Source organism: Canis lupus, chromosome 4, assembly GCF_048164855.1.
Source record: "Canis lupus baileyi chromosome 4, mCanLup2.hap1, whole genome shotgun sequence".
NCBI lineage: Eukaryota > Metazoa > Chordata > Mammalia > Carnivora > Canidae > Canis > Canis lupus.
In genome coordinates, this window is record NC_132841.1 from 13,873,648 (window position 1) to 14,017,826 (window position 144,179).

The 144,179-nt window shown below is 37.9% G+C and overlaps 2 long non-coding RNA genes across 2 annotated transcripts; one reads left to right on the top strand and one right to left on the bottom strand.

Moving 5' to 3' along the window:
* Positions 1 to 6,313: 6,313 nt before the first annotated feature.
* Positions 6,314 to 60,370, bottom strand: LOC140631491 (uncharacterized). The gene is made up of 3 exons (XR_012029035.1): positions 60,301 to 60,370; positions 29,562 to 29,646; positions 6,314 to 6,981 (listed from the first exon to the last, which is right to left on the bottom strand). It is a non-coding gene; the product is annotated as an uncharacterized lncRNA (long non-coding RNA).
* Positions 60,371 to 60,485: 115 nt separating this feature from the next.
* Positions 60,486 to 106,745, top strand: LOC140631880 (uncharacterized). Its single transcript, XR_012029400.1, has 3 exons — positions 60,486 to 61,283; positions 85,143 to 85,410; positions 106,376 to 106,745. It is a non-coding gene; the product is annotated as an uncharacterized lncRNA (long non-coding RNA).
* Positions 106,746 to 144,179: the final 37,434 nt, after the last annotated feature.

Below are 144,179 nucleotides of genomic sequence, written 5' to 3' on the forward strand. Positions count from 1 at the left end.
AACATCCTCCTGCCTAGGGCTGAGATCTTAAACTCTAACTACTGAGAGCTGCCTGAATTTCTAGAACCATATACTGTTGAATTATTTAGTCAGGCCACATAGACAGATTTTGATCTGTTTTATGTCTTTGTCCTAGTTCATGACATTTAACAAATGTATTCTGCTTGAGTAGTTTCTATTCTTGTCACATGACATAGTGACTCAACCTGAATCTGAAAGGGAAGACCAAACCAATTTGTTACCATGAGGGGAAGAAAACAGTATGGGGAACAATGGGTGATTATACTCACCCATACTGTGGATAAGTAAAATTGTGAAAGCTGTCAATATTTGGTAAATTTATTTCAACTGTGTAAAATAAATTTGTAGCAACAATATACTTAAAAAAACCCATCATTGACTAACTTGTTTTGAAAGTTGTTTTCTGACTTTCCCCAAGTGTTACTGTAGGAAGGTTGGTGTTTTATGATACTGCGTTGAGGAGGAATAATGTTACAGGGAGCATGGCATTAGAGGGAGAGCTAGTATGGTCCCCAGAACCTTCCCTAGCTTAACTTCCATGAGAGAAAGATGGGTCATATAAAACCTTAACCCTCAGTGATATTAATTTTTGGGTAAGCAGAACCTTTCCTTTTTGAAATGGCAAAAAATCTCCTCAAATAGCTTTTTTTTTTCACCTCTAGCTTTATTGAACTATTATTGACAAATAAAAATTTTATGTATTTGTACGATGTGCAAACTTTATGTATTTTACGATGTCGTTTTAAGAGGTACAGTGTGATGATTTAAGATACATATGCATTGTGAAGTGCTTACAGTAGTCATGTTAATTAACACATCAATCACCTCACATAGGCATCATTTGTTTCTGCATGTATGATAAGAACGCTTGAGATCTACTTAGCAAATTTGAAGTATGGTATTATTAACTGTCATCACCATGTGTACATTAGATTTCCCAGAACTGACTTCTACCTGAAAGTTTGTATCCTTTGACCAACATTCCCCTTTCCCCCACCCCCTGGTTCCTGTCAACCACCATTCTGCTATGAGTTCTACTTTTTTAGATTTTGCATGTAAGTGAGATTACATAGTATTTGTCTTTCTGTGTCTGGTGTATTTCACTTAGCATAATGCATTCCAGATTCATCCATGTTGTCATAAATGGCAGGTCTCCTTTTCTTATGGCTGAATAATATTCGTGTGCGTGTGTGTGTGTGTGTGTGTGTGTGTGTTTATCTTCTTTATTCATTCATTCATAGATGGACACTTTGCTTGTTTCCATTTCTTAGCTATTGTTAATAATGATGTGATGAACATGAGAGTGCAGATATCTCTTTGATATCCTGTTTTTGTTTCCTTTGGGTATATACTCAGAGTGGGATTGTTGGATCATTTTTTAACTTTTGGAGGAGTCTCCATATTGTTTTTCATAACGATTGTACCAATTTACATCCCCACCAATAGTGTACAAGGATTTCTTTTTCTCCACACTCTTGCCAACACTTGTTATCTTTTGTCTTTTTGATAATAGCCATTTTAACAGGTATGAGGTGGTATCTCTTTGTGATTTTGATTTGCATTTCCATGTCGATTGTTGATGTTGAACATATTTTCATGTACCTGTCAGCCATTTGTATGTCTTCATTAGAAAAATGTCTATTCAGGTCCTTTGCCCATTTTTTAATTGAGTTATTTTAATTATTGATTGATTGCTGTTGAGTTATAGTTCTTAGAACATTTTGAGTATCAATCCTTTATCTTATATTACATATAGTTTGCAAATAATTTTTTCCAATCTGTGATTACCTTTTGTTGATTGTTTTGCTGTACAAAAGGCTTTTTTATTGGTTCACTTACCAAAAATATTCTATGTAGGCTTTAGGTATGACTAGATCCAGAAGTTCAAATGATGTCATTAAGTGCCATTTTTCTCCCTTTTTCTTACAGTTCTGGTGTCCTCCCTGTTGGTTCTTCCCTTGTAATGCTAAGTTAATTTACATCTTAATGTCATAACAGCTTCATTAAAAATGAATTATTCAATACAGGAAACAACAAATGTTGTTGTGGATGTGGAGAAAGGGGAACACTCTTACACTGTTGGTGGGAGTGCAAGCTGGTGCAGCCACTCTGGAAAACAGTATGGAGGTTCCTCAAGAACTTATAAATAGAGCTATCCTCTGACCCAGTAATTGCACTACTGGGTATTTACCCCAAAGATACAGATGTAGTGAAATGAGGGGATACTTGTGGCCCGAAGTTCATAGCAGCAATGTCCATAAAAGCCAAACTGTGGAAGGAGCCATGATGTCCTTTGACAAATGAATGGATAAAGTAGATGTGGTCTATATACGCAATGGAATATTACTCAGCCATCAGAAAGGATGAACACCTACCATTTACATCAATGTGGATGGAACTAGAGAGTATTATGCTGAGTGAAATGAGTCAATCAGAGAAGGACAATCATCATATTGTTTCATTTTTATGTGCAATATAAGAAATAGTGAAAGGGGCCATAAAGGAAGTGGGAGAAATGAAATGAGGAAAAATTAGAGAGGGAGTAATTATTAGAGAGACTCCTAACTCTGGGAAACAAACAAAGTGTTGCAGAAGGGGAGGTGGGTGGAGAGATGGGGTAACTGAGTGATGGGCATTAAGGAGAACACAGGATGTAATTAGCACTGGGTGTTGTACTATATGTTGGCAAATTGAATTTAAATAAAACAAAATAAAGGAGTTATTTTGTTTTCCTAACAGTTTCATAGAAGTCCCAGAATTCAGTTCCTCCCTTCCTTCCTTCCTTCCTTCCTTCCTTCCTTCCTTCCTTCCTTCCTTCCTTCCTTCCTTCCTTCCTTCCTTCTTTTTGCCACATTCTCATTCCTGAATCAATCACCAGAGTCTGGGGAGTATTGTGCCCTGTTAGGCCACACATCTATCACATGACCATCTGTGGAGTCAGGGCTGGAGGTAGTACCACCTGTACCACTTGGAATAAAAGAAGTGTAGGAATCCTTCCCCAGGAAAAATCAGAGTGCTGGTATCAGAATAAAAGTAAATGAATGCCAGGTAGTTTAAATAATAAATGACCATTTTGGACTCATTTAAACCATTGGCTTGTTATATGTTTAAATTAAGAACATGGATATAGAAGTGCTTTGGAAAACAACACATATAAATATAGTATATTCTCCTTCCTTGTGTACAAATAACATCAATTTAATTAAATATATATTATATGTATATGTATATAGAGTTAATGCCCACTGTTCACTAGGCATTATGAAGATATCAGGGGGAATAGGAAATAATCTTTGTCCTCAGTCAATTTAGAATTTGTGGGATTATGGGCAAGTAAAAAATAATTAACTATACCATGAAGCAGGAGGAAATAAATGAAGAGCAATATGAGTGGGAAAGCATAGAAGTTGGGAGATATTATTTTTTAAGATTTATTTATTTGAGAGAGAGATTGTGCTAGTGCACAAGTAGGGGGAGGCACAGGGGCAAGAGAGTCAGAGAGAGAGAGAGAGAGCGAGTGAGCAGACTCCCTGTTGAGCATTGAGCTTGGCCATGGGCTTGATCCCATGGCCCTAAGGTTGTGACCTGAGCTGAAACCAAGAGTTGAACACTCAACCTACTGAGCCACCCAGGTGTCCTGGGAGATATTACTTGTGAGCAAAGTAAGTCTGGAAGTTATATTAGTGCCTTAGAAAAACCAGAAGACTTCACAGTAGTTTAAGAGAGCACTGCCCCTCTGCTAAGCCCAAGGAGAGAGAAGAGAAATAGAGGAAGAAGAGGACAAGAGCTGGGAGTGAAGAGGAGAGAAGGAGGAGGAGTAATAATATAAAAGGGAGAGGATTCCTGCAGTGGGTAATAACCTGGAGGGGCTAGTCCTTGTGGCTTTCAACACTTGTTCACCATTAACTAAGGGAGTTTAAAAACATTAGTGAGGTATTGCTCCTTCCTTGACTTTAGAAGCAGAATCCTTAGCTGGGGCCCCAGGCGTGCTTGAACAAGCCAGCAAGGTAAACGTGAGACTTTGAAGTGTGTGACTAGTATAATTCTTTCAAGATTCATTAGAAGAGTGTTCGTTAATATGCTGCCTTTTATTTCTCTCCCCAAACATTTGTGATCCCAAATTAATACTTTGCTCTTTAAGCGTTAAATTAAGCTTTATACTCAGTAATATTTTATTTACATTGCACATCAAGGTTGCATAATTTGAGGATGGAAATAAGACAGTCTTGAAACTTGAAATGTTTTCTTAATCTTCAATTGAAAAGAATTTATATAGTATCATGCTTCATTAATACCTTGTTTATCAGGATGTCACCTAACCAGCCACATCAACTCCTGGGAGCTTAGCTAAGAACCAGGGAAAGAGAATTCTGAGAAGTCAAAGATGTGGCTGTAGTTTTCCAGTAACTTAAAGTTCTGCACTGTGGTCTTGGAATAGTCTTTAAAGGCTGGTTTACAATCATAAAACACACACACACACACACACACACACACACACACACACTTACTCTTCTAAAAATCTAGTCTATTTGTCCACAGCAAATTAGAAATAAGGAATTAATATAAGAGGGATTTCGGGTAGCTGAGAAAGACTATTACCCTGAAATGATACCAAACAGCTGAAATTGAAAAGGAGACTGAAAAATTTCAAAAAGTCAAATCAAAATGCATGGCGATATTAGGATACTGTGATTACCATATACACACATGTTCCAGATTAGGGAACTGTGTTATCACATGTTCAATGCCTTATGTTTTAGAAGGCAAAAAGGCGACTCATATAATTAATTCATACAATATTATAATTTATATATCATACTGCACAATGATAATTTATACACATTTGTATTACATGTAATTTAATATTTACCTAGTAACCTTTTAAGGAATTGATGTTTCATGGGATAAATTTCAAGTTATTTGGAAAATTCATTCACCTGTAACTTAGTACTCTCTGACTGTATCTGTTAAATGAGACATTACAGCATTTTATGATTTCATTTCCTTCTGAGATCTGATATTTCATAAGGAGTACAGCTAGGGAGGAAACAGTGGTGCGTATATTTTTAAAAAATATCACTTTGTATTGTCGAGTAAGATTATTTTCTAGCAAACCAGCAAATCAGGAACTGGCTTAATCGCCTTCTCATCACCAGAGTCATTACTGTTAATAAAGTATACCTAACATTTTATCACAAATGCTGCCTCCTGAGGATAGAAATGTGTCTTTGTGAGGTGAGGTTGGAGTGGTGGTGTTTGGACCTCAGTGGAGACCTGAACTGAGGCCCACAGGTTTCTTGGATATCTAAAGTCAGAACCTGGCAGAGATCGCAGGGTCATATCCCAGGTAGCTCCTGATTATTTTCTGTCTGCTGGAGTCCCTTATTTCTCAATTTACTAAAAATGAAACAAACACTTAGCAACAAGCCTGTGGTTACTCAAACGGGTTTATAATTTAAAGCTCTTTGTGAATCTCTGTAGTGATGAATACAAGCAGACATTTCATATTCAATGTACAATGTTAAGGGGGCTGTAGAATGACATTACCGTGGAATGAAAGGGTCGAATTCCCTCCAGATCTCGTGCAGCACTTTTTACATGTACCTTTAATCTTAGTCCCCAATCAGGTATGTTAACATTCAGTATTCTTGTTGGAGAATGACAGTTCATCGCTGAATTAGCTCACCAGTGTTTCCTTGTGTCCAGCTGAGACTTGTAGAATGGCGAATTGGGTAAATGTATCTATTCTATGTTATTATTATGTATTCAGTTCTATTCATTATCATTCTACTTATTATTATTATTATTATTATTATTATTATTATTATTAAGGATTAAAATAACTTGGTTAAAGTTTGGGTAATATTGACTGCAGTTAAAGCTTGGCTGGACTTCTAATTTGAGACAGTGTTTGAAATTCACGATTTGGAATATTTCTGCTGAGAAATATGTTATCTTGATAAACAAGAGGCAGTGGCATAGTTGATAACTTTTCCTCCTGCCTCATACCAGCCTGATCCTGTAGAGAAAAGGTGGGACATTCTTCATTAGCTCAGAATTTTTGTTCAGTTTCAGGTTTAATCTCCTGCCCTCAAGTGGTAAATTGGAAAAGCTCATTTAGGTCTCACGAGAAAAGACTTTATTCTGTCAAATATATCAGCTTGCCAGGGATTAGGCTCAAAGATACTAATGGTTCAAGTCAAAAGCTTTCAAAAAATTAAGGGTAAAAGAAAACCTTCTGCTTCTTAACAAATAGTCTTCCAGAAGCATACACTTTTATCAAAAACATTTCCCCTGGGGTTTAGCAAATGCCAAGGACCTCAGATTTTCAAGACTCTGGAGATGACGATCTTTTTTGTGGCCTCACTTAGTCGTCCTTTCTCTCCCCGAGTTATTCCAAGGCACATGGAAGGGCAAAGAAAACTCAGGTGCCAGCAGGTGCTCAAAGCCGGCGAGCATTGCTTTCATCCAAAGTGCGAAATACCATGATGTCCTGTTTGCTTCTTCAAAAACAGTTTTTCAGGGCCCCCAAATGAACACTATCTAATAATCAATTCTGTAAGCCAGGCAATTTCATAATTGGAGATGAATAATTTTAATGTTCAGACCAGATCCTTCATCACATCCTTCAGCCTCATGGCTTGTGTTTGGGCTTGGGATAATGATGTGGTGTCAAAGAATGCAGAAAAATCCCCCCTCCCCCATGGATATTTCTAATTTAGAAAAAAAAAAAAGGTTTTCTGGAGAAATGAGGAAGTTTTGATTTTTCTAGCTTTTATCCTTTGCCACAGACATACTGCCGAGGCAGATGAAATGTCTGTTCCTCAGGCACCAACTCACCCTTTAATGACAAGCCATTAACTTGAGTTAAAAGAGGACACTCTGGTGAGGATGCAGGAGGGTGCAGGAGATGCAGTGAGCGTTGCCTGTAATCTCTTATAAAGAACCCAGGAATCAGACCTTCAGAAGCAAGCACAAGAGAGGGAGAAATTCAGAGTAGATCTTTTAGAATAGGGAATCAGGAACTTTGACTCCTATGGGGATGCCTAAATGGTAGAGGAGAGGAATGTCGTTGGTCAGGAGAGGTGCCCTAGAAGGTCTGTGCTGGTGCACAATGGGAGCCGTGAGGGACACCTCATGTCTAACAGCATCAGCAGCTGCTCCACTCCAGCCAAGTCAGGCCTCACAGAAATGTGGGGGCAGTGATGCTTGAACTATGGAATATTTTCAAAGGAAGGTAGATTCAGATTTTGAGTAAAATCTGCTGTATAGAAGTGTTTGTCCTGCCTGAGGCTGGAAAGAGGCACCTGGGCTCCCCTTTTGCACTTTAGGTTTAGAATGTCAATGTTCTTACACCACACTTAATATGAAGTCATTGTCTTATGTTGCTCAACTAAGAAGGTTGTGGGCCCAAAGAACAAAAACTCATGTAGATATGTATTTTACTATATATATATGTATATATAATATATATACATATAATATACATCATATATAAATATAAATATTTATAATATACATTATATATAATACATTATATATTATATATTTATTTATATATATTATACATTATATATATTTATATTTATTTATATATATTTATTATATATATTTATTTTTTATTCTTATATTATTCTTTTTCCTTTTTTTCTTGGTAAAAATACAACTGGTTATCTCATAAATAGCATACATGATGGAAAAGAAATTGCCCCAGGATTCGTGGGGACAGGACCAAGATCCAAAAATGAGTGATTGTGTTACCTCTGTGTGTGTCTTTCTGAGAACATACAGTCTTATGTTTCTGCCTTTCCAGCAACAAACCTCCATTTCTTCCTGCAAATTGGCTTCCTGGGCCTATTTCTGGGTATTTGTGTCCCACATCTGAGGCCTGTACAAAGCTTTGGTCAGCTTGATGGAATATTACTCAGCCATTAGAAATGACAAATACACACTATTTGCTTCGACATGGAGGGACCTGGAGGGTATTATGCTGAGTGAAATAAGTCAATTGGAAAAGGACAAACATTATATGGTCTCATTCATTTGGGGAATATAAAAATTAGTGAAAGGGAATAAAGGGAAAGGAGAGAAAATGAGTGACAATATCAGTGAGGGTGACAAAACATGAGAGACACCTAACTCTGGGAAATGAACAAGGGGTACTGGAAGGGGAGGTGTGCGGGGGGTTGGGGTGACTGGGTGATGGGCAATGAGAGGGGTACTTGGCGGGATGAGTACTGGGTGTTATGCTATATGTTGGCAAATTGAACTCCAATAAAAAAATTAAAAAAAAAAAAAGAACAGAGGGCAAGCTGAGGACAAAGCATAAGCTGATATCTCACAAATGATCCCCACCCAGAGTGGGATATGTGTGACATTCTTTAGGAAGTTTCCAGTTGTCTTAGTGTGAATGCCTTGCTAGAGGGAAAAGCAATCTTTAACTTGACAATGGCAAGGCCTCTAGTATCTTCTAGGTCCTCCTTAGCATCCGAAAATCCTTTTGAAATCTCCCTTTTGCTTACTTTCCCCAGCTCCTGGGTATATAATCAGCCACCCCTTCACAGGCCCGGGGCAGCAGCTCTCCATGCCCATGGGTCCTGTACCGTGATTTAATAAAACCTCCATTTTGCACCAAAGATGTCTCAAGAATTCTTTCTTGGTCATCGGCTATGGACCTCACCTGTATTCCAATACTTCATCGAGCTGAGGAGTTACTCAGGCTCTTATGCTATTGGACCTGTGCTATATGATTTTTTTAAAAATTGAGATATAACTGACATATATTAGTTTCAGGTGTACAGCATAATGATTCAATATTTGTAGATATTATGAAATGTTACCACACTAAGTCCAACTAGCATCTGTCACTGTACCTAGTTACAGATTTTTTTTCCTGTGATGACAACTTTTAAGATTTACTCCCTTAGCAACTTTCAAATATATGCAATACAGTGTTAGTCACTATGGTGTACACTATGTCCCCATGATTTATTTATTTTTTAGCTGGAAGCTTATGCTTTTTGGCTCTTTCACACATTTTGTCCCTATTCCCCTTCTGGCAACCACCAATCTGTTCTTGAAATATTAGGTTTTTAAAAATATATATATTTTATATACAAGTTACATCATATAATATTTGTCTTTCCCTGTGTGACTTATTTCACTTGACATTATGCCTTTTCTATAGGACTTTTCAGCTCTAGAACCTACCAATTACTAATGGCAGTCTCTATATCTCAGTTAGAAAATCTGACTGACAGAGCCAGTTCTATGGATTTGGCTCCATTGGATGAGGAGCCTTCCATTTCTTCAACTGAGAATTGAAATTCTCAATTTCAGAGAACTGAATGTAATTCTCTCAAAGGTCCATGAGCAGTTTAGATTAAGACAAAAGGACAAGTTGGATATGGAAACAGGTTGACACTGTATAAACTATACACATGAATGCTGACGTTTTAGATTTTAAATGTTGACAAATTTATTATTTTTTAGATTTAAATTCAACTAATTAATATATACTATATTATAAGTTTCAGAGGTAGAGGTCAGTGATTCATCAGTCTTAAATAATACCCAGTGCTCATTCCATCACCCAGTTACCTCATCCCATCCCCCCTCCCCTCCAGCAACCCTCAGCTTGTTTCCTATGATTAAGAGTCTCTTACGGTTTGTCACCCTCTCTCATTTCATCTTGTTTTATTTTCCCCTCCTTTCTCTTATTTCATCTGTTTTGTTTCTTAAATTCCACATATGAGTGAGATCATACGATAATTGTCTTTCTCTGATTGACTTATTTTGTTTAGCATAATACCCTTTAGTTCCATCCACATTCTTGCAAATGGTAAGATTACATTTTTTTTTTTTTTTTTGGATGGGTGAGTAGTATCCCATTGTATATATGTACCACATCTTCTTTATCCATTCATCTGTTGATGGACATCTGGGCTCTTTCCATAGTTTGGCTATTGCAGACATTGCTGCTATAAACATTGGGGTGAAGGTGCCCCTTTGGATTACAATGTTTGTATCTTTGGGGTAGATACCCAGTAGTGCCATTGCTGGGTGATAGGTTAGCTCTATTTTCAACTTTTTGAGGAATCTCCGTATTATTTTCCATAGTAGCAACACCACTTTGTATTCCCATCAACAGTGGAAGAGGATTCCCCTTTCTCCACAACCTGACCAATAAATGTTGGCAAATTTAAATTAAAGAAGTAATATGTGATCATAGAGAAAGTTTGAGAAATTCTGTAAAGGGTAAAAAGCAAAATCATCCATAATCTCATTACTCAGAGTCAAATAAAGACATTTTGGTATATTTACTTCCAGTATATTTGATGAATTACTTCTGGTCTTTTTTTCTACATATCAATCTCAAAATGATGTATTGAAAAGGGCATATCCTGAAAGAATGAGATGATGTGGATTAAAAGAAAGATGTGGATTAAAATGTATTTAATGAATTAAAAGATTTTAAGTAATAGATTTTATGGAAGACTTTAAAATATGGTCTTTCAAATTGTTTAACCTCTAAAAAATTTGTTTTCTTCTTTTGCAATAGCCCCTGCCTCCAGTGGTTCTTGTAAGGATTAGATTATATAATTCATGTAATATATTAAGCATAGTTCCTGGCACATGTTCAGTTCTTGATAAGTAACAGCATTTTCTGTTGCTGACATGTGATCCTGGAGAATCATTCTTGGTCTGAAATTCCCTTCATATAGGTTGATTTATAAATCCTAGTAATAGCTACAATAAGATAAAACTTTGGAGATTTTTTGAGTTTGTGCAAAGCAGAATGTGTTGCCAAGAATAGTTCTCAAATCACCCTTAACATACCCTAAATTGTTTCCAATGAACTGGACTAGATGTATACTATAAAAAATAATAATGAGAATGCTTATAAAATGAAAAAAGTATGGCCTTTGATCAAGTAATTTCATATTATCTGAAGTAAGTCTCAGAGATGTGTGCAAAAATGTATGTATAAAGATATTCACCAATGCATTATTGAGCATAGTCAGAAACTGGAAACACTTGAAATATCCAACAATATAAGATTAAAACAAGTATAAGGCAGGCATCAGATGGGATATTTTGTGACAAGTAAACAATTTGGGGAGAAATATATTTACCCAAGTAAGAATGTTCACAGTAAGTTGCCAAGCAGATTGCAAAATTAAATGTGCTTTTCAGTATTTTCTAATATTTCTGTATGGAGCATGGATTACCTTTATAATGTGTAAACAAATAAACCCAATACACACAATGAATTTAAAAGATGAATTTAGTGACACAGAACAGCATGAAAATGAGAAGGAAAATTATGGTAAGAGAGATTTTAGCAGTTTACAAGCTCAGTGAAGGGGAAGGTTGACACAGGGCTCGACCAGAACTTCTTTTAGGAAGCTGTACCACCATGTAAGTAAAAATCGAAACCCTCCATCCCTTTCCTTGCTCATTAGTACATCATTTGGAATTGAAATGTATTGAAATGTATTTCTCTTTATTTGATAATTGAGGTCTCTCAAGCTTTCATTCCTAGCTCTCCACCAACTCCCTGAGAGCTTTTGTTTTCTTTTTATCTACTGAAAGTAATATATCTGCATTTTGCAAAAACGGGAAATATTAAAAGGTACAAAGAAGAAGGAAAAAAAAAAGCCTCTTAGTTCTACACATTACCTTTCTGAACCTCGGTGAGTCCAGGGAAATTGATATGAATCTATACTGGGCATGCTTGGGAACTTAGTTTTTCCACTAGATCAGGGCTGGAGTGAGATGTGAACACACGTGTGTTTCCTTTCTCCTCTTGGGTAAAATGCAGCAAAGTAGCGATTCTGGTTAAGAATTCTAAATAATCAAGGGTTTACTTCATTTGTAATGAACTCAGCATATTTTTGAAGGCTAAATATCAACATCCTTTGTGAGCATATCTGACTCTACAGGTCAGATGAGATTATTGCTGCTCATTTCTGTCTACTACTAGTTTTTAGTTTGGAGATAGATCACACTATCACACAGGTAAATATAGTCTTATCATAACAAGCATGGCTGAAAAATGACCCCCATGATGCTGAAATGCTGGGAATGTTGAGCATCCACCAAAGGAATGCAAAAGGTCAGAGGCAGCCTCTTAAATGTTTTGAGATTGAGGTAGATGGAAGATGTTTAGTTTTCTAACAGTGCATTAAAATTAATGTGTATATTGTATTTATTGCTAATGGTTTAAAATGTCAAGTAGGTATAGAAACACTTAGAATGAAAAGCAAGAATTCTTGGCTTCTGGTAAGTTCCTTACTCCAGTCCCACTTGTCAGAGGCAACTACTTATCATTGTCTTTGCTTTGGTCTATTCATGTATTTTTCTCCATTTCTTCATATAAAATTGCTCATATTGCTGTTTCTTAATTTATTTTTCTTATTTATCAGTGTTCTAGTACAATATACAAAGAATTAGTTTAATAATACTGGCGTCTATATCTTTTTCCCTACTTCTATCCAAAATCACACTTGGTTTCTTGACAGGTCAGTTTTTCAACTCCTGACAGTAAACCACCATCTCTTGTTGCATCATCACGGACAGTGATGATGAGACACCAGTGTTCCCATACTTTCCTCCACTTTCCTTCATCCCATTCCATTTTTGGTCAGTTACCACTTTCCTTTTACACCGACAGGGTTGAGAATATACACATTCTGACTGATAGTGCAAGGTAGTTCACAGTTTGTCTGCAGGTTGATTCTAAAAATTGGAGATAAATGAAAATGTTTGTTATTTAGTCAAGGTGTAATGATGTCTTCTATCTCATTCTCTGTGTCTTATGCTCTGAGAGATTTGCTTGATTTAATATTACAGTGTGTTGTTGATTTTTTAAAATGTGACAATTTTTGGATTTCTGAAGGTTTCGTTTTGGTCTTTCTCTGTTTTCATAGCATCTTCTTCTTGGTTTATGTTGCATTATCTTCTAGATCCTCTGCAGGAACACCAACTAGAAGTAGTTTTGCTCTCTCTTTCCCTTTCTCTCTCTTTTCCTCCATCCCTGAATTATCCTGGTTCATCTTCAGTCATTTTTGCCCAGTGTCTTTATGTTGCATGTTTCAGCTATTCTTAAATGCCATCATTGATGAGATGGAAAAACGGACTGTGAGCTTAATGTATGTGGATGGAACTTGGTGAAGAGGAAAGAATCAATTATGGTGAGTGGGGGTAGAAAAGCAGAGATGATGCATGGGGACTCCTGAATGCCAGAATGAAGAGATCTTTGCTCAGGGGTGCTAGTTCCTGTACTGACTGCCTTCCTTCTTCCCAGATAATTTATTCAGCAGATCCAGAGGATGCCTTTTCTCCCCTGGGAGATAAATATCTCACTTTAGAGTGTTCTTCATGGGAGTAGGTAAGAGGAAGAATGTTGACTGTTCCATCTGTAGACTCACAGTTAATCCTCTCCTCAAGCCTATGCTTTAAATCTGTCCTCCACCATACCTGGTATTTTTTAGTATTCCAGGGCAAATCTATTTTCTCTCATTGATTGCAGTCTACTTCATTAGTATTCTGGTTGCAGTTTTCTCCATCTTTCTCCATTAGTCTTTAGACTCATCCATCTGTTTTTTGTCTTACAGAAATTTTGAGATCTCTTGCTCACTGGTGATCAGATTGTCATTCTCTTTATCGTTGTGGGTTTATCTGTTTTGTTTTCAGTATCAGTATGATGGTGTTTCAGAAGGGTAGGTAAATGCAGATGCCATATGGAAATGTAAGCCACCACTATACTTCTAAGATATTTTCTGGGCTCTAAGTTCAGAAGGACCACAAGCTATCAATATTCTAGCAAGATGAATACAAAACAAGATTTAATAGATACATAGATTTCATATGGCATTAAGCCTCCACGTATTGCCCTAGAAGAGGAGGATATAATTTTTGATTAAGTGAGACAAGAGATTTATTGAATGTGAAAGGTGAAGCATTGTAATTTAGAAATTTGCAGCCATGAATTCTATCTAGTTGATGCAGCCAGAAAAGCAATAGCTGACAATTGTGGTGTATGCTGTATAGCAAAAATAGAGTCATAGGTGAAACAGTGTGTTTTTTAAAAAAAAGATTTTATTTATTTATTCATGTCACACACACACACACACACACAGAGGCAGAGACACAGGCAGAGGGAGAAGCAGGCTTCATGCAGAAAGCCCTACATGGGACTCGATCCCGGGTCTCCAGGATCACAACCTGGACTGAAGGCAGCGCTAAACCGCTGAGCCACTCGGGCTGCTGAACAATGTGTTTAGTAACAGAATAATAGATTCAGGTGTTTTTAATAGATTGGTAAAACCAACCAAAGAGAATACACTAGTATATAATGACTGAAATATTAAAAAAATAAAATCAGAGTTGCCTAAAAAGAAAATTAGATACTCAATAATATCCACAGTTGACATAGTGGATCTTCTAATAACCATTTAAAAGTTAAATATGCCAATGTTGAAATAAAATGATTTCTTCTAGAATGTAGGGTGCTACAGTTTACAAAGAGCAGACTGTTTTGGCTTGATTTTGGCAAGATGTGTTCCAAAAGAACACACTGGTACTTTGCCAGTTTATTTGAACTCTACTCTTATTTTCTACAGGATATTTACTAAGGCCAGCTATCATTTTCTGAGTGTTTGCTTTATGACAACAATGTAGTAGATACTATACATATATTACCAACTACCTAGTATAATGTATGCCTTTCCAATATATCTTAATAATTATTAATAAAATATTAAAGCCTTATATTTATTTATTCATATAATTCATTGTAAATCCAAGTAACAATCTCATTCTTTCATATGCATCACTTAAATCCAACAATCACACTCTTTTTTAAAAAATATTTTACTTATTTATTCATGAGAGACACAGAGAGAGAGAGAGAGAGAGGCAGAGACATAGCCAGAGAACTAAGCAGGCTCCATGCAGGGAGCCCAATGTGGGACTCGATCCCAAGACTCCAGAATCATGCCCTGGGCCAAAGGCAGACACTCAACGGCTGAGCCACCCAGACATTCTGACAATAATCACACCCTTAAGAGAGCAATATCCAGTTGTCTCCATGAAATGAAGGTTTGCTAGGTACAAGCATATTTTGGCAAATGTGTGTTCCTATGAGGCCTTGATGTGCATAGGATTTTTACACAGATTTTTATGCACTTTACCATTTTCAAAATAGGGGATAGCATTTTAGCATCACAGCTGTAGGAATTATAAGATTGGATTTTAAAAAGTAAGAAATAAATGCCAAGAAAAACAAATTATTCTGAAAGCAGTCCCTCCTATTCATCTTTCAGTGCCAATATTAGAGTTGATGGGTACAGTTTTTGCTTAAGGTGTGTTCATTGGCAGGTTTGGTCATGTGATCCCCAGTTAAACCTTCTGGAAACAATGAAAACTGAACCTAGATATGTTTAGGTTTAGAATCTCCCAACCCCCCACAAAAATAGATACAACTTCACTTATTTTGCAGAGGGGGAAGGAGAAGCTTAGAGAGGTCAGGCAGTTTGTCTAGGATGTCAATTCTAGTTCAGCGATGGGATCAGGATTCACATTAATGCTAGTGAAGTGGTGGCCTCAGACACAGATCTGGAACTATTTTGCTTTGCTCTTTTCCCTGGAGTCTACAGACAAGTGGCTGTCAGAAGTCATCTGCTTCCTTGAGAGGCCCCTCCCTTTTTATTTAACAAAAGAAAGGTAAGAAAAAAATCTTATTTTTACAATTGACTGACCAAAGGTATTCTTTACATGGCTATTTGGTCAAATAATGTACTTCAACATTAGCTTCCCTTCCCTTGGAATCCACACCACCTAAGAAAAATGAGACAGCAAAGCTCTAGTGAAGTACAGAAGAAATTCTTCATCAAAATATTCAATTATGATTGCCATGAAACCTGCCTGTCACCATACTATTTTAAAATTCATCTAATTTGAGGAGAAATGTAGCAGGATGTAATTATTCACCATCAGCTCAGCTGAAAAGGATGGCCATACCTTTTGAAACTTGAGTCTGCAAACCCAAAGTCTGAGCTATCGGGGCACATTGCTCTGCAGCAGAGATGTCCTTCCATTTCCATTTTTCTGAGCATCAGTCTATTTCTCTGATCTCTGGTTTTCTTTTTTTCTACATGTGCTTGACAATGTGATGGTCTGTGCATGCCCGTCCAGGCATAATACTCCAGTTCTGTCTCAGCAACGCTCAGGTCTCCTACTGACACTATTAATAGCCACATAATATGGTCTGTCACCGTATTGTTCATGTGGCCCTTAGTCTCTTTGACCACAGTACACGTTTGCAAGGCATTCTCAAGCTGGGATGCCAGATACGGACTCCCATTAAGGTGCAGTAGTCTCTTGGCTCCACTGCTTTAAGCTGTACCTTAACATAGAACAATTTAATTTCAAAATACTTTAATTTCATCAGTGTTCCTCTTTTCATTAAATATTTGCCCCTTGGAAGGTTATCTCTTGGTCTTGAAAGAAAATTTCCTAGACTTGGGTTAAACAGATAATGCTTTTGTGAAATGAATAATTTAAATGAGAGTGAAGGTCCTAAAGTTGGTTTTTTTTTCTTCTTCTAAAGTTGTTCTTGACACAGAATTCAATTCCCCACAAATGTTACTTTGCTTATTTCCTACCAGATTCAGACACTGTGCTGAGGGTGTTATGTGTGTTGTTGTTGTTGTTTTAGTTCTTATTTAAATTCCAGTTAGATGATATAGTGTAATATTAGTTTCAGATGTACAATATAGTGATTCAACACTTCCATACATCACCCAGTGCTCATCCCAACAAGTGCACTCCTTCATCCCCATTGCCTGTTTACCCCACCGCCCCCTCCCACCTCCTCTCTGATAACCATTGGTTTGTTCGCTATAGTTAAGAGTCTGTTTTCTGGTTTGGCTCCCTCTCTTTTTTCCCCTTTGCTCATTGGTTTTGTTTCTTAAATTCTACCTATGAGTGAGATCATACAGTATTTGTCTTTCTCTGACTGACATTTCACTTAGCATAATACTCGCTGGCTCCATTTGTGTTGTTGCAAATGGCAAGATTTCATTCTGTTTTATGGTTGAGTGCTGCTAAATGCAGGGGGGGGGGGCATGTATCCCTCTGAATTAGTATTTTTGTATTCTTTGGGTAAATACCTAGTAGTATAATCGCTGGATCATAGGGTAGTTCTATTTTTAACTTTCTGTGTGGTTATTTTTTAAAAATCATGTTCAAAACTCAGATTGAATTCTGTAAGGATGTACTGTTTACCTTACATATGTGTGTGTATGCATGTGTATATGTTATCTGTAGAAACTGAACTTATCTTTATATATGATAGGCTCTTGAATGAGTGCTCTTCAGTGGGGTGACTTGAGTCTCAGATTCCTTTTCACAAAGTTGTTGGTGATAATCTTTAATAAGCATAATTAAGCCGAGAGCCCCTGTGCTGGTCCAGGACATGTCCTCTTTAGAGGTACATTGCTTCTCTCGGAGCATGGATGATGGTGTGACCTGGGATTTGTTTCATACTTCAGGGCTCTTACAACTAATTGCTGAATGCTGTCAAATGTTTCCTACATATCTGACCAATTTGGTTGGAGTAGTATATTTTTTGTATAAATGTCCACAGACTTGTACTTGATTTATAATGGTAACTATGTAGTAGGGTGCTGTCAGTATTAAATTACCATATGAGGCAGACCCGGTGGCTCAGCGGTTTAGTTCCACCTGCAGCCCGGGGCGTGAGCCTGGAGACCCTGGATCAAGTCCCACGACAGGCTCTCTGTATGATGCCTGCTTCTCCTTCTGCCTGTCTCTGCCTCTATCTCTGTCTCTATGAATAAATAAAAAATCTTAAAAAAAAAGTTACCATATGTAAGATGCCTCAAGGAATGCCTGGTTTCTCTTAAGGGCCAAGGCATGTCTGGACTCTGAAAACAGACCTCCCATATTTGGATTCCCCCTCTCCTGCTTCTCAGCTGTGTCTTCTTGGTGGGTTCTGAGGCCTCAGTTTCTGCATGTATAAAATGGAGACCACAACAGACTGCCTTATGGGGTCCTGCGAGAGTAAATACTTAAGTATGCAAAATGCTTCAATTCAAAATATTAAAAAATATTAGCTATATTTTATCAGCCATTCCAGAATTACTATTATTACCAAAAGGTTTACACTTCTCCGTGGAGCCCACAGAGCACTCCCCTCAGTGCTCTCTGCTCTCCATGCTCTCTGGACCCTCCTATTAAAGGTGCCCTCAACTTCCTCAGGTTGGCTCTGGAGCATTTCTTAGTTCTGTATTCTTGGCCTAGCCTGGCTGTGCATATCTCATGTTATAGACCATCTCTTTGCCTTCACTACTACTTCTTCTCCTTCTCCTTCTCCTCCTTCTCCCTTCTCCTTCTCTTCTCCTCCTTCTCCTTCTCCTTCTCCTTTCTTCTTCTTCTTCTTCTTCTTCTTCTTCTTCTTCTTCTTCTTCTTCTTCTTCTTCTTCTTCTTCTTCTTCTTCTTCTTCTTTCTTCTTCTTTTTGCCTTCGCTTCTCCTCTGCCAACACCAGGGGTTTCCCTTTTGGGATTTTTCCTTGCTTCCTAAACCTGTCTTTACACAGAAGTTTCCTTTTGCCTCACGTATGACAACATCAGATCAGCTCTCATACTTCTATGTGGGACATAGGCTCCCAGGCTCAGGCCTGGCCTGGGGGTGCCTCTGGGCCCTTTGGCTCTGGTGAGAGGTAGGGAAGAAGTCAGGGAGCAAATGAATAATATGCTTTGCAAAATGCTGGATGCCAGCTTTTTTGGTGAACTGTGGAGATAACTTGAGTGGTCTCTGTCTTCTGTCTTTATCTTGCTTTTTTTTTTCCCCCTGCTCTGATTAGCATTCTTTGTAAGTTGTTGCTCTTTATGAAGGAATGTTTTATTTTTTTAAAAGATTTATTTATTTATTCATGAGAGACACACAGAGAGAAGCAGAGACACAGGCAGAGGGAGAAGCAGGCTCCATGCAGGGAACCCGACGTGGACTTGACCCGGGGTCTCCAGGATCACATCCTGAGCTGAAGGTGGCACTAAACCCCTGAGCTACCCGGCCTGCCCTGAGGAAATGTTTTAAACTCTGTTTTGCAAGACGACTTACTGACTGGTTAGAGTGCCCTCTGAAGGTGGCTCCCTCATCGTACAGCATGAGAAATTTCTTGTGTAATACCTTTCAATAGCCTGGGCATGGCTCTTAGGCCAGCTGCTGCACAATATGATGTGAATTATACTTTCTTTTTTATTTTTTTTATTTTTATTTTATTTTATTTTTTTTGAATTATACTTTCAAATGTCATCCCATTTAATTCTCAGAACATCTAATAATAACAAATATTATTACTACTTAGTGGATGAAGAAATGGAAGACCAGACTAGGAAGTCTGTGTGGTCACCTAGCTGTTTGAGAGCACCAGAGTCTGAAGTATGTCCTTTCCATGACCCCTTCTATACCAAATAGTTGGTCAAAATGCTCACTTTCAGCTTCTGGGAGAATGACCCTGGAATCAACAGCTTGGGAAGAGGCCCCAAGCACAGTCATTTAAAAAGTTTCACTTATAGGAGTTGCTAAAGCAAGTGGTATCAATATTTGTCTTGTTCTCACGATTACAGGAAAAGTCAGAAAATAATTTTCTCTTTTATACCTTCCAGAAAGCAAGCAAGCTTAGAGTCCCAGAAGTTGGACATCTGTTGCCCTCAGGGGGAGGTTACCAATTCTTCGTTTTTTTAATATCTAGACTCACAAAGGGAATGGCTTTTTAGAAAAGAAGGTGGCCTCCAAGAACTGGAGGAAGGAGATATAGTTTGACCTTGGAGGGATGCAGATGGATTTCCTCACTCCCATCCCAAGATGGATGTACCTCAGGTGAGAATGACAGCATCAATGCCTGAAAAATCTACAAACTAGGTTCCAGCCATAGCAAATGATCCTGTGGCTGAGCTTGGCAAAAGCCAGGGGAAACACTTGACTTCAGATGACCTGAGTGTGTGTGTGTGTGTGTGTGTGTGTGTGTGTGTGTATGTGTTTATATGTGTGTATCTTGGATAATGAGTATCTCAAAGATAGTCATGATGGTCTGAAGATAAGAGGCCTCTTTCTCCAATTTTAAGGATTGGAAACACTCTTTGGGACTATTAAATAATCCTCTAGAGACAGGAAAAGCCTCCCTAAATATGTCCAAGGTTCAGATTATCAACACTGTGATTAGTGGGGGGTTTAGTACCAGAGCAAACTTGTTTTAGAACAAATAAAATAAGGTGACATTTCTTGCTTCTAAGTGTCAAACGTATTGATACCCAATAGGCATCTTTCTATAAAACTTGGCCACCACTATAAGACTTATTCTGTACAGATTTAAACTTCATTCTGGAATTTAGTGCTTAAGGACTAGGAAATGAAAGAAGGATTGAAGATATTATAAAGGAAAGTAAGTGGAAAAAAAAGAAGAGAGGGAGAAGAAAATACACATAAGAAAGACAAGTAAGGGAGTAAGAGCAGACTGGTTATGGAAGTGAGTTTTCAGTAGACCCTTGCTGTGGGGTGAGTGTGTGTGGTATGTGTGTGGGAGTGACTAGAGGCATTTATAAAGTGTGAGAGAAGAAACAGGAAAGGCAATAAGCTGGCACCATTTTCTAATTCTGGAAGTGGTTGAGAATTTTGATGGTTTCTCAGGGCCTGAATTCACAGGCTATGTCTAGGTTGCTCAAATCCTAGTTTTTGAGAGACATGACAGCTACGGATGCCCACTGGCCAATAGCACGGGTCTGCAATCTCACTGATGCCTCCAGCCTTTTGATAAATATGAAGCAGGTAACATCTTATTGAGGTGATTGAGTAGATTTGCTCTGGGGTGCCAGCCTTGTACATTCTTCTTTTAGAGCTGTCTCCAGTTACAGTGTTTGCTAGAAGGATGGGCCCTGGCCTTCATGGGAAAGTTGCTTCCCCGGTTTCGCATTCCTGCCACAACCTCTTGTACCAAAGATAAACACAATTTGCCAGAGACAAACCATATTTCCTGTTGAGAGTCTGTTGTCAAAGACAGTGTGTATTCATTGGGTGGCGTGTGCTTGAATGCAGACGTCGTGTAGCAGCAGGCCCGGGACAGGGTGCATTTTGAGCCGTGTGCCTTAATAGGCAGAGAAAGCTTGCCAACTCAAAGAGAAGCGGGCGAAGGAAGGCAGCAAGAGGAGAGAAGCAAGAAGAGGCCACTATGCTTCCAAGAGAGACTGAGGAGAAGCAGACTAGCTGCCTTGGTCGCTGACAACTTCTCGAGCTTTCCCCACATCCTTCAATTGTCCTCCTGTATTTGAGCTGTTTTGAATGGGCATCTGTTGCTTGTAATCTGCAATGTCTATTGAGGAAGAAAAGCTATTATTTAATGAGTGGCCTTTATAAATGGGAGATTTGCTAAAATGGCTGGCTCTGCCCCAGGCCTCTGCAGACAAACAGAAATCACACTTGCAAGGAGACGCTCTAATCCTAGGGAAAATAAGTGTTTACTAAGACATATTTTGGTGTTGGTCACGGTGCTACATGCTTTAGAAATCTCTTTCATTTAATCCTAACCATAACCCTGCAAGATGTATAGTTTTCCCCATTTTACAGACGAAGACCCAGAGACATAGAAAAACGAAATGATCATTCACTTTATGTGAAAGACCCAGGAATCAAAACCACATTCTTTTTTTTTTTTTTTTTTTTTTCCATTTTACCATGCTCTCTCATCTGACTTCATTTAAACTGGAATATTGAACATTTTCTCTCTTCATGGTATTGCTTTAAAATTTCACTCAATTTGCTTGCCTTGTTAAGTAAGTAGGGGCTATTTTTGAACTTAGAAATATTATTCATGATTCTCTGCGAACATATGAAGAATTTTTATCTGTATTTCTAATCTGGGCCCCTCAGACTGAAGACTTCTGACACTATGGAGAAAGTCTTGTTGAAACCAAGGAGATTCAGAGGACACTAAGGGAATCTGGGTGAATTCAAGAAGAATGCAAAGTAATTATTCTGAAGAGCCCAATAATTTTTACCGGTGGATCATTAGCTGAGTAACTCTCAGGAGCCACTTGGTTGGCCGTGATTATATAATTTAAGAAATTACTGGAAGAATGTAAGACATTACTTATGACACTTAAAATTTAAAGGGGGAAAAAACATCTTGGAATCTGCCCCGAGGACATTCTGAATGGATTCCAGGCATACCATACTGTTCTTTACTGATTGATGTTCTGTTTAGTTAAATCCTGCTGTTTTGCAGTTTCAGTGCCATCCTATAACTTCGTAGAAATTCCCAGAGGCAAAATTAGCATCTGTCCTGTATTCTCCATCACCTTAAAGAATTATGGTTGAAGACAGTGAGAGAATGTTTTAGGAAATTATGAGCTGCTCAGATCTGTCCATCCACCAGAACTTTTTCTAAATCTTAAGGATATTGTAGGATACTTTAAAGGAAATTTCCGATGGATCTTAAACTGGTTTTGGGGTAAAACTACAGATTTTAAATCTATGTTGAACATGCTCTTAATCTTGAAGAGTGCTAACTATCTGTGGATTTAGAAAACCTATTTTCTAAGGAGAGAATTTTGATGTGAGCTTCTTTGCTTTGATGTAAACCCCTGTGATTTCTAATCACTCAGCAAGAGTGGGGAGACCTTCTCAGTATATATAGTTGTAAGTGACCCTATTAAGGCATGCTCAGGAAATGTAGGTTTCAGTTCATTATAAATTGTCCCCCAATTTTTCAGTCATAATCTCCCTGAGAGACATACATTTTCCCATTGGATTTTCATTAGGATCTCTTTGCCTAAAACTCCGTCTGTTCCTCTGCTTTTGGAAGGTCTTGAGAATCAATCATTCCATTTTATTTGCCTGAATGTCATGCAAATATAAAAACACATGGCTGAAGGCTTGTGATCAGTTAACCATAAAAAGCACTCTTTACATTTGTTTTCGTATAGATGTGGCTTTCTGTTAGTGAAGCAGAACACTCAGTGGGAAATGTGAGGACTACAAGTTGGCTTTTTAAAACTGCACTCTCTGTCATAAAATGATTATTTTTCACAAATGTCTTCTCAGGGCTGAATCACTTCCATGACATGCTCAGTACTAACCTGTCCAAGTTAATGGCATCCAAGTGCAACTACAGACTGGTAACTAAATGCACTAGTCTCTCCTTCCTCACATTTCTCTGACTTTTCTTCGCTGGGGTATAATTAAGCATATATGGGGACTCTGAAGAAGATTCTAACATTCACATGAAATATTTGAAAATTGTGGCTTGCTTTCTTTTGCAAAATTCCTAATGCCCTTTGGCTTCTGAGACTGAAGGTCAAATATTTTATCCATTTTCCTTTTCCTGCTTTTTATAACTTAAGTCAGTTCAAGCATTTGCCAAGTGTAATTCAGACTTTTTGGTTACAGGCCAAGTTTTCACACTAAGCATAATTTGCAATGAATTCGTAACATTTAGTATTCATGGTAATGCCACTGATCATTATGAAAAGATTTAATATTCATGAGGGTTACACTGCTATTTTCTCAGGTGCCACAATAATTTTTAATAATAATTCAGCATTTCTTCATGGGCAGTTGGCATAATAGAGTGTGATCCTGGAGTTTTGGTTATAGGATATTAGAGGAATGAAAGCAGGGCATTAATACAAATTTTAAAACTTGATCTTCCATGAGAGCGTTTGATCAGTATTATTCTGTATTATTAAAACAAGCTGTCTCCGTTAAACGGCTCTAAAAAGTTAAGCAGATCTCTCCAGTGAGCATGCGTGCTGATGACTGGTGTACTTCACAGTTTAAAAGGACAGGAAAAACAAAAAATGTCCACAAGTCCATTTTTCTGAGGAAGAAGTACTTTTAGTATTTGTGTCATCCTTGGCCTTTGTGTCCTTAAATTTGCTTTTTACCAGCGCATACACTTCAGATTTTTTTTTCCAGTACGCCATCTGTTTCTTTGCAATTGGGGATGGTTGAATAATTTCCTGAGGAATTGCTGACAAGATGTGGTCCAGGAACAGTAATCCAGCAGGACCAGATTTCTCATTAAAATTGCTAAGCTCAGCTGTGTTACAGCAAGCGATTGATTTAAGGTGGTCACCCTGGGCTGGAGAAGGTCAGTGGCCAGCAGCGACCTATTTTTTTCTATATATAGGACAGTGAAATCTGTGTATACACAGTGTAAATGCTCCTACCAATGTGACTGTTTAGGTGGGAAAGTGCCACTTGTCCCAGAGAGATTTTTTTTTGGCGGGGGGGGGAGGGTTACTTTGGTTGTAGTGACCATTCTTGTTTATCTTCACATCATACAGTCTTTCACCCTTGAGTTGACTGGAGAGTGGGCCTCTCATATCACACCTATTTTACCTCAGACGACTGCCTTTTTCTTCCCCAAGACACACAGATGGACTGGAATTTTGTGAGATTCTTTTAGCAGAGGCTGACCCTTTGGCCTGGTTGCCCTGGAAGGAGGAAGAGGCATCTGGAGTCAGCGAGAGTCCCAGGCAGGGTAGCATGAGATCTGGACTTCACCTGTATCACTTCACTCAATGTCCACAACAACCCTGTGACTCCAGTATTATTATTGTTCTCATTTTACAGATGAGGAAACTGAGTTGCAGAGCATTTAATCACTTGCCCCAAATCACACAGCTAGTGAGTAATGGACACGGGCTTTTGCGTTTGCACTCTATTACCCGTCTTCTTTACCGCCCATAGAACATGCTGTGTCCTAAAATCCTGTATCCCTAGGGTAGCACATCCCAAAACATAGCCAACCGATCACCCAGATCAGATGCAGCAGGGCTGTTAAAAATGAGATTCCTGCTGCCCGCACCTCAGACTTATTGAATCAGAATCTCTGGGTTGGTGGGCGCTTGGAGTTTTTAACAAGCTCCCTTGGTAATTCTGATGCATACTAAAATACATGAACCACCGTCCTACAGCATAATAAATGTTATTTAATTAATTGGTTCATTAAATATTGAACAGTTAAAGTCATTATAAAGCTAAGAGTAAAGTTGGGTGAAATTAAAAGTAAAACTTTAAAGCTCTGGTTGAGGTGGGGGTGGGGTTGAAGCCTAATAAAAAGGAACCAAGGCAGGGACCCTCTTGTATGGAATAAATCCCAGCAAGGTTTTGGTAACAAATTTTGGTACAATAGCCATCAGTGATGTCCTTAAATGGGATGAGTCCCATCTGACTCCCTTCTTTCCCTTTGGGGCTGACCCAGTTGAAGGGGGGCCCAAACATTCTATCTGCCCTTCTGCTGTAGCCTCTTCACTTCTCTGGAAAAACCAAGAGACACAGCAGCTTTGCATGTGCATGCACAGTTTTCTCAATACAAGGACTTGAAATAAATAAGGAGGCCCCTGTTTCAATAAAATATTTCGCATGTTGTATTTCTGCTCACTTTGTCCATAAAAATTTGACTGAATTTGGGATGAGGCTTCTTAAGGTATCCCATCCATTTCATTTTCCAATTAGCCACCTTTGAATTGAAAAGAGGGCTATGTAGTTTTCATATTGTGTAATATCCCTGATTAAAGTTGGTAAAGTTGGCAAGGTAAAGCTACTGTTGACTTCATCAGGCCCTAAGAACAGATATGAGCTGGCTTGAAAACAGAAGCAGAGGAAGGAGTCTTTTTTATGAGAGTACAGAGGTGTCTCAAAGAGCCCCAAGGCAGGAGAGCTGGCAGTCCTTCGGATGCAATTAGAAACTTGAGCTATGGTTCCTGGAACTTTCTCCCTGCCTCCAGGTTTTGCTCCATGCCTATGCATCACTCTTCTGGTGTTGAGGCCATGTCATCTGACAGTCCTCTCCTTAGATATCATCTTACATCGCCTCTTATTAAGAAGAACTCAGATTGTTTCTTAGATCCTGCTCTCAATGACCACAAGCTGATCAGCTTAGCTTAGGGCAAGTCCCACTGCCATTGTAGGGGTAAAGGGATGGAGGATGTGGAGGAGGGTCAGGCATCCAGTAGGAAAGGAGGAGCTTCCTAGCTTCCTGGTGAATATGACCTGGGGAGAGCTTCCACAAGTTAATTCTTCAAGAAATGAATAGAAAGCACATTCTCAGTCTGTCAAATCTTGCTTTCTTTTGGAGTGGAAGAGGTGTTGAGGGACAGCAATGGGGCAAAGAGCACAGGAAACAAAACTTGACAGAGAAAAACCAGAATTTAATGTATCCTCCAAATTTTGGTAGCAGTTTTCTTTCCCCAATTAAGATATCATCTCCTAAGATGAAACCATTCTGGATAAAAAAACAAAACAAAAAACAAAACAAAACAAAACAAAACAAAACAAAAAACCAAAGGAAACAGACAGAACCATGGCTAGCTGTGAGAGGTATGGATTTCAATGTAACATATCCTATAATTAAGTCTTAGTGACACAATATTGCATGTATAACTTTTTATGCATGATTTAATGTCATCATCTTGAAATAATATTCATCAAGAGTATGGAAAGAATGGGACTGTTTTCAATTTGATATTGGATGCAGCAGTGAAAGTCCATGCCATCTGAAGTCCAGTCCATCTGTAATGACATCTGGACTAGGGTCCTTTATGAAGTATTCATTTCACAGAGAAGAGATATTTGATGGTAACTTCTCTCAAACATATCTATAAATTTTAGTGGTCACTTCTCTTAATAGAGCAAAGATAAAAAATTAATGCTGTACCATTCTGACAATCCCAGATGCTGGTCTCCAATACCAGGATTCTCTTGTATCTATCCCTCAATTGGAGGGAAAGAAATAGTTTTGATGTCTTCATTCAATAAATATTTATTGCATATGTTGCAGGTTAAGAACTGGTGGCCTCTGGGCTGGACTTACCCTACAAGTGTGTATACATATGTATGTGTGAGTGTGTGTATGTGTGGAGATGGAGGAGTATATTTGCATCTATGTAGAGGGGATTTAAAAATGTTTAGTTAGTTGCCAGCATTTGAAAGTTAGGAGATTTTACATAAAAACCCAGATTTCCAGTTTTACTTGAAAAGTGAGGAGATGTGCCAGCACTCAGTTTCCATATCTACAAGGTAATATTTGCTAGAATTCTAGAGAAGGGGCCTACGTTCCCCAGTTTGTCACAATTCCCGCCACTCCCTGTCATTTAAACTTGGCTAATTTTACCCATTTGCATTTGCCATGCTGGTTCTTGGGAGCATTTGCATCTTCAACCCTGTATTTATTTATATCACATTGAGTTAGTTTGTACTAGATAGTCTCCTGAACCTTAAAACAAGCAAATAAACAAGCAAACAATCTTAAAATTAAACTCTTGGTTATTTTACCCTCAAAAGTGGGTTATTTGGAAATAGCAGAAAGTTGCCGCTTGGGATAAGCAGCTACAGCAAAACTGTGGGCCCATCCAGACAACAAAGGAGAGGAACACTCTTTTATAGAGGAAAGAGAGAGGTTGGGAAGGCTGTTATAAACTGGAAGTCCACTGGAGTAAACTGGGAGTTTGAAGTGTGTAGTAGCTTTTCATTGGCTGAGTTGTGACAACCTCATTAACCTGGCTGTTGCGAGGGAAGGAGAAAAACCTTCCTTCCTCTGGTGGGGGCAGTAAAACATCTAAAGTAGTATACTTGCCTAGCCCAGCAAATTGCTCATACTTCTGAAATTTGACAGGAGAGTCAGCTTAAAATAGACTATTTTATAGATCCCTTAAGTAACTTTCTAAATTCACCCTGCATCCCAGACTAACTTAAGTCTTGCCTCTTCAGTAAAGTATTTCCTATTTCTATCAACATAGCCTGAACTCACCTTGCTACACTCCCTATTTTACCAGTAATTCCCAAACTGTCATAGACTGAATTATGTCCTCCCCAAAATTCCTGTGTTGAGGCAACTTCCAGTATGGTTGCATTTTGAGAGGGAGCTTTAGAGGTAAGTAACGTTAAATGAAGTCATAAAGGTGGTGCTCCAATCTGATAGGAATGGTAGCCTTATAAGAGGAGGAGGAGAAACCCCCCTTCTCTCTCTTTCTGCCATGTGAAGACACAGTGAGAAGGCAGCCATCTTCAAGCCAGGAGGACAGTCCTTACCAGAAACTGACCATTGCTGGCACCCAAGATATCAGTCTTCTAGCTTCCAGAAGCATGAGAAAATAAACTGTTGGTTAAGCCACCCAGTCTATACTCTTTTGTTATGGAAGCTCAAGTCAAGACACAAACCATGTCCTGAGAAAACACTGAATAAAAAAACACTGGATATTAATAGGTATTCCAGTAGGGGGAAGAGTGGATGGTCAATTTCAGGGAGTACTAAATTAAATTAAATAGAGTTTTTTAATCACATGACTTCTCATAGCCTTTAATTGTTCATGAGCGTTATGGATCTCCAAATGGAAGTATTTTATGCAAGATTTTCTAAACTTATTTAACTGTGGAGCAGTTTTCTCCAGAAATACATTTTAATATCTTAAGAAAAACTAATGTATTACATGGTATAGTTTAGAAAAATACATGTCTATTCATCTGACGATTATCTTAAAATTGCTTTATGATAGCATTTACCCAGTTGGATTGTGTAATTTGCTAACATTCATTCATTCATTCATTCATTCATCCATTTAAATTTTCAGTCTACAAAAATCTAATCAGAACCTACTGCGTATCAAGCAACAAATGAGCCCCAAACTGCAGTGGCTGACTACAAGAGATATTTTACTTATTGCTTGTGTTACACGAGAGCCACAGTTTGCCTGTGGCTCTGCTGGGCTTGGCTGAGTTTGGCTGGGTTTGGTTTAATTTGAGTTGTTTCAGTTTGACTCAGGTCCATCTGTTTCTCATCCTTGGCCCCACGCCAAAGGAAGAGCCACTGTATGGGATATGTTGTTCTCATGGTAGGGGCTTAAGGGTAAGGGTGCAAGCAATGCCTCTTAAACTCGCTTTTCAGAACTGGCACACTGTCTCTTCTGCCCATATGCCATTGGCCAAAGCAAGTCACATAGCCAGTTGAAAGAAGAGTTATGTATATTTTGTGTATTTTACTTGGTGGCATTGCAGAATCACATGGTGACAAGTATGGATAGATAACCTTTTTATAGGAAAACAGTGAAAAATTGGGACACTAATTTATCATTCTTTGTAGTTTTCAGAATTAAGCCTTAACCTTAAATCTTAACTCTGTGGCTGGTAGACAATGGTTGATACATTTATTGAGAAGCAGAAATTTCTTATTGGAATGGAGAAGTGGGTGTAAGTTGTGTGTGACATAGAGGGTTATGTTGTAGAGATAAATTGCCTCCCACTCAGATTATAATGGGTAGGCAAAACTTTTGTGGCAAGATGGGACTCTCTCTTTATTACCTTGGTTTCTCCCCATTCTCATATAATGTGAAGGGTTGTTTAAGCATCACAATCCATCAAGGTTCTGCCGAGACATGCTCTCTATTATTAGTGAGAGAGGAATTGGGTTATCTTATCCAATCCAAAGAATGTACATGCCTAGCCTCACCTTACCAGGAAGAGTGGGACAGGAATGTATTGCTCTGGCCTTGGACAGAATGGTAGCCACAGAATGAACCAGGACTTTAAACTTGAGAGGCTGAAAAAGAAGGAAAGAGACCAAGGAGAGGAGACTTCTGGATATCCATTGACATGGACATAATAAGAACAGAAAGTAAATGTTTTGCATCATCCTATGGATTCTGAATTTGTAAAGTCAGCCAAGGGTAGGATGATTTCTTCAGTGTTGCATGCTCTTTAAGATATCATGCTTCAAAATGCCAGGATTATAGTATCTAGATTTTTGACCATGAGCTGCAGGGATAAAAAAAGAGGCAAAGGGGAAGAAACTGAAGAGCTCTGTTTCAGAGAACACAAGGTGGTGAAAGTTGGCAGGTCAGTCGGGACCAGTGAATAGGAATGTCTGGAAACAAGCAGTCTCCTAGGGAAGGGGCTGCTTGGCTGCCAGATTCTTAGTCTTTTGGTGCTGATCCATTCCAGACTCCTCCACACATTCCCACAGAGATTGGAGGAAGTAAGGTTTAAGCAGCCTTTTGTGTCTTAGTGTTTTCTATTGCCTGGGTCACTGGGGACTCTTTACCATTGTTAGTTAAAAGCTTGATAACTGTGTGTTCTGTTATGATATAATTAAATATTTGATTAATTGCTTCAGCCTTATTCCATGGAGTATGCAGTTTTCCTGAATCAAAGAGTTTGTCTCAGCACGGTGTCAAAAAACATGAAGATTTAAGGCTCATCCAAGCATCAACTCAGAGCTAATGTAGGCGCCCTGACTCGAGGCTGCTGAATGGTAGGATTAAACAAACATTTTAAGAAGGGGGATCTGCTGATGCTCCTGAACTGGAGTCATAATAAAATGTGTTACATATAGAAAAATTCCAGGCTTACATTTTTACATCTGTAACATGTGTTCTGGCTTCTGTTTTTGGTCTTCCCTATTAATGGAGGAAAATGAGGTTTAATCCAAGAGAGGTCAGCAGTTGGATAAACCCAGCTTTGGAGAAAGTCTTTCCTCAGTCACCAAGCACTTCTTAATCACTTTTGTGTATCAGGCACACAAAGGAGTAAGATGGCTTTCAAGGTGTTCATGTTCTGTCAAGACATATAGACCTTGATAAAGCACATTCCAATGTAAGTGAATGCTAATTAATGCAAAAATAGAGGGAGCATGGTTGATGGGGTGGGACAAGAGTGGGAAAGGAAGGAGGTCTGAAAAAAAAAGAAACTAAGATAATTGAGGTTTTTAAGAGTCTCAGAAAAATCTGAATGAGTGAGTTGAGGAGACACATACAGATACCTTTACATGCATGTCATTGTGACTGCCTTTAGCATTAGCACTGGGGGGAAAGCACCACCTTAAAGCCCGAACACCTGGGTTGGGGTGACTGATCTGTTGCAGTTCCTGCTCTGTGTGATTTTTCAGGGTCTTCACCCCTAAAACTTTGGCAAGGGTGGCTACCTGAATGCCCTCAGTCCTTGCTTTCTTCCATAGTGTGGATTTGCTTCTGCGAAGCTGATGCCAGCCAAGGACTGCCTTTCTCTCTTCCTTAGCTTTTGAGCCAAAGCCATGTGACTAGTTCTGGCCAGTGAATTGTGAGTGGAACTGATATGTGTGTCACTTCTGAAAAAGTGGCCAGCTGGTGTACTTTCCCATACTCATCCCCCCCTTGCTGTGTTGGTGTTGATGATAGTGACATCACAAGGGCATCTCTGAAGCCTGCTTGGTTTGTGTTAGACTCACTATTAGCAAAAAATAAACTTTGATTGTTATGAATCACTGAGCTCTTAGGGTTGTGAATTGCAGCCATTAACCCACCATGAATAGTACAAAAGTGCAAACAATATCCACTCTATCTTCCACATGGTTATTGAGAGTCTCAAACATGATTACATGTGAAAGGCATTGTAAAATTTTAAGTACTAGAAAAATATTAGTGTTTGTTATTGGAGAGAAAATAAAAACCTACCTATTGAAAATTAGGTAGTGAATTTTATAAGAAATGCAATTAACTCAGTTTAGAGCATGTTTTAAAAGATTACTATTGTAGTGTTACATGCTATATGACAACATCTTTAAATATCAACTGAAGGCCTTTTGTTTTGAGTGATACCCAGTGCTACAGAATAGCAATTTAATCAAATACTCTGAACATAAACTTGAGGTTCATCATTTTGACATCTGATCAGTATTCTTTGTGTGCTTTTCAACAAAATGTGAATTGACTATCTCAGTGGAGATACAGCTTGAGTTGGCAATAATTAAGAGCAGAAAAGGAATAGATGAGAGGATTTATAGGGAAAAGATGATGAATTGGTCAGAAGTATTTCAGGTGCCGAGTGATAGAGATTTAACCTGAAGTAGCTTGAACCAAAAGAGGATATTATTGATAGGATATAACTCTGCAAGAATGGCAGGGGCCCAGTGACGGACTGAAATGTCCTTAGGTTCTTTCTGCTGCCCTACTTCTGCTTTTCTCTGCATACTACTGCATACTTCTATCGGGCACTGCTTTTCCTTTTCATGACTGCCAACATCGCCTTGGTTCCCATCCTCAACTGTCAGCCACCAGGGCAGATGCTACCTACAAACTCTTTTCTTCCAAGTCCTAACACAGCAGCTTCTGTGTTAGTCAAGTGCATGATGCAAGAATTTACTATAAAAGAATCCTAGATGCAAATTTAGCAGCTAAGAGAATTTTTAATGCACAGTTGTTGATCAAAACAATTACTGTAAAAAAAAAATTACTGTTAAGATACAATTCTAGACTCTTGAGGAAATATACAAATGAGCAGACATATCTATTGTCTAATCCACTTATCTAATAGGCAGATAAGACTAACACGTTTAAAAATTTTTATTTTTATTAGTGTTAGTGTGGAAAGAGTCCAGATGTCCATTAACAGATGAATGGATAAAGAAGATGTGGTACATATACACAGTGGAATACTAATACTCAGCCATCAAAAAGAATGAAATCTTGCCATTTGCAACCACATGGGTGGAACTAGATGGTATTATGCTAAGTGAAATAAATCAGTCAGAGAAAGGCAAATACAGTATGATTTCACTCATGTAGGAATTTAAGAAACAAAACACATGAACATAGGGAAAAGGAAGGAAAAATAAAATAAGATGAAAATTGAGAGGGAGCCAAACCGTAAGAGACGCTGAACTCTCAGAAACAGACTGAGGGGTGTTGGATGGGAGGTGGGAGGGAGGGATGGGGTGAGTGATGGGCAATTAAGGAGGGCAAATGATGGAATGAGCACTGGGTGTTATAGGAAACTGATGAATCACTAAATTCTACCTCTGAAACTAATTTAAAAAGAAAGCCTTTATTTTTAATGTGACTGTGGAGTCGTGCAAGGTAGATTTTTATTGGCCTTCATACATGATTTCTCTTATAATTGAAAAGTCTTGAGTCTTGGACAGTATAGGAACTTGTGTTTTGTATATTTTGGGAATATCACCAACTTTAAGATTCTAAAAACTTTCCCAGTTTAGTAATCTCATATTACTAATTTCAGCCACACTTTGTAAAAATCTATATTTGAAGTTTCTGTTTTTTCCTTTCTTCATCTTTTTTTTTAATCTCCACTGCTGAGATCACAAAAAAAGGAACCTGTGTCATGGCAACAGAAACTTAGCATAAAAGATAATAATGTTTGACTTAGATAATCTGCACCAGGATGTTGATGTAGATTTAACTGAATTTTTCTGGAAGGACATGGAAGTTCATGCCTGCTTGGTCAGAATTTATGTACATTTGCCTGTGTTCTGAGATATCTGATGAAGGAATCTTAAATCTTGTCCTTTGTTGTCTCACTCTCATTCATTATTACTCTTGTCAGAGTGCAAGGCCACCTAGACCTGGGGTGAGGTGGAGAGGGATTATATTTAAGAAGGAAAAGACTCAGAAGGAACTGCTTTCAAGGAATACTGAAGAGAGCATCTCAGGTGATGCCTGTGGGTAGCCATGGAGTCAATCTGTTTAGGGCATAAACACAGACGATGCTTCGAAACTCTTCTCAAGGATTCTTTGCATAAATTGACAATGGTATGGAATTGCAGGCTGATCTCTTAATCATTCCAAATCTGAGCACTGTTTCTTTTTCCACTAAAGTTACTGATGGAAAGGAAATGTAAGATATAAGACAGGGACCTACTGGACTCCTCTTCTCTCTCTGCACACCAAACCTTCATACTTTGAGTCTTCCCCAATATGTAAATGGATGTGATTTGAAAGTTATCAGAGCTTTCCTGTTCTCAATATGTCATCTGCTTAGTGCACCCAAAACCTTCACCACTGAACTTACTCAAGTTGGTTACATCACTGTACAGCATTCAGCGTGGGAGTTCAGAGGGGTTGAGGAAATCTGGAGAGACACATAAATTGAGTCCAATACAGCATATTTAAAATTTGTGCTGTCCCATAAAAGGTGATGTATGTCCTATAAAAATCTAGAGAAATGGAATAATATTAAGCTTACCTGATTGTATTTTTAATTACAAAATATTATAATTACAGTATATTTTACTACTTTAATAACTCTCTTATTGTTGAATATATATGTTGTTTCTAAATTTTTACTCATATAAATTATTTTGTAATAAACTTCTTTATAGCTAAATCTTCATAAGCTTTTTTGATTATTGACTAAGGATTCTTAGAAGTGTAACTGCTGAGCCAAAGGACATGTCCTAATTTTTTAAAAAATCTGTGCTGCTTGGTTGCCCTCCAGAAAGGTTGTACAAATGTACACTCCTAAACTGCCTTCCAGAAGTACAAGGAGCCTAATTGTCAGCATATTTTTTGAAAAACTCAATATTAAAATTTTAAAAATATATCCACCATTTTATAGTTGAAAGTTTCTGTGATATTTTTGTTTAATTTGTATTTTTATTACTAATGAAGTTAAATATGTTTAAGTTAAACATTTATATTTATTTGTGAATTGTGTATATATCCTTTTCTCATTTTAATATCAGATGATCATATATTTTTTACTGATTTGTAAAGACAATCTATTAAGGACAACACCTCTATATATTATATACAGGAAATATATTTTTCCTCAGTTTGAAAATATCTTTTACACTTTTATAGCATTCCTTTTTATATACAAATTTATAAACATACTTTTTATATGGTCAGATCTATTCCTCTTTTCTGTCTTTCTTGGTTTTCCTCTTTGGTGTTATGTATGCTAAAAAAGTGTGGTGTTTTTTTTGTTTGTTTGTTTGTTTTGTTTTTGTTTTGTTTTGTTTTGTTTTGTTTTTTAGGGAGGCTCTATGCCCAGCATTAGAGCCCAACACAAGGCTTGAACTCATGTTCTGAGATCAATGTTCTGATCTGAGCTGAGATCAAGAGCTGAACACAACCGATAGAGCCACTGAGGTGCTCTTTTGCTAAAAGTTTTTAAGCTGCCAGATTTATGTGTATATATGTATATATAAACCTAGTGCATTTATAGTTTCAATTTATTATATCATTCGAAAGATATTTTATTTTCTTCTGCCTTTCATTATTATTGTTGAGAAATTAGCTGTAATCATATTAGGATTTCTTTGAAGGTAATGTGCATTTTCTCTGGCTTCTTTGAAGATTTTCTCTTTGTCATCAGGTTCCAGTAATTTTACTATATGTTCAGTACTTTTATTATTACCTGTTTTTTATTTGTTCTCCTTGTGAATCTTTGTCTTAATATTTTTGATGATAGGAAAAATGGATAAGGCAATCACCATCTGACTCTCTTCTAGTCAAGCTCTTGTTTTGTGCAATAATGTGGGTTAATCCGTCTTGGTCTATCTGTCATGGGGTTGTACGACTTCTGAGAATGAGAGTGAGCTGGCTTGTGATTCTGTGTCTATGAATGTAAGTACTGAATTCATGGAAATAATGTCCTGTGTTTGTGCTGGGAATGGGAACAGTTTGAGACAGAGAAAGGAAGAAAGTATCTGTTGTGTAGATGGGAACGTGTTTCACATGGGATACTTTGGGTTACCAAAGACCCATACTAAACTTATGAAAAAGGGAATTTGTTGGCTCTCATAACTTAAAATTCAGTTGCAGATTAAAATTTAGTTTTAGGCTTGGCTCAGTATGGGTAGGAACCCAGAGAATATAATCAGAGGCTGGATTCTCTTTCAGAGTCTCTCAGCTAGTTTTTTCTATTGGATTTATTCTCCAATAAATGTTTTCTTTTGTTGGAAATATTGGCTTTACCAACTCCAACCTTTATTTTTTCAGATTCAAGTCTCATGAGAAAAAGCACTTTCCTTAGTTTCAGAGTTGTAGAAAAGTTGTGTCATCTTTGCTCAGACTTGGTCCAAGAATAACTATTATGGCCAGAGAAAGGAAATAGCAGGTGTCTAGACCAGCGTCAGATGACCACTCCATCCTAGGTCTGGGCAGTGCTGTTAAGTCAAGTCAAAGTATCTTAGATGATAGTGGGGGGGTTGCGTTATTCACTAGATGATAATTGGGGTTCTGTGTTGATTTTAAATCTTATTTTTTATGACTGAGAATATTCTAAGTTTTCTCAAGTGGCTATTTAGAAGTGTTTCATAATCCTGAAATGCCTGTATGTACTCATGCCCTACATCAGTGTTTGCAGTTCCTTATTCAAATAACCTGTAGTCATCTTACAACTAGAGGCCGCTTCAGTGGTTTGAATGCTGGATGCACATTAGAAATAAATGGAGAGCATTTATTTTTTTTTTTTTTTTTTTTAATTTTTTTTAATGGAGAGCATTTAAAACAAGATTCCTGGCTTTACCACAGAGATTCTGATATGGTTCATCTGAAGTGAGACTTAGGCATAGAAGTTTCTAATGTAGAACTAGGATGAGAATAATAGGTTAGAAAATTCTGGAGCAAATCAACTATAGATTTTCTTAGGAGGCAAATTTTAGATTCTCATGTATTTGAGAGTTAGTTTCCTTTAGCCACCAAGTATTGCCATTTTTTATTTATTTGGGGGGGGGAGAGAGAGAGAGAGAGAGAGACCATGAGTGGGGGAAGAAGACAAGAGGGGGGGGAGGCAGAGGGAGAGAGAGAGAGAGGTAGATTCCCTGCCTGAGCAGAGAGCCCAACCCAGGGCTTGATCCCAGGACCCTGAGATCATGACTTGAGATGAAGGCAGATGCTTAGCTGACTGAGCTACCCAGGTGCCCTGAGTGTTGACATTTTTTATTTCAAGTTTATTTGATTTTGCATTAAAACTCATTGTGGAGGGAGTGATGACAATGACAGTGGGAATGTCAGAGGAGTGGATACGGCTACAAGTGAGGTGCTTTTCCTTAAAGATCTTTGTGAAGCCACAAAACATAGCCTACCTTGAAATCTAGTTGTATTTCTAGAACACTTGTTGAGTGGTGTCTAAGCAGAGGGCATGTGGGGGTCATTTCCCTTTGACACCCAGCTGCCTGCTTCTGTTTCTATCCAGCTGGGGGAATTCAAAAGATTATAATAGCACTGGTGCATTATCTAGCTGTCCCATGCTATGGACTTCAGTTTTAAATGGGTTTCTTTCAAGGTCTATTCTCAGTTCTCTACAAGTGACTGAGAGAAGAGGTGTTTTCCATTGAGCATTTCAAGTAAACAGACCAACTCAGGAAAATGGTGACCCATCCCGCGCCTGGCTAGTGTCTACTTTGCCACATTAGGCATTTGGACATAAGCAAAGTGGGTTCTAAATGTTTCCAAAGGTTTGGACATTGCTTTCAAATGATAATAGATGAAGATCATAAATTTTAAACATCAAGTTGTATATTATTTTTCCCTCTGCCTTAAATTCATAGCACTAACATGACAATGGTGAGTCTTTCCGTGGCTGGCCACAATAAATTCTTTTCTACTTAATTTTTATTTATGTGTAACTTTTGCCTGAGAATAAAGAGTAGTCTACCTTCAACCTGCCCACCTTCATATCTGGGGAGAAGGGCTGACTGAAGTTTTTCTTCTATTTTCAGTCCTGTTTCTCAGTCCTCTCCATACTCTTCCTCCTATCCCGGAGCCTCCCTAGTTGTGTACTGCATTTTCAGTGATTGGCATTATGTCTCCACACAGTAGATTCTGGACTGTGTGTTATCCCACTGTTTCATCCATCTTTGTGCTTCCAAAAATATGAGGAACTTCTCTTCTCCCAGTGTATGTGTTCATATGGTTGTATTCCTTTGTACTGATATATAGTCTTTTTGGGTGGGATTTTGGGTGGAGGTGGGGAGGTGAATCCCTGGTCTGTGATTTTGTACCTGAAACTCTTCTGCTTTGATTTTATTACTATGCAGTATCATGTGCCATCTGATTGCTCTCTTACCATTCAGTGAAACATACTATAATAGCTGATTTGGGAAGAAAATTGACTCAAATCCGTTAGGTTTATACGCAGGGATATGGATGAGCAGAGTTACTGTTCTTGAGGAGAAAAGAAATGAATCTTATGTTGCTTCTATACCCACAATCACCTAAGAGACTTCAGAAAATAATTTAAAAACCAAATAGGTGAAAGGTTTTACAGTGTATTTTATAATATTTTATTAGAATGACAAATGACTATAGAATTAAAAGAATGAAGCTTTTGGCAGACTATAGGACATTCACCTAAGAATAAATTACCTTGCAACTTTTGTTACTTTCTTAATATCTGTTACTAGTTTTTGCCTGAGGCATGATGCCAAGTAGTTCCAAAGTATGAAATATTACCCACAGCTCATACCATTTTATCTTTTTTTGTTGTTTAATTAAATATGTCTCTCATCTCTTTATCAAGAGGAATAAAACTCAATTTTATTGAGTGTTTGAGTCTATGTGTTTCGTCCATCCGAGCTTATTTTCCTGGTACTTTTAAAAAGGCAACTCTATGCCATATGCTATGTACCAGAATGGCTGTAAATAATCATAAAATTAAATGCCAGAATTTACCACTACATGTGGTTTCTCATTAAGGTTTGATGTGGCTTCTCTAAACTGAAAATGGTTGAAGGGTTGATTTCTTGTATTATCAAGCTGTTTTCTGAGCTTTCTTGCTGGCCCACCTACCTGGATATATAATTAACTTCAGCTCTCAAAGGCTTTTGGTAGATTTAGGCTATATCTTTGGGAAAATAAGAGGTTATTCTCTGAAACACATATGTGCTATAGGAATAGCAACTCCAAAGTATCTCATGGTTGCTCCCTAATATGATGGTGACCATATGTTCTGGATATTCCCTAGCAATCCTATGTCATGTACTCTGATTCGGGGTTTGGAAAATATAGCTGATACCATATGTAACACTTACTAAGTAGGGAGAATAGATCAGGCTGCTATTGCTACTGAGCTAAATGTTATTTTAGGATGAATCCCATACTAACCTAGACTGTATCAGTCATTATTTTAGATTCATGCCTTTAATTTTCTTCTTTAAATATTATCATATTCAAGAGAATTGGAAATTTCCGTGTAGTAAACCCATGATCCTATGGCAACAAATCCAGTTAGAGGAGAGATTATATATATTAAAATTAATATATATGAGATCATACCTACTTCTTAGAGCTCTTGTTTTGATAGTCTTCTTTAGATATTGATGGTTAAAAGAATTAGGAATTTCCATTTACAGGACAATGATCCCATGTTTACAAATCCATTTAGAGAAGAGATGATATGAATTAAAGTTAAGCTTTTCTGTGTGTGTTTTAGCTTTGTCATCATAGTAGCTAGTAAAGCTCACTTCCACTGAACAACATATTGATATTTCCACACCTTCCAATGATTCAGTTTCAATTTTACCACCAATAATAACAGGGATAGTTATTTCAATAACAAATATTTTCGTATGACATCTGCTGTATAAAATACTGTGCTGCTGATGAGGGCACTCAAAAATAAACATCTTGGCTTTTGCTCTAAAGCAGATCGAATTCTAGTAGTTTGAAAGAGTACAATGTGTGGATAAGTACTAGAAGTCAGGCAGATGTGGGCTTGTCACTTGTTAGCTTTGTGACTTGAGCAAGTTAAATACCTTGCCGTGAGCCTCAGTTTTCTCATTGGTAAACTGGAGAAAATAATCCCTACACTGCATGCAGTTGTACAGATTAATGAGGCTATAGTTGTTGATATGAAATTCTCTATGGAGCCCACAAGTATGAGACAGAGAATAACTAATCTGTGTGGGGATGAACAGGGAGACCTGGAACCTGTCAGCTTGGTTTCCCATCTCTCCTACTTCCATTATTGTCTTTGCTTTCACCATGTGTTCATTAGGGATTTCCTGAGGTTTTAAACACTATAAACTATAATGAGCATATTGAACCCTTTCTTTATATACATGAAGGGGATGCCTGAGTCGCTCAGTGGTTGAGCATCTGTCTTAGGCTCAGGTCATGATCCTGGGGTCCTGGGATCGAATTCCGCATCAGGCTCCCCCGAGGGGGCCTACTTCTCCCTCTGCCTAGGTCTCTGCCTTTCTCTTTCTGTGTCTCTCATGAATAATAAATAACATCTTAAAATATATATATGAAGAAACTGAGACCTAGAAAAAGAAAATTATAGATTTAAAATCATGAGCTAATAAATGTCAGAGTAGGTCATAGAACCTAGGGCTCCAGGGATCCCTGGGTGGCTCAGCAGTTTAGCGCCTGTCTTCAACCCAAGATGTGATCCTGGAGTCCTGGGATCGAGTTCTACATCGGGCTCCCTGTGAGGAGCCTGCTTCTCCCTCTTCTTCTCTCTCTCGCTCTTTCTTTCTCTGTGTGTCTCTCATGAATAGGTAAATAAAAATCTTTTTTTTTTATAAAAAAAAAAAAAAGGAACCCAGGGCTCTTACTATCCATGCCACTGTCTTCCCATGAGGTATGCTGGCTGCCTGCCTCCTTATTAAGCTTAAGTCCCTTTCCCCCAGGAGTCTCAGGAGAGAGAAAACAGCTGAGCACAATCTCCTATAAAGGATATTACTACTACTACTACAATTTTTACAAAAGGGAAAATGAACACACCACGATCAGAATCTTAATATAATCCATATGTATTACTGGATCCTATATGTTTGTCTCTCCACAAACACATTTTTTAGATTGACCAAATTCTGATTGTATTTGAAGAGATACCATATTATAAGAAAGAAACTTCTTTAGTTAATTAAAATGGATTAGCTGCATATATCCCTTTCAATAGAATATTGATTTTGAGTACCTCATTATAAAGGAATCATTCCATGATTTCCTCTGAAATTGATTATGTGATCCATTGGAGAGGATGACAGAGAAGAAATGAAAACAGTACTCTCGGCACTTCTGCCAAATGCCAAATGTTATAACTGAAGAAAGGAAAGAAGATAGTGACAAATACCATGTTTAACCTTTGCTTTTGCCTTCACCAAGATAAAGTAATGCCATTTATTGCAGGGTCATTTAACAGATTCTGTTGACTGACTTTTACATGCATTTGTCAGCTATTAGTTTTCTATTGCTACATAACAAATTACCAAAAATTTAGTGGCTTGTAGCAACACAAATTTATTATCTTATAGTTTTCATGAGTTAAGAGTCTGGATACAAATCTGATATGTTCTCTGCTTAGGCAGTCACCAGGCTGAAATCAAGGTGTCGGCTGAGACTTGTAGTGCCCTTGCAACCTCACTGGTTATATGACTGAGATCTCTGTCTTCCTGCTAGCTATTGACTGGGACATCTCTCAACACCTAGAGACCACCCTCCTCTCCCAACATGGAAGTTTTCTTTCTTCCAGGCCAGCAGGAGAGTGTGCTTCACAGTTTTTGTTCTGCCCACATTTAAAGGGAAAGATGGGGTTAGTCAGGGCTTGTACCCAAGATCTAGAATCATGGGGGACAGTTCAGAACCCTTCTACCATTGTTCAGATTTTCTAATTATTGACAGGGTAAAATGAACATTAGGCAAAATTATCAATTAAAGCAAGTTTGTATTCTCTTTACCCTTATGAGTATCTTGATAATCCAAAGGAATAGATTGCCAAAACGATTTTTTTGGGGGGTGGGGGAGAGGTGGAAGGTTTGTAGTGAAGAAGGGAAAAGAGAAATGGCTCTTATCTAACTATGAAAGACATACTTAGAACACTAAGTTTATCCTCCAGTATGTTTCTCAAAAACAGGAATTCAATACTTTGGTAGCAACTATTGTGTTAATGTGGAAACTGTTTTCCTCCCAGTTATAAATGTTATTGTCACTAGTGTCTTTGAAAACAAACAAATAGAAAAAAAATCCTCCTGAGTGAAGTTCCAGGACTTTACCATATCTATTAACACAATTCAAATCTAGTGGCCAACTTACAGGGATACAACCCAAAAGACTCAATAATAATTTTATGACTAAACATTCCGAGTTAAAAAAAAAAAAAGACAGGAGGGAACTATTTTGGCAAGAGTGAATCATCAGTTGTGCAAAAAATAATTCATTGTGTTGAAAGATAAACCAAGGCTTATTTAAAATTTTAAGAGTTTATTTGGACAAAAATTGACTTGTGTTTGGCAACATCTAACCAGGTGATAAAAAGGAGCTCTGAGGAATTGTACAAAACGACTTATATAGGCAGAAGGGAGCAGGAACAAAGCAGTTACACTGGGTTAGAAAGCAGGTCGATTATTACAAGGTAACTTTCCTTTAGGGGGTGAGAGGAATCTGTCAGGCAGAGTGCCAAACTAATGCTGATCAGGTGATTCATAGCTGACTGGTTTGAGATTCCATTTCTGGGAGAGCTGGGACATAATTAAGTCTTGGTTTGGTGACATGGGTCTGAGCACAAGCAACTCTATTTGTAGCCTATTGTTTTGTTTTTAACAATTGTCAAAAGAGTTTTGACTCCATCTTATAAAAAGAAGTCATAAGATTTCTGGCAGTTTTATTTTTGATTTGGTTCATTAAGAATTACTTCTACTCATTTCCAATTTCCTTTAGAGTTCTAGGTTGAATCCTTTATAGACTCTTTCATGTTCACTTTATATCAAATACCTCAGTGGAACTTTGGGATCTGGCTCTACTTCAGTAGAAAACATTCATGAGTTTCTGTGGAGTGAAATAAAGATCAGATAGGTTAAAGGTTCTGAATCTGTGGTTTTGGCTCTGATTTCAGACTGGAGTGTCAGCATTTGGTTGAATTGTTGTACAAATGCTTCTGGGTTCAAGGTCACTGGAACTGGTCTAGTATTTCAGTGGGACACATGATCCCATACACCAGGACTTTGTGGCTCTCACCATAGTACTTAGAACTTCTAGAAGCTCAGTTGCTGAATGTGGTCCCATATTCCAGTGCTTTTAGCACTCAAAGTCCCCTAGCTAGGTGAAAAAATGGAAAACCTGGGTATGAATGAGAATTATGCCTCTGTATTACTATTATTGTCCTTCTTCTTCCTTACTTTCTTCTCTCTCTCTCCTCTGGGGAAAAAAAAGAATCTAGACAAAAAACAAAGGAAAGGACTTGCTCAGTGTCAAGAATCGAGGGTTGGGCTGAGCCACAGATATGATTTGTAGTCCCAAAAGCCCTAGACTTTTGCTAAGATACATGTGAGTGACAACAGCTGAGCTGTGGCTTCCCAGGAGATTCTAAGGCCGGTTACATCATTAGGGATTCAGATGTTCTAATCAAGACTTTTGAAGGTTCTTGAAATCAAGGGGGTTATGACATCTTTCTGAAGATATTTTACCTCCCTCTCTTTTCCCTTCCTTCCATCCTCCCTCTCTTTATTGATGGCAAATATTTTATAATTGTGATCATTACTTAGGTGATAAGTGATCCTGATAAGGAAACTCACTCACTCTTAAAATGATCTAGCTAGACTTAGTTGTTTTAATGATTATGTCCCATGATTAACTTGTTTCAATGATTTTTTGCATTGTTTTCCACAGATAAAATACCTATTTATAACCCATAATATATCTGGAGCAAATTAGTTCTAATTGTATTGCTGTATGGTACTAGTGAACTAGCTTTTATTTTTTTTTTATTTTATTTTTTTTAAAGATTTTTTTTTATTTATTTATTCATGATAGACACAGAGAGAGAGAGGCAGAGACACAGGCAGAGAGAGAAGCAGGCTCCATGCACCGGGAGCCTGACATGGGATTCGATCCCAGGTCTCCAGGATCGCGCCCTGGGTCAAAGGCAGGCGCTAAACCACTGCGCCACCCAGGGATCCCGTGAACTAGCTTTTAAACTGGCAACACATGGTCACCCAGGATAGTTATCCTTAAGGTGAGCAAGATGTTAAATGACTGATAGTCAGAGGGACATATGTTTTCCAATTTGTCTTGGGCCTCACAAAGGCAGTGAGGGCATTTTCTGCAGCTGCTCTTATTTTTAAAATAATTCCACTTTTCCTCTGCCCTTTGAATAAAGTGACCCTTATTCAGAGGAAGCAGTATGAAAGGATTCTCACTGTTGGCCAAGTGTGAATTTGAGAAAAAAAATACATGGCTCATTTTTCATTGCCATTTAAAAACTTACAGCCAAATCAGTGTAATGCTTATATCTCAAAAAGCTTTGCCACCAAAAAGATTATTTTCTTTCTTCTAAAGTAGACAAATTAGGCTCTTAAATTCAGACAGACTTTTTTTCTATACCACTCAGTGCCTTCTGAAGAGCTTTATGATGTCAGTAGCATTGGGAAATTTAACTGAGCTAAGTGCTTAATACACAAGTTGAGTTATGAATTCCCATTGAAGTCATGCTTTTTCACAAAGTTCACATAGTAATTTCAGATCTGTGACACTACCAAAGAGTCATGGGATCATAGCAGAGAATAGATAAATCAATAAGACACTCCCGCCCAAGATAGTCTATTTTCTCTTAGTTGATTGTTTTATTCTAAACAAAACAAAACAAAAACCCAAGCCTACGTTCCCCAAAGCATTACTTTCTGCTAAAACATTGCTTTTTAAGTTTAAAATGTCCTGTCCTGCTGCCTTTTAAACCCTACAGTTCTTGTTAATATAGATTATTTATTTCAAATGATGTACATCTTCTATTTTAGTGAACCCCTGGAAAACAACTCTGGATAGGAAGTTAGACTAAGTGTAGAAATAGCCAACAAGTGGCTAAACCTAGGACATGCACCGCGTCTCATAATTCTCATAATCATATCCCACAAACTTAGCTCAGATGTAAGAGTCATGCGACAGAACTATGGACCTCTCCTCCCTTGGAGCCACCACTCATTCTTCCTAAGGCTTTCTCTACTCAAGAGGATGATCTTTTCAGATGAGAGTGTTCTTCAGCCACATGTGCACACTTTATTACTGGGGCCTTCAAGCAAACACGTAATCCTTAAGCAAGAGAATTTATGCTCTTAATTAGAATAAAGTCATTCTGAATAAGAACAATGGATAGACACAACAGACAAAACATATTGTGCTGCTTTTCTGCTGTGCATTGTAAATCTGTGCATAAAAAAGACCTTTATGCTTATACAAAAAGATGCTCCTGATTTACTGTCAAGAGGACCTGTTTTTCAATGTCTTCTACACATTCTGAATCAGGTTTCCTTATGCAACAAGCATTTACTCAAGAGCCTACTAAGAGCCTAACACCATGATGAATACTTAATGGACAGTTCTTACTTCTAGAAACTCACACCCAGTAAAGCAACAGCTATTCTATATAGTTAGATAAAATATGATATTGTGAGAGCCATACAGGAGATCCAAGTGCAGATAATACAAAATACTGAAGGAGTTGAATGAGTCAAGACTGGGTTCACATGCAAATGAAGGAAAATGCAAGTTTTTATCTTTCTCACATAAACAGTTTTTGGCAGTGGGCAGTCCACGCTGCCTGGTGACTTTACAATCACCAGGGAGGAGCTAGTCGTTCTTGCCATCATGAACACTTGACTTCTACCTCATGGTCTAAAATGGCTGCTCAAGTATCAGCCATTAAATCCATATTCTAGCAATCAGAAAGAAGGAAGAAGTAAAGAATGGCATGCCCTGTTCTGTATGAGGACATATCCTAGAAGTAGGACACAATATTTCTGCTTATATCCTGTTCATCAAACTGTGGTCACAAGGCTGTAAGGAGAGGCTGATACAATCTTTAGTCTAGAAATCCATGTGTTAGCTGCAGCCTTGAAATTTACTAACCAAGTAGAAAGAGAGGATAGTTATTGGAGGAAAATGGGTGTTTTCTACCTCAGGCCTTCAGGTGAGGGAGAGAAAATTTTATCTGGAAAGGAAAAAACAGGTCTGGAAAGCTTCCTGGAGGGCTTCCTGGAGGAGGTAACATTTAAGCTAAGTCTTTGAGGGAGAGTAGGAATATGACAAATATATAGGCAGAGGGAACAGTATGAGAATTTGCTTTTGGAAACAGCCAGCCTGAGTAAGGAATGCAGTAAATCACCATAGATCAGAAATGGCTTTTCTTCTGTTCAGCACTGACTGGGGATCTAAAGGAAACACACAATGTTCTCAGTGTCTGAACTCCTTTGGTCTGATCACATACGTCTAGCTGCTAAAGACTGAATTATCACATCATGCATGTAGAAGTGAAAAATAATTTAAAAATATATCTATTGAAATTTTTGCCCATGTGCACTAAAAGATAATCACTTATTAAATTAGGAAAGATTCGAATGTTGCTGAAATCTGGATTCTGATTATGATGTGTAGCAAGTGTGTCATAATCATCTCTTAGACCATTTACAAACACACTTGTTTACTAATAGGCATCATAATAGCATAACATCTTGCTTTAAACAAAGAAACAATTAGGCCTGAAATAGGAAAGCAGACAACACGGGATGGGCAGTATAGCATAGAGAGAGTAGTAATTACAAGAGGAGATATTGCATGAGCACTTGCCATGTGTGCCAGGCATGCTTCTGAGCACATGGCATATACTCACTCACTGATTCTTCACAGCAGTGCTGTGAGTTAGGTTCCTATGACTATCCCCATTTTTAAAGACAATGAACTGAAGCTCAGAAAGGCTAAGCAACTTGTGGTGGTCCCATTGCTGATATACAGGGAATTGTAGACCTAAACAGATGCAGCCTGGCTCTTTAACCACTCTGTTAGGTGGTAAGAGAGAATTGGATGTGGGATGGATCCCAGCTCCAGGACTCACTGGTGGAGAGACTCTAGGGAAAGTTATTTCATCCTTCTGGGTCTTAGTTTCTGTGATTGAATGGGAAGCTGTGTATAAAAGATTTAGCCTGAGGTCTGGCACAAGGTAAATGCCCAATAGTGAAAAGGTTGAACAAAGACTGAGTCATCAGTTGTAAACGCTAGCCCATATTTGGTCCTTAACCATACAAACCAAAAGAGGGATCCTAAGGTATTTCTGACATGGTGTTAAATTCTCTTTAAAAAGAGTACAATTTCTCCTTCTTTCACCTGTTTATCCCAATCCCCTGAGGTCTGTCTCTCAGCTAGTTTGAGTTTGAGTTGCTTTTTACAGTCATCTGCTACGATGTTGTGTAACAACAAACAATATCCTCCTAAAAATGTTTACAAATGCTTCCTACATTAGTGCTGTATATTTTTTCATTAAGCTATGACATCGCCATTGAAAAATTATTTTAATCATTGCAAACTGAATTACACAAGGAGAAAGCATAAAGAGGTAGCACTTAAAAGGCTGAATGTACATTAATTGCTTCGGCTAATGAAAGAAACATGAGTTAGCCAATGTACACAACATGAATCCTAAGATGCACGGACAATTGACTACGGTAATAAAACAAGTATTAGTGTGTTACATCTGAAATCCTCATTACGCTTCATGCAGCAAAACCTACTGGGTACCTGCTGTTCAGTTGTACTTCCTCCTCTTGACACCACAAGCTAATTATAGCATGGGGCACAGGGTAAAAGCACGTGACCTATGTTTCTACAGTTTGGGGACCTTTTCAAAAACCATACTAAGTTACATATGGTGATTCTTCTTTTTCTTTTTTAAACTGATGAAAGTAGGTGTTGGTCAAAATGATTTTGAAATATCCTAGTGTTCCATAGGCAATTTTAATTAAAGTATGAATTATTTAAATATGCACACAGTTTATTTTACTTACATTGGGATCTTGCTTTATCTCCCTTGGCTCTCGAAACTAGTAAATTATTAACTCAGAATAATTTATGTCACAGTGTTCAAGATGCTGTCCATTGATTTTTTGGGGGTCTGTTTTTTTTCATTTCATAAACGTTGAAGATCATGATGAAGGTATGGCATTTAAAAGGAAGAGAAATGAATATCTCATTTTTACTATTCATCCAGAATCACATAGCACAGAAGTAATTAGTAGCTTACAAAAAGGCTGTGTTAAGACACAACAGAGGTCCACAGACTAAAAATGTCACCCCATTAGGATCCTCAGTAAAACTGGATACTATGTCCTCTCACCCACTTTTTTACACTCCAAGGGCACTGCTAATGCTTTAAAGGGATATGTGATTGTATGTAACAGCTGGCTTAATCGAAAGTCGCTGTTTTTCTAGATGAAAACCCTTCTTTTCTGGTAGGACTAGGGCTAGAGAGCAAATATTTTTCTGTTTTTGTATTTTATCCCATATGCTTTTTGTTATTTTCTCTATAAAATTTTGATTATGTTCAAATGTATTTCCTTTGCATTCCTTCCCAGATACATTAGATAAGTTGACTTCTTTAGCACCAACTAGCATCAAATTTTGGATGGACACGAGGGTCTTGCAAAATTCTTTAACGTTGCTACTGAGAAGCAGACTAGGAGGCTGGATCCGCAAAGCAGACCAGGAGGCCAGATCTATTCCAATAAGGAGGGTGTAAATTGAGTAGAAACTGCAGGATGTCAGCAAAATTTGTTTTGGAGAATTTAACACTAGAGGTGAATATGGAAAAGGGTGAAATGTAGGGGCAGGGATAGTGGAAAGTGATTTCATTCTGCTCCATCTGTGGCTCTAAATATTGATATGCATTAGAATTGCCTGATAAATTGATAAATTTGATAAACTTGGTATTCAGCCCTTATTCACCAGAAGATTCATTACCTTCTAGCAAGTGATTCTGAAGCAGATTATCTGAAATGGTACAGAAAATGGGATCAAGTGTTGACTTCCAAAAATTAGACCATTATTACTCATATAGTTATTTAATCAAGGATCTTGGGATGTGGTGAGGGAGACAGACATGAAAATAGCCCATTTCAGTTCAGCACGCTAAGTGCTATGGTATAAGAATGGGGTGCTATGGGGAGTATGTACAAAGGTGGTCTAATCCAGTCTGGGGTATCACAATGGCTGGTAAAGAAGTAATAGGAGCAGTTCACCAGTTTTGTCCTTTGTGTGTGTGTGTGTGTGTGTGTGTGTGTGTGTTTTGGCAAAGAGGCTATGGATCGGTGGGGGGAGGGTAAGGGTAGGGAAAGAGTGGGGAATGTGACCAAGGGGTCAGGAGGTTAAAGAACTTATAAAACACATTTTCAAGTCTCAAGAGGCTTGCAGTGTAAGTGGAGAGATAAATGATAGCAGGAGATTTTGGTAATACACGAAGACAAGAGAAGTGACTTCCTCAGAACTCCTTTGATTAATTAATAACTGATGAATAATGCAGACTCACCATACTACAGGATTCCTCTGGAGAAAGTATTTAGATTCTTTCAGCAATGAAATTCTATGATTTATTATTTCATTCTGCAGTGGGAAGAGAAAGCTTCATGGAAGCTGTAAGGATTCACTTGGGCTTTGAAAAATGGGTAGATTTTTGTAAATTTTCTTTTGATATAATTTTAAATTTATAGAAAAGTTGCAAGAATAGTACAAGATATCACCTTATACTTTATCCAGATTCACCTGTTTTCACATCTTGCCCCAGTTGCTCTTGTTCCTTTTCTTCTCTCCTATACACACGTTGCTTTGTTTTCTGAACGATTTCAAAGTAACTTGGAGACTGTTTGCTCCTTTACTTCTAAACACTTTGGTGTATATTTCTCAAGAAAAAGGATGTGCTCCTACAAAATCAGAGTAAAATAATAAAACCCAAGACATTTCATGTTGATACAATACTGTTATTTAATCAACAGTACAAAATCAGATTTTGTCACTTGTCTCCCAAGATCCATTCCAGATTCATCCACTGCAGTTAGTTGTCTGTGTAATTGTCCTCTCATTTTAAATAGTTCTTTAACCTTTCTTTGTCTTTCATGTCTTAGCACTTTTGAAAGGTACAAGCCATTTATTTTGTGGAATGTCCTTCAACTTGAGCCAAGCTAATGTTTCTTTATGATTAGATGCAGATTATGGATTTTTAGAAAGAAAGAAGTTGGATGTATCCAACTTGGCGTTTCATAGGATGAGACACTTAAAGTAGGTCTGTTCCAATATCAGTGATATTGACATTGATAACTCAGAATGATGTTCACTAGATTTCTTCACTGCAACATTAACTTTTTAATCATCAAGAATTTTGTGTGAGATATTTTAGGCTATGTAAATATCATGTGCCTTATGAAACTTTTATCTGATACTTTGAGCATCCATTGTTGATTTTTTTTTTAATTTTTAAAATTTGGGGTTTTCCCCCCAAGTTTTTATTTGAATTCCAGCTAGTAAACATTCAGTGCAATATTGGTTTCAGGTGTAGAATTTAGTGATTCACCACATACAATACCCAGTGCTCATTACAACAAGTGCTCTTTTTAATACCCATCACTCATTTAATCCATCCCCGACCCACCTCCCCTCTGGTAGCCATCAGTTTCTTCTCTTCGTTTGCCTCTCTGTTTTCCTCCAGTGTGTTCATTTGTTTGTTTCTTAAGTTCCACATATGAGTGAAATCATATAGTATTTGTCTTTCTTTCTCTCACTGACTTATTTCACTTACCATCACACTCTCTAGCTCCATCCAGATCGTTGCAAATATTTCATTCTTTTTTATGGCTGAGTAATATTCCATTGTGTATATATACCACATTTTATTTATCCATTCATCAGTTCCTGGGCACTTGGGCTTTTTCCATATTTTGGCTATTGTTGATAATGCTATAAATACCAGGGGCATGTATCCCTTTGATTAATATTTTTGTATCCTTTGGGTAAATACCTAGTAGTGCACTTGCTGCATTTTAGGGTAGTTCCATTTTTAACTTTTTAGGAGCCTCCATACTGTTTTCCAGAATGGCTGCCCCATTTGCATTCCCACTAACAGGGTAAGAGGGTTCCCCCTTCTCCGCATCCTTGCCAACACTTGTTGTTTTCTGTGTTGTTGATTTTAGCCATTCTGACAAGTGTGAGGTGATATCTCATTGTAGTTTTATTTGATTTGCATTTCCCTGATGGTAAGTGATGTTGAGCATTTTTCATATGTCTGTTAACCATCTGAATGTCTTCTTTGGAAAAATATCTGTTTATGTCTTCTGCCCATTTTTAACTGGATTATTTGGTTTTGGGGTGTGGAGTTATATAAGTTCTTTAAATATTTTGGATACTAACCCTTTATCAGATATGTCATTTACAAATATCTTCTCCCAATGTACAGGTTGCCTGTTAGTTTTGTTGGTGTTTCCTTCACTGTGCAGAAGATTTTTATTTTGATGAAGTCTCAATAGTTTATTTTTGCTTTTGTTTCCCTATTATTGATTTTCCAACTCATAATTGCACCTGTATTCATATTACTATACCGATATGACTGTTAGGAAGAGCTTTTCTGATCCTCCCATCTATGTATTTATTTACTTAAATCAGTATAGGTTCATGGATTTTCTTTTTAAAAATAAGTTTATAATCTACTGCTGTCATATTTATTCTGATGCTCAAATCGTCCCTGAGTTTACTTCTGAGAACACATTAAAATAGGTTTCTGTATGCTTTCAATAGTCTTTGCCATTCTTTGGATACTTTCTGACTTCTAGAGCAATATAGTACAAAAGGGATCATTTTGTACTTTTCCTGCCCCAGTCCTAGAATACATATTTTGTCCAGAGAGCACCATTCCTAGTACCAAAATTTGGGTGTACTCATTACTATTGGAGTATTATTGTTTCTAATTTCTTTGCTAGACAGAGCTAGGAAATATGTATATATATATTTATATTTGTACTTATTAATATTTATATTTATTTGTATATTTTATATATTATGTATATCATATATATATTTCTCTATTTGTCTATCTGTATTTTAAAAAACCCTGAGTTCATGGATAATGGTGCAGTCTAGTCTTCCCTTTTTCATATTTGCAACTCCAGTCTCCAATACTGAGAAACTTAACCCAGAGCAAAGATGTTTTTAAAAGGCAGATAGAAATATGGCTTTTTGACTTTGAAATATCTCTGAGACATCCAGGTGGAGAGAGGTCCAGATCTTAATTTTTTCTACCAAAGGAAAAATTGCCTTTAACTTGTGGTGGTTCAGACAGTAGTATAAATGTCAAGGAGGCCAAAGTTGTGGGATCTTCATGGGATTATATATCATATATTTATGTATATGCCTACCAATTCCTTCACAAAGAAACTATTATTTCTACCTTCATTTTCCACGGCAGGTAGCTCCCCCAGCACAAGGTGCTTATATTGACATCAATAACACCTTGCCTTCAACATCAAGATATTTAAGACCAACCTCTGATTGAACTATTTGTAGTATCAAGTGTGTCTGTACTGAGTCCAGAGACCACGGACTTGGCAGTAAATCCTATAACACAAATCTTTCCTAACCCCCCCCCCCCATCTTTTCCAATAAATTTTGGTAAGGGGTTCATCTGTAAGGTTAAATGTTAAAACCTCTTCAAAACCTAATTTCTAAGACTTTGGTCAAGAATCAAGATTTCTTTTCATGATCTGTCTCCTTTTATAATCTTTGTAATTATGGACAGACATTATAATGCTAGTCATTGTTGAGCAAGATGGTGATGATGATGTTTTCTTTTTTTGTGACATGTTGAAGATGACTTGAGACTGCAAAATTAGGTGCTAGATTGATTTATTTTTCATCATGAAAGAAAAACCATTTCACATCTTCTTACTAAGGTGTTGGGGGCACAAAATGTTTCCTGGGTAAGCCAATACCTGTTTGCTTTTTTAGTGCTGGAGAAGGAACACTGAATTCAGACATACTTGGAGATATTGTGGGTTTGGTGCCAGATCACCACAATAAAATTGGTCAGATGAATTTTTTTTTATTTCCTAGTGCATGTGAAAGTGTATCTACCATATGTTATAGTCTTTTAGGTCTGTGATAGAATTATGTCTAAAAAAACCTATGTACATATTTTAAGAAAAAATACTTTATTGATGAAAAATGCATACCATCATCTGAGCTTTCAATGAAGCACAACCTTTCTTTTGGTGGAGAGTCTTGCCTTGGTGTCTGCTGATTGATCAGGTTGGTAGTTCCTGAAGGTTGAGGTGACTGCAGTAATTTCTTAAAATAAGACAACAGTGAAGTTTGCTGCATTGATGGACTCTTCCTTTCATGAATGATTTCTCTATAGCATGCAATGCTGTTTGATATTATTTTACCCAGAAGAGAACATCTTTCCAAACTGGAGTCAGTCCTCAAACCCTTCCTCTGATTTATCAACTAAATTTATGTAATATTCTAAGTCATTTGTCGTCATTTTAACCATCTTCAGAAGATTTCACCAGGAGTAGATTCCATCTCCAGAAACCACTTTCTTTGTTCATCCATAAAAAGCTATAACTCATCCATTCAAGTTTGATAATATTAGAGGCATTCAGTCCCATCTTCAGGGTCCACTTTCTATTCTAGTTATCTTGCTATTTCCACCACACCTGCAATTACTTCCTCCACTTAGGCCTTGAACCCCTCAAAGTCATCCATGAAGATCGAAATAATTTTGTTTCAAACTCCTATTAATGTTGATATTTTGATTTTTAACTATGAATCACATATTCTAGATGGCATCTAAATGGTGAATCCTTTCCAGAAGGCTTTCCATTTACTTTTCCTGTATCCAGGGGCTGAGGAATCACTATAGCTATAGCTCTGACCATAGTCTTACAAAATGAATTTTTAAATAATAAGACGTGAAAATCAAAATTACTCTTGATCCATAAGCTGAAGAATGGATGTTGTGTTAGCAGGCATGAAAATGATGTGAATCCCACTGTTCATCTCCATCAGAGTTCTCGAGTGACCAGGTGCATTTTCAATGAGCAGTATAATTTTGAAAGGGATGTTTTTCTGAACAGTAGGTCTCGATAGTGGGCTTAAAATTTTCAGTAAACCATGTTATAAACAGATGTGCTGTCACCAAGGCTTTGTTGCTTTATTTATGGAACACAGGCAGAGTAGATTTAGCATAATTCTTAAGGGCTCCAGGTTTTTCAGAGGGTAAATGAGCACTGGTTTCAACTTCAAGGAACCAGCTGCATTAGCCTCTAAAAGAGAATCAGCCTGTTCTAGGAAGCTTTGAAGCCAGGCATTGACATCTCTTGAGCTGTGAAGGTCCCATATGACATTTTCTTCCAGTAGACTATTCTTCCATTACATTGAAAATCTGTTGTTTAGTGTAGCCACCTTCATTAATTATCTTAGCTAGATCTTCTGGATAACTTGCTGCTTCCTTTTATACTTTTATGTTATGGAGATGGCTTCTTTCCTTAAACCTCATGAAACAACCTCTGTTGGCTTCAGACTTTTCTTCCGCAGCTTCCTCACCTCTCCCAGCCTTTATGGAACTGAAGAGAGGGCTTTGCTGTGGATTACGCATTGGTTTAAGTGCATGTTGTGGTTGGTTTGATCTTTTATCCAGATCATTAACACTTTCATTATATCAGCAATAAGGCTGTTTCACTTTCTTATCATTCACGTGTTCAGTGGAGTAGCACTTTAAATTTCCTTCAAGAGCTTTTCCTTTGTATTCACAACTTAGCTAACTGGTACAGGAGACCTAACTTCTGGCCTGTCTTAACTTCTGACATGTTTTCTAGTTAAGTTCTATCATTTCTAGCTTTTGACTTAAAGTGAGAAATGAGTAACATCTTTTCACTCGAACACTTAGAGGCCATGGTAGGATTATTATTTGGCCTAATTCCAATATTGCTGTGTCTCAGGGGATAGGGAGGCCCAAGGACAGAGAAATGGAGTATCAGCTCATTGGTGGAAGACTCAAAACATGTACAACATTCATGGATTAAGTTCATTGTCTCATACGGGCATGGCACCCCAAAACAATTACAATAGTAGCATCAAAGATTACTGATCACAGATCACCATAACAAATATCATAATAATGAAAAATTTAGACATATTGTGAGAATTACCAAAACGTAACTCAGAGACCTAAAGTGAGCAAATGCTTTTGGAAAAATGATGCCTACAGACTTGCTCTACACAGGGTTGTCATAAGCCTTCAATTTGTAAAAAACACGGTATCTCAGAAGTGCAAAAAATTGAAGCAAAGTACAACAGGGATACCTGTACTCCATGAACAAATTCTGTCTGAGTAGGGAAATGATACTGTACCAGTTGGAAAGAAAATTTTCCCTCTTTCAACTACATAGTAATTGTGTGATATAATGCTTTCCCTGAAGCCTTGGTGCAAAGACATAGGTTGTTGTTATTGTTTTTGTTTTTTGGGTTTTTTGGAGTGACAAAACTTGGCAAAACTTAGCCTGTGCAAGAGGAAAGGCCACAAATTCTGAGCTAGGCTTAAAATTTATATCTGAAGCAAGGAGATAAAGCATTTACATCAGGATCAACTCTTTTTGCCCTTTACAGGGAACAGCAATACAGGCTGGTAGAGGGCAGGCTTCTGAAACAAATATCTTGTCTATCTAGTGAAGTATCTTCCTGAGCTAATTTTTCCTTTATATCAGAATTAGATTTGGAGACCAAAGCCAGGGTAATCAGTAAGTGAAGTGGGTGCTGCTTTATGTCCTCTGTTAGTCATCTCAGATCTTTTTCACAAACTCCCGAAAGACTGACACTCTGTTAACAAAGGATCCTTCCTTTTGTTTCATAATAATTTTGTGATACAGAAACCGAACCAATGAACATGGCATGTGTCACACAGAAAGTAGTCAATGTTCAGCAGTAATGATGATTATTTTGCAGTTGTGAAGGTTTCTTCACAAAACAGAATGTTAGAAATGTCACATCACTTCCTTTGGATAAAATTAAATTTAGTCTGAGGTCTCCTATTTGCTAGTTGGCAGGAAATCTATTCTCAGTCATTATTAGATCACTCCCATCTCAATCTTTGAGGCCTAATAGAGAAAAAGCTAATTGTCTAAGCACAAATGGCTACTTGATGTTAGGGGACTTTGGGTATATCTGCCCTGCTTGGTCCTGAGGACTCTAGAGCATGCCCTGAGGTCAGAGGCTCAGACCCCTAGAGGATCCTACTTAGTGCCTCTCCACTGAGGTCCTAGCCCCCAAATCTAATTCTGATCTAAAGGAAAAATTAGCTCAAGGAGACACTTCACTAGACAGACAAGGTATTTGTTTCAGACCAGCCTGTCTTGCTGTTTCCTATAAAAGGCAAAAAGGGTTGATACTGATGTAAATGCTTATTTTCCTTGCTTCAGACATAAATGTTAGGCCTAGCTCAGAACTTGCACCCTTTCCCTTGCACAGGCTAAGTTTTCCCAAGTTCTGTCACTCCAAAAAAACGACCTGTATCTTTGCACCAAGGTTTCAGTGAAAGCATTATATTATGCAATTACTATTTATTTGAAAGGGGGAAAATTTTCTTTCCAATTGACACAGTATCATTTCTCTATGCAGACAGAATTTGTTCATGGGGTACAAGTATATCTTGTACTTTGCTTCAACCTTGGTATGAGGGGTGGACTCAAGCTCAGTTCTGTGAGGCCTTCTCAGAGGCTGTCCTGGTGTTTCCCTCTCTCCTGCTGTTTTCTTCTTTCTTCTTTATCCCCAATGTCATTTTTGCAAAGGCTCTTTCCCTTTGCCCTCTAGTAGGATTGCCAGATTTAGTGAACAAGAACAAGAACAACAAGAACAACAACAACAAATGAGCCGGGAAAAATCACCCAGTAAATCTGGATTTCAGCTAAACAATGAATAACTTTTTAACATAAGTATACCCCTAGCAATGCTTGGGACATATTTACACTAAAAAACCTCTTACCTATCTGCAATTCATATTAAACCAAGCACCCTATATTTCTCTTGCAGCTCTACCCTAAGATCTCCTGCTTTTGAAGGACCCAGAAATAGAAGTTGTGTGTAGGATTGGGTCTTTCTCTTGCATATCTTCGCTGGGATAGAGGGAAGAACAGTCTGGAAAGCCTTAAAAGGTACAGGGAAAAATTCAGCATGGACAAACACAAAATAGATCCGTAAGTCTTATGCTCATCATTATGTTCATCATTCTCATCATTGCCCATGGTGAGTTGCTACTTAAGAGTCAATCCCCCTGGGGAAGGCAATATTAATGGATCCTTTCCTGAGTCTAGTTTTAATTAAGATAAAGGAGAAGGAGAACCGAGCAGGCTTGGAGAGCCTGAAAGCTGGGAAAGTGGAAGAGGAAGCAAAGGGAAAAGGTACAGAGAGCTGAGGGCCAGAGAGGCAGCTTCATGCCTCACCCGTCACTGGTACGCCTGATGCAGGGCATTATGGGCAGCGTACAATGGCAGAACTAACACTGACCTGATTCCATTCAACTTCCAGTGCTGCCACCACCACCACCATGCTGTGTAGCCTGGGCCAGTCATTGGATTTCTCTCTGCAGCTCTGGCCTGTCTTGTGAGAGTCAAACCCAGATGTACTCTTGCATGTTTTACGGGTGCCTTAGCGTGGACGTTTGCAAATGTGAACTCATCCTTTCCCCCTCTAGACCTGCCCTTTCTGTGTTCTCTGTTTAGTCCCATGATACCACCACCTGCCCAGGCACAGAGGGTGGGACACCTACCCGTCATCCTAGAGCTAGTGGGGAAGAATTATCGCTGGTGGTTGCTGGACTGGGTCAGGTTCATCTGGCTGGCTAGGCATGTGTCCCTCGCCTTTTTCATTGCTATCAAAGGTGAGGACCTTCTCAGATAAGAGATATTTTTCCCAAGAGGACAAAGCCATTCTGAGGGGGCCAGAGAGAACAGGAAATGTTTCTTCTGTACATTGGAGAGAAAATTGAATTAAATGTACTCCTGTACCTTTTATAATGACTTTGTGATAATTCACTCTACCTTTTTCTCTTTTTTTCCTCAAACATCAAGGACTTTTTTAAAAATTGAGAAATAATTGACGTATAACATTATCTTAGCTTCAGGTGTACAATGTAATGCTTTGATATTTATATATATTGTGAAATGAACATCACAATAAGTCTAGTTAATATTCAATCTCCCTTTTCTTGAAGTGACTTTAATGAGTCTCTGTTCCTATCTATCAAAATAGCTTAATAAACAGAAAATCACTTTACTTTCTTTTTCTCAATGGACATTTTTACCAAGAGATAAAACTAGGGAGGCGGGGCATGTACTAGGATCTACACCCTGGGAAATTTCTTGTGTTTTTTAGAATCAAAAATACATTTTAGAATATACCATAGTGGCAATTTCCTCAATAATACCCCGATGATCAAAGAGTTATTTTAAATGAATCCATTGAGATTAGAGTCTAACAGTGAAAGGTAAGGAGGCATCTGAAAATAATTAACTAATCTTCTCTACTCTTGAAATAGCTTCTCTTCCCCAGGAAAGAGGAAAGAAGCCAAATAATAGGGGGATGGATGAAAAAGCACAATATTATTTCACAGTTTCTGCTTGGAAAGATTAAAAAAAATAATTCATAATAATATGTTCTCTTCTAGTTATTTCATGGTAAGGATATGGCAAATGGATGGGAGAAAAAGCAGTCATTAGCCATGTTTGAAAAATGGTTAAATGTTGTGAAGGGGGTAAAGTCTCGTCTTAATAATCCCAGGGAAATACAACCTAAGTGAAATCATTTCATGGTGGTTTTGAATTATTCCAGCCCAGTCAATGAAGAGTTTCAAATAGCCTAAAGCAATGAGGTTAATTTGTTACAAAATCACCATAGGGGGAAATACACAGTCTTCTCTGTCACACACACACACACACACCCCTTTATATTTTTTATATTTATTATATTTATGTATATGAAGTGATATCTGTTTAAAATACAAATTCCTGGCACTTAAAATCTAAAATTTTGACACTCTTCAAACAAAAATCTGATTCAGAATTAAGTGTGGATCTTCAGCCAACTGTGCTAGGAGCCTGATAAATGTGATAGGATTTGAATGTAGAAGGCAGATGTTTTCTGTCTTTTAAGTTCCACAAAAATCCAGTATGTGTGTATATTTGTGTGTGTACATACTTATGATTCTTTCCTTTATAGCTTGCAATCATCCCATTCTGCTTGTGCCTCTTAGATCTTTAGCCAAGAAATAGTCTGGAGTTAATAGTTGCCATTCCAATACTGGGTCATAGCCAGAAATGGTTAGTGAGTTTGAAGAAGATGTACCTTAAGAAACTGTTCATTGAGTGTCTACTAAGTCCTAAGTACCTTCTTTATGACAATCTGCTAGTTGAGATTTTTATCTACTTTTTAGGCCAGGTATAAGGTTAAGTCACTTACTCAGGATCACACTTTTAATTTAAATTATTTTAATTCCAGTATAGTTAACATACACTGTTATATTAGTTTCAGAAATACTATATGGTGATCCAACAATTCTGTATATTGCTCAGTGCTCATCATGATAAGTGCACTCTTTAATCCCTTTCACCTGTTTTACCCATCCGCCCCACACCTACCCTTGGTAACTGTCAATTTATCTATGTAGTTAAGAGTCTGTTTTTTGGTTTTCCTCTTTTTTCTTTTGTTCATTTGTTTTATTTCTTAAATTCCACATAAGAATGAAATCATATGACATTTGTTTGTCTTTCTCTGACTGACTTATTTCACTTAGCATAATACACTCTAGTTCCATCAATGTTGGTCCAAATGGCAAGATTTCATTCTTTTTATGGTTTAGTAATATTCCATAGTGCATGTGGTGTGTGTGTGTGTGGTCATATTTGATCTCCAAGTATCTAAGCTAGAATTCCATTCCCTCGTGCTAAACTTGAAAGCCCATGATCTTTCCCTGCCAAGTGATGACCTATCTAATGGTTAGGAGCAGGGACTCTGGAGTAGGGACTCTAGAGACTCAGTTTGAATTCTGCTTCTATTGCTTTCTAACTTGGGGAAATTATAAAACCTCTGTATTCAGTTGCTTCATCTGTGAAATGCAAATAATATTATTAAATTGCTTAATAAAGTTGTTGAGAAGATTAATTCATATATATGTATGTATATATATACATATATACATACATATATATGTGTGTGTGTGTGTATATATATATATATATAATAGTGTTTACTTCATACATTGTAAGCCCCTATTCTCTATTGGTTGCTGTCATTATTATTATTATTATTATTATTATTATTATTATTATTATTCTGTATTTTCACAGGGGATTGAAACTTTGACTCTTTCATGCTCAGGAAAATGCTAGTTTACCACCAGTTGCTCCAGGGGCTGGTTGGTTCCTAATTAACCACAACTTTTCTACCCATCCTTTATTCTCTTGCTTCTAAATGGGGAATTTCCTGGGGTATATGGTTGCTCACCAAACTCGGTCAGGATGTCTCCCAAATGCTTTTTTTGGGCTCCAGAGAACTGACAAGTCCATGTTTACGTTCCAAATTATTTGGGAAAACCTGTAAACCTGGTGAGGGTAGGATGGCTTTTCACTTAGAGTTACCTCATCCAAAGTCATAGATATATTTTCCTCCTGGGAAGTGTAACTTACCTGTTTCTAGTGTCCAAAATACAACTTTCTCTGAATGCCTCCCACCGTGGTGGCTGAGTGAGGGGCTTTCCACCTCAGAATGAGGTCATAAAGATGCAATTATTCTTCTCCACAGAGTTGACTCTACCAGGTTCATTTACAAAGTTACTCAACTGTGACTTGGCCACTTAAATAACTCTGTTGCCTAAAGATATCCCTTGCTGCAGCCATTTACCTCCAAGAATCATGTTCATGTTACAGAGAAACACAAATAGAAGCATGTTCTGCACCAGCAGTGTTACAGACCCATATTTTGTCAGTTGTAAATTATATCTGGTCTTGGGTGGGAGGTAGTCAACAATTCTATATTCTCTGTTATGAGAAATATTAGACCCTCATAATTTGGAAGTCTCATATGCTAGCTGTATTTTGTTCTGGCAGATTTTAGAAGTAAACAATTCTCTGGATGCCTAAAAGTAATGCCTAGGTTTCTGTTTTTACATATTTAAGCTATGCATTTAGATACAATTCAAGCATTCCAGAGTGTTAACGGTGTTTACAAAGGAAACTGCCAGAGGCAAATTCAGGCAGTTCCTTAAATTAATAATGCTTTTGTTCGCAGTCCAATTTTTCCTTCCAGTTCTGCTAGAGCCAATGTTCATCTTCTCCATTTATTCAGGGGATAATGATGACAATTTCCATTTACACATTGCATTTCATCTGGAAGTCTCTCTCTCTCTCTTGCTCTCTCTCACACACACACACACACACACACACACACACACATACACACACAAGATATCACTGTCTGCCACTTTCTGCATGGCAACAGAAAATGCAAACTGCATCATCACAATCATTGGTCAGTGAGGAGAAGAGAAGCCCCAAAGCAAATACTGAAAGAAAGGAGGCTGAAAGAAAGGCAGGATGGGCAGAAGGAAACTCAACACATTGCCGTGTTTACTGAGAAGAGGGACCTGCCTCGAGAAGCAGAGTGTTTTCTGGTAACCACCCCTGCACCTCTGTAGGAATTAATAGTATAGTTGAGTGAGTGGCTTGGAGCTAGACAGACCCACATTTAAGTCTTTGACCTATCACTTTCTTGTTGAGTGTCTTTGGGCAAATTATGTGGCCTCTTTGAGACTTGGTTTTTGCATCTGTTAAGGGGGTATATTAATTCCTACCTTCCAAGGTTGTATATGTTAAATATATGTAACTAAAATATGGTATAAAGGATTAGCAAATGATCACCAGTATTTACTATTTCTTTTTTTTTAAATAAGATTTTATTTATTTATTCATGAGAGACACAGAGAGAGAGGCAGAGACATAGGCAGAGGGAGAGGCAGATGCACCCTGGGATCATGACCTGAACCAAAGGCAGATGCTCAACCACTGAGCCATCCAGGTACCCCGGTGGTATACTCTTTCAAGGGGCCACACATGCTCTGCCTAGCTCCAACTGCCTGAGACAATTTTGAGCTTTATACAAGAGAGGGAGTGGTATCATCACCCAAAGGCCTAAAATATAATGATGACCTCTTGTAGGCTGAGGAAAATATGTGGTCTTCCATTAGCATGGGCTTTAACATAACTACTTTAGATACAAATTTTATTGCATGTAAAAATTATCTGGAGGATCTTTGAAAATATAGATTACAGAGTTCTGTTCTAGAGTTTCTGATGCAGTAGGTTCAGAATTATTCAATCTAATAATTTGAATTTCTAAATAGTTCCCAGGTGGTGCTGATACTTCTGGTCTGGGGACCGCACTTTGAGAACCCCTGCAGGTCCAGTAGCTAATTATTATTTGGAAGCCATGGAGAGCCTGATTTCCAGAGAGTGTGTTATATTTGGGGGCTAGAGGGTCCACAAGAAGCTGGGGGCATTGAAGGGGAAGTCAGGGATAGGTTGAGCACCTGCAAAAGAGAAAGCTGAAAGCTAGGATGGGCTTTGAGACCCCATGGACCTAGTTCACAGCACAGGCTCGTACTCTTTTGGGTAGCAGTTTCTCCTTTCTCCTCTCTCTCTCGGCTTCCTCTTTTTAATGACTCTTACCCCTGTGGGTTTCCTCTTCCTCCTACCAAGTCACCTCCAGATCTGCCTGATGAAGAGACATGGATAGAGGGTTTCAGGTAGTGGAAAAAGCATGCATCGTGGCCGGGAAGTTGGATTTGAGGAGCTAAAAGCAATTCAAATGGTCTGGAGTCTAGGGTACAAAGAGATTCAAGCCAGGGAGAATGTTTGAGCAACACAGCAGAAGTCAGGTCACAAATTGGACCTGATCTTAAATATTATGGGAAGCTACTGCAGGGTATTAATCAAGAGGATGACACTAGTTGATTCGTAATTTCAAGGCTCACTCTGCCAACACTGCAGGAAATTGACTGGAGGAGCCTGAACCAGATGGGGAGATGAGAGCAGTGGTTCTTGTAGGTATCTGGGCATGCAACTGTGCTGGCTTGGACAGGGATGAAGCCAGGCAGGAAGGGAGGGACTCCTGGTATCCCTATTTCACTGTAACAAAGTTCTTGAACCATTTCTGTCATTTATTCCAGGAGTTTCTTCAAGTATGCTTAGGTGTGCTTCAGAGTCACCTGGTGGGCTTATAAAAACACAGCCATTTGAATTTCTGTGTCAGTGTGTAGGGGTGAGGCCCCCCAAATTTCCATTCCTAATGCACTTCCAGGGGGTACTGATGCTGCTGGTCCTGAGACCACACTTTGAGAACTACTGATTTATTCCTACCTTTTTATGGAGAGGATAACAGCCTTGGGCCTTTCTAGCCAATAGAGTTCTCAGCTTTTCATAACCAGTATCCTGGTGTGTAAGCAAAACATTGAATCTGCTTGCGAAGATCCTACTCTTCAGGACATGCATCAGCTCACCAAGCTCTCTCAGGCTCAACTAATTTGTCCTCATGAACTACCAACCTTGCCCTGACTTTTCCAACTACTGCTTTGTCTGAGCCTTCACTTAGCTTCTGTAGGAAGTGTAACCTGCTCAATCCCAAGTGACTCCAATTAACTCTCTTGGAGTCGACTCCCTGAGTGAATGACTTGAATAACTCAGCATGACTGTAATGTTTTATTTACTTAAAGATTCTGAACTCTTCCACCCCACAATCCTACCGTAAACAAGGATAAAGCAGAAAACAATCATGAGTTAAATAATGTTTCTTTATCCTAGGAGTTGCTCCTTTGTTCTCTGACTCTTTCCATATTCCTTTAACTCTCACAGATGGCCAACCTTTCATGATTTTATTTTGGCAAGGACCTTCCTGCTCCATGCAGGATCACATTAAACATGCTTTGATGATGGGAATAGAAAGTAAAAATTAACTGCAAGTTTGCCTTTCTGGTCTGTTATTAACTGGTTGTTCTTCCTATGGAAGCATTAGCAAAGTATGCATCAGTCAGGGGCCTTGGTTGTCTGTTTCTTCTTTTCTTTTCCCTCTACATACAATCTAGGGTTTTTTGCCATTTGAAACTTCTTGTCACAGAGTTAGTGTGGTTACCACATCGACTACAGAGAACATACATGCTTCCCATGTGCCCTCTAGAGACTTGAAGGCTCTCAGAGTCCCTGCTGTGTCTTCAGCTCCCTGTAGGGTCAAGCATCTTGGCCACACAGAGACTTTAGGACCTGAGAGTGGATTCCCCAAAGTGCTCATCTGGCATTGATTAAAACGTGAGGGGAGAGAGCCACAGAAGAAAAGAAAATGTTAGTGCTCCCTCATGCTGCATGGCAGTCAAGGCTGGCTTCCAAGTCACTGAGGGGAGGAGACCAGGATTCTGGAAGGGAGAAATAATTGAGGAGAAGATGCAGGGGAAGGTGAGTTCAGAACTGAGCCTGAGAAAACCTCCCACCACCCATTAGAGTGTTGTCAAATAGGAAGGAGATGACTGAGAGATTAGGGAGGGAAAATTATTTTATATCAGGGAGAAGCCTAGGTTTAAGATTTCCAATTTCAGGCATCATTCACTGTGCAGTATGTTGGTGTATTCCCTCAAGTGGGGTTTATACGCCGGAACACCTGCACCCCGATGTTTATAGCAACAATGTCCACAATAGCCAAACTGTGGGAGGAGCCTCGGTGTCCATCGAAAGATGAAATGGATAAAGAAGATGTGGTCTATGTATACAATGGAATATTACTCAGCCATTAGAAACGACAGATACCCACCATTTGCTTCAACGTGGATGGAACTGGAGGGTATTATGCTGAGTGAAATAAGTCAATCGGAGAAGGACAAACATTATATGGTCTCATTCATTTAGGGAATATAAAAAATAGTGAAAGGGAATAAAGGGGAAAGGAGAAAATATAAGTGGGAAATATCAGAGAGGGAGACAGAACATGAGAGACTCCTAGCTCTGGGAAACAAACAAGGGGTGGTGGAAGGGGAGGTGGAAGGGGGGGTGTGGGTGACTGGGTGATGGGCACTGAGGGGGGCACTTGATGGGAGGAGCACTGCATGTTATGCTATATGTTAGCAAATTGAACTCCAATAAAAAAAGTGGGATTTATAAAACAAATTACTTAGACTGAACCCAGTTTTCGCATTGACTTCATTATTAAAATTATTTTACGATGTAATTTTATGTTGTAAATATATTTTCATATATTTATGTGATACATATGAAAATGTATATTTATATCACATATGTATATTTATCCTGTAATGTAAACAAATTTATAAATTATACCATGTTATAGAAATTATTATTTTTTAAAGATTTTTAAAATTTATTTATTCATGAGAGACAGAAAGAGAGAGAGAGGGAGAGACGCAGGCAGAGGGAGAAGCAGGCTCCATGCAGGGAGCCCAACGTAGGACTCGATCCCGGGACTCCAGGATCATGCCCTGAGTCGAAGGCAGATGCTTAAACTCTGAGCCACCCAGGTGTCCCTAGAAATTATTTCTGTAAGCAATATAAAATCATTCTAATGAAAAAAGTAAGAACTTTTGATGAGGGAGGGGATCAAGTTGATGGCTGGACAATTGGGTGAGATTTTACTTTTCATATTTCCTAATCTTTGCTCCTACAGTTTGATCCCTCAATGAGAGGATTTATCCTTCCTATCTATAATTGATTGAGGTTATTTATTTCATACTTAGAAACTCCCTCTTTCCATATTCACATTGAACATTTATAATGCTCAAATGTACTCTCCTAATCATTTGTCTAATTTGAGTATGGAATATATATTTTTTTATTAATTTGGATTCTACAAGCTTGGAATTTGTGAATTTTCAGGTAGATTTTAAAATAAATAACATTCACTCAAAAACTGATTTGAGATTGGGCTGTGATTTTTCCACTTAAGAGAACAAAGTGGCTCTAAGTACTTTGGGAACACCCATTTAAAAAGATTTAATTGCAATTTAAAGGCAATATCACTACAGTTCAGGCTATTTGATGTGCTCATCAAAAATCTTCCTGTAAGGGTCAAGAAACAACCCACCTCACCTTTAGTCTAGGTGGAATTACCTAGACTATTTGAAGGTGATAAATGCATATTAAAGTGATTTTTTTTTCCTGCCATGGATTTAGTCTGGCCTTTTTTCTATTGTGTCTGAGTTAGAGATGCCTGTATTACCATATTCAGCAGTCCTAGTTTACAATACTGCACTTGACCAATAGGTGTCACTGTCTAACACATGATATATTCGAACAAAAAGAATCCCTATGTATGGATTTCGAGATTGTGTAATCCTAATTAATTCTGTACTTTATCAGAATGGAAGGGTAGAAACTTTGAGCCTTGTTTCCGTAAAGCAACGACTCCAGAGGCTGATGGGAGCAGAGGAAGGAAATGTTTTCGCTCTTTCAGTGAGAAGTTATGAGAAGACAGTTCTTGAGCTCTCCAGCAGAGATCTGTCACCAGGCTGACCAAGTGCCTTTTAATGATTGCTTGTCAAGACTTACTTTATTTATTTTTTCTCACTCAGCCAAGGCCTTCAATTAATACTGGAGGGTCAATTAATTCCAAGTCTGTTCAGGGTTCAGAAGGGTTTTCATCCTGCTACGCATAACTGAGTCAGGATACTCCCGAAGTAAAGTTTTCATCCTTGTCAAATACCAGTGGTGGGATAGACATATGTACCGTGATGATTATGGAGTTAGCCTTGAGTGCTTGACAATACAGGCAACATTTAGGGATTAGAGAGAGAGAGAAGGGAATCACAAATTTGCTGCCTGAAAACTTGAAGGCCTAGGTAGACTTCCTTCTCCCTGGTATAAGAGGAAAGTGGCATTATCACAGTTTCAGTGAAACTTCTGGACAGTTAATTTTTCTTCAGCTGCTTTTTTGAAAAAGAAAATTATTATGGAAGTTTTGAGCATACATGAAATTAGAAAAAATAGTATGATAAACCTCCATATGCCTGTTGCCCAGATCAGTGCATGGCATGGTGTTTCATCTATTATCAGCATGTGTCCAGTCGTGTTTCATCTACACTGTCTCTCCTATGCCTTACCCCCACCTATTGGATAATTATGAAGTAAATACTAGACACAATATTACCTCACCCTTAAATATATCAGTATGTATCTCTGAGAGATAAGACAGTATTTTTTAAATCATTGTTAGAGCCCCCTCCTTACCAAAAAAAAAAAAAAAATCCTTAACACTAGTTCTTTAAAAAAAAAAAAAAGACCTAAAGAACATTTATTTGTTTTTCACTAAGACTTTTCTTGAAGATGCAACTAAACTGTCTCCTCTCCCACCCCAACTTGAAGAAGGATTAGTGCAGTGAATGTTATAAAGCAGATATGGAGAGTTTGAAGGATTGGAACCAAAATTAACTGAAAAAAACAACTTCCATCTAAATTATAAAAATGCTTACATTAAAGAAGAGGGGGGAAAGAGGGCCATGGGGGTTTCAGATTGATCAAGATCCTCACATTTCATCTACTCCATGCAATCCTGGCTGTGGTATACCACAATGGAAACAGGATTGCTGTAACACAAAACTTCCACTGTAGCACAGTGTATATGCGTGTTCAAGCCCACCCCCAACCCCCCATGCTTCCAGCTCAGCTATTTCCGGGCCTGTCGGGCCTGCCCACGAAGACACATGTAGATCTTTTCTTTAATCCAGACTTTGTTATAAGGCTGGTATGCGTGGATATCAGCTCCATAAACAAGGCAGCTGAGGTCTACCAAATCATGGGTAAAATCAACCAACTTACTGATATCATATGTGATAGAGGGGCTCTTCAGATGATCTTCATAATTTTACAAATGCAGTCAATGGATTCCTTCACAGAGTCATAGCATAAATCCTGCCTTCTGGCCTCTTGCGGGGCTGTTCAGCAAAATGGTGTGAAACTTGGCCCCAAATTCTCCTGCTGCCAATACTACCTACACCACCAGTGCAACACTATTTCTTTAATATGATTAAATATGTTTTCAGTATTTACTAAATTTACCTTGTTGTTCCATTACATTTTTTATTAAATTGATTTATTTGAATCAGGATTCAAATAAAGTCCACATATCACATTTGGTGTTTCCTAAAATTCTTTAAATCTGTAACCCTTTCCTTCCCTCTCTCTCTCTCTTTTTTTTTTTAATGCACTTATTTATTGAAGAAACTGGATCTTGTGCCCCATTGCATATTTTACACTCTGGGATTGGCCAGTTGCATCTCTGTGGTGTCATTTGACATGTTCATCTGTATATTTCCTATTAACTGGTAGTTATATTGAGATGCTTGATGATATTCAAGTCCAATTTTTTGGTAGAACATTTCATAAGTGATGCTGTGGACTCATTATTATATCATATCAAGGGCATATGATGTTTGATGCACTATCTTTTCATTGTGTTGTATTTTATCTTGTTTTATTTTTTGTAATGTGAAGATTCACCAGAGGTCTCAAATATTGTTGGCCTGATCTATGCATCATTCCACAGATGGCTTTAGCCACCCTGGATGACCATTGTCTGGAGCCATTATTTCATTAGGGGCTAAAAAAATATAGATATTCTGATTCAATCATCCCTTCTGTAATTACTAAGAGGAATTCTTCTATAAAGAAGAATTATTTTTTGTCAATTATTTGATTACACTGGAATATAGTTAATACAGGAAAGGTGGGATAATTTCCCCCCTTTGTCAAATTTTAGAATGAGAGGTTGGTGCCCTAAAAGACTTTCAAATGGAACCACTGATTTTTTTTTAATATATCATTATGACCTCATAGATTTTTTAACCTGGTGTGACATGTATGTTTGTATATTTTTTGTATTTGAGTGTAATTCTTTTAGTTTCAGTGCACGAGACAAGAAATAATAAGTGTTGGGGAGGATGTGGAGAAAAAGGGTACATTGTCAGTGGGAATGTAAATTGTTAAAGCCACTGTGGAAAACAGTGTGACTTCATAGTTTTTTTTAAAAGATGTGTTTGATGTGTTTTTATCTATTAGAGTTATGCTTTTTGATGCATGGACCATCTCATCTTTGGCCACTGGGAGTCCCTTATTTATTATCTCTTGACATGACCCAGTGAATGTGGATAGCATTCTGGAATGATAGGATGGAATGATAGGATGTTCTAGGCTTATATAAACTTACTGCACCAGACCTGAAATCAGCCATCTTTCCAAGGATTTCAGGAGTGTTTTGTGGAAATGGTATTTAGAAACCACAATCTGTACACTAGGGGCACTCCTTGTCCCTGAGGTAGTTATTGCTTCTAAATCTTTTGTGTGAAGAGAGTTAGGTAATGATTTTTTAAAATTCATTACATCATGAGTATATTTGATTTTTCAAATGCAAGTCTATGAACCTCATTGCCCTGTATTTCCTTTAACCATATTTCAGGATTTTATAAGATTCAGCTTAGGAAAAATTGAGTTTATGATATTTAGTTTGAATTTAATGAGATATAGTTATGTGACTTTGCAGTCACTTTTGTGCAGTTAAGCCATTGCTAACCATCAGTGTATGAATTACTTCTATGGTTCCTGGAAGCAGAAACATGGATCCTAGCGTTAGAACTAGGAGTGCAATATATGGAATCGGAAGCTGATCTCTGGAAAATTCTTTCAGTCATCAGACGTATTTAATTGTTAGTGGAGAATTCAGTTCTCATCAACACCATTTTAAAAATGGAAATGCTCTGCTGTCAGAGAATATATTTGATAATATATACAAATGATGACACTAGCAAATTAAAAAGCAGCATATATTTAAAAGACTTATGGTAATCATGCAAAATAGAACTTATCAAAATTCCTGTGTTTGTAGGACACAAACTTACAATAGAACTACAGACAACAAAAACATATTTCATTAACATTGCATAGTTCACACATTCCAGGTATCAATAATAAAAAATTTTGATTCTAGAAAATATTAAATTATCTTTCTATTCTCACTACAAAGGTTGATATTAGAAAGTGTTCTTATATAAAGAGATGATTAAAAATTAATTTATAGTAATAAAGAAGGCAAATATTATAAAAGTATCTTAGGCAGTTAATTAATAAGGATTTGCTTTTTTTTCAGGTACTTATGGTTGAATATTTGTTAGCTATTTAAACTTTTTTGTGATTTCTCTTTTTGATATAAACAAATATGCACTTCTGTACCTAATTTTGTATTTTTAATGATATATTGTTATTTTTTAAATTAAGCCCTTCAAATTGTAGAGACCTCAGACTCCATGAAATCTCCATGAGCTGCCAAGTGCTGGTTATTCTTTCTTTATCCTCTTTTCCTCTTAAAATTTTTTTAAAATTCAAATATAATTAACATATCGTGTTATATCAGCTTCAAGTGTACAATATAATGATTCAACAATTCTATAATTAGTGCTCATAATAAGAAGTGTACTCTTAATTTCCTTCACTTATTCACTTATTTCATTTAGTCACCCCCTTCCCCCTGGGCAATCACCAGTTTGTTTTCTAAATTTAAAAGTCAGTTTTTTGTTTGTATTTTTTTGTTGCTGTTCATTGTTTTGTTTCTTAAATTTCACATGAGTGAAATCAAATGGTATTTGTCTTTCTCTGGCTGACTTATTTCACTTAGCATTATACCCTCTGAATCCATTCGTGTTGTTGAAAATGGCAAAATTTCGTTCTTTTTATGGCTGAATAATATTCATATTATATGAATATATGAATATATGATATATATGAATATATGATTATATATGATATACATTATATATATATACACACATCACATCTTCTTGATCTATTCATCAGTGGATGGGCGCTTAGTTTGCTTCCATATCTTGGCTATTGTAGATACTGCTGCACTAAACAGAAAGGTATCTGTATCTTTTTGAATTAGTAATTAGTATTTTAATTTTCTCTGAGTTGTTCTTTATTTAGCGTCTCCTAATTTTAGCCTTTCTCTGTTCTGTGCCCTGGGACCCATAGATTGCCCTACCTGGGTCTATGTGCTGTGCTTTTTAACTTCTAGATGGGTTGAAACAGAAAGGTACCTGCTAGAGTTGAAAAGGAAAGAAAAGAGATAAGTTGGGATATTCATTTTTTTTTTTTTCGCTTTTTTCATGTCTCACTATTGTTGGAACAGTGAAAACACTTCCCTAAGGCTCAGGACTACTTGGTGGAAGGCTTTTGTTCTGTGGTTTCAGCTCTTTCGGGGCTGCAATATCATCATCTTCTTCCTTTTTCCCTTCAGGCCTTGAGTGTAGTGACTTTCTCCAAGATGCCTCACCATCCTTGTTGATTTCCTTAATCCTGTTGGAGATGTATTTTTTTTAATTAAAAAAATATTTTATTTGTTTATTTACAAGAGAGATAGAGAGAGAAAGAGAGAGATTGAGAGCAAATGCAAGCAAGGGGAGAGCCAGAGAGAGAGAGAGAGAATCCCAAGCCGACTCCCTGCTGAGCATGGGGCCCCCTCCCTGGGGCTCAGTCCCACAATCCTGAAATCAAGCCTGAACCAAAACCATAAGTTATTTCCCCACAAACTGAGCCATCCAGGCACCCCCCTGTTTAAGATTTAAGTAATAGTTCTCTTGTTAGGTTCTTTCAAGTACACTTTTTTGAGTTTACCATTTGATTTCTGAGGGTGCTGAGGTAGGTTTTGAGGTTAAGTGCGAGTAGGGAAGGCTGGGATGGGAAGTTCATCAAAGCTTATTGGCTCCCTTTGATTACATGGTACTTTAGCTTGCACTTCCCTTTTTGTCTGAAAGCTGTGCTGTATCCGGACCTTGCTTAGGGCATGGGACCCTTTGCCAAGGCAGGGATCTCCTGCACTTAGGTTTTAGGTTTCTTTCTTCCCTTTTTTTAAAAAAATATTTTATTTATTTATTCCTGAGAGACACAGAGAGAGAGGCAGAGACACAGGCAGAGGGAGAAGCAGGCTCCCTTTGGGGATCCCCATGCAGGACTCGATCCCAGGATGCCAGGATCATGACCTGAGCGAAAGGCAGACACTCAACCCCTGAGCCATTCAGGTGCTGCAGGTTTTAGGTTTCATTGGGATACCACATACCGACTTTCTCATGCCCTCTATAGGGCATGCCTTCTTCTAGGGGTGTCAACACTGAGCAGCATATGAGAGCTTGATTCCCTGAGACATCTGTATTCTATCCTCTCCAGTGGTTAGAATTCCTCCCCTTCTGTTGCTTGCTGCTCACATAGGTAAATCCCTCTCTCTCCTCCTCCTCCATTATCTTTAGTATAATATGTGCAGCACATTTCAGCATTTATTTTATATACAGAGAGCATATTATTTCAAGTAATTTATGTTTTACATCGTAGAAAAATCTATGGGGCAAGATGCTGAGGATCAGAATGAAATAGGTAAAAGGAAAAATTGTAAGAAGAATCATACAAATTAAAATTCTGTTATTATGCCCCCAGACCACCCAGAATTGTCACGAGTGTTTACTAGTGTGGTACGAATGTTTCCTGGAGCCTATTTGGGGCAGATCTTGGCCTCCTTACTTTCAGATTCATTCTTTTATCTTTCCCTGCTCTGTTCTGTATGACAAGAAACTATTTCTCAGACCTCTAGCATCTTTGTAGGTTTGGCCAGTGGGGTACACTGGTATAAAGGAGACATAAAAAGGAAAGAAGGCTTCTCTCTTCTTTGCTTTAGGTGGCATCTCTGGCAGCATCTTTGTGCCTCCTGTGTGGATCCAGATCCTTCCAGGAATTGTCTCTATAGCCCCATTGGAAAGGCCCACTATGGTTCCACCTTATACCGAGTGACCTCAGCTTCTGGATTTGGGAGTACAGTCCCCTCCCTGTGTTTCTCTAGGTAGCAGCATCTTATTCCCATTACCAATCTTTGCCGTGTCTCATCATCTTCTGTTCAGCCTCTTAGATTTTCCATCACTGGTTTAATCAGTTCCTTAGATTAAATTCTATCTGTTTGAAATACCTCAAGTGGTTTCTGCTTTCTGACTGAAATCCAAATGATAGGTCATGTTTCTGCCTAATGGGAGAATTTGTTTTTAGCTAAAACCCATCTTTGTCAGAGATTGTTTGCATGTAACAAAGAGCAACCTAATCAATCTAATTTAAGTAAAAGGAGATTTATTGCAAGTATTCACTGCTCATGAAATCCAAGATTTATTTCAAGAACACAGAAAATGAAATCTGTTCTAGTCTCAACTCTAGGCAGGCTTAACCCTCGGATGATAGTTCATTTAAGTAGATCAAACTAAGGCATATTTGACTATTTTACTACAATCTCAGCTCAATTTTACAAGGCTCCTGGAGAAAACCCTTCCCTCTCTTCAGTCCATGGTTAGTTTCAAACAGTGTTCTTGACAAGGGGAAAAACATAGTTATGTAACTACATTATTTATCATCAACTTTGACTTCAACAGAGACTATGGGAGAGAAAAAAGATCAATGGTACCCAGAAGACTCTCCATAATACAGGCTTCTGTTAACTCTCAAATTTCCAGTTCCTTTGCTTTGCTGACTTTGTTTTGTTCTATGTAATTAACTCCTGTCTTACATCTTCTCAGACTTCTTTTCAATTTTCTTTTTACCTTATTCTCATGAAATTTTTCTAGAACTCATACAATTTTTCTTTAGTGTGGAGACAGAGTCCTGTGTCCAGGACAAAAAAAAGGGCAGAGGAGGGAAGTTATGCACAGACCTCCTAATCCATTTGGTCAAACTGTGGCTATGATTGTGAGGTCATTCATGTAAACATTCTCCAGTTCCCCCTTTATTAGTTTGGCTGTTTCCATAATGTTTGAGGAACTTGAAAATGTCCTCAATTTCACTATCCATATTTTATATTTAATCATACCCTCTTCCAATGAAATAGCTTCCTTTTCTGATCTATATTGTTTTCTCAAATTATGTTGTAGAATGAGTCAGAAGCAGGCTGTCCTAGGGGACTTCAGCAGGAGGGGTCTGTGATTTTCATTGCAGTTGTCTACCATTAATGTGTCTGTGCTCCAGTCTTCCTCCAGTTCTGGCTCTTAGTTTATAAGATGTGATAGAGCAATAGTAGACAGCCTGGGATCAAAAGTATGGGAAAGAGGCTCTTCATTCATCACTCTGCTCTCGTCTCTTAATTGATACCTCGATGGTCATAGATTTGATCATGATATTTATATTTTGCCCATTCCTTCCCTCGACATCATGAGGACTGATTTTTTTCTCTATATACTTTAAGAAACAGATGAGATCGGGCGCGTTCAGGGTGGTATGGCCGTAGACTACTTTAAGAAACAAGAATAAATATTCCAACACCAGTCACTGCAACAAGAAGAGTATTGTTACTTTTAATAAAAATGCCTCACAGAATGTATAATTTCATGTTGGCTATCTGTCATAGTCTTGCTGAACATCCATTCTCTTCTTTACCTTTTTGCACATGTATTGGTCCAGATATGCTTTCCAGAATGCTGCCAAGGAAGGGAATGTAGAACTGATTACCTCAGGGTAGGGGAAGGGGGACTGACCTGTACAGTCCTTGAACCCATTATGACCACAGTTTGTTTGGATCTGTTTTTGAGGTTCTGCAGGAAGATAAAGCTGCTAATCAAAATTATTACTACTAATCATTTATTGGTCAGCCCATACATGTTAAATAATTGTGCAACTAATCATTAGTGACCAAGGTAAGGGCAGTGAGGTCTACTGATGGCTGAATCACAGGTAGCGGAAAGGTCTGGAAACAACTGCAATCCTTAAACTTTGATAAGGATCACATGTGGACCAGGGACCCAGCCAGTAGACATTACTAAAGAACAAGGAACTAGGTAAGGCGACCTTCGTGATTGTAGCTTTCACTGAGGTGCTGCCTTCATATGCCTTTGGATGGAGAAGTAGAGCCATTTTCCAGGTTATCTAAGTCTACATGTATCATGGCAAAATGACCAGGTAGGACTGCTATCATACATATTTGTAATGGCAAAGTCAAACTTGTTTGTGTATGTAAACAGTTAAACAGAATGGACTTCAGTAAGAGATTATGTGGTAATTAGGGTGATATGTGTGCACATATGATATGGTTTTCTAAAAAGTATTTGTAAGGGCAGGAAGAATAGAAGGCCTTCCTACCCCAAACAGGGTAAGGCCCCTTCCTTACCTACCATATCTAGCCTCAACATCAGAGCAGGACTAAATGTAAATGTAGATCATAGTGGAATTTGGGTGAAAGTCTAGTTATAGATCAGTTTAGATGAGCTAGAGAAGAAATGGATTGGGAACCACATCCTACTTATGTGTAGAAATAAAGGGACAATTCCTATATAGCAAGATACTCAATAGACATATCTCTGCCAAGTATTTCGACTGAAAGCAAAGCCTCCCTAAAAATCAGCTGATGCACAACCCCACCTCCTTCATGAAAAGCCAGCAATTAGAGTGATTTCAGATAGGCCCTGAGAATTCTCTGTACTGAGTAACCAGGAATCTGGTACGTAATAAAATGGAAATTTAGAGCCTATGAAAATCTTCATGGAACATTAAAAAAAAAGAAGGGCCAAAGAATATGGAAGCAAAAATCTGAATTGTATCAGAGCAGAGATATTTTACTTACGAGATGACGAAATGTTTCCACCAGCTTGTTATCAGGCTGAAGTTAGATGTTACCGTCAGATACCTGATGCATAATATTTATACTTTGTGGTAGATCCTGATACATAATTTTACTATCTCTTTTAGCATTGTTTCCTATATGGGTTCAGACATTTGTGATTCATTAGTTTTACTGCCTTCATAAAATCCTGAGTTAAGAAACGCATCCAGTGTTGTTGAAGATAGAGATCAGTACCAGATGATCTTGGGACATGTCAGTGAAGAATTTGACTGTCAGTGTGCTAAGCCCGGATTGGGAGCACCTCACAGAAAATGCTATAGTGTGGCTTTTTTCAGATTGTGCATTTCACAAGTCACATATAGGACTCTAAGGAGAAACAAATTTCCATTGGAACTAGTGGCTAAAAAGAGCTGTAAGTTATAACAAAAGGATGCTGTTTAGTTTTATTTTATTTTATTTTATTTTTTTTAAGGATGCTGTTTAGTTTTAAAGAATGACTGCACATGGAGTTATTTGTGCATACTGCCTAAAAGAACCTAGCTCAATCACTTCACAGCTCTGTGACCTTAGACTGGGTATTTAGCCATTTGAGTCCTCAGTTTCCTTGTTTGTAAATGAAGGAGGAGTATAATAACTCTTCATGAGTTGTTTTCAGGATTTGATGAGATGGTACGTGAAAAACACTTGGAAAGAGCATTCGATAAATATTAGCTAATTAACTTTTAATGTTGAAAATAAATAATTATATCAATAATCAATCTTATTGGAATAAAGGCTGATATGAAGTTAAAACTAGTGGATATGAGTTTGAAGCATGGCTTTTAGTCACGACTCTGACAATTGTGCTTCAAGTGAGTTACAGAATTTTAGAGCTGGGATGTGGAAGTGATCTTGAGATTATCTTATTGAATTTCCTCAATTTATGTGAAGAAATCAAGGCCAGAGTATTCATGCTCAAGGCCACACAGCTAGTTGGTAGCAGCATGCATTCCATTCTACTGCTCCTCTTAAATGACCTTGGTCCTTAGTTTCTTTATGCAGAAATCAAGGTATTGAACTGTGTTTTAATGTCACCCCAAATTCAAGTAAAGTATAGATTCTTTAAAGTTCATATTATTAATGGTTTAAAAATATTAATGTAAAAATATTAATGTATATAAATCCAGAAACGTGTTTATTCTACAATACAGCCATTTCACTTCTATGCATATATCCAACAGAAATGTATATGCTAAAAGATACGCACTGGAATGTACATAAGAGGGCTATTTGTATTAGCCCCAAACTGGAAACTACTTAAATGCTCATCAACAGTTGAATGAGTAAGGAAACTGGCACATTCACACAATGGGAGATGAGTAACCTACAGTTGCCTACAACACTAGGCAATCTCACCAGTGCAGTGTTGAATGAAAATTACACACAAAAGAGTTCCCATTATGTGGTTCTGTTTATAGAGTCTAAAAAGAAGCAGAGCACACTATGCTGTTAGAATTGGAGATGGTGATTATTCTTGTGGGGATAGTAACTGGGAAAGGATACAAAAGGATTTTTGAGGTATTGGTAATGTTTTGTTTATTGCTCTGAGTTCTGGTTGCTCAGATGTGTGAAGATTGTGACAATTTGGTGCACTTTACACCCACGATATGTGTGCTTCTCTGTGGTATAATATCCTTCCATAAAAAATAAAATGAGCACCGTGTGAGATACACAAAAACATTTGAGCGTCACCTGTTGTCAGCCACTCATTCAGGTGCTGGGGATGATATACTGAACAATGGTGGCAGTATTTCTGCCCTCAAGGAGGTAACTTTTAGTGTGGAGTAGAGGAGTCAGAAATGTGCAGTGAAGGAAAGCTAATGTCATTGCAAAAGAGTAATTGGTCAGGAATTACTGCAAATGCAGTAACTTGGTAGCTAGCTACTTGAGAGTTGCCATAATTGTCTTTCAATTTCTGGCTAAACATTTGATAGGGTATCATCTTTCATTCTGTCTCTGAGACTTTCTTTTAAAAATTATTTTTTAAAAATCTGTAATGCCTTCTCTTTACTTGTCTGTCTGCTGATTTCCAAGTGGTTTTAGACTCATTTTTCATCAGTATGTCAATGGGCATGTGCCCATTACCACAAAGTGTTCCCTTCTGATAAAGAAATAGAAATACAGCAAGCTACAGTGCTATATGGGACTTATTACAGCCATTTAAGTAAGCTAAGCAATGATCTGTTTACAAAGGAAAGACCATTTGCTTTCTAAGATCTATTGCCCATTTAGTGACCTCACTGACAAATGTAACATTATTCAATATTATTGTCGCATGTTTCCAAAGTTGTACTTTAATTGCCTTTCAGACAAAAAGGATGCTTTAATTATTATGCCTAATTGTGCAGAGAGAACAATCACAAAAACAAGGATCTGCATTGATGTTCCAATGTGCTTTTATGGAATACATGAAGTCCAAGAATCAAAAGAAAAATGCTGAGAAACAGATGAAGAACTCTTTGGGAATGTGCATACTTTTATTGGAACCTCATATAAGCACCCTGAGAGAAGCAAAGAAAGATGCTAATTGGAGGAGAAAATACAGTGTGTTTTGCTTGATCACGTCTGATTGTGTCAAAATGTCCCTGTGGACTGAGGGTGTGCATAAAACCTCTAGCTTGAGTTTTTAATGAGGTTTATGGCATTACTTAAAGTTTTATGAGTACTGTGTTACTTAATAATGATTCCTTTGATGGGACTTATGGTGGACATCTTTTCAGTGGTTATCTCAGTCCCATGTTTTCTGGTAGTAGTCCCTCCCTCTCACCTCAGGCAGTAGTGGATGTGGAGCCCCCACTTTAGCCATTTTGGGTAGTGTGGCTCTGACCACAGGTTACGGCTGATTAGAGGAGGGAAGAGTACACATTTCAGTCCAAGCACCTTTCCTGGACTGTGGCCACAGTTGACTGATCAAGAGGTGGACATTTGACCCAAGCCTGACCCAAGCCTGGCTAACTCTTTCCCCAGTAATTTCAAGTTGGGTCTTAGAGAGGAGTTGGTCCCTCTTTGGATGGTATATATGGTGGTTGCTGTTTGTAGATGCCTCCTCTGTCATACTCTGGGCCACGCTCTGTAATGGAAGTAAATGATGTAGGTATATGGTGGGGAGCAGAATTGGGAGGTCATTCCAATCCCTACTTTCCATTCATTCACAGGGCCAAGGAAGCATTCCTGTTCTGGGATTCCATGAGAGCATTCATTGCCCTTAAGTGGCAGAGTGGATTTCTGTATCTGCTATCGACAGCCCTACCTACTATAATCCCCTTGCTTTACACTGACTTCAGCAGACCATATCATATAGGTTATTACTGTGATATAATCTGGTAAGAGCGCCATACTCCCTTTAGGAATAAAATAGTTCTAAATGAATATAATTAATGAAGGAGTAAACAAATACTTTATAATTCCTAAAATAAGTTTATATTTCATTTTATTCTTGGAATTATGTTTCACTGAATGATGGACTAGTCATAGAAATAGTTCCATTTTATTTCTTATTTATTTATTTACTTATTTATTCTTAAAGATTTTATTTATTCATGAGAAACACAGAGAAAGAAAGATAGGCAGAGACACAGGCAGAGAGGGAGAAGCAGGCTCTATGCAGGGAGCCGGGTATGGGACTTGATCCTGGCACTCCAGGATCATACCCTGGGCTGAAAGCAGACACCAAACCACTGAGCCACCCAGGCGTCCCTTGTTCCATTTTAAAAGTTGAAGGGGCTCTCCACTCTGGATTTCTTTCTGGAAGAAGAAGCTGGGACCTAGAAACAGACCTACCCAAACTCTACAGCTTATCAGTTCTAGTAGGGCTTTCCCATTTGGGGCAGTAAAAAGATTGTGCATAGGTACTACAGAATCTGAGCCTAAAGGCAGAGTGCTAACTTCCTGAGAGAATGGAAGCGGGGGTTGCTGAGGCACTGGGCAGCATTTCTCTGGAGTGTTGGAAGAATGGAGTAACAAATTCAGTATCAGGTCCCCAAACACCAGATTCCATTGCACACCCCCTCTTGTTGTCCAATCCATCCTGCAACTGTGTCTTGGCGGAGACTTCAGAAATCTGCATTTTGCAGTTGCCACGTCCTTCCCTCTATCTTCTAAACTCAGAACCCTTCCTTCTTCCCATCATTCACTAGTGTTCCACTTCCTTGGGGGAATTGTTAGGTTAGGACAGAGTGGACAACCTTCCGGGGAAGATATCTTTGTTATCAGCCATCAGAAAAAGGTGCAACTTGGTGAGACTGCCCATAGGGTGTGGACCATGATGCATGTTGAAAGACTATGTTCTCAAAAGGGAAATAACTCAAGAAATATTGTAATGATCTCAATCAAGTCAGAAGTGATGGAGAACTAACCTTTTTTTTTCTGATACACTGACATAATAAATGTGGTTTATGATTTTTTTAAATTTACATAGTACTCCAACATATTAATACCCTGTGAACTGAAAAAAACACACATAAATTTACAGTAGTATTATTTATGCATTTTGCACATTTTTTGGGTGACAGAGGCTACCTCTCTGAATTTCTACCTCATTTCTTATGTGGGCAAATTATTGACTTCTCTACACCTCACTCAGTTCATTTTTTTAAAGGGGAAATGGGCTTGTATATACGCAGTTGTTTGGCTTAAATAAGAAACTGCCCACGCAGAATCTCGCACCATTAAGTATTTCACTATATGTTAGTTATTAAACCCGGGGAAGGATAATTTCCTTGAAAAGGTAAAATCAAAGATTTTATTTAACTCATTATTAAATGAGTACAACTGGTTCAAAGGGGGGAATCCAAAGCATCAGAGTCACTTATGCATTAGGGATATTGAAATTAGCTGCTCTAAGCAGTGCCTAGTTTTCCATTGGAGGAACAAGTAATCTTTTTAGCCTGTTCCAAATTTCCTGACATTGCTGTAATTATTATTAATTCATCCTAGCTGAATTTACCCACTCACGCCCACTTATCAGAAAGGACTCTACTTTTGATGTATAAATCTCATGTGCCCCAACCCCACATTTACAATATAAACATTCCTGCCTATTCTAGGTAGATTTTGCAATAGAGTTCCACTATTACAACTCCTTATAATCAAGCCTTCAATTCTTGGTCATAATTTACCAGCTTGGATTAAAGTCAAAGGATAAAAAATATGTTGAGGCTTAAACAAGAGAGAAAAACGGAAGCGGTCATGCTGGCAGTTTACCCATTTAGAAAATGTCTGGGGCTATGAAAACCAAATCCACTGTTGGCAGTGCACGCTGAAGCAAGAAAGTCTATTTGGTGTGGGAAATAGTACTCAACATTTCATTTTCAGCAATTTAATCAAATCTCTCCTGCTCTCTCAAATATTTATTTAGTCTCCTATAATTTATGGTAACCATGGCACTTAGTATTACCCAGGTGTTAAATATAATACAAAAAAAGGTAAAAAGAATAGCAAAGAAGTATCAAGTGATGCCCAGGGGAACTTATTAACTGTATTTCATTGAAATAATCCAATTCACTGAATTGAGGCAGAACTCTTAAAAAAAAAAAAAAAGTACAACTTGAAAGGACTTGGCTCAAATTGGAGCAGGCACCTCACCTGCAAGCTGCCCAGATCATTAATTTGAATAATTTCTATTGCACACTTCTGGGGTAGACTGCTTTATAGTCATTGGATTGGTTGTTACTTAGTCTTCTGCTGTGATATAATCAGGTTGACATTAGGATTTCTATTTGAAAGACGCACAAAGGGGCCAGTGACTTGCACAGGGGCATAGGCAAGACCACAGACACACTGTTCTATTTCAGATAATTTTTATCTCTTTTCTGTGAAGCCTGAGATTTTCCCTGCTTAGAAACAGATCATTTCAGGTAGTTGGCCATGTTATCCTGAAGTACCCCTCTCCTATAATCTCTTATCCTCAGAAACTGCTGTATTTCATCCCTTATTCTCCACCAGTCACCACCAATTCCATGTTCCTTCCGGGTGCAAGTAGTCAGCTTGTGAATTTATTTAGTGAATGCTGCTTCACCATGTCTAAGAACCATTTTAGAAACCCACAGAGGCTGGTAGGCCACCTGATGAGCCTGGGTGCATGCTAAAGGCTGACTAAAGAAGTGGATAACACACACATGAGGTCAGGAGACTGGGTTCTACATCTGACTTTGCCATCACATGGCACAACCTTGACCTCCTAATTTAAAATCTCTTTTCGGAGCACTTTTACCACTGTGTGAACTGATTTAGGAGGATAAAAATGATTATAATGAGCTCTCTGATATTAATATGTTAACATCACAATGTAAAGAGAGCACGGGCTTTGCCGGTTCAGATCTTGGCTCTGGTCTTAAGTAGCTGCTATTCAGTAAATTAAAAAAATTACTAATGGCTCTGACTCTCTGTTTTCACACCTGTAAAATGATAGCATCACTATATCATGAGGCTGGTATAAAGATGATCCGTAATATGTTTAAATACCTGGAACAAAACACATGTACTCTCAATGATAGCTATTATTTTTACATATTACTTCAGGCCAACTCCCTTGCAAATTATGTATTCTTATTTTTCTTTCTAATTTAATATTCAAATATTAGGAGAAGGACAGTGTGAAGGTTCAAATATGGCATACTGCTTTTATTTAGTTTTATAACCACATAAGCTGGGTATTTATTCATTTGGGCAGTGTTCATCCATATAGTGGATAAACCTACTTTCTATCTCAGCGGAGGGTTTTTTGTAATGTGTGAGCTACCCAGGTAAAATCTCCTCTATTGTGTAGAGATTGCACAATCATTTTGTTGACATCTTTAGCCAAGTGTGGACCATTCATTCAAATCAAATATTGCAGGAAATAGTATTATAAAGATAAATAAGAAGCAGTAGTGTGGATTGAAAGAGAGACTAGAAGGAAAGCAAAAAAGCCATAGTTTCTGGTTCACATTCAATGATAATTGTAAATGTGACCTGGAATCATCACTGAAGTTCTTTGGGGCCCTGTTTCATCTGTGGGGCAACTTGTTGAACCACATCACTTCTGAGGACAGTTGCGTAGAGGCATCAGTGAGTCTATGCTACTTAGAAATCAGTTACTAAAGCATAAAGAATAATTTCAGATTATTTGTGTTTTGGGTACTACTGTTTCCTTAATTAATAAGGAAATCAAGGATACTGACAGTTATTGCTGATAATGACAACCCCAGCATAGTGCTAGTGTACTGGCATTGGTATGCTACAGGGCACTTTTTAAATTCATTGCGACATTTTGAAATACCTAAAAGGGCACTTGAGATAGACGTTACTCCTCTCTCCTTTTGAGGAGCTAGGTGGTGTGTGTGTGTGTGTGTGTGTGTGACAGAGAGAGAGAGAGAGAGAGAGAGAGAGAGACAGCAAGAGAGTGAGAGAGAGTGACAAAGATCATGAGCCCACAACCACAACAGTCTGGGTCTTGTTCTAGCGTGTTCATACTCTTGCAGCTTTGCTGCTCCAGTGATCCTTACATCTACTTCTATTTAGCCCAAGCCTATTTATAGGAACATTAGGAACTCTTCCTGGATAAAGCCTATGAATATGTCTTGGTATTTTTTAAATAATTAATAATTAATTAATAATCCAAAGAATTATTGACTTTCAGCACATGGAAATGAACCCCATATCCTTGCAAAAGTTTCCATTGATCCCAAAGATGACTTTTTCTGATCAGGACACAAAGATGATAATTTAAGTACCTTCCCCTAAGTGTTGGGACAACTTAAGAAAAAAATGGTCAAATCGATTTTTTCAGTTTTAAAAGAAATACTAAAAATAACTTTAATTTTGCCACAAAAAACAGAATATTTTACTATGGAAAATTAGAGAACAACTCCAATTACACCAGCCTCAGAGCATCTTTCTTGCTATTTAACACATACCAGGGATGACAACTGGTGTTTGGCCACCTGGGATCATGGCACAATATTTATCTTTAATGACATTTTTTTCCTTCTTAACTTGGATTTGGCTTCCAAAGCTTTCTCAACACAGTGCCTATAGGATCTATAATACTTGATCAGAATTAGTGCATGGATTGTTAAATGTTTTCCATCACTTGTGCCTTTCCAAAGCCTTTACTCTAGACCCACCTACTAATATATTCACAAGAATAAACATATTTTTAAATACAACTTACAGATTTCATTGGCTTAAAAGCATTCAAATACTTTATTAATGTGATATCACCAATCTTGTTTTACATAAAAGGTACAATTCTAGCATACCTATTGAATAATTTTTTTCTTTAGCTTCAGGAAATGGTAAGATAAGGGTAGGAAGTTAAAAAGAACATATACAGATGATCATAGAAATCAATTCTGAAGACAAGCTCTAATTTGAACAGTTTAAGTGCAAAATTTTCAAAAGAAGACTTTTGTGATGAAAATACTTAATACTCAACATTTCTTGTTAAGCTTACATGCTTTCCAAATAAGGTGTCCCTCGTCCTTCTAAATTACTGAGTATAAAAGCTGTAATGTTATATGTTCCCAAGGGGCAGAGAGTAATTCAGACATGAAGTAATTTTAATAGAAATCATTCCTCTTTTCTTGGCAAGAGAAGAATTTCAGTAGGAATTTTTCAAAATTACAAAATATCCTTCCCTGGGGTATTCGTGCCGCCACTTAGCAGATTTCTCATTTCATTTAACACAAATATTTTGATCCTCAAGGGGAAATCTGCTCAGTTACAGTTTCTGCATTACTGTCTCCCAAAGATAAACGAGGTGCTTTTCTCCAAAATGGACACAGGAGAGGTAAGGTGGGAGGAAAATGATATAAATCCCAGGAAGAAATTTCTAAAAACAAATCATTTACTAAAGTCCTTAAAAATGGAAATAACATCCAACTCCTATTTCATTTTCTTCTCAGAATGCTTTTTTTTTTTTCAAATAGGAAATGTACTATTTTTCTTAAGAAAGCCAGCCTGAAGGTCTGCAGGGAGGAAAAAGAAAAGATGATCTTGGAAGGCACTGGGGTTTTCCTCTCTTCCTAGTTGAGGTAGATGACAGTGGCTTCCTGGGTGGTGAGAGGGGAGATAGTGTGGCTGGAAAGGGCTCTCTGATTGAGCGGCCATGACTTCAGAGAGTTGTGTGTGTGGATGCTTTCCCTTTGCTGACCTTGGATGAGTGATGTCTCTAGCAGTGCCAGCATGTCCTTGAAGGATATGGAACCTGTCATCAGCACCTGTTCCCAAGTGTCTTATGTCCTCAAGATCTTCTGAGTATTTAAACTTACCCTTCCCAACCAACATTAAAAAATTCAAGCTTGTCCCATTGGTAATTCCACTGAGATTCCACTCTTTGCCAAATTACAGGCAAACTAATGTCTCACTTGGATAATGAGTATAAATGGGTTGTATTGTGTCTGCCAATGGTCCTGTAGAAAAAGTTTAGCTTGAAGGGAGTAACTCATTGGTGATAATGCCGGGCACCAGGAGTTGCTAAGGAAAACGTTTGGAAGTATGCAGTTATTTCTGTCTTCATCAAAGTGGGCATCCTGTCTCTCTGAAAGATTCCCAGTGCTCTTAAGGTCAGCTTCAGCACCATGTTTTTGTGATTAAACCATTCCTTTCTTAGAAGGTAAATGGTCATGAGGCTTTCAGCAAAGAAGCACTAAATGAGCTTTCAAATAAACTTTGATGTCTTCAAATAAATTCAGGCTTAAAGCCCCTTACATTGTGTCTCAAGATTCCAACCTTAAATGTTAGGTCTCAGAAAGATTATTTAGCTGTGTTTGCATTAAAAACTTGCACCTTAAAAGATATGGTTCTTATATACCTTTTCATCATTTTCCCCTAGGGTGATCACGTGGCTGGGTGCATAGTGATCAATACATGTTTCTCCCTAGCAGTCTGGAAAGGTTAGTGACACCAAGGGAATTGCTTCAATGACTCATCAGAGCTCTGCTTCAGTCATGCAACCTGTCTATTATGGATTCATGATTGTTATAAAAATTCAGAGTCAAGAACAATCCTAACATACAAGCGGTCAGATGTCATTGTGATCTTCATGTCCTAATGGAATATTCGAAGTTTCATTGCCTGCAGGATTGACATCAGTGTCCAAGGTAATTGCCAGATGTTTTGACATTAGGCTGTAAGCTCTTTTGGGGGAAAGGATAAGCAGCTCTCTAAAACCACAAGCAGCTGTTAAAAAATACAATTATTTTTTGAAATGGAGTTTTTATGACCACTTAAGCTCTAAGAATTGTTTAAAGTGATATAAAAAGCCCCATAATATCACTATTTTAAATTAGTCTTCAAGTGGTCCTCTTTGTAAGGAAACAGACTTTATTAGGCCAATAACCTCTTCTCTCTTCTTTATCTTTGTTTTGACTATTTTAGGCCTAGAGGAAGTCACTCCTAAGTCAAGTACATCATTTAATCTCTGTACTAATGAGGCCAGGATGGGTGTTAAATTTCCTGTGGCCAATTTCAGGGTGACCAAGAGCTCACCTAATTCTGGTAATTTTTTGCAAATGTGTGCCAGGCAACACGTGTCCCCTGAGACGAAGAACAAGAGAATATAGCTAGATTAGTGTAAACCCATCTCTACTACTAAAGAAGTAATACTAGTTATTAAAATTCATCTTTATGATAGAAAATAATATATTTTGAGTGCTCCTATGAAGCAAACTCTGTGATAAACATTTCACATAAAATCCTCTTATATGATAACACAAGCACCTCATGTTATAGAAGAGAAAAGTAAGACTCACAGAGGTTAAGTGACTTCCCCAAATCACATTGCTTTTAAATGACAGACATCAGCTTTGAAACTACATTTGTCCAAATCCAAGCCCAATCTCATTCCTTCATGCCAGGCTGCCTCCAGTAATACCATTTGTGTAGTAATTTATAATGATAGAAGCCTTTAATTTTTTTCCAGTTTCCTTGAGTGCTGAGGATTACTCATTAGAGATGTGGTCTTTGTACTGACTGGATTGGGAATGAAGGTGAAGACAGTTATGAGGCTCATTCCTTTCATGCAGCTGGGTGAAGACTGAGCTGGACTTGGGAACTAGATGTCCTGACTCTTCATCCTGTGTTATTTCCATTATATCAAAGACACTCAGAGTTTCAGGGCCAGTGAAAATGAGTGTCGAGAATTTGCCACCACTGTCCTTGGAGGTGCCAAATTCTCTGAGAACCAGAAGCGAGATTTTATCAGCTACACCACATGAAGCATTCATTTCCACTATAATGTCTGCCTTCTAAGAGTTTGCATAAATGCAATACTTAAGCATAGTTATGAAGCAAGCTTTTGGAAATTAGTAAGCGATTCATGTATGTTACCAATAAATGAATAAATACATGCATAATTACAAAAGATTGTTAGGGACAAAAAGTACTCAAACTATAATTTGTGCCCCATGCCTTAGATGAAAACTCAGACCCATTTAAACTATAGTGAGTTCTAACATAGGTCCGCTGCTGTTTGTATTTACAAAAGAGAAAGACCTGGAAAACTGTTGTATAGTTAGAAGAAGGCTGAAAGTTGGCAGAATTAGAAAAAGCTGCAAGTATTGGGTGGGCCTGAAAAAAATTATTGGCTCATTTATCTAGAACCTCTTGCTAAAATCAATTGTTCTGGGGCAGGGGCCATGTTTCATTTATAGTGCCTTCTTGCCCCTCTGCCTTCATTGCTTAACAGCGTCTAGAAACAGTGCTCTTAGCCAAGCATTCATAGTTGGGCTTGAGGACGTCTGTGTGCCTCTTGATAATGAAAATAGAATAAAGATAGATGTACATTTTTCTGGGAGAGACAGTCCATAGATTTCATTGGGTCCTAGGGATGCATGACTCTGCAAACCCACTAATCTAAGGTGATTCTCCATCTGGCTACATGTTAAAATCATTTGTGAAAACGCTTGAAAAGTATGGATGGCTTCCCACTGGGACTATTATATTAGAATATCCCAGGAAGGGTCACTGGGAGGCGAAGGTTAACAAAATATTCTTAAGTTTATTATAGTGCACTTATGGTGTTGAACACCATTGACCTAGAGTGTAGCATTGTCATGTTATTTCAATAAGGAAGGAAAAGAGAAGGTGGAAGATTGTGTATATGTTTCTTGGGGGTGGACCCGGAGATGGAGGGAACAAACCAAAGTTATTTGCTTCTTCTCAAATTCATTGGGTTTTGTCTTTTGCTTTCTGTTAATGGCTTTGACCTCATTATGTTAATGCTTTTTTTGTCAGCTGCCTCAAATATTTTCTAAAAGTAGGTAGCAATATGACATTGAATTTTGTATTATTTACTGTCATTTTGGTGGCAGGCAAGAGGCATAGATTTTGACTCCTTAAGCCAAAGTGGGGGATTGGAATGATTAGGAATGCTTTTCATAACTAAATAGAAAGCTAAAGATCCAGGCTTCTGGGAAGACCGGTCCATGGAGGACATTTCCTGGAGCCTCTCAGCTCAGTTCCTAAGGCCTCCAGCCCCTGTGTTTCTCTAGTTAAGTTCCAAATGCCAGGAAAGGCTCAGATTGACTCAGTGTGGCGTAGGGGTCTGTTGGTGATGGCTAAGAGGTGAGTACACCCACTGGGAGCCTACCTCTGTGATTGGTAGTGATTCCAAGAAAAGGAAGATTTTCAGAAGCTTAGCAGTCATGTCAATTAATATCTACTCTATCCATCAGTAAGTTGTGGTTTAGTCTAATCTAAGACCAAGTTTCAGGAAATTAAAGTGCAAAGGAAATAGGAAAGTCACAACTCAGAAGAGGAAGTCCACAAGAGGATTACATTTAGAGGTTGGGTTAGTTGTGGCTCAAATGGGAACGAAATTTTGAGGGACTGTGGTTTTATGGTATTTTTCCTCACATAACTGGTAAAGGATCCGTTGTAAGAACTACATAGCTAGCTAAACAAGGCTTAGCATGTGGCTGCCAGGCCACAGAATGGATTGGGTCAGACCTAGAGCAGCTTTTCTCAACTTCAACACAATTGATATTTGGCTTGGATAATTCTTTGCTGTGTGTGCAAGTGTATGTACGCTGAGGGTGCCCTGTGTGTTTGGGGATGTTTTACAGCATTGCTGGCTTCTGCCCAGTAGATGTCCACCATGACCAAAATGTCTCCAGACATTGCCAAATGTACCCTGCAGAGCAAAATTGCTCCTGGTTGAGAACCACTGACATAGAGGATAATTGATGGGTGACTGGTTCAGTCATTGCATAATGACTATGCATTGTGATAGTTACTGGGGTTGCAGAGATGATTGAGACAACCCCCTTCAAACAGTTCATACCTTAATGAGGAAAACCAGACACAACAGCACTGTTGTTTCTCTGTTGTGTTATCAGCACCAAGGCTATTCCTTAAACATATTACCTGCTTAGATATACATTGAAAGAATAAGTGAAAATAGATCCTTTATTACCCATTCGAGCTAGGACAAGTACTATAATCTCAAAGAATCTCAGTGTCCGCATTTATAAGAGAGGTGTAATAAAGGACTAGAATGAGGTTTAGGCAGAATAACATATGCCTGGAAAATGATAGGCACTCAAAAAAGAATTATTATAAAATGGAAGTGTAAAAGTTAATTAGGATCTTTTCCTTTTTCCATGGAGTTGCTGATAATCACCCACATGGTGCCATACATTCTGAATTTAGAGTGGGCCTCACAGCCACATCCCCACATCACAGCTCTTACACAGAGGGCTAGTAGCGCCTCACCACTTGACTATGTCAAGAAAGCTGGGGATGTGGAGAGGAGATTGTCATTTGGAGAAAGCTGAATTCTTTCCTCCTTTGGGTAGAATTCACCAAGTGCTAACTTGGTCAAGAATGCCAAAGAAATTCATCCCATCAAGTAAGGGATGAGAGATGCTAGCCCAGGGAAAGGTTGCTTTGTGTGATGATGTTTCAGGGATGTGGAGAAAGATGTAGAAGAGCGAGCGCGGACCTGACAGATGGAGAGTCCAGGAGAGGGGGATGTCTGCAATACTCGGTGTGGCAAGAAGGCCTGGATGCTGGTAAGAGCAGTTAGGGTTAAAATCAGCTCCTTGGGGACCCCCAAAAGATTGTATGGAGGAGAAGGTGGCTGAGAAGGGGACTTGCACAGGGGCTGAGAGTTAAATCATATTTAGGGGCTATAGGGTAGACGAGGAGGCCAAGTGGTGCCAACATCTTCCACAGGGAGAGGCCCTCAGGGGTCTTCAGAAGGAATAACAAATGTACCCATTTGGAAACTGGGTTCACCAAAACACCTACGTGCTGCTCAATAGAACAAGCAACTGAAAGGAGGCACAAAATTCATGACCGTGGACATATCAATGGCCCAGTTCTATGAACAAGGCTTTCTAGCAACACCAGAACTAAATAAAGACTGATCTGATGCAAAGTAGCAGGGCTTCTGAAGGGGTAGGATCCCCAAATTCCCTCTAACTAGGATCAGAATTAGTCTCCAAGGCTCAGCTTCAACTGGGTGGTGGGGCCTAGAGGACTGCCAGGCAGAGTGGGGGACAGGTCTTTTCCCTCAATACAGTTGCACAGATATTTTATGCTTGTCTTGCACACTTGCTGGGCTCGTACAGAAACCCTGGACTTCTATAAGAAAAAAGGTCTCACCTTGCATTCTATCAATAGCACCAGAGGGAGTCTTCATTTCCAAAGGTAATTGCTGCAAACATGTTACACAATATCATTCATTACTTGCTAGGATTGAGTGTTGAAAGTACATTTCACAAGATAATGAAGTTGTTTCCCAGGACTAAAATAACTGGTTATCTGACTCTTAGGTTCATCCCACATTAGATGTATTACACACACAACTGTCAAAATAAATAACTTACTTGGGATGTGTCAGAGCTCACAACAAGCTGATGAGAAATGTGTAGGGTTGTAGAAAGCAAATCAGAGAGGCAGTGTGAGTGAGGGGAAAATAATGGTCCGTGTCAGCAAAGGGACAGCCCAGCACGAGAGATGAAAGCCCGGTGAGATTCTAAAGTGCCCACATTCCCATTCCCGCAGGTTTCAGTGAACAAATAGGGCCACATGTGGTCACACCAAAAATATCAGTTTGAAATGAATTCCCAGCTGCAGTGGTGTCTCATGAAGCTGGCTCTGTAATTTACAAAGGTGACAGCCAAAGCCATAAAACTAAAATGTGGGTTTTCAATCAGGTAGCACAAGACAAGTAGGGGGAATCATATACTAGTTGGGAAAATACATTTTTATCAGGCAACAGGTGTCATTAAAAAAAAAAAAAAAAAGATTGTGACCAGGAAGATTTGCAGGCATGGATTTGGAACCTTACTTGTTGAATGGAAATTATTTTTAAGGAGGATTTCGAGAATATTTAGAGTAGCTTCCAAGTGGAAATGATGAGCTTAGGGAGGCATGGGAAAGCTAAATATTGATAATGATGATGATATGAATAATAATATAATAAAGAGAAAGAAGAGGAGGTGGAGGATGAAGAGAAAAGGGGAGGAGGAGGAGAAATAAATCTTGCCCGGGCCAGATACATAATGAAAAAGCAAAACATGACATATATGAAGTATGTACAAGCAAGTAAACTCGTTAGAGGAGAGGATAATGATGGAGAAGATGAGCATGAGTAAACATCCCAGCATTGGCAATGTTCTTTTGGTGGAGGCAGGCGTGTGTGTCATGTACCATCTTTCCTGGATAATGCTGTGTAATAAAAAACCCTGAGCGGCACTAGCAGTTTGCAGGTGTCACTGGTGTGTACCTAAGAGTTCCAGTTGGATGGAGCATCATTCAAGCCAGTAGCCCCAAGGAGTGCCAAGTCCTCTCTGTCTTTGGGCTGAGATGGTCTGAGAATTCATCAAGTATGGGCAAGCTGGTGTAAGCGGGCATTGGAGGCCTTGGGTCCCTCTCCTGAACCCTTCAGCTTTTCTATCTCTTAACAAGACCAATTCCAGTTCAGGCCACTCGGGTTCAGTCATCAGAATCTTTGCTTTGCCAGAGACAGAGGAAGAGGAAGAGAATGAGCAGAGGACGAGGAGTCCTGGAAGAGAAAGCCGTAGTGAGAGTTAATGAGCCTGTACTACAGTTTGTTTCTTCACCTCCAATAACATAGCTTTTATGAGCATTGCTTTTACAATAAAATGAATAAATAGAATTGTAGTGGTGAGGAAGAAGTCATGGACTTTGGGAGCAGAAAATCATGGATCAAAACCCTATTTATGGCAAATTGGTGAATCCGTCTAAGCCGGTGTCCTATCAAGACACTATATATTTTGAGAAGTTCCAAAGATTAAATTAATGAGACTCACCTTTATAGAGTACTTTCTGCATGTTAGGGCTTGTGTGGATATATCTACAGCATCTCAGTTTTAAACCTCACCAATAACTCTTAACGAGATGGGAACTATAATTCTCTCATTTTATGAAGAGGGGAGGCTAAGAGAGGGGAATTCCGTGTGTGAGATCACAGAGCTAAGTAAGTGGTGGAACTGGGATTTGAACTAGGTGTGTTTGGCCACAGAATCTCTGCTCTTAACCTCCACATAAAAATGCTCAGCTCGGCCCCTGACACATAACGAGCACTTACTAAATGGCATCTCCTATTATTATTACAGCTATGTAACTCCTATTATAATAACTCCTATTATTATTATATTTTGGAACAAGAAGGGATGTAAACAAAATAAAATAAGTATTATTGTTGTCAGTGTCTTTTTAATAATAGGAAGTATGAAATGCCCTGCCAGCTCTCATAGACATCTTGCCCAGGGAATTGTGAGCACTTTCACTTTACAGGGAAATGAATCAAGTGAACAAAAGCAAACAGCAGAGAAATTTCTCTTATCTAAAAAGGCTTAGAGAAATCTGTTGCTTTGGCTGCCACTAAAATATGAGGTTCCTTGAGGACACTGATGTTTCTTCTATGGTGTTATAGCATCTGTAAATGCAGGCTCTGTGGGAAAGGGGAGGGGTTGGTTAGATTTTCCAAGGACTGCCTTTAACAAACTCAACAATATTCATTATAAAAATACAAAACGCCACAACATTTATTGTAGAAGTTCAAATAATATCAAATTTAATCCAAAATTAAAAGCCTTTATTTATGGGAAAAATTGAAATGTGCAAGATTTCAAAGGGAACTTTGAATTACCTGCTGCAGTATGAATTTTCTTCAGACTGGGTTTACTTACGTATTTCATTTCCTTCTGCAATTGTACATTTTGGTATGAGAAATCATTAACATTTTTAAGGAGCCAGTTTATCAGAAAAAGCTCCTATTAAAAATCGTATATTTAATTTCTTAATTAAGGGAATAAGAGTTACTGAGGTCTGGCCAAAAGAGTTTTTCTTCTTTTCTTTTCAAATAACTGTAGGAAAATAGGCCAGGTGATTAGTAATCTATTTTTAGGACTGGATGAGTCAGTTTATTCCAAAGAAGAAAAAGGGCTTAATCTATTTGTAGAACTTGATCGTAGCCCAGAGCCATTTGTCACTGCAGGTTAAAAACCTCTGTGCTAACTTGGTACTTTAGAGAGCCTAGACTAATCCCTCTGGAAATCCAATTTTTTTTTTTACCTCATCACCAGATGGCACCAAATATCTTCAGGGGGGAGAATAGAGGTGAATGGAAATGTTTACTTTCTTGTGTTTCATCTTAAAAATAAATCCATTTAGAATGCTAAGTGCTGAGGGAATGAAATGTACAGAGAAATCGAGCCAGTTTCCATGTTGAACAGTTCCAGAACATTCCTTTGTCCTTGGCCTGGATCAATTTCATATTTTCTGAAAGATTAAATCTGATAATTCCAGGAAAAGATAATCTTTCTAGAGCCATTTTTAAAAATTGTGGTAATATATATGTTACATTTGTGCATTTATATATATTTATATATAATATACATATAATCCCAGGAAAAGAGTCTTTCTAGATTTTTATTATAGTAACATATATATTATATATACATATAGAGAGCTATATATAAACTTATGTATATTTAATTTTATATAAATATAATATATTACATATAAGTATATAATACATATATTAAATATATATCATAGAAACATAAGTGACTATTATATGATTTATATAATATACAGTTATATAAGAAAATATAAATACAAATAAAGTATAAATATATTTTACATAGTAAAAGGTTTATATATGTTATATTACAATTTATATATTTATATATAATACATATATATTTACCATTTTAACCACTTCGAGTATACAATTCAGTAGCTTAAGTGCATCCACAATGTCATGTAACCATTACCACTATTTCCAGAATATTTTCATCCTCCCAACTAGAAATTTTATATCTATCTAATGTCATTTTAAAAATAACTTTTTTTGTTGAAATAATAATAGATTGACAAAAAGTTGCAAAGATAGTACAGAGGTCCTCTGTCTATCTCACCCAGGTCCCCCCAATGGTTATAACTTATGTAATTATAGTATAGTATCAAAACTAGGAAATTGACACTGACATAGATACAATGTGTATAAGTGTATTTTCTCCAGTTTTATTAAGATATGATTGACATATACCATTGTATAAATTTAAGGTGTGCAATGTGACGATTTGATATATTTATATACTGTGAAATGATTACCACAAGTTAGTTAACACATCCAACATCTCACATATTTACCTTTGTGTCTGTGTGGGGTGTGTGTATGCGTGTGTTGAGAACATTTCAGATCTACTCTCTTAGAAGCTTTCAAGTGTACAATATAGTATTGCTAATTATAGTCACCATGCATTAGATCCCCAGAACTTATTTATCTTGTATGCAGAAACTTGTTCCTTTTGACTAACAGGAACTTCCCCCTCCTTGCAGTCCCTGGCAACACCAACCTATTCTGTTTCCAAAAGCTCAGCAAATCTAGATTCCACATAGTATGGACATCACATAGTATTCATCTTTCTCTGATTAATTTATTTTATTTAACATTATGCCCTCAGGTTTCATCCATGTTGTTTCAGATGGTAGGACTTCCTGTTTTATTATCATTCTCTTTATTCATTCATCCATCAGATGGTGGTTTCCATATCATGACTATTGTGAATAATGCTGCAATGAACATGATAGTATAAATATCTCTTCAAGATGGTGACTTAGTTTCCTTTGGATAAATACCCAGAATTAGTTTTGCTGAATCATATGATAATCCTATTGAATTTTTTGAGGAACCTCCATGATGTTTTCCATAGTGGCTGATTTACATTCTCACCAACAGTGCACAGTATTCCCTTTCATCCACATTTTTTGTAGCATTTGTTATTTCTCGTCTTTTTGATACATGTAAATAGTTCTATCCATTTTATCATATGTGCAAATTTGTATAACCATCACCATTATCAAAATACAAATCAGTTTGAGTGAGATGTACAAACTTCAACTCCCTTAAAAGCCCTTTTCCCTCATGTGTTTATAATATAATTGCCTTACATATTTACACATGTTGAGAATCACATCTCACATGTTATATGTTAGGCTTTAACTGTCAAATGTAATTTAGAAAACACAAGAGGAGCAGAATGTATGGTATTTACCCATATCTTTGTTCTTTCTGTTGTTTTTTCCTTGCTGATGTTCCAAGATTCCTTGTTTAATCATTTCCTTTCTGTTTCAAGAACTTCCTATATAGGAGGTTTACTCATGGCAAATTCTCCTACTTTTCCTTCATCTGAGAATGTCTTTATTCTCAAATGTCCCTTCATTTCTGAAAGATAATTTTACTGAATAGAGAATTTAGGTTTGACAGTTCTTTGCTTTTTGCACATAAAAAATGTGTTGCTTCCCTCTGGCCTCCGTGGTTTATAATGAGAATTCCTCAGTATTTGAATTGTTTTAACCCTGTCAGTAAGTCATCTTTTTCCTCCTGTTGATTTCAATATATCTTTTCTTTGTTTTTAGAAGGTTGATTATAATGCATCTTGGCATGGATTTCTTTGGGTTTATTCTTTTTGAGACACTCAGCTTCTTAAATCTGTATGATTTTGTCTATTACCGAATTTGGGAATACTTAGCCTCACCCTCTCTCTCCTGTCTTGGGATTCTAATGACATGAATGTTAAATCTTTCATTATACTTCCACAGGTCCCTCATTTTTATTTTTATTTTTATTATTTTTGGTCTGTATTCTCTCTGTTGTTCAGATTGAGTCATCTTGATTGTTCTATCTTCAAGACCACTGATTTTTTTTTTTTCTGTCTTCTCCATTCTGCTATTGAGTCCATCCATTGACTTTTCTGTTTTGGCTATTGTATAGTTCTAAAGTATTCATTTGGTTCCTCCGAATATTTTCTTTTCTCTCTTTTTTTCTGAGACTTTCTGTTTTTTAATATATTCAAATGTGATTGTAATTACTTCCAAAAATATTTTTCTTTTGAGAGAGAGAGAGAGAGAGAGAATCCTAACTAGGCTCCATACCCAGTACAGAGCCTGATGCGGGGCTCAGTCTCATAACCCTGAGATCATGACCTGAGCCGAAAACAAGAGTTGGACACTTTGCTGAGCCACTCAGTTAGTCCCTATGAAAGCATTTTTATGATGATTGCTTTAAAATTCTGGTTGGATAATTTCCACTCTGGGCAGGGTTGGTCTTGTCATCTGTTAATTGTTTATTCTTGTCCAAGTTTAAACTTTCCTGGTTCTTGGTATGATGGTTGACTCTTTTTATTGTGTCCTGGACATCCTGAGTATTATGCTATGAAATCTAGGTGGTATTGAAATCTTCTATTTTAGCAGGCCTCCTTTATACCATACTGACAGGTGAAGGGGGATCTTGCCTGTTACAAACAGGTAGATGTCTGGGTTCTGCACTTGGCCTCCATGTCATTCCTTAGGTCCCAAGATTCCTAGCTGATCTACCTTCTTCTTACCACCTTTCAATATCTAGTAATGTTTAGTTTCCACATAATGTGCAGGGGTTTTAGCTGTACGTAGTGAGGAATAAGGAGAAGTGCATTATGCTATCTTGGTCTTAGACCAGAAGTTTTAGTGTCAATTTATTTCATTTTGTTGTGTAGTTAGTGAAGCACAGGATCCAAGTAAAACAACAGCAATGATGATGTTTTTGGCTCGAGATTTACACCTCACCAGTTTATTAACTTCTTTCTAAATTATGTGCTTTGGGAGAAAGTAGGACCCACTGGTCTGTGACTGTTTCTACCATATAAAGTAATGGCAGACTTTTTGTTTTGTGAAAAAGAAAGGAAATTAATATTTTTTCTTAGAAATTTTTGAAATAATCTGTTTTTTGAGCACCCCTGAAAAGTTGGCAACTATATCTTCATTCTAAGTTTTCTGTTCTTGAGGGGGGAGAGTCATGCTCTAATGTGACAATGTCATTGAAGTTTAAATAAAGGTGCCATGGAAGAGGATAGAATGCATAGTTTTCAACGTGTTTTATTCTTCCTCTTGATTAGAAGAAAGCTGCTGAGTTATAGGCCTTAACTATCATGTCATAGGGAAAGCAGTCAAGGTTGACTACACCTGCTAATTACAGACCAAGCTCAACAGGAAAAGTCAATTGCTACCAGTGATCCATAGAAACCACAGCCTTTTCTTTAAAGTGGAAATATCCACACTGTAGCCCCAAAGTTAGAAATGGATTTAAGAGCCTTTAGTTTTCAGTTGCTGTGATTCCAAGCCTCAGTGATACCGTGCAGGAGTTGGCAACATTTTTCTGTGAAGTCTTTTCGGGCCACACTGTCCTTTGCAACTACTCAACTCCTCCATGGTAGCAAGGCAGAAGCACACACAATGCATAAACAAAGGAGCATGGCTGTTTTCCAATAAAACTTTATTTACAAAACCAGGCAGCAGGAGAGATATATATGACTAGTTTGTTCATGGTTTGCTCACCCCTGGTCTCTCTGAGTGGCAGGCTATTTTATTGAAAGTAGACAGGTTCTTTCATGCTTCTTTGATTTGGGGATTTTGAAAGAGCAGAAGTCCAAAGTTGCCTGAAATCAGCTTTTCTTCCTACCTATTCTGAAATCCAAGACTGGTGCCTTGGATACAAATGGGCGTCTGGAACCCCGAATATGGCCAATGACAGATTTTGCTTGGCCCAAATGATGTTTCAAGGCATTTGAATTAGTAAGTAGCATTTAACAATCAGGATGGTTCACATAAAAATTGAGATTTCTGACTTTTCTAGAAAAACTGGCATGACTCACAAAACAGGGCCTGTCTCCCTCATGGCAACGGCTGGCTAACGCAGAATAGCAGCTGCCCCTTTTGGATAGATTGCCTCAGTTTGCACCAGTCCCTGTTGTCTTCAGAAATGAGTTCCTCTGGTGTTGGTTGCCATTTGCCATTTTTCTTTGGCTTTTTTATAGTAAAGGATCATTTCTTTATTCTAGTATCTGGGGCGGTGTCCCTGCTTACAGGTTTGGGCTCCTTTTTTCTTATCTGCTATCCTTGGCCCAAGGTGCTGTGGAAACAGCACTGGCTGCCCCTGATGAGGATGGCAGAAAAAGACACTAACGGGAAAGGAGAAAGATGAGACTTGTCTAAACTGGCAAGTGTTAGGACAGCCGTGGGACTGAGAGGGACTGCATTATGTCCTGTGGGTCTGGTGGGTTTAAAAAACATTATAAGCCCTTTGACACTGTTCCCTTGAGATCGGGCTGGCTTTCGTGACTGCCTCAGCAACAGAATGTGATGGATGTGATACTGGGTGCCTTCTGAGGCAAGGAACCATGCCACTTGTGGTGGTTTCTCTTGGGGCAGCCCCTGCAGGAGCCTTCACCCCCACATAAGAGTTCTGAAGATGGTGAGGGCACTGTGCCACATCACACAGAGAGACCATGGTGACTGAGATGCCTGAGGGGCTCCAGAGGTTCCAGCCTCCAGCTTTTTGAATATTTTCAGCCCAGATTCCAGATTTGTCAGCGAGAAGCCTGTAAGATGATGCCGGCCACAGCCACCTTCTGACTGCAAGTTCATGGAAAGCTCTGAGGGGCAACGAGAGCAAGAGAAATAAATGACTGCTGTTGCTTTATGTCACCGTTCTTGAGCAGTTGTTTAGGTGACAGCAGGTGACCAGAACACTGGGAATGCCCCAGGGTATAAGAAAACTCTGGAAGCTTGAGCAGGTTGGTTTCCTTGTTTGGCAGAGAACCCTGTAGACAGGAAGGAAGCAACTGGCCTCCAAGAGACCAGTGTGGGCTGGAACGGGGACAGAAGGCCAGAAGGAAAAGAAGGGGAGATGATTTTCACTTTTGAGCTTGAACTTCTTGCTGGTCAGGGGATGGTATCTTGGAGTCCATATTTATTTGATTTAAAGACAACTTGGAAAGCAGTATTACTTTAACATTCTAATTTGAGAACTGTGATTCCAATTAGAATAAAAAAGAAATCCCTTGATTTGTCCAGTATCTGCAATGATGCCCCTTTTCCTCCCCCTCAGCCAGTTCCAAGTTTGTTAATACAATGGATGCATCACTCAAAACTGTGGTGAAATTCATAAACACATGGCATCTATCAACTCTAACAAACATAGTGAATAAAATATACATGAAGAAGAAACTTTGTGTGGGAAGAGGGCTTGGAGACAGAAGAGTAAGGCCATGAAATAACTGATAATTGGCTCTATCCTCGCACCCTTCCTCATATCTCCAAGAGTATTTAACCTGAACTTGGATATGGGGCAAATGCACAGCAATCTACGTCACAGACTGTATCAGTTTCCTTTGCAAAACCGGTTTGACAGTTTTGACTAACATGTTTACAGATTATTTTGACTGACCTGATTGTTTTGGTAAAGGCTATTTTAGAAGCCACATTTCACTCATTTAGGTTGTCCGGGTTTCATGAAAAAGAATGTATGAAAAAGGTAGAAAAACCAGTTGTTTTCCTGTTTTGTATTACTGAAATTTCTTAAAAATGAGAAAAAGGAAAATATATAGATTGGTCGAACAATTCTAGTGTTTGTACATATTTTCCGTAGTGTGTGAATTGGAAAGTTCATTTGAAAATAAGCATTCACTTGCTGATGGGTGTTTCCAAGGATTATGATGAAATATTCAAACCTGTCTGTGTAGTATGTGTGTGTGTATCCGAGCGTATTTGTATGCATGGTGTGCATGTGTGCACGTGTGTGTAAACACTTCTGGCTTTGCTTTCTAGCCCAGTGGTATGGTTGAGGAGTCTGGAAGATCTCAGCAAGTTCCCTGAACTCCTATCTACTTGTGTAGTTGCAAATTAAACAAACACATGCATAGAACACAGAGGTATTTTTCTAAACGTCTCCCATCTTGTTTGCGCTTCTAACCACAATTTCTTGAAATCACAACAATTTGGATATAGAAATGGGTTTGTGATTGTTTTAGAAAAGGAAGGTGGTGTAAGTTCAGAGCCTTTCTGAAAGAGAAAGATTTTTCAAAGCAATCAGGAAAAGAACCTGCAGGGAGACTTAAAAGTGAGAGAAGAGGGCTTTGATGAGGCCCCAGAAAGCTTTCCTGCAAATGAAGAACAGCTAAATGAGCCGTTTATAGGCAAATAACGGGAGAACCGAAGAAAAAAGAAGAGACTGTTGTATGTGTGGTTTTGTGTTTTTTTTTTTTTTCATTCCCTCCAAATAATATGGGTAGTGCTAAGTTTGGCAATAGCAGAACTGAAAAACGGTGAGACTCTTAACTGCTATTTCTAAACCGTTTGGTGGGGAAAGCAAGAGGAGCCCAGGAAAGATGTCTGAGTGCTCACTCAGACGAATCAGAAGTCTTCCCAAAGTAGATTGTTGGATTCTTTTTTGTCTTCTCTCCCTGGGTAATCCAGTCATCCCTATGCCTTCAGCTTTATCAAAGCTTTGGGGGAAAAAAAAATCAGGATTGTGGGCTTTGTGTGAAGTAAATTCTCCTCAAATCAATGGCTCTTTATATTAAACAGTCAAATGTGTGTCTGCGCAGACTGCCATATGCAAAAATGCAGGATGAAAATGTGCAGCCAAAACTAAGATGCAGTCTTCTGTGGAAAACTATATTTTCCATAGAGTTGACCTCCTAGTTTCACATATTAAGAAGATAAAGTGGCTTAAGCAGAGGAATACAATCAAATTTAGAAGGAGCAGAGGGAAATTGGAAGCAGACTGTCTTGGTAGTCTCTTAAAAAGTCATCGTCACTTCATCTGTGGTAATGAGGCCTGGGCCATCTGCCCCTGAGGTATCCTGGACCCCCCTCAGATGCTTCTAGTGACAGGGGATCGCCAGCCTTCTGTTGGAGGTCAGAAGAGAGATGAAGGCATTCTGAGTCCCTCACCTGACTGTGGCAAGAGAGGAGCACTCTTGGTTTACGAAGTTCATTCTTGTCACAGAATGTGGAGAAAATTACCTCAGAATCAAGCCCTGGGCCTCCAAAGGGCCATAAATTCAGGATAGGAGATGATTCCGGAAGGCAATGAATTCTTTCTCTATTAACTCGCATCTTTTAAGACAGCCCACAATAAAATGGTTGTTGGTGGCAAGAGGAGTGGTTCCAGAAAGTAGCGTGGGTGGGAATAGAGGATTCCCTCTTTGGCTTCAGTCAACTATAAGCAGATGAGGAAGGAGTTGTCAGAAAAAAAGTGAGCATAGGAAAACCTCTCAATCTCTCTCTCTCTCTCTCACACACACACACACACACACAGAAGAGACTTGAACGTTCTAGTAGACACCAAGCTTAAAAAAATAACCTCCAAGGACACATCCAGCCTAACCAAGATAAAAATCAGAAGCCTTATTCATCGCTTTCAATGAAAATAGCAGCATTTATCATTACCGCACAGTGCAGCGACCCAATTTCCACACACAACCCCAATGCTGCTTTTAAAAGGCAACGGTGTCAGACAGAAGTGAATTCTGCACAAACCAGTCAAGATTTCTTGCACCATTTCTATAGCAACTAGAAGCAAAAGGAGTTACAAGGCTCGGTGACAGCAGATTCTGAGTAGGAAAAGGCAAAGCAAACCACTTCAGGTTGTTTATCCAGTTCTATAAAATAATAAAAGCTCTTAATCTCATTGGACTTCCTAAATGAGATTTTTAAAAAAGTCCTTCGCGGTTTTTATCCCCGTCATCCAAGCGATGAGCTCCCAGCCCGGCCCCCTTGAACCTCTCCGAGGGCTCAGAGGCAACGGCGGGGCCCCCAGGGCACACGCAGCGTTTCAGGAAGCCTCGTGCAACTGGTGACTGGTCTGCGTAGCCCCGAGTTCTGGACCCAGGCAATCCGGTAAGTGCGCGGAACCGCAGTCACGCAAAGCATAGTACGGAAAAATAATAATACTGAAACCAGGAGTTGCAGTCTCTACCCAAGGCGCCGGAGCACTGTCAGCAAACCCGTCAACATTTGCTGCTGTGCCCGCGTCCCCCTCCGCTCCCTCGGAGGCGCCCCAGTGCGCCCTCTGCTGGCTGCCCGAGAGAATGCCGCTCTCTGCTTCCGCTTCCTTCTCCCTCTTGCTTTCCCCCAGGATAGCTGCTTCTTAGGCAGCTCCTACTTCTCTTATAACTCGTTTCCTCCTCTTTCTGCTTCTCAGTTCTTGCCTTGGCTGGCCATCCATGTTCCCCTTTCCGCCTCACGTGAGTGCAACAAGGAGCACTCTGCTCAGAGGTGGAAATTTGTGCCAACAGGGATGGCCTGACATCCTCTCATTATTAATCACTGGGGCACGTTACAGCAGCCCCGTCCTCTCTCCCATGGAATTCTGCTTGCTAACTCGGGGCTGGGCTGGGGAACTTAGCCCTTCCCGGTTGACATTCTCCTTAACCATTGTCCCCTCACAGGAGGCCCAGTGGCACCTTCGGGGACTCTCTACGGCTCCACCACACATCATCTTTAAGAAATGCTGTAGCTGTTGCTTCCCTGGTCACTGGTTTGTCCCTGTCCCACTGGGTACCTTTTCAGGTGCGTGTGCCAAATTTTTCCAACCAGGCTGTGTCCCCTTTGGAGACAGGAGACAAGGACTCAGGAGTCTTCCACAGCACGTTACACGACCTGGGCGGTGAGCTGGCATTTTATAAATACCATTGCGTTAATGATACCAAAGATCATGGCACCTAATTTTTCTGGCAAATATGCTTTTCTTTCCTAGCAGAGGACGTTTCCTGAAGTGTATGCCACAGCAGCGTTAGTTCTATAAAATATTCTGCAGTAAAAGTATTCTGCACAGATTATTGGGAAACACTAAAGCTATGCATACCCCCTTGGAGATTCATGATACTGGTTGGCCCATAGTTTTGATTGTTTAACCCAACATAGCTCAAACTCACCTGGTCACAAACTCTCCTTCCTCTCTCAAACCTTCAATGTCTCCTGGTTGAATGTGGGTCTCCTTAGGATCCCTGGCCTAGAATCACATCAGAAGCCAAAAGATGAACCTCAGACAAAAATCCTTTTCTTGTGGCTTTTCTCTTTCCTACTTTATCTTTTCTTCTTAACAAAAATTAACTCTTTAATCAGGTATGAAGAGGAACAATGGAAGCACAAAGGATGAAAAAAGTACTACTTTAGAAATTTCCTTTTATACCATCTGCAGTGCGTTTAATCCTGGCAGCTTTTGTTTGGTCCATTTTCCCCTTGTGTAGGTCAGGCTTGGAGTGATACATGCTTTTTGTTTTCTCTGGACACCAATCAGAGAAAGTTTCTTTCAACATCTGGTACTGCTTAAAAGCTTAAAAAAAGGGGAAAAAATCAAAAAGCACTTCATGAAAAAGCTATTGTAGGCAGGGAAATGAGGGCTTGGTGTTCTCACAAAGGAAGGAACACTTAAGGAAAATTGAAAAAAAAAACAAACAAACAAACTGGAAATTTGAATGCAGCTGATATTTCTTTCCATTAACAGTTTATTATCTGCGGTGTATATAAAATGACCCACAACAAAACTCTGTGCCTCCCTCAAAAGCTCTCAGACGTGCACATGAAAAGGACAGCCCTGGGGAAAAATATATGAATGCTGCATTGAATTATGTTAAATGGGTCATGGGCAGCCACTAAGAGGACATTTCCTAAGAAGGCAAATAATCGCTCATTCAAGAGTAGTCCCGCAAAGTAGGGAGAAAAGGGTGAGGAACTGACCCACAGCGATGATCACAGGCAAGTGTCCTGTTCCAAGAGATGCTTTCCCCCCTGGAGAAAGCTGCTGGGAGATACTGAACATTCCAGGGAAGGCCTAATATTTCACTGAGACCATGAAAGAGCGATTAAAAAAAACCCCCAAACAACATGATTTCATTCACTCCTCCAGGAAACATTTTTTAGCACTGATACATCAAGGAACAAATAGAAAGATTGAAAGTGCCCTGGTTTCAACCCTCTAGGAGTTTAAAGCTTAGGGAGAAATAAAGACATGTGCATGGGTAACTCTAATTAATCACGTGGGATGTGATGAATGCTATAAGAGAGTTACAAATTGTTGTAAAAGTCCAGTGCAGGATCCTTTTGAACAAAAATCTTTCTTTTACAATGAATTTTCTAGGATTTCTGCACAAGGCACTATTTGGGACAGAGGTGAATAAACTGCCCTCCATTGGCTCACAATTCTACTGATCTTCACCCCCCTTGCCTTCAAAACTAAGTGTTCACACACTATGGCCTGCGGGGCATATCCGGCCCCTTGCTTGGTTTTGAAAATAAAGTCTTATTAGAACAGAGGCGTCCATTTCTTTACATATTGTCTGTGGCTACTTCTGAACTATAACAGCAAGGTTGAATAATTGCAAAAGAGGTAGTAGAGTATGCAAAAATCGAAACTATTTACAATCTAGCCTTTTACAGACAAAGTTTCCTGACTCTTGTACTGGAAGACAATCAGTAATATTAGTCATGTGTTAGGAACCTTCCCTGTAGGATTCATGTACTAAATAATCTGGTCATAGACATAGGGTGATTTCTCATTTCAATATGACTTCAGGAAGTACACTTCTACCTATAGAGGTTGGAGACTTTTTTAGGACATCAGGATTTCCTTATCCAAATAATCCGTACTCCAGAATCTAAGTTACATGCCTGGTTTTTGTTTTTGTTTTTGTTTTCACCATCATATTCCTGGTGCCAAGTGCTAACTAAGTATTTCTGAGATTAGGCCCAGAGAGATCTGTGAATTAGTCCAGAGGAAATGCTGGTGCAAGACTCAGAATCACCCTTCCTCATTGGGTGCTCCTTCCTCTATCCTAGCCATTTCTCCCCTGGGCTGTTGCAAGCGGCCTTGTGTCTTGTCTCCCAGACTGCATTTCTGCTAGCAAACATCCATGGCTACCAGAAAAATTTCTCTAGAGCACTGCTCAAAACTCTCAAGTAGTTACCATTGTTGAAATCCTACCTACAATCAAGACTTAGCTCGACTATTCTCCCTCTATTCTTCTGAAATCTCTCACCTACCCTTGAAATGAAGTGTACCCTCCTATGTGCCCCCATAATTACTATCTATGTGTTGTAGAGAAAAATGTGTTTCGGTAGACAACTGTGTACTCTGTGGAGTACTTTCTTCTCAGTTCTCAGATTTTGGCCTTCCATTACCTTTGAGCTACTTTATAACTCTGTAAGTTGTAGATAACTAAAAGCAATGCAAAATAATTCTTGTCTATGAATATACAAGAATTATGTCAGGTGAAGGTTCAGTTAAATTTCCTTTGGACTATGGAAGAAGCTAGTTTTGTCTCAATTTGCACATTCATTACAACACCCTGTATCTAGAAATAGATTCTGTATGTCTATTCTTTTTGTATTTCTTTGACTCTGTTTAACATCTACCTCGTTCGCTCATTAATGACTTAAAATTATTCACACATTTTCATTTTATATCTGTATGAGAATCATGCTTTGACCTTTCTTTAAGAAAAAAATTACCCTTTCATACATTTCTTTAGTGTTTTGTTTATTATGCAACTACTATATGCCATGCTCTGTGCCAGCTTGTGAGCACACAAGGATGATCAAAATAGTCATAGTCTCTGACTTCAAGGAGTTTATGTCTAGTAGGGGAGACTGATTCTTTTTCTGAATTCAGAGAAATGGTTCAGGGTCATAAAGGAAAATGATAAGTCTTTCATGAGAAAGATTCATTTAGACTGGCAGTGGGCAGTGAGACAGTTAAGGAAGTCTCCCTCAGTAAGTAACATCACAGCTGAAGCCTGAGGAAGAATTGGTGAGAACTAAGTCAGCAAAGAAGGGGAGAGGGAACATCTCCATTGGAGGGAAGATACAGAGGCAAAGGCCTGTAGCAAAGGGGGAAGGAGTTCTCCAGTGAGAGAGGGACAGAGTGACAGCAAATGAGGTCTCTGGCTCAGGTGGGGCAGGGCCAAGGAGCCCAGAGTAAGTACTTCGGATTTCATTTTGAGTTCAACAGGAGGCCACTGAAAGGTTTTATAAAGATCCTCTACTCCTGCACAGAGACTGGGTTAGGATAAGATTCCAAATGGATGTAGAAGCTTTTCAGGTGTGACTTACAGTTTCTTAGATACTTAGTCTACCTTCTAAGAGACTGGTGAATACCAGGGTTACCCCCCCTCCTAAACTGGGGCGATGTGTTACTTATCTTTGAATCCACCTAGTTTGTTTTCTGTACATAGAAGACCCTAAATAAGTGTGTTGAGTTAGATACCAATCAGGTTGCTAATAGGAACCACAAACTCTGCGTTAGCTCTCCACAGTATCTGACAATTAGCCAACAATAGCTGACATTTATTGGGTTGCTTCTTACAATGCAGTCTGTACCAAGAGCCATGCATGGATTATATAACTTCAAACTCCTAACCATTCTATCCAGCAGGTTTTACAATTACTTTCATTCAACAGATAAGGTAACTGAGGCTTAGAGAGGGGTATCAACTTGCCTGAGGTCACATCATCCATAAATGGGACCCAGCTCTAGAACCTGAGCTCTCAATCAGAAATCCTATTAACTCCCTATTCAAGTATCTGAATAACAAGTTTTACCAAAACAAATGCCAATTCATTTTACCTGTCTTTCTTTTAAACCCTTCAGATTTAACAATTCGATGCATCTTTTTTCCAGGTTGTTTTCAGGCTCTGGGTCACCATTTTGGAAACTACATCCTCCTTCAGATGTTGCCATTTATGCTCTCTCTTATTCCTTTGCAGAAGTTTGCTGTGAAAATCCAGAATGCAGTCTGTCTCATGTTAGTGATTTATGTCATCTCCAAAATAATTTTATGCCTAACAACATCACCTATATTGTTTGACAGCAGAAGTCAATCTGTGAGAAAAATGGACCCATTCATTGCAGCTTCAATTGAAACACAGATAAAAGAATAAATATTTTCCAAATATAAAGGAGTCAAACTCAATTGGGAAAGGAACACTCTGTTCCAAATTCTGTGGGGACCTCAAACAATGTAGGAAGGGAAGAAAAAATAAAATCTAATTGAGTATTTGACTTCATTACATTAATACATCTTCAGTGTATTCATCTAATCAGACAATTACAAGTGACGAGATATAATAGCACCAAATTCCCTCCACATGAATAAAAAGCAATTTTGGATTATCTTGCTATATTGACTTCTCGTCACAAAGAGTTCAGTTTCTTTCTCTTGCATGTAGCTGGGGAAAATTGTAATTGCTTTAACTGGTTTTGATTGACCAACTGCTTTAACAGGACCATAAATATAGACGTCAGGACAGCAAACACTAAATGTTTATTTCTGTGATCCTTCTCTAGATATTGACAATCTGACCCATGAACCCGCCAGCAGGTAATCTCATAGATCATTTTCTCTACAGGAGATTCTTGCAGTTGGGCAGATTTGTCAATATCCCTCGCAGAGGGTTTTGATCAAGGACTGCTTTGTAATTGTCTGGAAGATACATTAAACACCTCGCTTTTCCCAGTGTTCTAAAGACAGAACAGTCACTTCAAGTGTAAATTGCTCACACTAAGATTTCTCTATCTGGCTATTTTAAAAAGCATGTTTCAGATCCTTGCTGCTTAGAAAATTTACAATGATATAAATATGACTTTCTCATACATTTCTCTGAAGCTATTCCCTTGCTCATCAAATCAGAGTGTTTAAAAAAAAAATCCCTAGTTGACAAGTCTTTTTAAATTTAAAGAATACAACTGCTTGTCGATCTAGCCAGCCAACTCTTGCCTTAGAAATGTCTTTAGTGGTTCATATGTTTCTGTTTTTACTGACACAGCTATACATTAATTGGTGTCTACTGAGCATGCAAACAGATAATTGAGAAAAAGCACCTGGACAATTCATACACTTGACTCTCTTTCTTTTATCAGATGTATTTAGTGAGGGTGGGGAATTTTTTTTAAAATTTTTAAATGATTTTATTGAGGTATGGTTGACATACAAAAAGCTGCGTATATTTAACATATGATTTGATGAGCTTGGTGATAAGTACACACCCATAAAACCTTTACCACAATCTATGCTATAGATATATCCATCACTTCTTTTGCCCTTTTTTTTTTGAGATTTTTATTTTATTTTTTATAAGCAAAGCAAACCTTTTTTTAAAAAAAAATTTAAATCCAATTAATTAATATATAATGTATTATTGGTTTCAGAGGTAGAGGTCAGTGATTCATCAGTCTTATATAACACCCAGTGTTCATTATATCACATGCCCTCATTAACATCCATCACCCAGTTACCCCATCCTCCCACCCCCTTCCCCTCCAGGGACCCTCAGTTTGCTTCCTATGATTAAGAGTCTCTTATCTCTGGTTTTGATTGACCAACTCCTTCTCTGATTTCATCTTGTTTTATTTCCCCCCCTTCCCCTATATTCATCTGTTTTGTTTCTTAAATTTCATGTATGAGTGGGATCATGATAATTGTCTTTCTCTGATTGAGTTATTTCACTTAGCATAATATCCTCTAGTTCCATCCACATCATTACAAATGGCAAGATTTCATTTTTTTGGATGACTTAGTAGTATTCCATTATATATATATATATATATATAGTATTTTTCAGAGTGCTGCATCAGCTTGCATTCAGGGTGGGGAAATTTTAATAGGAGGTGTGGGGAACTTCAACAACAGATTCTTAATAAAGAGAACAAACTGGTGGTTACCAGAGGGTAGGAGGACGGGGAAATGGGTGACATAAAAGGATTAAGAGGTACATATTTCCACTTATACAATAAATAAGTCACATAGATGAAAAGGACAGCATAGAGAATATAGTCAATAAAATTGTTATAATGTTGTATAGTGGCGGATGTGACTACACTTTTGGTGATTAACACAGTAATGTATAGGATTGTTGAATCAATATATTGTACACCTGAAACTAACATAATATTATATGTTAATTATACTTCAATTAAAAATTGGTATGAGATAGTTGAAAGGGAAATAAGGGAGCTAGGAAGTAGAGGCAAAGACAAAAAGATAGGACACTGAAGGCAGATGAGATGTAGAGGGTCAGTGACATCATCTTCCCCTTTGACCACAATATCTATTCAATTCCTTCTCTTTGCAAGAATTCTTTTCAGTATTCTTGTCTGATGTCACTGTTGCCAGAATCTCTTTCTGTCAGATAGGCAGGAAAATGAAGTGGAGAACATCTGTTCTGATTTGTTTCTCCCTGAGTACGAATTAGCAGAAGAGGAGAATGATAGGATACTTTAAAATTACCAAGGTTGTGAAATTTCAAACGCATTGGTAAGAACTATGATTGAAAAGTTGAGTATGGGGGGGGGGGGAGTTACAGCTTTTGTGTAAGAAAAAGGCTATAAATTATACTCCTAGCCTTATTGAGATGCTCCTCAAGCTGGGCTAGTTTGTCATAGGTCGTAAGTAAGAAGTAGGTCTTGTGTGTGATGAGGTAAGCATTGCACAAGAAAGAATTAGAAAATCAATTTTAACTTCAGTATAACTGGCCAGTTGCACTGGGAAATGCTAAACTCTGCTACCTGAGACAAAATCTGTGATTTTACTGACCAGATGATAGCTATTTTCTCTCTAGCTAAGTTTTTGTTCCAAACGTCAGGATTTACTGAGAGTCTTGATGTACAATCAAGCTCAGGGGTGTTGGGGTTATAGTAGCCTTAAAATAAGGTCACTTTTAGTATTTATTGGCCTAGAAAGCTATTATAGAGATAAGGAGGAGCCTCTTTATAACAAAGCTTACTGTAAACATAATTCAGTAAAAATAAGATTCCCATTGGAGAGAAACCCAGAGCATGAAGAAAAAAGGACATAAACAAAACTAAAGATTTACCAGAAGAGGAATGTGGGAGTTAGAGGACTCCTGACCACCTTTTAAAACTTTGTCTACTGATGTTTAAAAATTGCAAATTAAAGGAATTAAATGAGACAAAGTCAGTCCCCCTATATATTTTATCCTCTTGCTCTAGGAACCGATAAAACAACTCTTCAACACACAGGTGGAAGTGTGAATCTGAGAGCTAATGAATACTGGAAATGTTCCCAAAAATTCACAGTTTGAGAACAAGTTGTCATGAATTAATTTTATCTCAGCACCCTGTTCAAATGGATTATAAAATAGACTTACATTACAAGGTTCCCATGGGAAAATCATCTGGTCTTTGGAGCCCAGGCTGAAATGGGGTTGTAATATTCATTATGGTTAGTAGCAAGCAATACATTTCATCCTGAAAAGTCCATACACTACTCCTCCTCAGCCCAACCGGCCCTGGTGTGAATGCTGGAGAGAGCTGTGATGAAATCCTGAAGCCTAGCTGTACAATGACCCAAAGCATCCCATATATTCCCTCTTCCAGGCCCTCCACAGAGGGACAGGTCTGCATAGTGCTAAGAGTTTGGCTTTTATGAAGAGGCAAATCTGGGCTCGAGGCTCAGCTCTTCTACGAATCTACCATGTGGCTTTGGGTGAAGTTTGAGCCTTAGTTTCCTCATCTGGAAAATGGGGCTAATGAATATACCTTGCAGAACTGTGAGGAGAAGATGATATTAAGGGAAGTGGCTAGTGTTCAGCATATGTTAAGTACTCAATAAAAATTAGCTGCTGCCATCATGCCATGGTTTTGACCTGCTCCTAGGTAGACCTTGATGATTTATTGCATTTTCTTTTCAACCATTTCAAATACCTACCATTAAATGTGTATCCAGGTAGGATGTGTCTCTGGTATACTAAGAGTAGTAGAAGAACAGTATTACACATCTACATTGGTATGTTCAAAGCTCTTATGCTTATTACCTCCTCTGATCCCTGCCACATATTTGTGAAACAAAGTGGTTGCTCTTATACCCATTCTACAGATGGGTAGACTGTGATTCAGAGAGGTGAAGGAACTTTACCTATCATGGTTTTTGTGGTAGACCCAGCTTACATTCTCAGGTATTTTTAGTCTCATAAAGAATAAACAAGAGAAATTTTGTTAGCTCTCCCCAACCTGTGGTAGCCTTCTACTCAATCAGGTGTTCTGGTCAGATGTTTTTATGTTACTCAGGTCTGTGGCAATCCTGCTCTGGACTCTGCTAGCTTTGGAAACTTCCAGAATTACTCTTTTATCTGTTTTCCAGGCATGTCCCAGAAAATAAGCCCTCATATTTTGCAGTGTAGTTTTCATTTAGAAGGTGAGTTGGAAGAAACAATATGATAGAAGTTTATCTGAGAAATAATTTTCCATTCCTCTATGGTCTAAATATTATTATTAGATCAAATAAATCATCCAAGATAGAGATTCATAAAGACATGCTTTGTGGCTGTTTGTGAAATGGTTTTATTGAATGTCCTTCAGGCATTATTGTCCTCAGTTTAATTGGTTCATGTTATAATAAAAATAATCCTAGGAAACAAGTGCGTGGCTATAAATTCGATATGAAAATATTGCCTATTGAACTCTTTTCACCATGTTTGAGTTGCTATGTTTTACCAGGCATCAGGATCTAAGGAGGCAATGGTGAACAATAAGACATAGTCCCTATTCTTAGAGGGATAAACAGGCAGAAACTACAGAGGGTGATAAGAGTGTCATAGTAAGTAAATGAGCCCTAAAAGGGCCACTTTAAAGTTTTGGAGTCCCCCAAACTATCTTCACATCTGACACTAATTGTGAGTTTGGGGTCTCCAAGACCATCTAAAGTTCAATAATTTATCCATTGAAGGAGTCAAGGGCTCACTGAAAGTGCGTGACACAGTTGATCCTTGAACTACACAGATCTGAACTTTATGGGTCCTCTTTTATGCAGATTTTTCTCAATAAATATAGTGCTATAAAAGTTTTCCTTATGATTTTCTTAATGACAATTTTCTTTTTGTCATAATAAGCTGAACTTATAAGAATACAGTAGATAATACTTATAATGTACAAAATATATGTTAATTGACTGTATTATCAGTAAGACTTCTGGTCAATAGTAGGCTATTAGTAGAGTTTTGGAGAGTCAAAACATATGCAGATTTTCAATTGTACAGGGGGTCAGCACCCTTGACCCTCGTGTTGTTCATAAGTTAATTGGACTCATAATTATGGCTTGTTAGAACAAAGAAAAATATCAAATTCAGCCAAGGAAACTGGTGCATACGGCAGAGCCCAGGAGGTTCCAAATGTAAAGTCTCCAGTAGGCCTCTCCCAGTGTCATGGATGGTGTGAACATCTCCCAGCAGTGATGTGTAATGATATGTAACAGAGTATTGGTGTTCTGAGAGAAGATTACCTGAGCCTTGATGTCTGGTGTTATTACGGGGGCTCAGTTATGTAGATATGGTTGGTCATCCATGATGGATTTTTCATTTCCAGCTCCTCTAGGAGTCAAGCTGATACCCTATGGCCCAGAACCTCCACTACTGTTACACTGTATTGTTGGGTGTGGCACAAACCCCCCAAATAAGCAAAGACACTTATCAGACAGGACATTCCAAGGGCTTAGAGATTACCTCCAGGGAGCCAAGGACAAAGACCAGGTTTGGGCAAGGTTAAGTCTGTACCATACTACACCCACACTAGTCTAAAGTGACAGAGCAAACTTCTTGGAGGGAAAAAAAAGTGTCAATGGAGATCTTTAAGACACGTAAGAGCTAGCCAGGGTCTTCCAGTCAAAGGAAACAGCATAAATAAGGTGTCTGAAACAGGAGAAAAATGAGATGATTTGCAGCATCTCAGAACGTTTGGAGCAGCAAGTGTGAGGGAGGGAACAGGTGGGCAGAGAAGAAACTGGGGAAGGCAGCTGGCAACATATCCTATGATGCCTCAGTAGCAGTGATATGTTGGAGTCCGCTTTGACACAGTCAACTGCTAACTCTTCTAGGATTTTGCAAGCTATCGTTTAACACAGTTTTCATTAAAAATCCAATTATATAAATTTGTGGCTAAACTGTATTTTAATAAGAATACTTAAGACCCATCACTTGCTAATTACTTTACTACATTTTGCTCTCATATATGTTCTGGAGATTATTTATGTCTATTATACCTGTATGGTGGAAATTCTGTGCAATAGTATTGTCAACCGTAAAACAATCAGTCTTTTTACCAGAAAAATGGGTTTATTTGGTAATGGCAGAAGAATTACAATTTGGTACAAGCAAGCTATGACAAACTGTAGTCAAGCCTGGAGATCAAAGGAGAGGAAGGTCACTTTATAGAAAAAAGGAAGGATTTGGGAGGGGCTGCTTTGAAGAAAAGCGAGAATTCAGGATGCTGATGGTTTCTCTTTGGCTGAACTGTGGTGTTTTCTTATCTACTGAGCTTGTTGCTGGGCCAGGAAAAATTCTTCCATCCTCCTGCCAGAGCAGGAATTCTCCTGTTGGGAATGCAATTCCTGTTGGGATCTGCAATCAATGACAAGTGGTCGGGCATGAGACCCTCCCTCTTCGTTTCTCCCAAGTCCCATTTTTTTTTTTTTTTTTTTAGGTCTTCTCCATGCCCAGCAAAAGCTCAGTGTGGGGCTTGAACTCACAACCCTGAGATCCAGACCTGAGCTGAAATCAAGAGCTGGACACTTAACCAACTGAGCCACCCAGGTGCTGCCCCCTGAGTCCCATTTTAAGTGACATTCTCTTTGTTCAGTGTTACAACATACTACTGGACATACCAGTCTGTCTTCATTGACATCATCACTTTGGTAGCTTAAAATTGGCCATGGTAGGACCATTCACACCACAGTGCCTGACAAGTGCTACAAGTCAGGGTCTTTGCCTCCTTCTGAGAGCTTATTGCTAAATACAAGTACAGAACTTCTCAATATTTTCCCACAAAAAGACTTTGGGTTGGGAAGTGATAAACTTTGTTCATTGGGAAGATGATTTTAGTTTTTGCCTGGAGGACAGATTTCCTAGACAAGTGTAGATGCAGAGAGACTAGCAAGAAGCTGTGACTCTGTCTTCCTTCATAAAGGCTCATGGGCAAAATCTACCTCTGGTCCCAGTGTCAGAATACTTGGCTTTTCATCTCATGCAGGCTGTAGATCTCACAGCTGATCATGTTTCCCTCCCATTGGGAAGTCTGAAACCAAACTTGTGATCTACCTCTAACAATTTTTGCTATGCCTTTTTTATGCCCTTACACCAACTTCCTTTTATTTTCTCATCCTTATTTTTCTCTTTGATACAACATTGTTTTTAAACTTAAAAAAAACCTTTTTTTTTTTTCCAACTGTATTCTTTGTATTCTAACAAAAGACAGGGAATAATTAAATAGATGAAGATTTAAGAGGCAGCTTATGGCCTTTAAGGCTCATGTTTATTAAAAAGAATAAACAAATACACCTTTCTTTTGTTGCTGGATGACTTTCTTCCACTAGTTTTTAGGTTGGGGTTGAGGTTTCTTTAGATAATCAGGGAAGAGGCAGGATACTTACCTTCTCTATTAAATTTGGAAGGGTTTCATGAAAAAGTGAACTACACAGAAGAGTCTTGAAGGAAGTGAGGGCTAGTGGGAGTCAAATATATGAGATGGCTTTGACATGACTTGGTTCCTGTTCTGTGGATACTCCCTCTGCCTTAGGACAGTATGTGTAATAGATGTACTAGTTCACCTCATCTATGGATACTGTTATGCCCTGATAGGAGTCTGTCAATCTTTGGAGTTTAATGAAGGAGAGATTCTTTGAATTTACATCATGTGTCCTTAGGGGTCACCCTGGGAAGGAAACACATTGCCCTGTTTCCTTCCATGATCATATTCATTTGTTTCACATGTATTCTTTCACTCAATCTAATAATCACAACCTTTCTGTAGGTGGATGTTTTTTGTCCCCGCTTTAGAGAAGGAGGAAGTAAGGATTTGGAGAGCTTAATGAACTTGTCCAAGTGGTAGAGACAGGATTTGGGTTCATATCGCATAGCCTTGTTCCTTTCCTCAGTATTTCCTCTGCACAGATTCAGCTTCGACCTACTCAGAGGGGAAGGAGGGAGAGATCCATAATTGCCCATCAAGCTAAGAGGACCAAACACTTCAAAGCAATATATGTGAGACACTAACAAATGTTGCATGAATTGTATCTTGGAGAAGCCTTCATAACTTCCTCTACCTTCATTATCATTTTGTTTCTGATCCACAAAAATAATTATGCTAATACTTAAGATAATGGTAACAGCTAGCATTTACTGAGTGTTTATGCCTGCCACAGTTTGAGGGCTTTTCTTGAATTGTTAATGAACCCTGACCCCCACGCTATGACTCTGTGACTCTGTGATGTAGGTACTATTATTACTCCCATTTCAGGTTGAAGAAATTGACATTCAGAGAGCAAGTTAAGGAACTTGTACAAGGCTGTACAGTTTATAAGTACTAAAGCCAGGAGACACCAAATTCTTAGAGCTATCTTACAAATCTATTATATGTCAAGGCACTGGGATGAACTATGGATTTAAAAGTCACAGAAAATAAAATGTGTTCTTCATGATTGTGTCTTGAGGAATATTCTGTATATACATAATATCTGCCATACACAGGGCATTCACATAAAAATTACACCATTCAATCTTATTATTCTTGAGAAAATCATCCCAGGTGTTAGAATTGTTGGATTTCAGAAAGAGGCTGGTGCCCCTCTCACTCCTGCACCCCAAAAGATGAACTAAAATGTTAAACACAGTGTCAGAAGTGTGTGTGTGTGTGTGTGTGTATGTGTGTGTGTGTGTTGGTAGGAAGCAGGGGTGTGAAGTAGTCAGAGGAAGGAAGAGTAGGTTAGAGAAGATAGGGGCCCAGATTAGACTGGTACATTCAGTTTGCAATACAGGACTCGTGGAACAGACTTGATCTTTGGTCTTAATTCCAAGATAAGAATTTTACTTGTATCCTGCAAATCCGGCAATTCTATGAAACTTAATTTCTTTCTGTGCTCCCCACTCTCAACTATAATTAGAATAAGCACAGACAAAAAAAGAAACGGCTAGTCACATGCCTGACATATATATATTTGTTGAGTTTCTAAACTAATTGTGGGCTACTGAAACATTTCATCTGTCCTCTTGGTGCTGTCTGGACAGCCCACATTCAAGCAATGAGCTTAGAGCTGGTATCTGGAAAAGCAGGGGTTCTGAACCTGCTTCATGTGTGGCCCAAAGGATAAAGCCACTGATTCCCTCTGATTTTTCCTGAACAATGACCCTTAACATAGTTATTCTACTTGTTGGCATACTGTTTTTGATATATCATACCTTTGTAGATAAAGAACAGTGACACTTTGGTCCTGTGCTATAATGGATAATGTAGGGTTTTTTGGGGGGTTTATTTTAAATAAAGAGATTTGCCATCCTAGGGTATGACTGTTGGGATTAAAAGCAATAGTGATATTGTTAGAAACTCAAGCTTCCCTGATATTATGATATCTATTTGCTCTGGGTCTGAAATATAGAACACTTTTCTATTGTGGTATACTTTGTGGAGAGGTGACTTAAAAAAAAGAAAATAACAAAACCAAAACCCAAAACAAACCTCTCCACAGGTATTACGCAATAGGAGGAACTCAATTCACTCCATTCATAAATCTAATTGTCTGCTCTCAGAGAGAGATAGGAGAATGCTGTCTTCCACTTTCGAAATCCAATGGCAACTGCTTTACCAAGGCTTTCATCATTATCCCCTGGACTTTGGCCACAACCTTCTCACTACTCTGGGCTCTTTTTATCTATTTCTCATCTCTTTTCCAAATCTCCCTACCTGGTACTCTCTGTGATCTCTGTAAAATGCAAATTTGACCTTATCTGTTCCTTTAAAAAGGCCTTTAATTACTTGGCTGCCTGAAATATGAAGTCTCATCTTCTTAGCATAACACATAAGACCTTCCAAAATATGACCTTTGCCCTTTCTGAAGCTTTTCTCCAATAGTCTGTGGTTTAATTATTACAGGGAAACCTGCTCACTATATATATGTAAGGAACTTTTGTAGCAGTCTTACGAGGTTAGGGTCATAATTCTCATTTATAAATGGGGATACTGTACTTCAAAGGAACAAAATTGTCCTAGTGACAGCACTGGAATTCACAACTTAACAGCATGAAAAATTTTTAATCACTTTCTTACACTGCCTTAATGATTCTTTTATTTAAAACTTCAAAACTTAACAAAACCAATGTAAGAAAACTGCCCATTACTCTTCACTTCCACCATATTTTGGTTGGTTCTTAGGCAAAACCAGGAGCATCTTTCAGAGCCCTGGAACCTAGAATCTCAGTAAGATCTGGAACCTAGAAAGGAAGCACTAGAAGGGAGGGCAGGCCTTGCTTCAGTGTTTTGCTCTTGCTTTCTAAACTCCATTCCTCCCTCCCTGCAGAGTGACTTTCTCATGTGTCAAAAGGTAGCTTGCTCACAGGCCCCGAGGTCAAGAGAGGACTTGTATTCAAAGAGAATTTTAATTGTGACTCAACTCACCGGAGGATGGGATCTGATTGGCTCATGCTGGATCAGGTGACTGCAATATTTAGTCAAGTGTGAGTCATAGACGTGGCTGCAGAGGGGTTATTTTTATAAATGACCAAAAAATGTTAAAAGCATTTTATAAATAACATGAATGATTTGTAAAGCTTCAGAACAACATTCTTAGCACTGCTTCTGTGGTTGGCACCTTGGCTCCCTGTTTATTGGGAAAAATAGTCTACTTCAACAACAACACAGTCATTTTTCACTTATTTTTCTTATTTGTAAATGGTGTGCTGCCATCAGGAGGCTGTGCTGGCAAGACAGGGGTTTGGCTCCAATTTTAGGTGGAGCATTAAACCCGACAGCTGTGCAAGCTCTGAAAAAGAGTACAAATTCTCTGTGCCCGAGTGTCCTCATCAAACGTTTGGCCCACATCACAGGGTTATGACCAGTAGAAATAATAGCTGGAGAAGTACTTTGAAAAAAAAGTTTAAGTCTCATAAAGTCAATTTGTACTTACCACATCCACAGCAGAAACCTCTCTGTTGAGGAACTGGCTCAGACTGACCCTGTAAGTAGAGTTCGCTCTGAGAGGAGTGTGGAAGGAAAAGCACTGATTTGTTCTAGAAACCTAGTGGTCTTCTATCTGATAAATCTATACATTCATTGGCATGAATTTAATTCTCCCAGTGATGAGAATGGGTACAGTTTCATTTAGGATCCCTGAATGTAATTCTGTAAACACAAATAGAGCTTGTGAGCTAGTCATTGCTTTGTTGCCTGAATTGGCACATTTTCAGAAACAACTATTCCTAGATCAAAATTTCCTCTTCTGTGCATTAACCTCACATTCTCCCTTCATCTCTCCTCAAGGGGGAAAATTTCCTCATGGACGCTCAAGTCACCATATTGATGTGGGCTCTAATGGAAGATGAGAAGGGGTTCATAGTACCTACCCTGCACTGGCTGTTTTTCATTTCTCTTGAAAAAATATTAAGTTGGGCCTGGGCTGTTTTCTTTTCATGAGACATGTATTGTTATCCCCACCATCATCCTTACAAATAATAACAATATTCATAAATAGTAAGAATGACTCCCCAAATCTGGGGTGAAATATGGTCACCTCTCTTTTATTTTTCAACCAAATCCTGTCTGAGTTCTCTGTCAGAATAGCAGAAAGTTTGGCATCTCTTTTTTTTTTTTTTTTAGTTCTCCATCTCTTCAAGTTTCTAAGACCCACAAATTAGATTCTAGGAGCAGAAAGAATGTGAAGGTTACTCAGATTTTTATATGCAGGAGGGGCCACTCTGATCATTACCTTTTGCTGCTTTATGGGGTTGCTATTGACAGCTGGTCCTGAGTAGTCTGGAAATGATGCTGGAAGCTGATGGACCAGGTCTTGGCACTATTTCCTCAGTGCTTAATTTTTCAAGAGTGCCCCTTGCTTCACTTAGGTTCCCATAGTCATGGTTCTTGGTTCTTAGCAGTTTTATTCCATCCAGAGTCATCTCTCAAGCTTCCAGGTAGCTGGGCTGTTGCACCCATTTGGATCCTGGTCTCCTTTCCCTCCTAGGCATCAGACAGACTGTAGTTTTCATCAGTCATAACACAGAAAAGTCTTGTTACATTGCCTTTTCATAGTTGGGAAGCTAACAGCCCCCTCTTCTAAGGGTGGTTATGCTGATGTCCTCAAGGGACTCAGCCTTTGAGAAAAGGAATAGCCCTAAGAAGCTCCTTTCCCTAACATTATGGCTACCTTCTCGCTCTTCTAATGGCAACAACCCTGAGAGTGTCCAGAGGAGTTCTCTGTCCCTCTACTTTGGGGGAGGGAGCTACCACTAATGCCTCAAAGTGATATGCCCTTCTGAAGACCACCTAGGTAGTTTATGGTTCTGCTTTTGAGGGAGCAGAGAAAGGAAAAGGCAGAAATGTAATATCATCGGGCATTTGAGCGCATAACAATAAAAACAAATTTATTGGGTATATGTTCTTTGCCAGCACCACGCTAAGGGCTTTATAGGTATTCTCTTTGTTCAGCTAGTGAGGACAGAGACAGAATCCAACCTCAGATCTGGCTGATTCCTAGATTTGGCTGCTGCTTCCTGCTCTGGGTAGATTAACCCCGTAGCTCTCAGCTGTTTGAGCAGAGGATTTCAGCCTCCTGAGGCTCTCTCTGCGAACACCTTTGAGTGCTGTCCAGACTGCACAACCCCAGCATCCCTGCCCAAACCCACACTTTAAACTGATAAAGAGCATGGTTTTTAAGCACAAGAGCTCAGGGACTGGACTATGTAGGTATGATGAATAAGGCTGCCTCACAACTGATCCTGTGACCTTTGACGAGCTATTTTATTTGATCTTGGTTTCGCCATCAGTTCAATGGGAAAATATCTGCCTCATGAGGTTGTTGTGAGGCGAAATGATGTTTATTCATGTAGAGTGCTCACCCAGACTTAGCACTTGGTAGATACTTAATGAATAGGTTCTGGAAAATTAGCATTTTAAACCCCACACCATCAGTGAAGGACTAGCAGGAAAGGGATGGGATACAGAGGACATGAAATAAGCCTTTTAGGTTTGTTCGTGGCCTTAGAAGAGAAGAGTAAGGGGCGGAGGAGCCATGAGAGCCACACATGGTTCCCAGGGAAGGTGAATTGGTAAGCATCTAGGGAAGAGTTCATGTTCAGGAATAATAGCTATCTGTTTCTCCAAGGTAGAATGTTTCGCCAAGGTCCATGTTCTTCAGAAACCTGATGCACGGTGGTAGGTGATGAGCAAAGAAGGAAGGGAGCCTCATTGTCTAGAAGTCTCATTCAGTAGCACCTTTCCCCACCACTGATCTAGTGCTTTCCTGAACCAACAAGTCACCGCCTCCACTAAAAATCCTTAAACTTTGACTCTTTGAGGGAGCAGTCAAAGACAACGACAGCTCCCAAGACAATTAAAGTGTACAAATATCTGAATAGTACTGACATCCATGATGAAAATATAGTTCACAATTAGTTGTGAACCAGTGGCTCCTGAAGCATGAAAGACCATCTTCAGAAATACATAGGTGCTATAATCCTATCTCATGACTCGGGAAATAGCAGAAGAGTTTGTGAGTTAGTGTCTGATGAAGAGTAAGAGAAAAGTTAGTGTATGATGTCCTTGTTTTAGCCAAAGGTACCTGTTCTCTTGAGATTATTCATGAAGGAGAGGGTTATGATATCCATGGAATATCTTGGTTCATTTGCCTGTTTTAAAAATTAAGCATCAGGGGCACTTGCATGGCTCAGTGGTTGAGCATCTTCCTTTGGCTCAGGTCTTGATCCCAGGGTCTTGGGATTGAGTCCCGCATTAGGCTCCCTGCAGGGAGCCTGCTTCTCCCTCTGCCTATGTCTCTGCCTCTTTCTATGTGTCTTTCATGAATGAATAAATAAAATTTTTAAAGAAATTATGCATCAACTAGTAATCATGGCTAAGGATTAGAGGAGAAAGGACATCAGTGGGAGGAACTGAGAAATTGTGTGTCAGTGGGGAAAAGTCAGATGATCTGTTTTCTTAAGGAAAGCTTCCTACTAAAGTCCACTGCTACCTCATTCCTCCTGACTCTGAATATCCAGAAACTTATTGTCACCACCAATAATATATGTCTTTAGGGTCTTAAAGATGTCAAAGAAAAGAGTGATGATTCAAATATAGATTATTCAAAAATAAATGGCATTTGAGGTATTCAGGAAGTTGAGGTCATTTTCAGCTTCCTGGATGATAGAAAGGCAGCAGGTGAATCAAGACACTGACAAAGTGATGGTTATCCTTGGCTAGCTACTCAAGAGGAAAAGATGAGAGAAAGATAATCACAAATCCTGACCTCATTGCACAAAGGTTTCTAGCTAGGAAAGTCAAATTCAATGTCTCCAGTGTGCTAGAAAAAGAGAAACATACCTTGTCTCTGGTGTACCATGTGCTTTTCATTTCATATGGGCTTTATATGTGGTTCGAAACTTTCATTGCCAGGTAACATGAGACATATTGCCAAAAGGTCCTGGTACATTTGGTTTGGAGCAATGAAAATGGTGTTGGACTAGGAGACAGAAGACCTGGGTGCTTGTCTTGCCCCTATTTATTAGCTGTGTGACCTGGCATAAGTTACTTGATATCTCGATCTCTTTATTTTTTCCTTTTTTTTCAAATTTATATTTACATTTTTAAATTCTAGTTAGTTAACATACAGTGCAATATTGGTTTCAGGAGTAGAATTTAGTGATTCATCACTTACTTACAACACCCAGTGCTCACCATTATAAGTGCCCTCCTTAATACCCATAGCCTGTGAATAAGGAAACTAGTACCTGACTTCCTAGCTTTACCAAGTGGTTAAGAATAAAATTAGGTAATGTGAATTAAAGTACTTTGAACAAAATGGATGCAAGCAGTTATATTAAAGGAATTATTATTGCAGATCAAATTGACTATGGGCTTTCCTTGTAACTCCATTTGGGGTATGCTGCCAAATTTCACAATACCAATTTCTTCTCAAGCACCATTTTCTGATCTCATGATGACTTACTGACTCTTTGCAATCTGCATTTGACCTCTCCTGTCTTCTACAATTGTTTTCTTGGAAGTCACCATGACTTCCTAATCACTAAATTTCATGTTTATTTTTCATCAGTTTTCATCCTCGATCCCTTGGAAGCTATGATGCTGCTTATCATCTACTTCTTGAAATTTCCTTTTACTTCAGTGACCCGGAGCTCTTCGGTCTTTCGTCTAATGTTTCTAGCTATTTCTTTACCTATTTCTCTTCTTTTTCATACTTATTAGGGCTAGGAATCCACCAAGGTTCTGTCCTTGTTCCCCTTCTCTACTTCCTTGGTGATTCTATTCATCACAAATCTTCTTCAGGTTTTCTCATGAAAACCATTAAGTTCATTTGATTTTAGCATCATCATTTCTTCCAACTCTTTCCCCCTATCAGCTTCTTCCTGACTTGCAAACTTGATAATGACTCATTTTTCTGTGAGTCATACATGTGATCATTTTGGTTTTATGCCCTTCCCCAACCAGAGATCAATCCTGCCAACTGTCTTCCGAAATATTCTTACTGTAACCTTCAAATCTAGGCCCTCATCACCTCTTACCAGGATTCCTTTAAGGACATCCAACCTATGGGGTCATCTTCTTAGAAGCAGAAGTCCAGTCATTTCTGATTGCTCTCTTATTCACAAAGATCCTCTGACGCTCCCACATTTGGGATCATAGCATAGTGAATACCACATGTCCTCCATGCCTGGAGTCCAACATACTTGTTCAGGGATATATTCCTGACTTCCTTACACATGTTCTCTATTCCAACCAAACTAACAATTCTTTGATCCCCAAACATCCAATATTTATCACATGAATGAATAAATGAGTGAATGAATATATATTCAGTCTTCATTTCTTGTTTCTGGCCCTATTTCTTTCCATTCATTTTTTTCAGCCAACTACCGCAGTCACTTCCATCTCTCAAAACCCTACTGACTCTTTGAGACTCAGTATAGATACCTCCTCCTCCTTGAAGCTTTCCCTGATCACATCAAGCAGCACAATCACTCTCTGTCTGAGATCAGGGAATTCAGTGATGATCATATGGTACTTGTTATAGTCCCTTGTATTCCTGGGTGATATTCCTTGCCCCCTCTTAGATTAAGTTCATAGTGGAAGGTGAAACCGTGCCTTCTTCATCCTTGTAATCCACAATGCCTAGCATACTCCCTTTATATGGTAGAATTAAAATGAATGATATTGCTTGAAGAAGCTCTCATTTTGTTTGATTTAAAACTAGCTCTTAAACTATTGGCTTAAAAATACATGAACATAATTACTGCTCTCCTGGGTCAGACTATCATCTGTCAGTATACAATCTCTATCCTTGGGTCTTGGTCACTTAATTGAAGCTTACTGTGTACCAGGCACTATGGCATGTATTTGCCAAGGGTCATATATAACCCTATAGAAACTTTTAACCTAGATATAATGTTATCTTCACTTTACAGGTGTGGAAAGTGAAGCTCAGAGAGGTTAAATAAAATGTAAAGATCACATAGCTAGCAAATAGCAGAGTTGAGACTTGAGCTACAGAGGATATGGTCTTAGCCTTGATTATATAATAAACTTGAAGGCCAGAGATTTTGTTTGGTACATCCTAGTTTTCCTCCCTAACCCACATTGACTTATTTATCCATGGTTCTTAATTTAGCTTCTTACAAATTAATTTCTATTTTTAACTTGTGCTAACTCTTGTGTGCATAAGTTGAATCTTGTCCTAATCTCCTTTGGCTTGGATGTAACCCTTGGGAAAGTACTGCTATGTCTTAATGTACTCAGCTGTTAACTGAAGGGAATAAAGTCATAGAAGTTTCTAGTGGCAGCTGTCTGCGAACCCCTGCCATGTTTAAAAACAAACTTAGAAAAGTAGGCTCCTGGGGCCAGAGAACCATGTGTAATTTATTGTAAGATGGAAAATACTTCAGGAAGCCTAAGAGGGAAAGAAATCCTTTCACCTACTTTCTGCAGAAGCTCTGAACAGCCAGCTATATATATTTCCACTTACAATGGTAGATTTTTTCCTTCTGAAATTCACAGAGGACTTTGTGGGGCCTATGAAATAATGCAAAATCTCACTCAGATAACTTCCACAATTGTAGTGCTTGCCTTCCACAAATCTGATGTGCAATGACCTCTAGCAATGATATATTTTTCAAAATAAAGCAGTCAAGTCAATCAAACATTTGAGTTGCTACTGTGCGCCCATCTCAGTTTATGTTGTGGCATACTCTGAGTTCCTTAGAATCAGAATATCAAACACATGGCAAGTGCTCAGTTATGTATATGTTAAATTGAAACCAATATGACCTTGAAACTGAAGTGTTTTCTCTGAAATAGGCTTTTTTTTTTCACATAAAAAATAAGAGTAGATCAGGTGATCCTAAAGTCCCTTTCAAGTTTTAAACAATGTAACAACAACAAAATGCTTTCAAAAATTATTCTATTCAAGGGGACATATAGAATGCATAATGCTATTAATTGTATATATATCTTACAGGACATTAGTTAGCCATGAAGATGATTCCAATGTAGTAAATAAGGCTGTATACAGGTTCTAGGCAAGAATATTTATGTTAAATAATGAGTAAGAATATACAATGGTAAAAATGTGTCATTTACTATAGTAAGAATAAGTACTAAAAAGCTCAGGAACAAATTTATATGAAGTGTGCAGAATCTATATGGAGAAAACTATAAAGCTTTACTATGGGATATAAATAGGGCCTACAAGTGGATATATCTAATACGTCCTTAGATAAGAAGTCTCAATTTTCTTAAATAAATGGATAAGTTGAGCCCCATTTGGACTCTTTTGGGGAACATGATTAAACTTAAAAATGACTTGTAAGGATGATATGTGTGGGAATACACCAGCATTTTTGAAAAGAAGAATAGTGACAATGTTTTTCTCCCCCAGTAAATTTGTTTTATTTTGAAGCTACAAAAAGCAGAAGTTTGGAGGACTCCTGGGTGGCTCAGTCAGTTAAGCATCTATCTTCAGCTTGGGTCATAATCTTAGAGTCCTGGGATTGAGCCCCATGTCAAGATCCCTGCTCAGTGGGGAGTCTGCTTCTCTCTTTGCCCCTCCACCTGCTCATTCTCTCTCAAACAAACAAACAAATAAATAAAATCTAAAAAAAATTGATAAAAAATCAGAAGTTTGGTACTGGTATCAGAAAGGATAAATAGATCAACAGAATAAAAAGAATATTTTAAAAAACATATACTCTTGATATTTAGTATATCATTTCAAATCAGCAGGTCTGTTAGGCTAGACTAGGTCAAGTAACAAATTATTGTCAAATCATACTAGATTTAATATAACAAAAACTTATACCATGCCCACTCTGTAGTCCAGTGCAGGTCACAGGATGTGGAAGGGAAAGAAATTTGCTCTACAGAGTCATTTATGGATCTAGGCTGACAGAGTCTCCACTATCTTGTAGGTATATATGAAGAAATCTTGTAGAAATATATGGCCTTTATGATTACAATATAAGATTGCTAATGGAGACCTCAGACCTTATTTTAAAGGTTTTGCCTAGAAGTAACAAATTTATGGAGCTTATGACCTGCCTAACTGCAAGAGGGCTGAGAAATATGAGTAGGTCTTAGATATTTTGTGAGGAATAAATGTCTCTGCCACAATGGAGAATATATGGATTATTTTTTTAAATGGCATATGATCAAACTGATTCAATATTTTGATTAACTGATTAGCATTTTCAGATAAACGAAAGCCAAGATAATCTGTTGCCTGCCAAAATGCATTATAGGAAATGCTAATATAAGTTTTTTAGACTGAAAGGACATGACAGCAGATGAAACACGGATTTTCAGAAAGGAAAAAAGAACAGCAAAAATGGTAAATATGTAGGTAAAAAATACATTTTTCTCTTAATTTCTTTGAAAAAAACTGATGGTTTTAAAGGGTTAACTCTACATTATGGGGTTTATAACAGGTAGATGTAACATATATGGTAATAGGCAAAGGAAGAGGATTGAAAGAAATTATTCTTTGTCAGTTGGTAATATTTTATGTGAAATGATACAATATTAAATATAAGTAGACTGTGATAGATTAAAGATGTATTTTGTGATTCTAGGTTAACCACAAAAAAGAGGTATAGCTGAAGGAGAGTAGAAAAATTTTAAAAAGATATTAAAATAATTTTTTAAAAGATTTTATTTATTTGAGAGAGAGAGAGAGCGTGAGCAGGGTGTGGAGGGGCAGAGGGAGAGAGGGAGAAGATGATCTCTCACTGAGCACGTAGCCCAACTCGGGGCTCTATGCCAGGACCCAGGATCATGACCTGAGCTGAAAGCAGACATTTAACTATTGACCTACTCAGGTACCCCTAAAATCAATTTAATTAACCAATAAAAAGGCATAAAATTAGCAACAGAGGATGATCCATAACAAAGACATGTGTTAAATAGCAAACAAAATGGTAGACTTAAGCCCTATCATATTAATGATTACATTAAATATAAGTGCCACATAAGAGACAGAGATGATCCAATTGGGGGGCGGGGAGCAAAACCCAAATCTATGCTGTTAAATACAAAAATGCAGAGAGTTTGAACTTAAAAGGTTGGAAAAAGATACAGTATGAGACAATAAACATAAGAAAGTTGGTGTCACTGCTAATATTGAAAAAGTAGGCTTGAAGATAAGGAATATTATCAGATAAAGAAGAACATTGTACAATTAATAAACTTGTCAATATAATAATCCTGAATGTGTATACACCAAATAATAGAACTTAAAAATACATGACACAAAAGCAATCACGTCTGAAGGGAAAAGAATGATTCATACAGATTATAGGTGGAGAATTTAAAATTCCTCTCTCAGTAAGTTACATAATGAAAAAGAAATCAACAATGATATACATAATTTGTACAACTTTCTACAACTTTAGATTAAACATTCTTGTTAAGTGCATACTGAATGCTTACTTAGATGGACCTATGCTAGAGTATGAAACAAGTCACATAACTTTAAAAAGTTGAATTAATAAAAGTATGTTCTCTAATAACAACACAATTAAATTAGGTATAATGATAACAGCATGTCTAAAAAGCCCCAAATATTTGAATATTAAATAACACATTTCTAAATAACCCATGGGTCAAGAAGGAAACCACAAGAGAAATGATAATAAGAGATTATGTATCAACAACTTTAGATGAAATCTAATCTTAAAATGTAAATATTGCCAACACATAAACAGGAAGAAATAGAAATATGTATATTTCTGTACGTGTTTTAAAAATGTAATTTATTTAAAAAATTTCCCCAAAGAATACCCCAGGCCCAGATGGTGTCAGTGTTAAATATTATCAAATATTTAAAGAAGTAATAATATTATTCTTATGCAAACTTTTTAGAGAATACTTCCTTTTTTTTTGTGGTAGTATAACCCCAATAGCAACCTGAGAAAGATACTAAAAAAATAACAGAACTATAACAGAATAATAACAATAATAAGCCTCATAAACAGAAATGTGAAAATCCTTGAAAAATATTGGCAAACCAAATACAAAAATATATGAAAAGGATAATATAGCATGACTAAGTAAGCTTTTTCCTATGAATGCAAGACTGAGCTACCACTCAAAAATCTATCACTATAATTCATGACATTGACAGAATAATAAAGCAAAGCCATATGATGAAATCAATACATACTACAGGAAAAGTGTTTGTCAAAATTCAACATGAATTCATGAAAGAAATCCTCTTAGTATAGGAACAGAAGGGAATGTTCTCAATCTAATAAAAGAATCTACAGTGAGACAAAACAAAACAGGCAACAATATACCTAGCTGTGAAAAGCTGAATGCTTCTTCCTAAGATGAGAAGTTTCGCAAGAGTATCTGCTGTCACCATTTCTACTCAGTTTGGTACTGGAGGTCCTAACTGGTGCACTAAGGTAAGTTTTAAAAAGTAAAATCACAAAGACTGGAAGGACAGAAGTAACACTATCTCTTCTAAGGAATCTAAAAAAAAAAAAAAGACAGGAAAAGAAAAAAAATAGAAAACTCTACTAGAACTAGAAAGATAAGGTCCCCTTGAATAGAATTTCTTTTTTTTTTTTAATTTTATTTATTTATTCAGAGACACAGAGAGAGAGAGAGGCAGAGACACAGGCAGAGGGAGAAGCAGGCACCAAGGAGGGAGCCTGGCGTGGGACTCGATCCCGTGTCTCCAGGATCACACCTTGGGTTGCAGGCGGCGCTAAACCGCTGTGCCACCTGGGCTGCCCAAGTAGTATGTTCTTTTTTTTTTATAAAATTTTTTTTTATTTATTTATAATAGTCAGAGAGAGAGAGAGAGAGAGAGAGGCAGAGACACAGGCAGAGGGAGAAGCAGGCTCCATGCACCGGGAGCCGATGTGGGATTCGATCCCGGGTCTCCAGGATCGCGCCCTGGGCCAAAGGCAGGCGCTAAACCGCTGCGCCAGCCAGGGATCCCCAAGTAGTATGTTTTTAAGGTTCAAGGCAAGCATGCAAAAATCAAATGGATTTCTATATATTAGCATAAAATTGAAAAATAAAATTAATAAAAAAGTAATTTATAATAACAATAAAGCAAAATATTTAGAAATTAAACAAAAGGTATAAAACATTTCTCTGATAACTACAAAATATTGTTGAGAGAAATAAAAGAGGATCTAAATAAATGAAGTGATATATCATTTCTTGAATCAGAAGATAACCTATTTTTAGGATGTCTATTTTCTCTAAATTGATCTATAGATTCAATACAATCCAAATATAAATCTCAACAGACTTTTCAGTCAAAATTGACAAATTGATTTTAAAATGTAAATAGAAATTCACAGGAGCATAGTCAGATCAGTCAGTACCTGATTTCAAGACTCACTGTAAAGGCTACTGTAATCAAGATGATATAATATGGATGGAAGAAGAGAGAAATACATCAAAGGACCACAACAGAGAATACAGAAATAGACACCCACATACATGGTCATTAATTTTCAAAAAGACACCAACACAATTCAATGAAAAAAAGGAAAAGCCTTTTCACAAATGATACTGGAATAACTGCATATGGAACAAAAATTAACCTCATTCCCTACCTCACACCACACTAAAAAAATAATTTGAGATGGATTACAGACCTAGCTGAGAAAGCTATAACTCCAAAATAAAGGAGAGGTAAGTGGTACTCAGGACTTGTAATGAGGGTATGAGGATTTTAGATACTGAAAGGACCCTATAGTCAATTCTCTCTACATTGTAGATGAGAAAACTAACTTAAAGAGATAAACAATTTGCCCAACATCACCCTGATAGTCTATCTTGGTGGGAATATCTTGTATTCTCATTTTATTTCTTTTTTTTTTATTTTTATTTATTTATGATAGTCACAGAGAGAGAGAGAGGCAGAGACACAGGCAGAGGGAGAAGCAGGCTCCATGCACCGGGAGCCTGAGGTGGGATTCGATCCCGGGTCCTCAGGATCGCGCCCTGGGTCAAAGGCAGGCTCCAAACCGCTGCGCCACCCAGGGATCCCTCTCATTTTATTTCTTCTTACATTTTAGGATTCTCCAGAAAGCTAATCTTAACAGTGTCAGAGGGGCTGACAGTATCCTAAGTCCAATTGTGACAGTTTATTGTCTGCATTCAAATCTAAGGCTACCACACATCAATCAAAATACAGAGTCAGGCTGTAAATTAACACTGCTGATCTGATATATGGTAAAACAAAACAAAACAAAACAAAACAAAACAAAAAACAAAGTTGAAAGTAAGAGTGCTGGTGCCTCATAACTGATCCATGAGACATGATCTATCAATTAAAAGACCATTCAGCAAATGCATACTGAACATTCTTTTCAGGTCAGGGAGGCACAGAAATAGGACAGGTGTTAAAACATTATTTTAATTCAGAATCTATAGCTATTTCATTAAAAAGTTATCAGTTGATAGCTTTATGCAAAACACTTTATGTACACGATTTAATTGAATCTCTGCAAAATTCTGGTTGTTAGGGATTTTTCCTCTTCATTTTATAGGAAAGAAAACTGATGCACAGCATAGTTAAATTGCTTTGTTCGGGAACCCTGGGTGGTGCAGCGGTTTAGCGCCTGCCTTTGGCCCAGGGCGCGATCCTGGAGACCGGGGATCGAATCCCACATCGGGCTCCCGGTGCATGGAGCCTGCTTCTCCCTCTGCCTATGTCTCTGCCTCTCTCTCTCTCTCTCTCTTTCTCTCTCTCTCTCGGTGACTATCATAAATAAATAAAAATTAAAAAAAAAACTTAAAAAAATAAATTGCTTTGTTCATGGTTACAAGATTGTTAGATAATGAGGTCAGGATTCAAAGTCAAGTTTGCTTGATTTCAGAACTCAAAACTGTTAACTTCTCTACAGTATTGTCTTATGCCGCTACTACTAATGGCTACCGAATTCCACTTATGCCAGGCACATTAAACTATATCTTCTATATGTTTATATATGTCTATGTATTTATGTATCTCTATATAGATATAGACATCTACCATACATATATTGTACATGGACCACCCAACATTTCTGTTCCTTGCAGAACAGGTTTACTATTCACAAAACAAAGATGAAACAAACGGAGGTTCAAAGAGGTTAAGAAATTTTCCTGTACTTAAATAGCTAGTAATTATAGACACAGGATTTGAAACTAGAGATATTTAGAATCAAATTCAGTGCCTTTGTAATGACAATGTCTTGAATCTGCCAACTCTGATGGCACAGAGTGGGGGGCTTCATGGAACCCGAACAACAGGAAAACGAAATCAAAGCCCAATTTCCTGGATTTTAGAGGCAGATACTCCAATTCCACCACCTGGCTTTCAAGATTCAACTTTCTCTGGGAAATCAGCACAATGGTTCTCTTCACCTGTATGATGTGAGGCCCACAGGCGTGATAAGAAATATTCCTCTAACGTGATAATACATTTACGTATATATGGTAGTTTAAGGAGTTGAGATTACCAAATTGTTCACTCTATTTAGTTTTATCTAGCCATTTAGCAGACAAAAGTAAATGAATGCAGCATGCCTAGCTATCAAAGCAATCTGTTAATTCCAAAGGACCCAAATATGTGTTATTTCTCTCCCTTTCCTTTTTTTAAAACAGGTCAGTGGCTTCAATAATGCCACCTGATAAAGAAGTCAAGGCCTTTTAAAATTAATGCACACATGCCCGCAGAAATCCAGTTCTCATTTTAATTTAAAACAGAAGTTCTTTTCTGTCTCTGTCTCTCTCTCTCTCTTTTTCTTTCAGGGACTTTTCCTTTTCGACAGCAGTGAAGTGTGTGTTATCATTATACTGGCAGTTTCTGAATGATTTTGTAAAAGATCAAAGTCCTCTGTTAATTGCTAAGTAAAAGATACTTAATCATCTGATTTTGATTTATTGGGTGAAAATAGAATATGACAGCGTCCTCCAAAATTAATATAATGGTAATAAGTAAATGAAATAGCAAAATATAATAAGGTTTCCAAATGTTAAATCAACATAGATGGTGCAGGGGTTTGTCAAATTCAGTGGTTTACTTTCCTTTGCACTTTTGAGACTGCGAAATTTATTCAGTTGACCCTGAGAAGAAAACATGTGCAAATACCTACCTCTTCTTGGATCAATTGCATCACAATAAAAAGAGGAGGCTGTTTTTCTCTTCACAGAATCAAGAGCTATTTTGTTGAACAACAAGAAGTTGTTTCACTAGAAGTTCTTTCCCTCCTACTGTCAGCGGTCAGGAAACAGTTGGCTGGGAATGTTTTACACGTCCTCTGCTTTCCTATATTTTTAGTTTTGATATTTGAATCCAAGTAACTGAAAGCACACTCACCATAGTGTACTTAATCCCAAGTGGATTCCCAGTTTTCTTCACCAGAAACTTTCGATGAAAGCTTCAACTAATGTCTTAAAAATGTGTTTTCAATTCACTTAGTTTTGTGGTTTGATGGGCCAAAGCTTGTTTATGATCTCTATATGAATTTATCTAGATCAGACAAGGCTTGGCTCTTAGTACTTCTCCCATTGAGTTGATCCTGGAGCAGTAAGGATACGAAAAAACAGGCATGCGTAAATAAACTGACCATTTATTTCCTACAGCCTTGCCTCCAGGATTCAGAGACTCTCAGGCCTTTGGTCTTAACCTCCAGGTCCCTTATGGTGATAATGATAGTATTTATCTCAGAGGGTGGTATGAGGATTAAACAAGATAATGTATATAAAGCAGTTAGCTCAATATCTGGAATTTATTAAATACCCAGTAGAGGTTAAGTATTATTATTAATAATATTTTGAGTAATACCTTTTTGTGTTACACCACTATTACAATTTATTGCTTACTTTCACATCTAGTCTTCCAGACACTTCGGTTGAAGAAGAAAATGATTCTCTGCTGGGATTGTTTCATTGGTTCAGATTCAAATGTAGAAAAAATGAGATAGAGGCTATAAAGCATTAATTAATGGAAATTTTTTTAAAAACTAGCATTTCAGTTTAACTCAAGTTTTCTGTTCTCAACCTACAGTAAAAATGAGGAAATATGCTCAAGTACTTATTAAAAAAATATGCTTTAGAGAAATGTACTAGAGACAAGACAGATTCATTCAATACTGCCTTATTTCATATACTTATTCAGAACTCTAGTCAATGCAAATCAATTTTTATAATAACGAAAAATCTCTTATCCATTCAAGCATCACTCCTGAATACTTACTATGTGCCCCATGTTGGAGGGTCCTAAATGATCAAAGATACATATAATTATATCCATTTTTCCTCAACTATTAAGTTAAGAAGGTGGAGTAATCCATTTCTTAAAATGATTCAAAAATAAAAGCTAATCCAAAAGTATTTTAAAGATACTCTTATTTAACGAGAAATGAAATTTATAAGAATTCCCTTCTACTCTGAAAATTCTAAGTGAAGTTTTATTATAACTAGAGTATTGAATAGCTTTTCTGTTAAGTGAAAATGTAGTCTTCATTTTTCTAGAACAGTCTCATTTAAATGAGGAAGCAATTATTTTAACACTGCAGAGTCATTCAATGAGGCCATAGTTACCTAAAATAACAACAGAACACAGAAATAAATAAGTAAGTAAGTAAGTAAATAAATAAATAAATAAATAACACCGTGATAGAAAAACAGTAGTTTCCACAAATATGAAATGGTGAGGTTTGTGCAAACTGTTTTGTAATGATGTTTTAAAATAGCCTTACTGATATTTATACATTCAAATAATTGTATTCTCTTTCAAAGTAATCATCTTGGAAAACACTAAATTCCAATGATAAAGATATTACTTTAAATAGTATGTGAAAATCTTTCAGAGAATTGAGCATTGCACATTTAAAAAAATATCACTGGTGGCAAATTTTCACTCTTTGAGCCCAGAGTAATCTACAACTTTAAAAGTAATGTATAACTAATATATATGCTGTCATACTTGAGGAATTCCTGGAAATATTTTACAAAAATACATAGAGTAATACTATAAATCTGCAACTAACACTTTAAAATAATATATAGCTAGTTTATGTGCTGTTATACTTGAAGAATGATTCAAAATACTTAACAAAAATACAGACTAATATAAATATACACATATATTCCTATATTTAAAAATATTTTAAAATACATTGAATTTTTAATTTTCTTGTGATTTATGATGCATGGCAAAGCTATCTCATGTTCCTCCTACTCCTAAATTGTTATTTTCTCCCCCCAAAGAGTTTAGTGAATTAATTCTCCTTTCCTTATTGATTTTAAATCATACCTATGCTAGTAGAGACTTTGGGAAGAAACAGCAGAGCTCATGATGATCCCATTTCTCTGGAAACTGCCTCCAAGCCACATAAGTGAACCACTGTGTCCCCATGCCCTGGGCTAATCATATTTCTCTTGAGGATTTGGAATTGGGACTGAAAGGTAGTCCCTGTGTGTGCCTGGAACTGAGAACATCTACATGGAAACTGAAGATGTCCATGTGCACGGAGAAGGAGGCCCGTAGAGAGAAAATGAAAAAGCAGATGTGGGGGCACCTGGGTGGCTCAGTCAGTTAAGCATCTGCCTTCAGCTCAGGTCATGATCCGGGCCTTGGGATGGAGCCCCACATCTGGCTCCCTAGCTCAGCATGGAGCCTGCTTCTTCCTCTCCTCCCCACTCATGCTTTCTCTCCATAGCTCTGTCTTTCTTAGATAGATAGATAGATAGATAGATAGATAGATAGATAGATAGATAAAATCTTAAATAAATAAAAAAAAAAGCAGACATGCACATAAAGACAGTGGTGAGAGGCCAAATTGTCTGATTTTGAGGATGAGGATAAAAGTAAGAGTCCCTCAGTTCCAGTCACTGTCAAGTGGATGCTTAACTGACTGAGCCACCCAAGTGCCCCTATTTACATTTTCTTTAATTTTCAACAGCTTTGTTTTGTAGTTTTCAGTACACAATTCTTTCATGTCCTTAGTTAAATTGATTCCTATGTTTTTTTATTCTTTTTGATGATCTTATTGCAGGTGGGATGATTTTGTTAATTTTCCTTTCAGACTTTCATTTTTAATGTATAGATATAAAACTGATTTTTGTGTTAATTTTGTATCCCTCAACTTTGCTGAAATATAATTCACATAAAATAATTATTATATATGCATTTAATATGGGTGTTTTAATTTATATATTTTTTCTAAATATATCTTAGAGACTTCCTATAGATTTAGATAAGCTGTGTTCTTGCTTTTATTAACTTCTAAAATAGCCTATAATTTTAATTCTGTTACTGTTTAACTCAAGACTTATTCAGAAGAAGTTTAAGACTTCAAAATGGCTACAGATGTGTATATATGAAAGTTATTCCTTGAAAGTCATTATTTTATTACCTTATTAATGGGTATAGCTTGTTGATTCCGCTTTATTGTTTCTTGACTTTTTAAAAAAGGTTTTATTTATTTATTTATTTGAGAGAGACGGAGAGCAAGAGAGAGATCACAGAGGGAGAAGGAAAGGGAGAAGCAGACTTACTGCTGAGCAGAGGGCTTGATGCAGGGCTTGATCCCAGGACCCCAAGATCATGACCTGGGAAGGGAAACACTTAACCAACTGAGACACCCAGGTGCCCCTGTTTCTTGACTTATTTTTTAAAAAATTTTATTTATTTATTCATGAGAGACACAGAGAGAGAGAGGCAAAGACACAGGCAGAGGGAGAAGCAGGCTCCATGCAGGGAACCCGATGTGGGACTCAATCCCGGGTCTCCAGGATCAGGCCCTGGGCTGAAGGCAGTGCTGCACCACTGAGCCATCCGGGCTGCGTATGTTTCTTGACTTTTAAATGGCCTAACTTATGACTTGATTTATGGCCTAATCTCCACTTATGTAGCAACTCTCATAATCATCACTTCCCTAATTGGGAAGTGAAATTTCACTTTCAATTTCCCTAATTGAAACCTTGTTGCTTTGCAAGCAGATTCTCACTATATCTACAGCTTCTATCTCATGGCTTTACCATGGAGTGAAGGCCAGAGGTTGCTAAATTCTGTATTCTAAGAGGACATGACTTGCTTAGTGAACTTTTATAAGTGATCTTTTAAAATTCAGAAATCTGTTTTTTTCTTCCTGTACTTGTTGACATTTTGCCTCCAGATTCTTAAAAACCTCATGTGGAAAATTTCTTCTTTCTTGTGAGGCTGACCTCTTCTGTATGTGTATTGGAATGCATAATTCTTTGTTCTGTTTTCACTATCAAATGATATATGTTGTATTCCCTAATTGAAAAAAAATTTGTAGGGTGGCTACAGATTTCTGATTTTGAATACTCTAGTAAACGTTAAAAAAGAAAAAAAAATTTTTTCTAATCTCCCTGTTTTTTTCTTTAAAACTTTTTCTATTAATTTATTTGGAGTGTGACTATTATAAATAATAGCTAGATTTTATTTTTTAATATGTACAGAAATTTTTGTCAGTTAATAAAAAAATTTATTGCACTTACATTTATTGTGGAGTCTGATATTTTCTGCTTTATTTTATATATTATTTTTAAAACAATTCCTTGTTATTTGTTTTTAAATTTTAGTTCCAGTGTAATTAACATATTTTGTTATATAAGTTTCAAGTATATAATATAGGGATTCAACAATTCCATATATTACTCACTGCTCATCAAGATAAATGTCCTCTTAATCTCTTTCACCTATTTGAGCCATACCCCATCCACCTCCCCTCTGATAATTGTGTTTATTCTGTATAGTTAAGAGTCTGCTTTATGGTTTGCCTCTTTTTTTCATTGTTTGTTTGCATTATTTTTAAAATCCACATAAGAGTGGAACCATATGATATTTATCTTTCTCTGACTTATTTCACTTAGCATTGCACTCCCTATATCTATCCATTTTGCAAATGGCAAGATCTCTGATGGCTGAATAATATTCCATTATATATATATATATATATATATATATATATATATATATATCACATCTTTTAAAAAAACATTTTATTTATATATTTGAGAGAGAGAGAGAGAGAGAAAGTATGAGTTGAGGGGAGAGGCAGAGGAAGAAGCAGGTTCTCCGCTGAACAGAGAGCCCAACATGGGGCTTGATCCCAGGACACTTAGATCAAGACCTAAGCTGAAAGCAGATGCTGACAGATGCTGAACCAACTGAGCCAACCAGGTGTCCCAATATATATCACATCTTCTTTACCCATGCATCTACTGATGAATACTTGGGCTACTTCCATGATTTGGCTATTGTAAATAATGCTGCAGTAATAGGGGTGCATATATCCCTTCAAATTAGTGTTTTAATATTCTTTGGGTAAATAACTAGTAGTGTGATTACTGCATCATATGGCAGCTCCTCAAATAATTAAGGAACCTCTAGACTGCCTTTGACAGTGGCTGCATCAGTTTGCATTCCCACCAACAGCACCTAAGGGTTCCTTTTTCTCCACATCATTGCCAATACTTGCTGCTTTTGTGTTTTTGATTTTGGCCATTCTGACAGATGTGAGGTAATATCTCATTGTGCTTTTGATTTGCATTTCCCTGATGATGAGTGATGTCAAGTTTGTGTGTGTGTGTGTGTGTGTGTGTGTGTGTCTGCTGGCTATCTGTATATCTTCTTTGAAGAAATGTCTGTTTGTGTCTACCATACTGTTTGGATTTGTATTGTAAGGAAGTCTGGATTGTGATACATTCAGGTTTGTTTTTATTTTTCAAGATTGCTTTAGAAATTCAGGGTTTCTTGTCATTCCATACAAATTTTAGGATGGTTTGTTCTAGGTCTTTGAAGAATATTCTTGGTATTTTAATAGGGATTGCATTAAACCTGAAGATTGCTTTGGGTAATGTGGACATTTTAACAGTATTCGTTCTTCCAACCCATGAGCATGGAATATCTTTCCATTTGTTTGTGTGGTCTTTAATTTCTTTCATCAATGTTTTATAATTTTCAGGGTACAGGTTTTTCTTAGATATTTTATTGGTTTTGGTGCAATTGTAAACAGGATTGTTTTCTTAATTTCTCTTTCTGCTGTATCATTATTCATATATGGAAATGCAATGGATTTCTGTACATTGATTTTGCATCCTCTGATCTTATTGAATACATTTATCAGTTCTAATAGTGTTTTGGTGGAGTCTTTAGGTTTTTCTATGTATAGTATCATGTCATCTGCAAATAGTGAAAGTTTTGCCTCTTTCTTACAATTTGGATGCCTTTTATTTTCTTGTTGGATTGCTGGGGCTAGGACTTTGAGTACTATGTTGAATAAAAGTGGTGAGAATGGACATCTCTTTCTTGTTCCTGACCTTAGGTAAAAAAATTCTCAGGTTTTTTCCCATTGAGTAGGGTGTTAGCTATGGGTTTTTCATATATGGCCTTTATTATGCTGAAATATGTTCCCTCTAAACTTAGTTTGTTGAGGATTTTCATCACGAATGGATATACTTTGTAGTATAAGAGATGCTTTTTTGCATCTATTGAAATGATCATAGGGTTTTATCCTTTCTCTTATTGATTGATGTGATGTATTATGTTGATTGACTCTACAAATACTGAACTACCTTGGAATCCTGGGAATAAATTCCACTTGATTGTGGTGTATGATTTTTTTAATGTACTGTTGGATTCAGTTTGCTAATATTTTGTTGAGGATTTTTGCACCTTTATTCAGGAGAGATATTTTTCTTGTGGTTGATTTCTAGTTTTATAGCACTGTAGTTAGAAAAGGTGATAGTATGACTTCAATCTTTTTTAATTTGTTGAGACTCATTTTGTGGTCTAATAGGTGATCTATCCTGGAGAATGTACATGTATACTTGAAAAGAATGTGTATTCTGTTGTTTTAGGATGGAATGTTCTGAATATGTTAAATCCATCTGGTCCAGTGTGTCATTCAAACCCACTGTTAACTTGTTTTCTATTTAGATGATCTGCCCATTGATGTAAGTGGGGCTTAAAGTTCTATACTATTATTGTATTACTATCAATTAGCTCTTTTATGTTTGTTGTTAACTGTTTTATGTATTTGGGTGCTTGAATGTTCGGTGCATAAATATTTACAATTGTTATGTTTTCTTGTTGGATTTTCCCCTTAATGATTATATAGGATCCTCCTTTGTCTCTTGTTACAGTCTTTGTTTCAGAGTCTATTTTTTCTGATATAAGTATTTCTTATATCTTTTAACATCTATTTGCATGAAAAATGTTTCTCCATCCTCTCATTTTCAATCTGCATGTGCCTTTAGGTCTGAAATGAGTCTCTTGTAGGCAGCATATATGTGGGTCTTGTTTTTTTTTTTTTTTTTAATCCATTCTCTCACTCTATGTCTTTTGATTGGAGCATTTAGTCCAATTTACATTCAAAGCAATTACTGATAGGCATGTATTTATTGACATTTTGTTAATTATTTTGTGGGGTTTTTTGTAGTTCTTTTCTTCACTTGCTCTCTTCTTTCTTATCTTTTCACTTGTTCTCTTCTTTCATAGTAAGTTGGCTTTCTTTAGTGATATCCCTGTATTCCTTTCTCTTTATTTTTTGCATATCTATTACTGATTTTTGATTTGTGGTTACCATTAAGTTTATACAATAACATCTTATATATGTATTATATATAGATGTCTATATTAAGTTGATGTTTACTAAAGTTTAAACCCATTCTTTACTTCTCTCTTTTAGGTAAGCTGTGTCATACTCTACATCTTTTTATTTTGTGAGTTCCTTGACTGATTTTTACAAATATACTTTTTACTGATTTTTTTCCTTCCTACTTTTCTTATTCTTACTTATGGCCTTTGCTTTCCACTTAGTGTTACCTTTATTATTTCTTGTACGACTGGTTTAGTGGTCATGAACTCCTTTAACTTTTGTTTGTCTGGGAAACTATTTCTCCTATTCTGAATGAAAGCTTTGCTGGTTAGAATATTCTTGGCTGAAGATTTTTTCCTTTCAGCACTTTGAATATATCATGGCTTTCTCTTCTGGCCTGCAAAATTTCTGCTGGAAAATCCTCAGTATTATGGAGTTTTCCTTGTTTTTAACTGTTTTCTTTTCTCTTGCTGATTTTAGAATACTCTCTATCAATAACCACTTTTTACCAGTTTATTTACTATGTGTCTTGGTGTGAAGCTCCTTGGGTTGATTTTGTTTGGTGATCGTTGTGCCTCCTAGATCTGGATGTCTGTTTCTTTCCTAAGATTCAGGAAGTTTTCACCTATTATTGCTTCCCATAAATCTTGTGCTCCCTTTACTCTCTGTTCTGGGATCTCTATTATGTTTATGTTATTACACTTGATGCAATCACTGAGTCCCTTAAGTCAGTTCTCATTTTGCATTTTTTTTTCACCTGATGGGCTTAATTACTTTTAATTACTCCATCCTCCAGTTGCTGATTTGTTCTTCTGCTTCCTCAAGTCTGTTATTGATGCTGGTGAAAATCTAGTGTATTTTTAATTTCAAATTTCTGTTCATCTCTGATTGCTTCTTTTTTATGTCTTTGTTAGGATCTCACTGATGTCATACACTTTTTTTTTCCAAGTCCAGTGAGTATCTGTATGACCATTGCTTTAAATACTCTATTAGTGATATTACTTATCTTCATTTCACTTAGGTCCCTTACCGTGGTTTCATACTATTCTTTCATTTGGGACATATTCCTGTCTCCTTATTTTGTCTAACTCTCAGTGTCAGGAAAGTAAGCTATATCTCCTGCTCTTGAAAATAGTGGCTTTATAAAGAAGAGGTCCTGTAGCACCCTCCAGTACAGTGTGTCTGGTTTACTGGAATCAGGTGCTTCATGGGTATCTCCTATGTGTGTTGTATGCAACCTGCTGTTGTAGCTAAACAACTTTTTCCTTCTGCCAGTCATCTGTAGAGGCTTCCTTTTCCTGTTGTGAACAATGTGATTCACTGTGATGTTGGTGGGCCAGTCAGTGGATGCCTTGGGCTTGAGTTGAGTCTGACCAGGTGTTTGCCTGAGATGCAGTAGCACTAAACTGTAGGGTACTTTCTCTGTGTTGTCCACTGGGAAGCATTTTGGTGGACCAGGTCTGTAATCAGACCAGCTGTCTGCCTGCAGCCCACTGCTGGGGCTGCAGTCTGGTGTGTGTGGTGATCTTTTTCTCTCCCCGGGCAGGAATCACTTTAGAGTGTTCCTGGCCCCTGTCAGTTCTGCTTGCAGGGTTGTGGCCCAGGTTTGAAGTGGCTCCAGCCATGGGTGTATTGGAGGGAGCAGATCCAAGTGTTTGAGAGTAAGGTGCATGATTTTGAAATATTTGTGCATGGGTCCTCCACGAGAGGGGACCCACTTTGTCCTGCTGCCAGGACAAAGGTCCTGCAAAACACACTGATCAGGAGATGTGGTGTTGGCAAGATTTGTTCAGGTCTTCTGTGGGAGGGGGCCTGCAGCACCAGGACTGAGGTGGGTTTGGCTGGAGGGATTGGATCGACAAACCCTGGGGACACATTGTAAGCAAGTTAGGTAGTGAATGTTGGCACAGCACTCGTTCTGGCAGGTGGCTCTGTGTTTATGCTGGGTGCGGGGGAAGGAAGTGGTGCCTGCCAGCTCCATTTTGAAGATGCATTTTCTTCACATCAGAATATCTTTGAAATCAGGATTCATCTTGGAGTCAGTAACTCTTGATATTCATGTGATGGTTATGATATATAGCTGTGTGAGAACCTAATGTCTTGGTAAAATCAAGAAAACATATATTCAAATGTATAATAACTGGTTAAGTTCAATTTTTTTCTATTTCTTCTTCTCACTTAAGGTAATTTTATTTCTTTTTGTTAATTAAAGAAAAAACTCCCTTTTCCCTTCTTAAGGAAATGTATGTTTATGGAATACTAAGAAAATGCTCATATGTCTGAGAAAGTCTGCTGTCCTCACATATAAGTGGTTTGAGTATAGAAATCCTGGGTCATAATCTTTATTCTCAAAGTTTTATAGATTTCACATACTGTCATTTGATGTTGAGGAGAACTTGGTGCCAATAAGGGTTTTTCTCCACTATCATGTAAGGTATGATTCATTCTCCCTAGCTCCCCATGAAATGTACATGAGAAAAGTAAAATACACAACCTAATGAACGTGTATTTTATCAATTTTGCCTTGTACTTGGAACAAGACCTTAGAGCTAGAGAATTAGTCCTTCCTTAGCTCAGGGATCTTTTCTTCTGTTAGTTCTGTGATGGTTGCTTTCATCCACTTATTCTGTTTTTACTGATTGTATGTATATTATCTTTTCTGGTGTGTCATTCATTTTTATCTTCCTTTTGCTCATTTTCTTATTATCTACAACTCTTCTGAATTAATGGGAAAAATGTTCATCTTCTAATTCTGTCTTCTGAAACTTGCAATTTTCTGTTGTCTTTCATCACTGTAATTTTAATGACTACAGTCATGTAATTTTAAAATCTGAAAGTAAAATTTGCTGATTTCATGTTGTTTTCATTACTTAGACTGAATGTTTTTCTAAATTTTTTTGACATAATTTAGAGAGGTATATGGCTTTTTTCTATTTCTTGCAGCAAATCTCTTTAGAAAAAATCATGTATTTATATATATAGAAATGCATATATATGTATATCTCTCTATATATATACATATCCATACACATATATGTGTCTCTATATCCTCTTTCTTTACAACTACTGAATATTTTTTAATATACTTGGAGATTTTTATCTTTTTTTTTTGCCTTTAGGTTTTTATTTTTTTTTAAGATTTTATTTACTTATTCATGAGAGACACAGAGAGAGAGAGGCAGAGACACAGACAGAGGGAGAAACAGACTCCATGCAGGAAACATGATCTGAGACTCGATTCTGGGTCTCCAGGATCACACCCTGGGCTGAAGGCAGCACTAAACCTCTGAGCCACCAGGGCTGCCCAATTTTTGTCTGTTTATTCATTCTTAGGGGAAGAAGAAAATGTCTACATTTTCCAAATATTATTAATCTAGGTGAGTTTTGTGAAAGATTATGTAGATAAATGCTCAGGATGTTTCAGCTGATGAGTGAAGGAAGAATTTAAATTTGCTGTGGTTTTATTTTGGCAGATTGCAGGTCCACTTTACCTTGTAGAGTTTGAGGAAGAAGCAACAGTCAGAGGCAGCTATTTGACAAAGTCTCTATTACATGCTTGAGTGTTTTTTAAAGAATTTGTTTGTTTGTTTTTATATATGTGTCTTTGTGGTCATGTAGTTGGAGCCAGCTGCTTCCATTCTCTAACTGCTAAAATTTCCTTATGAGAGCTGTCTGCCATGGTAGGCCCTGTGTCACTTCCTAGGAACTTCAGGTGGGATTTGCTTAACTGGATTCCGTCCTGCCACCATACCCTTTGGTCCTTGCTTTTACAAAAGTGGTTTCACTTGAGATAAACCCATAATGCTTAACAACATACTATCATTGCCTCTTAATATACTAATTTAAGGATAATATTCATTCGGATAAGTTGTTTTGGAATGCTCATTGAAAAGGTATCCCTTTATATTGGGGTCACTTTTTTTGTACTTGTAGAGAAAACAATGATCTTTTATCAGGACAGGTTATTGTCTATTATTATGGCCAATGAATTTCCTAGTGATTCTTATTTGATACCATGGAACAAGAAAAAATGGAGAGAACTAAACAATGGCAAGGTTTTTGCTTTTCTACACATATTTTCCAAATGCCATACAAAGTTATCTGTTATTCTTTCATTCAATAAATATTGTTTAGGGATCCCTGGGTGGCGCAGCGGTTTAGCGCCTGTCTTTGGCCCAGGGCGCGATCCTGGAGACCCGGGATCGAATCCCACGTCGGGCTCCCGGTGCATGGAGCCTGCTCCTCCCTCTGCCTGTGTCTCTGCCTCTCTCTCTCTCTCTCTCTCTCTGTGTGTGTGTGACTATCATGAATAAATAAAAATTTAAAAAAAATTATAAAAAAATAAATAAATATTGTTTATATTTCTTATATATAAGGCTTGTGTGGCACTGGACGGATTCATTTTCAGCCCATTGTATAGATGTTTGATATGATTCTCTCAGTCTGATTTTCCATGACATACTCACAATAGCTTAGAAAACAGGGAGAATTTTTCAATATATCTTCAGAAATTGTGCATTTATAAAAATTACTTTAAATAAAATAAAATGGCAATGTCTGGACATACTCTGCCATTTAGCAAAAAGAAATTCAGCATCTTAAAAGAAAAATACTCTTTGAGATAGCAAAATACAATAGCTTTTCATTGATATATTTTAGGAAATGATATCTTTGGTTGGAAATGGTTCAGAAATTGGGAAATGCCACCAGAGATTCTTTCAGTCAATTTAGAAGAGATAAACAGAATGATGCAGTAGGCAAAAGACAGGTGTTAGAACCTGAAAGGCCAGGATCAAGCTTTTTATCCATCATTTTCTACTATGTCCTTGGATAAGCCTCTTAATCTCTCAATTTTCCTATCTATAAAATGAGAGTGATACTATCTCCATCCCAGAGCTCTGGAGCAGTAGTTGAAGCATAGCTTTGGAGGTTCCAGTGGTATTTTTCTTACAAACAGCAGCATTTGATGGAAGTCTGTCTTCAAATCCTACTATTTTCCTCCCTGATAAATCAACACTCACTTACGCACTAACCAATGTGTGCCTGGAAACTCCAGCAAGTGAACTGTCCCTATGATATTTGAATTTCATACGTAATGAATAAAACCATCTTAGTACTCAGTCCTTTGCTATGTCAGGCCATTGGTAGAGCTTTGACAATATTTCTTCCTTGTGTAGGTGATCCAGTGTTTATTTATATTAACAGTAATTCTTTCATAAGCACCTCATCCTTAACAGTCTTATAACTGTGCACATATACTCAACTATGGGAAGGCTGTGACTTGGACATATGACATATGCTGAAATTAATGTAAGGCATTATTGTGAGACATCAGTCACTTGAAAGTCCATTTATGTAACATCTCTGCTAGTCTCTTGTGCTAATAAGTGTTCTTGGCATATTTAATAACACCCTTTACAAGGAAGCAAAAAGA